This window comes from Lygodium microphyllum, chromosome 24, assembly GCF_053477565.2.
Source record: "Lygodium microphyllum isolate KBCC chromosome 24, Lygodium_microphyllum_v1.1.10, whole genome shotgun sequence".
Taxonomy (NCBI): Eukaryota; Viridiplantae; Streptophyta; class Polypodiopsida; order Schizaeales; family Lygodiaceae; genus Lygodium; species Lygodium microphyllum.
The window spans coordinates 20,993,163-21,137,341 of record NC_141158.1 but is presented as its reverse complement, the minus strand read 5'-3'; the positions used below and the strand labels follow the sequence as shown (position 1 = coordinate 21,137,341).

The following is a 144,179-nucleotide window of genomic DNA, read 5'->3' as shown; positions in this document are numbered from 1 at the left end:
TAAGCCTAAGATAATTACAGGTAGTTAAGAAGGCTGGATCTGGGCAAGAAGAAAAATTTGCGAGAGGAAGCGGTTGATAGATGGGAGGAGATCCTCTAACCTAAAGACTAGGCATTCCTCGGGGCTCCGGGCATTAACATTATATATCTTAGGAAAGTCAAAATCCCCATGAATATTTTGATCATAGTCAACTCCATGCCTATGGGGGTAGGGCATGTAGATGGGGTCATTGCGTTCTTCAGGGAGCGAGTTGCAGAAGACGGTCCAGACGTCAAAATTAGTATCCTAAATCCTCCTCCACCACTTCGATTGTGCCTCGTAGCCTTGGACGATTTTGGGAACCCTGTTTACCTTGTCTTGCCAGTAGTCTTCAGGCTCTTACCTCCATCTGGTTATTATGAGGCTTCTTTCCTCTATCCACCTATTTGCAAGATCATTAGCCAGATCCTTGATCTTGGCTAGAGTATCTAGAGGCAAAGCACAGTCCAGAGAGCATGGATAAGCAAATGAAAGTTCAAACGGCCTCGTCTAGAACTCCCAGTAACATCATATGACCAATTCGTGAGGCCAATCGATAGGATGGGGATCCCCTCGTAGTGGCATAGGCTCTTCAGGGAATTGTCTTGGCAGTGATCGTGCTCTGTGTTGGGCTTCCTCTGCTAGTTCTTGTCTTCTTCTTTTGGCTGCCACAATGCATTAGGCATATGGGCATCTTCGGGCTTTTTAGGCGGGAGGTCTAGTAGAGGCGGACTGGGCATTCTTTGTTGCTCTTCTTCAGCATCCTGCTCAAAGTCCGGACCCTCTTTGACATTTTGCTCGACAACTAATAGAACTGCTTGTGGTGGTGGTGGTGGCTACTCATGCTCTTCAAACCCAAGTTCCTTAAGCTCAACAGTGGAGAGGCCGGCACGGTGTAAGTAGTGAAATTGCTACTCTTTTGTGATTCCTGTGCCTGTTGGAAGCTCCCGTTCTTGAAGGCCATACTTTAGTGCTTGGGTGGTCACTTCTAGCTTCCTTCTTACCTTCTCCACTGAATCATTGCCCTCCGCCTGGGTGACGTGTAGTACTCTACTGAGGAAGGCTTGCCTTGTGTGTTGGCAATACATTAGCAGCTTCTGCCCTGGACTTTGCAAGCACTCTCTTGCACTCAGCCACCGCCAAGCATTTTGTTTAATCCCTAACTCTTTCAAAATTGTTTCTTTCCCACTCACTGGCTCTCTTGTCCATCTTCTTTCTTCCCTCCTCCAGCTCACTTGCCAATGTTGTCACAACCTGCTGTTGCTCATTCGTTAAGAACCAGAGTTGGTTCCTTTCCCTAGATTTTCGAGCCAGTTGTTCTTCAACAATTTCTTTTGCCTTATTTGCAATGCTGAATCTTTTTTTTGCCTCAGCAAATAGCTCTGACTTTTTTTGCACAAGCTGCTCGTAACTTTGGATCTCTGCGAAGTGCAATCTTCTTTGGGTGAAGGCCATGGCCATGAGGGCCTCTATGTCTCCCTTGGTAAACTCCAATGCATCTTGCAGTCGTTGTGCCTCATTCTGCAGCCTTTGTGCTTCTGCTGCGGGAACTCCCGGCCTTTCCTATTCTAGGAACTCTATTTCCCTCTCCAATATGTCTTGTTCTTCAAGTTCATACCATAGCCGAAAAGCTATGGCATCTTCTTGTTGCTCACTTGGCTCGCCCTCCTGAGCTTCTATCTGTCTCTACCTTTCCAGTTTGGCAGTTCTCTGTTGCAAGTCAGCATACTGCTGCACTAGTAACTTCAAGCTTTGTTGTTCTGCCACCAGGTTTTGCTCTTCATCTTCCAGCCTTTGTCTTAGGCGGCTCTCATTGTCTTGGGCTTCCTTGGTCTTTGCTTCCAGCTGATCTTGTAGAGTTTTCACTTCCCTTCTTCGGTCGGCTCCTTACTTTGAAACTTCTAGCCTTAAGGCTGCCGAAGTTTCATTTTCTTTCTCTAACTCCACCAATGCTATCTTCTTTTCTTCTTTTGCCTTGTCCAATTGTGCTAGAAGCTCAGCCACATAAGCGTCATAGTCAGCACTAGATGGCATGGGAGTAGGGGTCGTAGTGGTTGATGCCTCTAGCTTTTGTTGTTTTGGATCTTGCCTAGACTGGGCATCTGTGGCAGCGTGCCTTTTTGCTCTGGCTTCTGGTACAATTTCAGCCACTTTACTGACTAGTAGTTGCATCATGTTCATCAATTGGGCCATATCTAGGGAGGGCGTGGGTTGCAGGGTGGTTGTGGTTGTGGTGTCAGTTGGTACTGGCACAAAGGAGGAAGGCAGGGGGTGCAGCAGGGACTTGCCCTTGCCTACAACTACTGGGGCCGTTTCCACACTACCACTTGCTTCAGCTTCATGGCGGGGACTCAAAGGATCGATCTCTCCTCCCCCATGGGTTTCTTCGACAGATCTATGAGTGGCCTGTGCCAACTCAACAAGTTCTTTCATTCTTAGTTCTTCGGCTTCCTCCTTTGCCCTTCTCTACCTCTCTTCTTCTCCCCTCTTTGATTCTTCTCTAATTTTTTCGAGTTCTTCCTCTTCTTTTTTCCTTCGTTCCTCCTCCACCCTTCTTGACTCTCTTTGAGCCCTTTTCATCTCGGCTCGCTCTTCTTTGCTCAGCCTTTCTTTCTTCTCCTTCTGGCTCTTGTCACTCTTCTTTTGCTCTTGTGGTTTAGCCGCTTGAGTAGGTGGTACCTCCGGCTCTCCTTTGTCGCTTATTGTCCTTTCACTTGAGCCTTCTTCCTCGCGGTGAGGTGAGCTTTGATGCACAGCTTGCTCTTCATCTACACCAGCATCCTTGATAGCCTCATGGATGACTGCCGTCAGGACACCGCCATATCTGATTGTGGAGGCTTTCGAGGCAGGCTTTTTTCTTGTGGATCGTGCAGTAGAAGCAGGAGACTCCCCACCAACTCATGATGTGGCTGGAGCCAGGAGTGCAAATGAACTCTTGATAGTTTTCTACACAAAACCGTTTCAATCCACCTCCTCTGGAACTCCTGCAGCGATGCTCTCTAGTAATGGCACCCGATTCTGTTCATTAAAGCTTTCTATCTCTGTCTTGAGAAAAGGGCGTGGACCATTTTAGCTTGCATCTTTGTTGCGGGGTCTAGAATATCAACCAAACTAATTCCATCCATTGTGTGCAGGTCATCTTTTTTGACTCCCATCATGGTATATACATCTCTTCTTGGGTGCCTCTCCTTCTTGGACACAAGCCCCAGGGCTTTCTCGATGATAGCTGCATTAAGGGGAACTTGCACCCTTCTTTCCTGGTCATTAGTCCTTACTATGACCGTGCCACAGCTCTTACCTTCATCAAAGCTCCTTAAAAAGTCAGCGCACATGCTATAATCTATAGCCTGTCCACATACTTTCATAGGTTGCATTTATCCACCAACTCCTTCACTACCGACTCTTCCAAGATGGCATCATCTAAATTTAGGGTATGTTTGAATGCGAACTGGCTAAATCCACGTGTCTCAACACTGATCCCATACTTTGTCAGCTCCTCTTCAGTAAATGGAAGTTTACCCCCTTTTCTTGTCCTGCCATGGTAGGTGCCTGTCATTACACCATACCAATATTAGCGTTATGAATTGACTCATCACTAACAAAAACCCAAGAAAGAATGCGTGTGACAATTTTTCATGCCGCTTCAGAGTATGAAACTTGGAAATAATTCAAAAGCAACATCTATTTCCTCCTTGCATTCTTTCCTATTTAAATTCAGTTGATCATTTTCATCCATCACTACACCTTGCTACATCACTTGGCTCTCACTTTGCTCCCCCCCCCCCCCCCCCCCCCCCCCCCCCCCCCCTTAAGTTTTAAAGGAATCCTTCCTAGGATTAGCAAGGAAAGAAGGAGGACTCACATGGACTTTGTGGGGCGAGTTACTTGGCCAACAGTAAAGTATAGAGGTTAGGGTTATATTCAAGCTGGGCATGACGATCAAGTTCACATGGTCGTATGGAAGCTTGGGTGATATAGATCAAGACATCATGAAAGATGTCCCTGGAGTTGAGGTGGCTAGCAACGTGTAGTTCCTCTTCCATAAGGAATTGGTCAATGTAAGGGTGGGCTAACACATGGTCATCTAAGTGTATGTTGCATGTAATGGCCAAAACCCTAAACGAAAGAGGTGCCACATAAGTAGGGTCGTGTTCAATTGTTTTGATTGCCCTTCTTTGCTCGGCATTGGTAATAATGCGGCAGCCTTTTTTCTCCCATTGGAGTCACAAGGCATACCACAGTTGTAAGAATGAAGAATCAGAGGTGGCAAGCTGCGTGAGCTCCTCCAGTTCTTGTTCAGATGTAGAGCGAGCAGGCTTGCGGTACAAGGTAATTAGTCTTTTGAGAATGGCTTGCTCCTTTGAGATTTCTCCATTAGCGATTAATTTGGCGGCAATTTTGGGGAATTTGACGGTCATAAATTCGTAGTCTTTCCAAGTGCATGGCAACACACGAACATCAGAAGCAAGGGGTTCATCGAGAAGTCCTAGGTCAAGCCTCTCATAACTCCTAGCAAATGTGGTGAAGGTGTTATCTAACTCCTTAATGCATATCACTACGTCATCTCCTGAGGTCTCAGCAAGATCCTTGGCCACTGAAAGGAAAGATCGTCTTTCATACAAAGGCCTAAGACCTACTGGTGGTGATGGTGCAATTGGGATGGACAGTGGTGACTCCATTGATGGCATCACAGATGGGACTTTTCACTCAGAAGCACTTTGAGACGCTACAGGGGGCTCTAGTGGCATAGGAGGTGTACTGCATTCTATATGAGCCAGCATGGGGGTGCTCAACTCCTCTGACTTGGATAATTCTGGGGCATCTACCTTTGGACGATAAATGTGTTAGGATTCATTAATCACAGCCGGTGCTGGTCCAGGTTGCTTTGCAGCCTAGGCTCCGTATGTGCAGGTCTCTCTAGCTGGAGTGAGCTTGCTTAGAGTTGAGCCTCTTGAATGTCCACTCTTAAGCACCATATCCGGGGGTTGCCCTCATAGTATCCTTGTGCTCGCAAGAGATCTTTGGGAATCCATCGCGGCATGGTTGTGTGCCTACGTCGATAGCATCTGAGCTACCTCTTAGGCTGTGACTGATAGTTTTTGTGTTTAGAAGCACATTTATACAGTTTACAAGGAGGTGGCCCTTGTTGTTTTGGCACCCATATGAGCGTGGAATCCGTGGCCTTGTGAATGGCCTTGGTGGGCTTGGTTCTAGCAGTTTGAGCATAGGGTGAGATATCACAGCCCTTCTCCCTAGGCTTGGTCATAGGCATGGTCGTAGGGGTCTCTATCGGTGGCTTTGCAATTGTAGAAGGATCAAGAAAACCCTTGTTGAAAGTAGTCACTATGCGCACATTGCCTATAGCAAGATGGATACTATCTAGGTTATAGTCCACATTGTAGTTCGTCTGCTTTTTAAAAGTTTGACCTAGTAGTGACTTATTACCAGCCCCTTTAGTGTTTGGCAACACATAAAAGAAGACTGGTATACTTTCAGACTCGATAGAGACGGCCACTTTGCATTTTCCTAAGAGTGAGTAAGTGTTGCCCCCAAATGGACTGAGTTTAGCATTTGTGGGCTGTAATTTAGGTTGACCAATGCGTGTCCAATGGTCATGCATCAAGATATTATAGTCGGCACCTTGGTCGATCAAGGCATCAAAAGAATATGTCCGTTCTGCAGTGACCGTGATTCGTAGGTTGGCGGGTGCCACTACTTCTTCATCTTGATCTATCAGTTCGGTTATAGTGGCCACATAGACGTTGACAAGGGCTTCAAGCATAGGTGGCTTCTGCAACGGATGGGAAGGAGGATAGTACTTTTTCATGCGACTGCCATTGAAAAAGCCTATTCCTTCACATTCGAGCGTCTCCAATTCAACATTGCCTGTTCTACTAATTGTACGTAATCGGAAAGGTCCTAGTCCTCAAAATTTCAGTTTCTATATTTGTGACCCTTCACAAAGTATTGTAGAACGAGGTCCCCCTGATCAAATTTGTGATGTTTGACATGCTTGTCAAACCACATATTTCTTCGTGCCTTCTCACAAATTAGAGCATGGGTGGCTAAGAGTTGAGTCTCCGTGAGACGCTCTAACTCCACTAAGCGGTTGGTCCAAGCCTCTCTTCCCTCCCAACTCTCCTGTCTTATAAGCTATATGATAGGCCCACAAGGCCGCCATTAATTTGTTATCCTAGTCACTTCGTGATGTGGATACCACCTTCGTAAGCACGTTGACTAGGATTTTATTCGTGGATTCTGCTTGGCCATTTGCTTGAGGGTAGTAGGGCGAGGACCTTCTATGAATGATTAGGAAGGTCAAGAGCAGATGGGATATCACTTCATTAATGAAGTGCGTGCCCTGATCACTTACTAGTTCAATTGGACAACCAAAACGTAAAATGAGGGTAGTAGGGCGAGGACCTTCTATGAATGATTAGGAAGGTCAAGAGCAGGTGGGATATCACTTCATTAATGAAGTGGGTACCCTGATCACTTACTAGTTCAATTGGACAACCAAAACATAAAAGGACCTGCTCCCACAAGAACCTTGTAGTGGTTCTAGCGTCGTTCTCCCTAGGCTCTTGCTTCTACCCACTTCGTCAGGTAATCAGTTGCCACAATGATGTAGGATGCCTGGGAGTACAGTGTCGCAGGACTGATAGGTCCAATGAAGTCAATGCCCCATTTTTCAAAGGGCTGTCGTGCTATTACCGGGGTCAACTCTATCTTATCCTTGCGCACATGCACCTTAGTCCTCTGGCACTCATCGCAGTGTTTTACAAATTTAGCAGCATCATGAAATAGGGTGGGCCACCATAGTTGGGATTGTAGCACCTTACGGGCTATTGTATCCCCACTAAAGTGTCCTCCAGCTATTCCACCATGTGCTTCTCTCAATACATCGTGCATCCCGTACTCACACACACATCTACGCAATAAACTGTCTTGTCCTAGCCTATAGAGTTAGTCGGCGATCAGTTGGTATGGTTGGATCTTTAAGATAAGTCTCCTTAGCCTGGCTTTCTCAATAGGTCTCTTAGGTAGACCGTTCTCTATCACTTGAGCTACATCATCGGCCCAATATGGCGTCAAATCAGCTCTAAACAAGTCTCTTTCACTAGACGGGCCAAAGAGACGAGCGTTTGGTAAGTCGTCAGGTATGCCTTGTCCAACAGCTTCTCCTGTGGGTATGCGGGACATGTGATCAGCCATGTAGTGCTGCTTTCCCTTACATACAACCACAACGAAATCGAATTCCAACAAGAGAAGTAACCATCTAGCTATACGACCTGTAGCACACGGCTTGTTCACGAGATAAAGCAAGACTTGATGGTCAATGAAAAAGACGAAGGGGGTGGCCAATAGATAATGCCTAAATTTCTTTACAACAAACACCATGGCTAACCCTTCCCTTTCTGTAGTGGAATACTTCATCTCTATTTCAGTGAGCTGCCTGCTGTGGCAAAACTCACGGTGTAATCTAGGTTATGCTCACTAGGCTAGCATAGAATAGCTCCAATAGTAAACTTAGAGGCATCTATGTGTACATGAAAGGTTATACTCCAGTCTAGGGTTTGTAAGATTGGTGCAGTGGTGAGAGCCTTCTTCAACTCTTCATATGCACGCTGGCATTCCTCAGTCCACTCGAATACGATCAATAGCTTGTACAATGGTCTAGCAATCAGTGCGTAATTTAGTACAAAGCGTCGATAGTATCTCGTATGGCCTAAGAAACACTGAACGCCCTTGTAGTTAATGGGTGGTGGTAGGTCGACAATGACCCTGACTTTTGAGAAGTTAGTGGCAATGTCGTTCCTTGACACTACGTTAGGATACATCCGTGCTTCACCCAGAACTCGCACTTTAAGGGGTTTAATGAGAGGTTGTATAATGGACACCGTTCAAAGACAGCTCTCAACTTTTCTAAGTGTTCGGCCCAACTAGAGTGTACGCATAAGTCGTCTATGAACACCTATAGCTCGCGTCTAAGCATATCCTTGAAGATGGTGCACATTAATCATTGAAAGGTCGCAGGCGCATTCATTAGCCCAAAGGGCATAACGATGTAGGCAAATACACCCCACTCCATGGTGAAGGCAGTCTTGTGCCTGTTGTCAGGGTGCACTTGCACTTGCATATAGCTAGAGAAGCCATCTAGGAAGCTGTAGGCTTCTTTGCCTGCTACCCTCTCCAGCATGTGCTCGGTATATGGTAAGGGGTAGTTGTCCCTCTTTGTAGCGGCATTAACTTTCTTGTAATTCATGCACACTCGAATTTTACCATTCTTTTTCATAACGATCACTATAGGTGATACCCAATCCGTGTGCTCAATCTCATATATAAATCACGCCTTCATGAGCTTATCGATTTGCTCCTTCATTGCATAGGCATGTTTGGGATTCATAGGGTAAGGTCGTTGCTTTGTTGGCACTGCATCTAGAAACCATTGGGATATTATGGGTCACAACCCTAGGATCGACTCCTTTAAGTTTCTCCAACCAAGGACCAGGAAAACACGTCGACATACTCTTGTAGGAGAGCAACAAGTTTAGCCTCCTCATCCTTGGTCAAGTCGTCAATAATGAACACAGGTCGAGGCTTCTCGCCTTTCCCTGCCAAGTTGACTTTCTTGACCTTGGCGAGTCCCTCAATTGGCTCACTGGCTTGCCCTTGTCTCTTTGCTCCTAGTAGACGCACCACTCTATCACCCTTCTTAAACTTTGTGAAGTGTTTGGGGAGATCCTGCGGCTTCTTTTGCCTCTCTGCTTCTGAGTCCTTAGTTCGCTTCTTGGCCTCCTCCTTTAGACATCTGCGCCTTAGGTGGACTGGCAAGTCCCCTTTGGTGTGTTTGACCTTAGAAGGTTAGGGTATTTCGGGATCACTCTCCATACTGACTTCTGACTCCGAGTTAAACTCACATCCCTTGCTTGAGGAAGGAGTTTCGCCAGGGGGTCGTAATTCAGTAGGTGTATCCATCTTAAGCACTCGAACTACCAATGGTTGCGCCACTCCTGCCTGCTCGTAATCCATGGCTCCTATGTGCTCCAACCAGGATCTATCGCACTTCATCCTCATGACTCCTCTTTCATTCGAGTCTGCCCTTTCCCTTCTAGGCCTAGAGTCTACCTTGATCCGTTCGATCGTTCTCCCTTCAGTGTCATATTCTATCGTGTCTAACTCTTCTTCACTCTCATCTCCAATAGAGCGGTAGTCCTCGTACTCCTCATCATCAGAGTCTTGCCCCTCTGACTGCTCATCATCCCCCAGGCTTTCCTCTCCAATCTCCTTTTTGTCAGTGAGAAAAGCCCAATTGTATAATAGGTTTAGATCATGAATTTTGGTCCATTTCCACTCAAGCTTAGCCAAGAGATCACTTAGGGGTTTTAGACTGACATCCATGTTGCCCTTCAGTTTATTGGTCAGGTAGTCTATGATTTCCTGAAGCTCGAGCTTGTTGGTGGGGACATGGAACGAGACCGGTTTCCCTGGGTTACGTGAGCTTCCTGCCATCATGCAGAGTGGCATGATGGGCTCCCTTGTTGCTGGCATGCTTGGGGATTTAGTAGCTTGCCTATATCTCTCTTCCTCATCTGAGAACGGTAGGTCAATGGTTGCCAAGACGTGCATCCAATCCCGCTCGTCCTCAGGGCAAGGGATGTACTTGGTCAATGACCCATAGGGTTTGCTTGCATGTGCATCACCTTTTAGCATGATTAAGATAGCATCAAGGTCGCCTGGGGTAGTCTTCTAGGTATCCATCTCAACCCTTACTGCTTCTGTTCTATTCCCAAAGAAGATAAGATTGTTACCCCAATCTTCAATAACTCAAGCGTTCCTCATCCAGGGTCGGCCTAGCAGTATGTCGTAGTCCACTCCCTTCACGACAATGAAGTTCATGGAAAATTGCACCCTTGCAACCTTCATTGGCCAGTTCTTTAGGACCCCGAATGGTCTGACCTTCATTCCGTTGACCAATGTGACATTGAACCTAGCCGTTTCCACAGGTGGGTTTCCCCAAGCCTGTAGAACTGTGTGGCTCAAGACACTGACACCGGCCCTGTGTGTGGGAGCTTTCACTCAACCGCCAAGACCCACAGACCGCTTATTGATTCTAGCGTTCCAAGCCGAGCACTAATGGCTACCTCTCACATAGCCGACGCGCAATGCATACCTTACGGGTGTAGTGAGCTTACCTTGATGCTGTTCGAGTTACCTCCTCTCTCGCGCACTTCGGTAGCTCCACGATCCAAGTGCAAGCTTCAAGCAAGCTCCATCCTCAAGCTCCACACTCCAAGCTCCATGTCCGCGAGCAAGACAAGAGAAGAGAAGAGAAGAGAAGAAGAGAGGAGAAGATGGAGAGCTTCTCCTCCTCGGTCCCTCACCCTCACACACTCACTCCCTCACACTCTCACACTCCCTCTCTCAAGCACAAGCTCAAGCAAGCAAGAAGAAGGAGCAGAAGAAGAAGAGGAGAGCCACTTTTGGCCACACGCAAGAATGAGCTTCTCATTCACTTTTCAACTTTATATACAAAACCCTAAATCCCTTTTGGGCGGTCATCCCCTTTTCCCTTTTTTACATGGCCGGCCATAGCCTAGGCCCTTTTTCTCATTGTCCTTCTATCTTCCTAGCTTCCTGTCCACCCATCTACATTTACAAATTGCACGGGTGAGAGCCCGACGCTCTTTTACAAGATTTTAGGGTGCGCCTTTTTATTTTAAAATGCGCCTTTCCCCTTTTGCCTTTGCCTTGGACTTTTAAGGTTGCCCTTGCGCTTTTGGCCTTTTCTCCTTTTCTTTCTTCAGTCGGGCTACCTTTTTTCCACCTTTGCCCTGCGTCTTTTCCACTTCCTTTTTCTTTCCTCGTGTTGGGGTTAACATTGTGTCTACGATTCCTTTTTGTGTTACATCCCCCAAGGCTAAGATAGGTAAGACTACATGCATCTCAATGCCTTCCCAGAAAGCATTGACGTGCAATGACCTTGGAACTGAGTGTAGCGTTGGGGTTAACATTGTGTCTACGATTCCTTTTTGTGTTACATCCCCCAAGGCTAAGATAGGTAAGACTACATGCATCTCAATGCCTTCCCAAAAAGCATTGACGTGCAATGACCTTGGAACTGAGTGTAGCGTTAGGCTTAAAATCTATGTGACTGCGTCCTGGTCTTGCAAGTCAACAGCAATGTGCTCCTCTTTTCCCTCCACCCAGTGCTTTAATTCTTGCCATAAGGAAGGGTGCTGCCAAAGCAGATCTCCTAGGCTCAAGGTTACTAGCGTGGTTACTAAAGTGGTGAGGAGGTTGCTGGGTGGTTGCCTTCCTCCTTGGTCAGCACTCTTTGGCCATATGTCTTGGTTAGCTTGCTAACATGCTTCTTCCTGGTCTTGCCTCTGTGGCATCTCATGCGGTGTGGGTGCATTCCCTGATTGAGGTCGCGGCGATGAAACGAGTGTACTCACACTAGAGAATACTTCAATTTGGTCTTCTAGTATGGGCTCTACATCCTTACGGTATTCCTTGGCATCCTTGACCCAATTCTTGACTTTGGCTGTAGCCTCAATTTGCTGTTTGGGGTGGGGGTATTCCCCTACCTTGGCACTCCCTAGTTCTGCTGTCTTAGGAGCTGAGGCCTCTGCCTCTACATTAGTGACTCTCTTTCCTATCACTAGCATTGTAGCTTCCTCAGTATTAAGGGTAATATTTGCGTCTGGTCTCTTTTTGCTTCTCCTCCAGCTTTTCTTTCCCAATGAGGCTGCATCCAGGTTACTTGGCCCAGGCAATGAGATGCCTGTCTGTTTTGTCTGTGCTCGCGTCATGACATGTAGTGGGATGGGCGTATCCTCACTGTCAAAGGTCTCCACACCGAACAGCCCCAAGGGTACTGAGGGCACATTGACAGAACCAGTTGATGGCTTTCGTCTAGGACAATCAGGAAATAGGTGTGTGATTCCACACTCGGTGCATCGAAGGTCATCTTTGTCCTTGTTTGCCTGTTCCCTTTCCGGGCAGTGTGATGAAACATGGCCTGGATGACTGCAAGTCCAGCATGAGATTGGATCTTGGCTTGGTCCTCCAAAGCCTCTGCCTCTTCCTTTTACCTAGCACCATCACCGGTACTAGTCAGTATTCCATCAGGACTGGATTGCCTTCCTCATCATAGGATATGTATGGGTTCACATAGGTCTCCTCTTCACTAGGTTCTTCCACATAGTGAACCGGAAGTGTCACTCGGTGGATGGGTTACATAGGGCCATGGTGGTCTGGGTATGCCTGTTAGGTTCATCTCTAGCCTAGGAATGGCGGGTCTTGTGTCATTTGGTGCTGGAAGCGCCAACTGGGCTCCCCTGCCAAAGAGGTTAGGTGGCATGTTGCCTAAGTATGGAGGGTTGTATTGCTGCGCATATGGGAATCTCCTTGGTAGTTTGCAATGTAATGTATCATGACCGAACCTATTGTAGTTCGAGCACGGCCTAGATCTAGGATCTTGGCACTCGACTGGGAGGTGGTTACTGCCATAATGTATACACTGCACATGCGAGTGCACAGGTTTTCTCATTTGGTCTTGCAATCGTGAAAGCTTCATTCTCACCTCAGCTAGCTCCTGGCCTTGGTCAACACTCTTTCCCTTATCCTATATGTTAGAGTTCTCTCTCTCTCTTGAAACTGTTGACCGCTCTGGAGCTCTCTAACTTATACTGCCCCGACTGAGGTTCCTCATGCTTCGCTCCCTAAGCTGATCGTCCACCCTTATTGCCTCTTCAAAGACTCTAGCTAACATGTCTCGGTGTAGAGTGGAGTTACTAGCCAAAGCCTTGTAGAGCTCCTCACTTCGAATTCCATTTATAAATATGGTAGACACAGCCTTCTCCTTAGGTTGCTCATTTGCAAGGATCCTCTTGAAGAGGCTACGTACATGAGTGACATAGTCCCTTATGTCTTCCTTTTCCCTTTGACTAACATTCATCAACTGGACGATGAGATTGTCAGAGTACCCTGCCTCAGAGAATCTCTTGATAAAAAGGTCCTTAAGACAGGCAAAGTTCGTGCGCTCAGTTGCATCTAGACTAGTATACCAAATTCTCCCCTTATCACCTAAGCACAGACCAAAAGCTTGAGAGCGTTGTGCAAGGTCTGTGAGATCGTTTGCTTCGCAAACTTGTTCAAATTGCTCCATAAAGCTATATGGATCATTGCTAGGTTCATACTTGTCTAGTTGCTTTGCTACAATAGGGATTTTGGATTGCCCCTTTGCCCCTTGCGTGACCCCTAATCCTGAGAGTAATGTGGTGGCTAAGGCTGTTGCGCTCTGCTCAATGGACGTATTGTCCATGAGCCGCTTGGCTACGAGTTCACTCAACTATAAGTCAGCCTCTGCTGCTTGTTCTCTCTCTGCATTTGGCCCTGCTTTGGCTGCACCAGCCAAGGCTAGCACATGCGGGCCTCATACATGTCCACATCTTGAAGGAGTTTTCTAGCCTTCTACTCATGGTTATAGGCAATTATGCTCTCTAGCGCCTTTCTAATCGCCTTTCTTTCCTCTTCTAGGCTTGCTACCACTACCTCTACTGGTCTGCCCCCTAAACTACCATCCTAGTCAACAAGTCTTACTCATTGACTAACTCCTACACTAAGACTAGGAATTCTCCCAAGTTCAGTCAGTCCTCTCCTTGTCTGCCTCATGATCCTGACATTGCTCCCACTTCCAGCTCCACAAGGTCATCGATCAATTTGAGTAGCTCCGGCAGCGTCCGATCCTCTATGTTGTCGCCTTTTGGATCTTTGTGTCCTCTGAAGGTCCTACTGATGGGGCTTTTAGGCACCCAACTATGTTTTGGGATCTTCTCCTAATAGTGGGTTCCTTGAGGTTATTATATCTCTTGATGAGTTCCTTGTTATTGAAAGCAGTTGTCAATCTTATTCACAAGTTGTGCTTCGTGCTTTCTAGTGCTTAGTGCAAAAATAGGCTCTTTCTTTTCTTGTAGTGCACCTTTGGTGATAAAATCAAAAGTGAGGTGCGGATGCAGGAAATGCTCAATGCAAACTCCACTCTTCCCCTCACATTCGTAGCCTAATATGGCTCTAAGCGCAGGTTCTGGCTGATCCAAGGTCTTACTGAAAGTCCATGCTGCGTTCTCTATTCTGCTTCAGGGTTGGTTGGTTGGTTACCGAAAGTCAAGTCAAGTTCTAAATTCGGTCCGCTCAATGTTGCTCAATATCTAGTTGTTTGGGGTGAATCCTCGGTTATCCTGTTTGGTCTATGGCTTCTAAGGGCTAAATTGGGTTTCCAGCGGGGGTCAGAGATGTGAATAGGGTGGCCAGGACTGTCAGGCAGGTTCAAAAACCCTTTATTTTAAGTTCTAGTGAAGTGGTCCGATTCTAGAATCGGACCGAGAATCAGACCTGGGAATCAGACAGTGGGCTGGTCCGATTTTGAGACTCAAACGGGCTGGTCCAATTATGAGACTCGGATAGGCTGTCCGATTGTGAAAATCGGATAGGGTGGTCCGATTTTGAGACTCGGACGGGCTGGTCCGATTTTGAGACTCGGATAGGCTGGTCCAATTTTGGCACTGGGTCCGACTCCTGGAATCGGATCGGACGGGGTGGTCCGATTCTAGCAGTCGAACGGGGTGGTCTGATTCTAGCAGTCAGACGGTCTGACTCTAAAAATCGGGTGGTCCGATTTTGGGACTTGGACAGGTTGGTCCAACTGTGCAGATGACAACCCGCGGGTTGCACACGGTGACTCAAGCTCAGCACCTACTCCATGGAATCATCCAGTGCCTTCCAGATAGGTGCAAAACACTATAAGGAAATTCCAGATATACCTGGAATCACAGTGGTGCTCGAATCAAATGGCACTCCAAGGATCTCCCTACATCTCTCTCTCTCTCTCTCTCTCTCTCTCTCTCTCTCTCTCTCTCTCTCTCTCTCTCTCTCTCTCTCTCTCTCCCTGGCTCTCAAGCTCACTCTCTCTCACAAAGTAGAATGTCAAATGTGATCTATCCTTGTTCCCTGGCCTCTTATTGCCCCATCCCAGCCTGCTGTAACCTCAGAAGCTAATCCCTCACACTCTTCCAACCAGAAATTTGAATTTGTGCCCTATTTCTCTGTTTCCAACAGCAGTAGAACCCTTTCTATTTTCCTTCTTTTTCCTATCCTAATCTTAACCTAATGCAATAAAAATAAAAAACAGAGATGGAGATGGATGGTCCTACTCTAATATTCAACAACAAATCAAAATACTTACTTGCTCCAAGGATTAAAACCTCCTAAATCTTCTAATTATCTCAAGCACCGGTTTGGGCTGCAAACCCTACTTCTATGCTCAATTCGATGCGCGCGATGCTCGAGGCTCGATTCTGTTATCCCAGCAATGGAACCAAAATGAAGGGGAGCTACAGAGCTCTACCTCGAGACCTACGGACCACTTATTGATCAAGCGTTTCAAGCCAAGCAGCCATGGCTACCTCTCACATAGCTGACGTGCAATGCCTACCTTACGGGTGTAGTGAGCTTACCTTGATGCTCAATCGAGTTCCCTCCTCTCTCTTGCACTCCGGTAGCTCCACGATCCTTGCGGCAAGCTCAAGCAACCTCAAGCCCTCTCCGTCAAGCTCCATCCTCCATAGCCGCTCGAGAAAAGAGAAGAGAAGAGAAGAAGAGAAGATGAAGAGAGAAGATGGGGAGCTTCTTCTCTATGATCCCTCACTCACACACTCACTCCCGTACACTCCCTCAATCCCTCACTCAAGCACAAGCAAGAAGGCAAGAAACAAGAGAAGAAGAAGAAGAAGCTTTGGCCACACACAAGAATGATATTCTCATTCACTTTTGAACTTTATATATATGCCCTACTTTTTGGGCGGTCATCCCCACTTTTTACATGGCCGACCATTAGCCTACGCCCTCTTTTCCTATTTCCCACCATTCTAACTTATCCCATTCCCAACTAGTGCATACAATTTGCAGAGGAGTGAGTCTGGCACTCTTTTACAAGGATTCGGGAGTGCTTTCACAATTAATGGTGCACTTTTACTTTTTTCTTTTCTCGAGGCGACATTGAGGCCTTCTGGAGATGTCGTCATTCAAAATTTTCAGAGTCTGACTTCCATCCGAGGCGCCTTTTCCTTCCTTTGTCCTGTGCCCTTTCGGTTATATCCTTTTTCCATTTTCCCGCTCCTCTGCTCCATTTTTCCGCTCCTCTGTGCTGCGGTAAACACGCATCTTTAAATAGGATGGACCACCAATAACCGACTACTAGAACTTTTCTTGTCATTAGTTCACTAGTGAAATGGCCACCACAAGGCTCATTATGCAAAGCTTTAAGAACTACCGAAACTTCATCTTTCTTTACACAACATCTATAAATACCCTCTCTAGGAATGAATTTATATAAATAACACCCCCTAATAAGCCATAGGAATGTTCTTGGATTAATATTTGCTGCTTTTTCATTTGTTAGCACCAGGTGGATATTGAGTTGTGCTAAGAAAATTAGCAATATTGGTATACCATGGAACTTTTGTCACCACAATAAAAAGTAATGCATTAGGCAAATCATCCTCTATACCCTCTTCCTTATTTGATATTAATAATTGTGAAAGATAATTTGTAAGAATATGAGCTTTTCGAGTACCAGTAATTATTTGAAAATCAAACTTCTTAAACAATAACATCCAATGAATCACTTGCCAAGAAAGGTTTGCTTTATTGAGAAAATACTTTAATGCTTCATGATCAACACAAATAGTAATTTTCTTTCCCAATAAATAATGGCGATTTTTTTCCATCACAAATACCATTGATAAGCATAATTTCTCACCAATGGTATAATTCCTTCCCGCATCGCTTAGACTCTTGTGATCATGGGGTTCCAATTGAGTGCCTAAATCTAGATATTTCACTTATGCCATTTCTATCTAAATTATCTCCAATTTCAGCACCTCAACATATGAAGAGGCCATTTTGTGGGGTTTAACCAGAGGTGCATCTTCTAATATCTCAATCAAAACATTTTCAAGTAGACTATGCCTTGCACTCGTTTTTGGTACTTTGTCCCCCACATTCAAAGGAAGTACCAAGGGTAAATTCATATAAGGTATTGGGAGCCTTCGTTTGACTGCTAAGACCCACGAACCGCTTATTGCTTCAAGTGTTTCAAGCCAAATGCTATGGCTACCTCTCACATAGCCAAATGCGCTCTCAATCCTATAAGTGTAGTGAGCTTACTTTGATGCCCAATTGAGTAGCCTCCTCTCTCATGCACTTCGGTAGCTCCACAATCCAAGATGCGAGCTCAAGCAAGCTCAATCCCCTACCTCCAAGTTCCATCCTCCATAGCCACATGTGCGAGACAAGACAAGAGAAGAGAAGAAGAGAGGAGAAGATGAAGAGCTTCTCCTCCATGGTCCCTCACCCTCACTCACTCACTCCCTCACACTCTCACACTCCCTCTCTCAAACACAAGCACAAGCACACGCAAGGAGAAGAGAATAAGAGAGCCACTTTAGCTACACACCAAGAATGAGCTTCTCTATTCACTTTTTGACTTTTATACATACCCTCATCCCTTTGGGTAGCCATCCCCTTTTTTCACGTGGTCGGCTGTTTTAGCCAACGTCTTCTTTCCTCATGTCTTTCCTCTTCTCATGGATTTTTTGCCCATGCCCTTCTATGTTTACAATTTGCACAGGGGGAAGCTTGGCACTCTTTTACAAAATGAATTACATTGCACCCTAAACTTTCTTTGCTAATTATTCGGTGCACCTTGCTAGAATATTCGATGCACTTATTGTTGTGCACTTTCTACATTTTTTTTAGCTTGCCTTATTTTTTACTTTTATCGCATGGGCCATCTTTCATTTTCAACTTAAGCTTCCTTTGTCTTCCTTTTTGGGATGTAACATTACCCCCCCTCCTAGTCGAGTGCTTGTCCCATGGCACTTGTGGGTAAGGGCTCGAATGATTGAAGGTTTAAATTATGGATTGATAATGGGTCTTTTGTGGGGATTGGATATGGAAGAGAAGCATGTCGAAATGGTTGAGGTTGTGGAGGACCGAGGGTACTTTGAGTGGTTGATGGGGGCGTTCGACGCCGGTGGTTGGTCACATCCACATTTACCTGAAAGGGAAAAGAAAAGTGCATTACCTAGGGGGTGTGTCTACCTTACCGTCTAGCGCATTGTGTCCATGCTACTCGAATTGGGAGTTGGGTCATAGGGGGTCGTAGCCAAAGCCTAGGGTGTTGTCCCACACTTGAGGACCCAGCTCGTATGGGAAAATTGTGATGAGTGTAGCTTAAGGAGACATGCCTAACTGTAGGTGAGTGTGACCTCCCTAGGTATGTGTCCCCTTGATGTGCCTTAAGCGTGAAGTGGGAGAAAAAGGGCTAGGAGGTTAGGAATGGAGCCAGCCGACCAAGGCTATCGGTCATGCCTAACTTGAGGACCCCTAGGTGCAGTGATTGTGGCACTCATCAAGTGAGATCTTCTTTACCTTCTTGCTCTTGTCTTTCTTTTTCCTCCTTTATTCTCTTTTGTGTTTCCTTGTTCTTTCCTTTTATTTTGCATTTTCTCTTTTTTTTTGGATTTTCTTCTCTTTCTCTTTTTTAAAAATGTGTGTGAGGAGCTAATTCTCAGATTCTAAATCGTGAGAGTAGGAGGCTGGGGGCTTAAGCAATTTACTAAGCAAGTTCCTAATTTTCATATAGTCTTTTAAGTTTATGTGTACATTCAAAGGAGTTGTTGACAAAAATGGATGACTACACCTAGTGAATCATTAAGCTTGCTCTAATATCCTCTTTCTTCTTTTCCTTGCCTCCTCTTTTCTTTCAACCATTGCATCCTTAGGTTGTACTTCTTGCTGGGCTTATGGTCTTGGAGAGGGTGGTTGTGGGACTTGTTCCTCATCTTGTTGCCTTAGTTCAAAATGTTGCCCCTCCTCTAGTGGTGGTACCTACTACTCTTCCTCTCCCATTGACTCTTGTGGTCCTTGTTCCTCCTTAAAGCCTAATAGCTCCACCTCTTGGACCATCAGCACACCATGACCTCAATGGATACTCTTCTTGCTCCTATTGGCTCAAGCTAGTTCCCTCTCATTGTGGTTGGACACATAGTATGTGCTTTATGGCTCTACTACAGGTGATCTCCAACTTCCTCTTTAGAGTTTCAACTGCCTCCTCCTCCTCATCTGACGACTAGGTCCTCATGTTGCACGATTAGTAGCTTGTACTGCCTTTGTAAGCCAATCATCTCTTGTGCTTCTTTTGCAAGCCTTGTTTGCCACATGTCTTTGTCTATTTCTTTGGCCACCTTCAATTTCTCATATCTCTTTTCGATAACCGTCCACTTAGCAAGTTCTCTCCAACTAAAAGGCTACTAGTGTCTCTCTTTCCACCTCCAATTTGGCAACCATAGTTTTCTTTTCTTACTTAGCCCTCTCTAGTTGTGAAAGGAGCTCTTTAACATACTCATCATAGCCCACGAATGCTGGCACTGTTGTAGGAATGGACATTGTGGATGCCTCTATTTTTAGCTTCTTTAGGTCTTGTCTTGATTCGACATCTGCACAGCTGGTCTCTTGGTTCCTGCCCAGAGGGGCTCCTTTGTTGGGTGCAGGCGCAATCTCTTGTACCTTGTTGACTAAGTATTGTACCCAAGCCATGAGGTTGCTTCCATCCACAGTGGTTGAGGTGCCTTGGGTGGATGTAGCGACTTGGGTAGTAGGCATGAGAATGGCTAGGATTGGATATAATGGGCTCTTGTCCTTGCCTTCTATTGCTGGTGGTGCTACGATTTCTGGCACTTGAATATTAGTGCTTGGACGTTCTTCTCCTTGCGGGCTCATGGCAGCCGACTCCTCCTACCTGGAGGGTTGCTCTATCGACATGCATATTGCTAGAGCCATATCTTCATCCTCCTTTCTTCATAGCTCTTCTGCCTCTTCTTCTACTCTCCTCTTTCTTTCCTCTTGGGCTCTCTTTGACTCCTCTTTGATCCTTCGTAGTTCGGCTTCTTCTTTCCTTCATTTCTCTTCTTAAATCTTGTTTGACTCCTTTTGTGCCTTCTGCAAGTTAGCCTTCTCTTTTTTGCCATTCTCTCCCCAATTTCTTGTTGCCACTTTTGGGGAGTCTTTTTTCTTTGGCTTTTTAAGCCCTTCGACTGGATTGCGTCTCTTGTTCTTCCTTCTCGCTTACTATTCTCTCGTTGGACTGTTTCTAGTCCTGAGGAGGTGGTGTCCTCTCGGGTGTCTCTCCTACTTCTTCTTCACCTACCACCTCTCCCATTGCCTCTTGGATGAGGGTCGTTAGTACTCCACCAAACCCTATGAATGAATCTTTTGAGATAGGTTTCTTTCTTTGTGTTCTAGCTTTTGATGTTGGGGATTCTCCATCGGTTGGCTTGCTCCCTAAGGCTAGTGCCTAACAGATTGGTCAATTGTCTTTCACACATAGCCATTTCAGTCAATCTTGTCAGGCAAATGGGTTTCTAGGCTCTCCAAGAGAGGCTCTCCAATCATGTGCATGAGCGAGTTGTACCTTTGCCTTGAAAACAAATGTATGGATGATCCTGGCCTGGAGTCTCACTTAAGGATCGAGGATATCTTGGATGCTAATGACATCATTTGTTAGGACTTGATCCTTGTTCATGTTGAGCATGGCATATACATCTCTTTTTGGTCTCCTCTCCACCTTGGGTGCTAACCCTAGTGCCTTCTCCACCAAGGTCTTGCTCACCTCTACCTACACATGTTTGGCCTCTTAGCCTTTGCCCATTGTCATGATGCCACATGCTCTATTAGGGTCATAGGTTCTCAAAAACTCTACACACAGATTGTAGTTGGCCTCCTTCCCAAACTTCTAAACCTACTTTGTGAGGTTGCATTGTTCTATGATTCTTCTGGTTGCTTCCTCCTCAGCCACCACCTCTTGTCGACATTATGGATAGTCATGAACTTCAATTGATTGTAGGCCTGGTTCTTGAGGGTGATGCCTATCATCTTCTCTCTTCTTCCATGAACAAAAGTCGATGGGCGTGGTATTGCTGTCATGCCATTTCTAGCTCTTGTCGTAGCACAACAAGCTTCCATTAGTTTTTGCAAAATTGTTTCTCCACAAGAAGACAAAGGAATTGCCACACAATTTTCACTTCAAGGAATTCATTTATTCCAAGCAAGCATTTCCTCCTAATTCTTTTTAAGCATAAAACCACTTTTCTCTTATTTTTGATTTTAGGTTTCAGTTTTAAGGTTCTCTTTTGTTTCTTTTCCTTTTTGTACTTATTTGTTTGGTTTTTGGTGTTCAGTTTTGAGGTTCTCTTGTTGTTTCTTTTCCTTTTAGTACTATTTGTTTACTTTTGGTGTTTTGATTTCCAATTGGTTTCCACCTTATCCCCTCCCCCCGAGAACGATGTGAATCCTTCCGAGGATTATAGGTTGAAGGGTTAAGGGCATTCAACGCATGCTCAGGGTGCTTTGCTTCTGCATCAGCCAAGTGTAGAAGTGCAAATTGTTACTCCAAGTTAGCATAGCGGTCCATGTCAAAAGGTCAGATGCCTACTTGAGTAATTAGGTGAGGACATCCGTTAGGAAGTCACTTGAGTCGATTCTAATGGCAATGTGTAGCTCTTCATCAGTAAGGATGTGATCTAAATAGGGGTGGGCTATGACATGCTCTTCTAGAGGCCAATTTGGGAGTAATGGCCGATACCCTATGGAAGGTGGGAGCTACATAAGTTGGGTCATACTCAAAGGTTTTGATTGCGCATCTCTACTCAGCATTGGTCATGATTTGGAAACCCTCTTGTTCCCATTGAAGTCAGAGAGAATACCATTTTTGCAAGAAAGAGAAGTCGTTGTCAGCTAGGGTTTTCAAATCTTTAACTTCCTAGTTTGTGGTAGAGACCGTGCTCTTGTCACAAGATGTGATGAGTCATTTACACGCTTGATCGTGAGAAATTTCATTGGCAATTAATGCTTTAGCTACTGTGGGGGCCTTAATGAACACGAATTCTGATTCCTCCCATATGCAAGGTAGTGTACGCACTCCTATTGCTAAAGGCTCTTCTAAAAGACCCAAGTCTAATCACTCATAGCTTTTAGCAAGCATGGTAAATGTAGCATCTGAATGTTGATTGCAGGTGACCAAGTCATTCTCCATATTTTCAGCTCAATCAAAGGTCAATGTAAGGATGGATCGCCACTCATAAGAGGGTCTAAGGCCTGCAGGAGGTTGGGGTTTGACTGGTGGACTAGATAGCTCAACAACTAGTGTTTGCGACTTCAGTTGATCTTGAGGATGCGATTTAGCCTCTTGTGCGATATGTGTAGTTTGTGGTGCTAAGCTTAGTGATTTTGGGCTCTATCGGCTTTGTAGCTTGGGTCTCCTATGATTTTGGTTCCTTAATTGTTGTGCGGTCTTGTGGAGACAAGTTTCAGGGTGGCACTTGAGCGATGTCCTTAGCAATCCTGACTTTAGGTACACATACCTAGGTGTTGCCCTCATAATAGCCTTACACTTGCAATAGGGTTTTGGGGACCCATCATGGCTTGACCGTTTGTCTGTGTCTATAATGCCTTCTTTGTCTCGTATGTCTCAAGTATGAGTTTTTGGTAGCACAAGGTCGTGTCTTCTTTTTTTTGGGTGGCGGTCCTTGGTGCTTAGGCAGCCATTTGAACTTGGGTTCATTGGCCTTGATCACACTTTTTTGACGGTTTGCGGACATTGATGCTTGGTGGGTTGTGACGAGTCACAACCCCCCTCCTTATGCATGGTGGGAGGTTTATCTATCAGTGGCTTTGTAGGCTTTGATGGAGCTGTGCCACCCTTGCTGAAAGCTGTCACTATGCATATGTTGCCAATGGCAAGGTGAATGCGCTGCGACTTGTAACGAACTTTGCAATGTGCCTGCATCTTAAATGTGTGTCCTAACAGCAATTCCTTACCAACATCCTTTGTGTTTGGCAACACATAAAATACCATGGATATGCTCTCAAACTCAATAGAGACTGCAACTTTGCACTTTCCCAAAAGTGCATATGCTTGATCCCCAAATGGGCTGAGTTTAGCATTCATGGTTTGTAGTTGTGGTCAACCAATGAGAGTCCAATGATTGTAAGTTAGGATATTAGAGTTGGTCACCCCCTCATCGATCAATGCATTGAAAGTATATATTTGTTAGGCAATGACCATTATGCATAGGTAAGCGGGTGCTACTGGTTCCTCAACTTCTTTCTCAATCTCTATAATTATCATACATTGTGTGGCAACTATCATACACATGGCATGCAAGTACTATGCTGCAGAACTAATCGGTCTAATGAAGTCAATCCCCCATTTTTCAAATGGTTGCCTTGCAGTGATTGGGGTTAGCTCCATCCTGTCCTTGTAAATAGTAGCCTTGGTTCATTGGCACTCATCACAGTGCTTCACAAATCGTGTTGCATCATGGAAGTGTGGGCCATCATAGTTGAGATTGTAGCACCTTACACACCATCGCATCTCCACTAAAGCATCCTCCAATGATTCTACTGTGTGCCTCTGCAAGTACGTCATGCATCTCATGTTCGCACACACATCATCGTAGTAAGCCATCTTGCCCTGATCTATAGAGTTAACTTGCTATAAACTGATAGGGTTGTATCTTGAGGATAAGTCACCTAAGTTGGGCCTTCTTGATAGGTCTTTCAGGTAGCCTATGCTCTAGCACTTGGACTATGTCATCTGCCCAGTATAGCATCAAGTTGACTCTAAATAAATCCTTCTTGCTAGACACGTTATAAAGATGCATGTCTGGTAAGTTATCTATGATACCTTGTCCAAAGGCTTCTCGTGTGGGTATGTAGATGTGATTGGCCATGTAGTGTTACTTCCCTTTGCATACAACCACATAGAAGTCAAATTCGAGTAGAAGTAGTAGCCACCTGGTTATGCATCTAGTAGCGCAACGTTTGTTCATGAGATACAATAGAACTTGATGGTCTACGAAGAAAGTGAAAGGCATAACTAGAAGATAATGTCAGAATTTCTTCATAGTAAACACCATGGCTAGACCCTCTCTCTCAATTGTGGAATAGTTCATCTCAGTATTCGTGAGTTGTCTCCTAGCAAATCTCACTGGATAGTCTATCATAGCTCCCATGGAAAACTTTGAGGTATCAATATGTATGTGGAAGGTTATGGTCTAATCTAGGGCTCTTAGGATTAGCACGATTATCAGGGCCTTCTTCTACTCTTCATATACGCATTGGCATTCCTCAGTCCATTTGAATACTATCAATAGTTTGTATTCTGGCAATTAGCATATAGTTCAACATGAATTGCCGATATAATAACCTGTATGTCCTAGGAAGCATTGAACTCCCCTATAGTCGGTTGGTGGTGGAACTTGACTTTCAAGAAGTCGGTGGCAATGCTGTTCTTGGACACCATGTGCCCCAAGATGCATCCATGTTTCACCCAGAACTGGCACTTAAGGGGATTCAAATACAATCTGCATTGTTCAAAGACTGCGTGGAGTTTGTCTAGGTGTTCCCTTCAACTTGAGTGAACACACAGATCATCAAGGAACACTTCTAGCTCGCACCTAAGTACGTCCTTATAGATGGCACACATGAGCCATTGGAACGTGGCTGGTGCATTTGTCATGCCAAACAGTATGACTATGTAGGCACAGATGCCCCACTCAGTAGCGAATGAGGTCTTAAGCCTGTCATCTGAATGCACTTGCACCTGATTGTAACCTAAGAAGCCGTCAAGGAAGCTATAGGCTTCTTTGTTGGCCACCATCTCAAGCATATGCTTCGTGTTGTACGGTAGTGGATAGTTGTCTCTCTTTTTAGCTGTGTTGACTTTTTTGTAATTGGTGCACACTCTGATTTTTACATTCTTTTTCAAGACGATTACAATGGGTGAAACTGTGTGCTTAATTTCATAGATGAATCCAAATCTTAATAGCTTGTCTATCTCCTTCTTAATTGCATGAGCATGCTTGGGATTCATCAGATATGGTCATTGCTTGACCGATGTTGGATCTGGTGTCATGGGAATATTATGAGTCACTACACTCGGATCTACTCCTTTTAGCTCATTGAGGGACCAAGTGAATATTATGAGTCACTACACTCGGATCTACTCCTTTCAGCTCGTTGAGGGACCAAGTGAATATGTCTATGTATTCTAGTAGGAGCATAATGAGATTTGCTTCTTCATGCTCAATCAAGTTGTTAGCTATGAAGATAGGTTGCGGCTTCTCCCCTTTCCTAGAAAGTTCAATCTCCTTGACCTTGGCAGAGCCTTCTATGGGTTCGTTCACTTGTCCTTGCCTCTTGGCACCCGGCAAGATCACTACTCTATTGTTCTTCTTGAATTTTGTGAATTGCTTTGATAGATATTGCATTTTTTTTGCTCCTCAAATTTCAACTCCCTAGGTTGTCTCTTTCTCTCCTCCCTCAACCACCATCAGCGCCTTAGGCGGATTGGTAGGTCCCCCTTGGTGCATTTGGTCTTTGGTGGTTGGGGTATTTCACGATCTCTATCTGAGCTTAACTCCAACATAGAATTAAACTCTCTGTCTTCACTAGAAGATGGAGTCTCTCTTGGTGGTCGTAGATTTGAAGGTGATTCGATTCTAAATAGTGGTGTGACACTTGGTTGGGTGAGCCCTACTCGTTCGTGCTCAATTGCCCCTAAGTGTTCCAACCATGTGCGGTCACACTTCACTCGCATGATTTCTCTCTCGATTTTAAAGGTATTCCCCTTCCATGGTTTGGAATCTACTCATATTTTCTCAGTTACATGTTTGTTAGTGTCACACTCTATTGTGTCAATCTCTTCTTTGCTCTCTCCACTGAGGGAACAATAGTCTTCGTACTCATTATCCGAATCATCCTCTTCCAATTGCTCATCATCTGCTAGGTTTCTATGCTCCTCTTCTTTCTCATCCATGACTAACATCCAATTGTACATTAGGTTCAGATTATGTACCTTGGTCCACTTCCACTTGGGTTTGTCCATGAGATCCTTGAGGGGCTTAAGATTAGCAGCTAGGTTGCCAGCTAGCTTGTCCATGAAGTCCTTTAAGATCTTATGGAGCTCTAGCTCCTTGTTTGGGACATGGAACGTGACAGGGGTGGGTAGGCTATAAGAGCTTCTGGACATCATGCATAATGGTACTAAGGGCCTATTCGTGGGCTCACCGCGACTTCCTTAACACCTTGTTCGTATTCCTCATCATTGTCCAAGAATGGCAGATCGATGGTGGCTAGCACGTGCATCCAATCTCACTCATCCTTAGGGCTAGGGATATACTTAATTAGTAGCCCGTAAGATTTTCTAAGTTGGGCCTCACCCTTCAACATAACAGAGATGGCGTTCAGGTCAAATGGCATTGTCTTCTAGGTGTCCATCTTTACTCTCAATGCTTCCATTCAGTTTCTTAGGAAGATCAGACCGTTGCCTCTGTCTTCTATCACTTGTGTGTTCCGCATCTAAGGTCAAGCCTAGCAGGATGTCATAGTCTACTTTCTTCATGAAGATGAAGTCTACTAAAAGCTAGACTCTTGCAATCTTCAATGGCCAATTCTTCAAGACCTTGAATGGCCTAACCATTGTCCCATTGACCAGTGTGACATTGAACCTAGTGTTCTCGACATGCGGGTTACCCCAAGCTTGGAGCACTACGTGACTAAATGCGCTGACTCTAGCTCTCGTATCCACAATCCCTTTCCTCATAGCGTCCCCTAGGGCTAAGACTAGCGAGATTGTATGCACCTTTGAGCCTTCCCAAAAAGCATTAACATGTAAGGACTTAGGCACTGAGTGCAGCATCAAGCTAGGTATCTGAGTCACGCTGTCATGGTCATGTAAGTCAGCTATCCCTTGCTTGATTAGTCCTTCCACCCACTACTATAACTCTTACCATAGTGTTGGGAGCTGCTTAAGCAAGTGTCCTAAGCACAAAGTCATAGGGGTTGCACTAGTGTTGTAAGAAGGTTACTAACTGCTCGCTTTCCTCCTAATTTCGTGCTTCTCAGCCAGTGGCCATGGCTAGTTTGCTGGCCGATTGCACTTAAGCTTTGTCTATGCGCGGTACTGCTTGAGGTGCACATGCACCTCTTGATTTCAATTGCGTAGGTAAAATTGGTGTGCTTACACTAGAGAACTCATCGATTCCACCTTCTAGGGTGGGCTTAGCATCCTCCAAGTGCTTTGGGCTTCTCTCACCCACTTCTTGACCTTATCTATGGATTCAAGCTAGCACTTCGGGTTCGGGTACTCCCCAACCTTGGCACTTCCCTTTTCCATAGTCTTCAAAGTGGATGTTTTTGCTTCTGCATCTATGACTTTTTCCCCTGTGGTTAGTATTGTGGCACTCTCCATCTTAAGTGCGACCTTCACTTCAGTTGTCTTCCTCCTTTGCCTATGGCTCCTTTTTCCTATTGAGACTGCATCTAGGTTACTAGGCCCTGGTAGTGATACATCGGCCTGGTTGGGGTCATAACATGCAATGGGATAGGTGTAGCCTCTCCATCGAGTGTTTCAACTCTGAACAACCCTAATGGTACTGATGGCATGATCGTTGAACTAGAGGGTGGTTTTTGTCTAGGGCAATCGGTAAATAGGTGGGCGATTCCACACTGTGGGCATCTAAGGTTAGCCTTCTCTCGATTGGCTTGCTCCTTCTTGGGGCAGTGCAAAGAATGTGCCCTCGGTGACCACAAGTCCATCGGCTCTTAGGTCTGCCCTCCTAGGCCTCTACCCCTACCTATGTCTAACACCATCACTGGCACTGATCGATAGTCCATGAGAATAGGATTGCCCTCTTTGTCATATAAGGCGTAAGGGTTCACGTATGATTTCTCATCATTTGGCTCCTCCACGTAGTGGATTGGGGCATCACTCGTGGTGGATGGGTTACAAAAGGTCTAGGTGGCCTAGGCATGCCTATTTGTGGGATTAATCTCCATTCTAGGGATGGCTGGTTTTGTATCGTTAGGTGTTGGAAGAGCCAATAGGGCTCCCCTTTCGAAGAAGTTTGGTGGCCTATTTCCTAAGTATGGCTGGCTGTATGGTTGGGTGTATGGAGGTCTCCTTAGTAGTCTACATTGCATAGCATAATAGCCCAACCTACCACAATTGGTGCAAGGTTGGGATTGAGGATCCTAACATATTGCTAGAAGGTGGTTTTTGTCACAATGCATGCATTGGACATGTGGGCATATAGGTCTCCTCACCATCTCTTGCAACTTGGCTAGCTCCAACTTCATCTATGTTGGCTCTTGGCTTTGGTCAACACTTTTTCCTTTGTCTTGGGCGCTTTTGGGACTGACCGCTCGCTAGATGCCATGGATTTCTTTGAGGATCTAGAATTAGCATTATCTTGGTTTGAGCTCTTGGAACTTCTCTCCTTGAGTTGGTCGTCCACTTGTATGGCCTCTTCAAAGACCCTAGCTAGTACGTCTCTTTGCAAGCTCGAGTTGCTTTGCTAAGGCCTTGTAGAGTTCCTCGTTGTAAATTCCATTTATGAACACTATGGACACTGCTCTTTCATTGGGTCATTCATTAGATGGGATTCTCTTAAAGAGACTCCATACATGGGTAGCGCAATCCCTAATCTTCTCCTTGTCCTTTTACTTGACATTAATTAGTCACACTATGAGGTTGTCAAAATTCCTAGCCTCAGAGAACCTCTTGATGAAGAGATCCTTGAGGTTGTTTAAGTTATTCCGTTTGGCTGGATCAAAGCCGGTGTGCCATGTTCTACCCTTATCGCCTAGGCAAAGGTAGAAGGCCTGCGAGATCCATGAGGTCATTGGCCTCACAAACTTACTCGAATTGCTCTACAAAGCCATATGGGTCATTATCTGATTGGTATTTTTCTAACTAGTTTGCGACTGCAAGGATCTTCGACTGGCTCTTGGAGCCCTGGTTGATTCCTAGCCCTATGAGCAATAAGGTTGCTAGGGCTGTTGTGCTCTGCTTTGAGGTTGTATTGTCTATGAGCCACATTGTGAGAAGCTTGCTCAGCATCAAGTTTGCTTCTAGCGCTCTCTCCCTTTCTACATTAGTTCTTGTTTGATTCTTATTGGCTAGAGCTAACACGCATTGGACTTTCTGCATTTCTATGTCTTGCTGCAGCTTCCTAGCCGGCTGCTCATGGTTGTATGTTGCTATGCATTGTAGTGCTTGCTGTGCTAATATCCTTTCCTCCTGGAGGTCCATTATGACGTCCTTTGCCGGCCTACCATGGTGCTCCATCCTGGTTTGTAAGTCGTATTTATTGACCATTTTTTGGATATCGATTGGGAAATCTCCCAAATCAAGCTAGTCATTTTCGTAGGCTGGAGCTAGATCCTAACATGTCGGTGGCTTCTTGCTCCACTAGGCTATTAATCAGGTTTTTTTAAGTTCAGCAGCAATGCGTCTCCAATGATGTTGGTCTGTCTATGAGCTTGCACCTTTAGTGTCTTGACTCTCTCTTAGTCCTATTGGTCAGGGTGCTTAGTCACCCGTCTAGGCTGAGGGTCATATCCTATTAGTGGTTCGATTCGCTTATTATGTCTTGGTGTGTCCCTTCTTATTGCAAACAACCCTCAATTTATGTGCACTCAATGTGTGCATGGTACTTTTTTTGTGCACAATGTGAAATCAAGCTTTTAGCTTTTGAGTTTACTTCAAGTGTTAAAAACGGTGTGAGGTGAAAATACTAGATGAACAATGTAGCTCTTGCTCTCCCCTCATTCTGGTTTTGGTCAAACATGGCTCTAAAGTGCAATTACTGGCCACTTTCAAGGGTCAATTGGGTCTGAGGATGTCAATGATGCCTAAATTCATGTTCGGCCCAAGTGGTTTAAATTGCAAAGGTCTGAGTCCTAGACTCGGACGCCCAAGTAGTTAGGCTCGCAGAGGGGTGGCCGTTCAAGGCCGAGTTCAAGTAGTTGGTCATCTAAGGCCCAAATTCAACTATCTAAGGTTGAGTTGTCTTGTTTGAATGTGACCATCTGAGGCTGAGTCAGTGGACACTTAGTGACTCGAATGTCCAAGCCCCCTCAAGACTCGATCGTTCAAGGCCTGTGATCACTGTCCCTGAGTGGCACGCAAAAAACACCAAATGCTACAAAAATGATTCTATTGAGTTCAATGCATGCTAGTTGATGCTACAATGATTCTAGAACAATGCAACAAATAGCAATAGGGATCGTGAATGTACCTGGTAAGACTGAATGCGTCAAATCATGAATCATAGGCAATGTAACCTACAACTTGTAACTCTCTGCCTCTCTCTCTCAAGTTCTCTCTCTCTCTCTCTCTCTCTCTCTCTCTCTCTCTCTCTCTCTCTCTCTCTCTCTCTCTCTCTCTCTCTCTCTCTCTCTCTCTCTCTCTCTTTGTGACTCTTTGCATGCAAATGAGCTCTCTATCTCTCTTATGTCCCCTTTTGTGGTTTCCCATTCTCCCCTTACCTCTGTTTTTCTCCCTGGATATGCAAAAAGCTGCTTTCTTTCTTCCCTTGTTTTCCTATTCACTAGTTATCCAAAGAGTTATTTTTTTTTTCTCTTTTTTCTTATTTCTCCAACCTTAATGTCTCAAATCTAATATAAAACACATAACTCCTATTCTAACCAATGCATACAAAGATTCTTCTACCTAAACTAATTTGCAAAAGAGATCGAACGACCTCTGACTCCCTTGCTTCCAACCTAAAACCAAGCATTGTTTTGGTGTTGAACTCCTACTTTATCTCCTAATTGGAAGCACACAAGCACTCAAGCTTGAATCCGCTGGTCCCGACAAATGGAACCAAAATGTGGAAGCCTTCACTCGATCGTCAAGACCCACGGATCGTGTATTACTTCAAGTGTTTCAAGCCGAATGCTATGGCTACCTTTCACATAGTCGTACATGCTCTCAATCCTACGAGTGTAGTGAGCTTACCTTGATGCCCGATTGAGTAGCCTCCTCCCTCAAACACTCTAGTAGCTCCACGATCTGAGATGCGAGGTGAAGAAAGATCAATCCTCTATCTCCAAGCTCCATTCTCCATAGATGTACACACGAGACAAGAGAAGAGAAGAAGAGAGGAGAAGATGGAGAGCTTCTCCTCCACGATTCCTCACCCTCACTCCCTCACTCCCCCACACTCTCACACTTCCCTTCTCAAGCACAAGCACAAGCACAAGCAAGGAGAAGAGAAGAAGAAAGCCACTTTAGCACACACAAAGAATGAGCTTCTCTATTCACTTTTTGACTTTTATACATGCCCTCATCCCTTTGAGCACCTATCCCCTTTTTTACATGACAGACCGTTTTCACCAAGGTCTTGTTTCAGCATGTCTTTCCTCTTCTCATGATTCTTTTGCCCATTCCCTTCTACGTTTACAATTTGCATAGGAGGGAGCCTGGCACTCTTTTACAAAATGAATTACATTGTGCCCCTGCACTTTCTTTGCTAGAATATTCAGTGCGCCTTGCAATAATATTTGGTGCACCTTGCTAGAATATTATGTGCACTCATTGTTGTGCACTTCCTACTTTTTTTTTTTGAGCTTGCCTTCTTTTTCACTTTTCTCATTGGGCCATCTTCCATTTCTGACTTGGGATTCCTTTGTCTTGCTTTTTGGGTTGTAATAAAGGTACAATGGCTAGATTATCCTAAGTATCATTAGTAGTTTTTATCTTATAAACACAATACATTGGGCAAAGGTCTTCTAGCAGATTTTTCTAGATTTGTACTAGTCCAGCACATAGTAGCTTTCAAATCCCTACTGGACTTTATAGTGAGTGAGGTTTTCCCAGAACCAATTTCACATACCATCCTCTCTGGATCACATATGTATGTTGATCATGTGGTATTCAACGATAACATCGTAAGATTTAGTTATTTTTTTCAAACATCCCTGATCATTTGAACTCAAGGACCATTGGTTACTTCTCAGCTTGAGGATTGATGCATGCAAATCCTTATCTTTTTTACCTTGGATTCGACAACCTATGTAATGAATGACTCATTTAAGGTCTAAAATTATCAAAAATGCTAATTAATCAATCTCATTGACTCTTAAATGGTCAACTTATAACTAGAAAATTAAATCATTTCAATATCTACTGATCACTTGAATCTAACTACAAATACATGGTAACATTCAAGTTAATAAAAAATAAAGTGTTTTCTATACTCTAAAGTTGTAGCCATGAAATAAATATCAAGTATTACAAAAAAATAGTCCATGGATAATTTGCGGGCACTACCCATAGTAATAATCATATAACTAATAAAAACATGTATAAATTTCGAGCATTTACCATGTATTATATGGAACCACCCATTGCTATGGATATCACTCACATACATAGTAAGAAGTGCAGACGCTTGAAAAGGAGGTGTTTATGCAATTGCATAAGAAAGAGTCCTCTAAGTACACACTATTCAAGAAGAGAGAACCTTTTACCCCCATCATCCTATTCATGCATCAAGAATGGCATGGTTAAAAGCGATCTAGGTGGGCGAGATTTATGTATGGAGTTAGAGTGATGTAGGGTTAAGAACAATAAAGGAATGGAGTTTTCAAGTAGGAAGAGAGAGAGAGTACTTGATGCTCTATGCAAGGCTAAATAACCTCTTCAAGCTAGGCATGTTCATGCAACTCAAGTTGTCATGTGAGTTTGTTGCCTAGACTTATGCATGCATATAATTCATTCATATAGGCTTTTGATTCAAGAATCTACCATCATTAAGATATCAAGAAATTTAATGTATTGCGCTCAATAAATGCAAGATGTGCCTATAAAAATAACTAGAGGATTTCAACATTTTCATCACATAAGGAAATAAAATAAACAACCTATAGTATTACCTAGTTTCTCAAACTTTCATCACACGTGTTAAGTCTACCTTAAAGTAAACATCCCTTTCTTTGAGCTTTCGTGAATATAACCCTCCAATCTTGTGGGTTTTTTCCAAACTCAATGAAAGTACCATAGAAAGACATTACAGGACCCATTAATATAATTTAAAAAAATACTAGAGAAATAGGACTTTTTCTTTGGTTATTGCCTCACAAACCTTGGGAAATTTGATCTCAAATGAGTAATTGAACTCAAATTAAGACTCATATTAGGTTGTTGCTACTCTTTCTCTCATCCTCTCCCTCTTTCACTTCTTCCATCTACCCTTCCCTCTACCCCCCACCTCATGAATGTTTGTATCGAGAAATAGTAAAGTCATCCTAAGAGATGAATGTGTCAAGGATGTGGTGCTTTTAATGTCTCTTATATTGGTTGAATACCTTTCTACTTTCTTTCTCCTTTCTATTTGTCTTTATCCATTCCCCTTCGTGTATATGAGTGTTTGTGTGTGCCTACACCAACGAGATTGGTTATTCTAGTCAAGTTACATGCAATGCTTATTATGAAGGTTGTGTGGACTCGATACTTTTTGTACTAGCTAGTGCATGCTTAATTGATATATTTTTTGTTTTGCATTTCATGTCAAACAATGATTAGGTTAATTGGTTCCTTGCATCTAAATTTTGTATATAAGGTATTGATTCTTTTTTTTACAATGCATACATTCATTATTAATTGCACAAGGCAAAGCAAAATTTTCAAATAGACAAGGGTTTTAAGATGATCCTTTTCACTCAAGCCATGGTAAATGAATATGTGGAGAACAAAATATGGGGTAAGCACACTAATTATTTGTTGTGTCCCCCTCGGATGTGTGAGCAATGTAAGAGCTTGAAAGGAATGTTCTTGTAGTCTCTCTAAAATCCTCAAAATCTGAAAGACATAAAAGCAAAGGTTTGAAGTGGACAAGGTGATGTGTTGTGGTTATGGTCCTCATCAATTGTTTTGGATGGATTTGTGTCTTAAGTTCAAGGTCCTTACAAATATTTGTGAGGGACAAAGCATATTGATACTTTCTTTGAGAAACTTTATACTTTTATGTCCATATATTAAAGTGCTTTTTGATCCATGTATGAAAAAAACAAGCTTCAACGTGTTAGGAACTTATAGTTTCCCAAGATCAAAATGTCATTCTTCTAGTTTGCAAGTACAAGTAGCCTTGCTAGAAGATGCCTGCTGGTAGGTTAAATGGGTTTTTGGAACAAATGAACCCACCAAGCCAAATCTCAACTAGCTTAACAATGTAGGATGAGACGGATATATATTGTTTCATGCCTTCTCTACACTCAAGCAGCTCGTCTACCTCTCACATTGATGGTTTATACTCAAGCTTTGTATATATCTACTATCTTCACTCTCATCCCCGAGAATGCAAGTAAAGAAAGATCAAATGCAAATAGCTATCACCATTACCTCAAGATTGCATGTAGTCTATCCTTGCAAGCAAGAGCTTTGATGGTTCAACAATCCTTGTAGGAAATATTGTTTCAATTCATAGCCTCCTTAAATTGTGTACTACTCCATTGCTAAACAAGGTGAAACAAATAGAGAAGATGCGACAACAAGGGGATAAGAGTTACGAGGGAAAGAGTCTCTGTCTCAAGCTCTCACACAGATACACAAGCACTCAATCTTTCAAGCTCTTGAATTGTAGAGGAGGAAGGAGAAGAATATAAGAAATAAGAGCTCTCAAACCTACACACATGAGAATGAGCTTCTTTATTGATTCTTAAAGTTTAAATATCCTAGGATGCATGAGAAGGTTCTTTTAATATGTTTCTCTAACAATATCTATAGGCCTTCATGGATTTATTGTGAGAAATCAATTGTGATGCATGATCACATGCCATCAAGTAGTTCTAAGAAATAGGTCAAAAGAAGTATGGCTTGAAGATAGAGCCTCACAATTGTTGAGGGTCCAAATCCTTTGTTGTTTGGTGTCAAATGAGAAAGCATAAAGCCTTTCTTCAAAAGGGGTTTGTGAGTTTGAAGAATCAAAGTTGGGAGAAAAATATAGTTTATAGTGGTTATGAAGGCAAATTTAAGGTTGTTGGCACATTAAGGAGGCTTGGTGATGGGTAGGGGTTTCACCTTTCTCTTCTGCTAATGGGGCATTGATCTTACCATTGATAGATAGGTCCACAACAGAGGTCTACAAGGTGTGTACTAAGGCATATAACATTGTATTGCATTAGCAATCCCTTCAAACTCCACTCTAATAAGTTGAATAGACTCATCAAACAACCCTGTACTTGTTTTCTCAACTACTGCATTTTGATGTGAAGCTTCTACAAATGCTACAATAGATGTTGCATGATCCCCTACTAGTTCTATGTCCTCTCCTGACTCATGCATAGACCTCAAAGCAGAGCCCATTGAGATAATGCTTGGGAAACCCCCCCCCCCCCCAATGTTGATGCTTCCTTATCATCTAATGCTAGTGACCTAAATGAAAAGTCATATTCAAATCTACCAAAGGATTCATCCAAAATCATCTCTTCTAGTAGAGAAAAACTGAAGTCCACGTTATCATCGTCTCCCAAGACAAGAAGGGATCCACCCTTCTATTGGAATCTAACATTTCACCTTGACAATATCCAAGGCTAGTAGAATAAAAAACATGCCTTCCTGTTGGGTGGTCCTAGTGCAATTACTAGTAATGTCAAAAATCTTATTGTTATTCAAGGCATTCTGAATAAGGTGAAGCCCGTTCATAACATACGATTTATTGTCAACACCAAGTACATTTCCAACATTAAGAGGTACTATTTTTTGGAATCATATGACACATATATATGCAGTTTTTGTTGAATCAAGACATTGCTTAAGGTTCATCTTGTCTTGAGGAGGTCATCCACCAACATTCCAAGTTTTGATGGAGACCCTAAAGTGTTGTGCACTATTGAGATTGGCCTTGAGGTTTGTTTGAATTGACAAGGCCAACAGGTTGATAAATGTCTTTGGTGACATCATATGTACCTCCAACATTCATACTCAAGACCTTGAGCAAACAAAGGGTCCTTCTACAAAAGTATTGGCTCAGTTTTTTAGGTCACCATAGGAGGGTATAGTACAGATTTATTGTGGTTTGATCAACAACATGACATTGAGACAAGGTGAACCTGAGATGCTCATGGAATACTAAGCTATGGGAATGCCACCCAATAAAGGATTGTATGTAGTATGAAAGGGATGGTCAAACTTGCAAGTAGCTATGATGATGACGATGACTTTGCAGATATATAGTTTGATGAGATTTGATGCATCTACTCCTGTACCACTAGCCTCAAGAGCAGTAATAAAGTGTAGAAGTAGTAGAGGAGCAAAAGCTTGATTTCTTTTACTACAGTTTTGATTGTAGTAGTTTAATAGCAATAACAAAGGCCCATTTTGATTATATATTTTAGTAGTAGTTTACAATAGCAATAATAATATGCAATAGATGAACACTAGTGTAAAGTGCTTATGTTTTGGTCATCGCTGCCATTTTTGGCAAAATAATTACTTAAGAAGCACTTCAATAGAGAAACAATAGCAACATGTACAACATGCATACAATGGGAGAAGCTATTGTGATGTTTCAATAGCAGACTGCTCATAATGCATCTTGGTATCAAGTTTCAAGCATTGGGCAATATCCAACTCCTCAAGTTCAAATGGAGCAAAGTAATATTGATTTCTTGAAATTGTCTACCCTAGTAATGACATATATATTAGAGTTGAGGTAGCTAATGCATTGAAAGCACTCTTACTAACTTCAAAAGTAGAGATACAATCTTTGTATAATGTTGGTGCAATATTTGTCTTAATAAGTGCCATAGTAGCATCTTCATAGGAAAGTATGCAAGGAAAATTTGCTAAAGCATTACAAGAAAATGCAACGGCTATTTTAGCAAATATATGCAAGATTATTTCTACTATAATCATAAGAATCACAAAAGAAATTCAATTCAACAAACCAAATGCTCAAATGGTTGACATGATTGGTGCATTGGCATATGCACTTAGAACTTTGACGATACCATGATGGCAGCAAATGTGGTAGATGCAATCATGATAGAATGGATATTTGTATGACATGTAATACTTCATGTTTCGTAGTTGGTACAACAATGCATTATTGAGACTCTCACCAATCTTCATACCAACATTGTTTTGCAAGAATACATGGGTCATGTGGAACCTAAGGAACTAACGCTTGGATTAATATCAATGGTTCATGCAAAGCTACAATTGACCTAATCAAATCACTCAAAGATTTGTGTACTAATGACATAACTCTTTTGCAATCCTTTCAAGGTTGAGATGTAGCTCTTAGCTACTCATATCATTATTAGGATGGTCTACTCAATAGTGACAAGAATATATAGTGTAACTACTCTCCATTCTTACTATAACGTTTCTACTAATGAGTGGGCAATGGTAGCTTGCACATTTCCATTGGTCAAGTAGTGTTGCATTGGACAAGCGATTGGCATGGACAATTATAGAAGGCATAATCTCATTCATCAAGCTACTTGAGACAAGCTTTGCTAAGGCCAAGGAACATGCTTGTCTTATACTACTTGAGCTTTGTATCATAGTGTCGACCTTCGAGCATGCGTGGAGCAAAAAATCTATTGCTAAAAAATTCTAACTTGAAAAGAAAAATGCTTGTCTTATATGCTGAATGGTACAATCACGGGGATATAGTACAACCATCCTTACAACAAGAGATGACTTGTGATGCAGGTCAAAAGTGATAAGAACTTCAATTCAAGGAAGAAGATCATGGACAAGGTGTTGATCGTTGAAGATCATGAGCAGATTGCTGATCAAGAGAGCATCCCATTGTAACTTCATGAGGAGAAGACCCTTTAGTCCAGGGATCTTGAGTTTGAATGCCTAATACTAGCCAAGAATGTGGGGGTTATGGACATACTCCTAGTGAATGCTACCATGTTAGTCAAGGACCTTACACCATAGTTAGAGCTTGAGGATGACACCATGGATAACTTCTATGGCACATCGAATGTCTTGGATCACAATCATCCTTTTGATCTAAGTGGTAATGCAAAGACCCATACTTGTATGGATGACCTCTATGCTCCTAATGCCTACCATGCAAGTTATCCATTTGACCCTAAGGGAAGTAATGAATTGGAAAAGATCTACCTACATCAGCATTCCCCTAGCATAGTTCCTTCATCTAAGAGAGGTACTATTGCTTGAATACTAGCACACGCATCACCAAACACCCATTTTTTTGGGAATTGTTTTTACCTTATTCTTTTTATAGCCAAATGGAACTTATTGATGCTCGAAGTACTCAAAGAAGGCTTTGTTTTGATGTATGGCATGCCTCATTTGGAGTAGGCTATGACAAGTTATGGTTGATTCTTTCTAGTAGCAAAGTCTAAGCACACAACATGCAATCCACTATCTATGGGAGCTTTGGTTTGGAATAGTTTTTACCCTACCCCTATTACCACCAAATGAAACTTACATACTCTAGAAGTACTCAAAGAAAGCTTTTCTCTGACATGGGGCATACCTCATTTGGAGCAACGTATGAAAAGTTATGGCTAATTTCTTTACAATAGGGTCTGTGTAGACATCATGTTGCCCATAGTTTGTAGATGTTTAGTGCTTAGGGATTAATGGAAAAACTTTCCACTTAATGTATTTCCATGGATGTATATATCATAACAATGGTCAAAGCCTCTCCTACCAATCCCATCCTCCCCACTTTTAATATTGAAAAAGAGTAGTCCTTTGTCAATCCTGCACTTCTAGCCTCGTAATAAGTCCCAATTCTAGTTTTTTAGGATAAGAATATTTTAGGTAGGGATGAAATGTAACGAAGGGGAAATATAAATACTGAGAGAAAATAGGGAAAAATATTAGGTACATTGGCCATGTATATAAGATGTATGGGTTTCATTTTGCATGACTAGTTAGTATGAATACCCTTTCATCTTCATCTTCTTCTAGTTCAACTTTCATGGCATCGCCTACATCCTCTCCACTCTTCTTTGCTTTAAACCATACAAAGCCTTTAGCTACAAATCATGGAGGTTGAGAACATATACCTCTTTAGAGAGATATCCATGTGTCATCATGCACGCTGGTCATTGGTACCAATGCTGGTCAAATTGCAGCATTTAAATATGATTTACAACAAAAATTTGCCATGACAAATCTTGGTCTACTTCACCATTATTTGGACATCCAATTTGCCACTATTGAGAAGGGCATCATTGTGACACAGTCCAAGTATATTGGACAACTTCTTTAGTGCTTTCAATTTGAGGATTGCAAGCCCATGTCGTCTCCCTTGGAGGCTGGTTTTAGATTTACTTTTGATGATAGTAGTGGATCCTTTAATACTACTTTATATCAGCAAGTTGATGGATGCTTGATTTATCTATGTTACATAAGGCCCGATCTTCAGTTTGTTGTTTCCCATGTGAGTAGATATTGATTATATTTTTAAGTTTAAATGATGAAGAATTTAAAGAAAATAGAATGAGACTGATCTTATTATTCAAAAGTTTTTTTATAAATTATATTGATAATAAATTAATTAAAATAATATAATATACATCAAACCTATTAACAACTTTATTTTCAACATCATAGTTGCTTGAGGGTCTCGTTATATCGATATACTTGCGAGGGGCCATAGTGGATGGAAAGGGTGAGAAAAGAAAGGATTTTTTGATAAGGTGTCGACATGGGAATTGTCACTAACTCTATTTTTGCATGATTGTCACTAGCCCCTTACTTGAATGCTAGTCTAATACCATGAAAAGATGAGGGGAGAGAGCACACCATATAAAAAGTTGAAAACCCTTGCCTTTCTTCCTCTTTTTCTTTTCCACTATATCAATTTATAAGAATAGAGAGTATAACCTATATTATATACAAGTGGTCCATAATGTAAACACACTAACTAGAAGATGACTAAATAGATATCCCATAACTTGCATGGGTGGGCCAACTAATGTCCAAATGTAAAGTATCAATGGAATGATATGTCAATACAAATACCAACTATGCAAGTGGTATGATTATGGAAACATTCATCTAGGTATATGAGTGTCAGCTCGTATTGAGCTTGACATCTCAACAAATTTAACATAGATTATAACAAGCATAAAATTCACATAATCTAGAATGCAAATGTTACAATAAATGTTGGACAATAGATTCCCAATTAGCTCCAAAAATTTTGCCCCTTGAAATATTTATTTAACTTTTATTAAACTTGGATAAAGTATCCTAAGATTTCATTTCAATCTCCTTCATTATCCAATGTTTATGGCCATTAGGTCTTCTTATCAATTTCCCCCTTGACCTAATAGAGGATGCTAATTGACCCTTCGCTAGCCAAGTCCAGTTCCAATTGAATTGGGATTCTTGGCTTCTTGAAATTTATGGCAATTCCTTGAACTCTAGTTATTGATTCCATGTACTAAGCTTTGATATCCACCTTCTGTGGGCTCAAATGTGCTTCTGGTTAAGAACTATTGAGAGATTGCTTGTAGGGGAGAGAGAAATTTCTAATTTCTATCATACATACGGATGCCATTGAGTCCTAGATGGAATCTCCAACTACTGCTACCCTCCCTCTTGGAGCTATGGCCTATAATAGGAGCCTTCTTGGCTAAAGTCTACTAGTATTTCCTTGGACAACACTCTTTCCTTCTATCTTAACCTCCCTTATCCACTAAAATCACTAAAATGATCAACCACAATGACCTCTAATAGCTTTTTTCCAATTGTATGGTAATTTTTGCCAAGTGATAGCCTTGTAATTGGATTTTTTTGTTAATTATTTTTAATTAATAATTTTAAAATTTACTTTACCCCTTGTTGATGCCTAGAAAATTAAATGTGCCCATCCATATTTACATTGGCTAGGCCATTTTGACTCCCAAGTTATCATAAGTATTCATTCACCCTTAAAATGACATACATTAGTTAATTAATGCCTAGTTCCTAATGTCACCAATGATATCTAATGGCTAATTAAATACTATAGACCCAAACAAACACCATGTATCTAATCACTATAGTTCCTAATGTCACTAATGATATCTAATGGCTAATTAAATACTATAGACCCAAATAGACACCATGTATCTAATCAATATCCTTGTCCAATGCATCACTATGAGATGCATATCAACTTCTCATCTCATTAAAAAAGGAATGCCTACTCACTCTTAACTCTCCAATGATAGGGTTATAACGAGGTAACTCTTTCTACTCAGTAAAGGATCCAATGAAGATGCATTTTCCAACATTTGTATCAAGTTTCTTCCTTAAGCCATCATGCATATGAACATATGCAATAAAAACACATACTTTCAAGAGTGCACATTAGGCTTCCTACCTATAAAGCATCCTTCAAGGATCGTACCATCAACTATAACTATGGAGTTCTATTAATAATATATATAATAACTTAAACAACTTCAAATCATAAACATTTTGGCGTATTTTTTTCACCCATCAAGGCTCATTCAATTTTTACAATGTCTCTTTTTTCTTTGTACAACCTGATTTTGTATGGAATATACATACAAGTAAATTATTATCTTATACATGAATCCTTAAAACTCACTAAACTCATCAGAAGAAATATTATTCCCCTCTATTAGACCTCAAACACTTAACTTTTGAGCTCGTTTTTGCTTTAAAAGTAGTCTTAAATGTTATGAAGTGTTGAAATACTTTACTCATTTCCTTTATACAATACACCCACAACTTTCTAGAATGATTATCAATAAATGTAACAAAGTACTTACTGCCACCACTAAGAGAAAAATTTTGTGTAATCTCCCAAATATTTGTATGAACAATATCAAGTATATTGTTACTTATATCTTTGTTGTATGAAAATAGTTGTCTTATCTACTTTCCAATCGACATACTTCAAAAATTTATGCAATAAATTCAAGAAAACCTAACACCAACCTTTTTAACTGCATTGATTCTGCACAACCAATAGATATGTGTCAAATTGCAAGATCTGCAACAACTTTGCCTTTAGCATGCACAATAATAGTAATTATATGAATATCAATATCTAAAGTAAACATATGACTAACTTTTCTTTCTTTAAAAAAATTAATATATACTTAGTATTGAAGTCCTCCATATAATAGTCATTTGCATTGAATTCGACATAGAATCATTGCTTTATCATCTAACCAATAGGCATTAAGTTCTTTGTAATAGATAATATATGCAATATTTTAAACGAACATTTTGTTTGACAATCATGTAATGACAATGGAACCTCCCAATGTGTAACATCAAGTGGCATGAATCATCTCTTACCTTTACATAACCTAAACTTACTAAATTATGCATCTCTCCAAATCATTTTGCATGGTTAGTTAAATAGGTTGATGCAGTAGAATCCACCTACCAAATATCATCACATGTTCCCTTTCTTGTAACAACATCCATCATATGTTGAACAACAAATAGATACTCGGTTTTAATATGATTGTGCCTAGATGATCACAAATAACTTCCTTCATGTAATTTACTACTTCTAATGTTATATTTCTTGCAAGAGCAGTTGATTAAATATAACCTATTATTCTGCAAGAATGACAAACCATTTCAAAAAATCTTTATTTTATAGTCTATGTCTTTCTCTAGAGCTCCCCTTGCCTCTAGAACTACCATAGCCTCTTGAAATGTGAATATCGCTAAATTGTTGACTTAACCTATTTTATCGAGTAGTAATACCATGACCTCTTGAAAAGGACATGCTCTATCCCCTTTCCAAACATGAATAGAATTTTTAGACTTGTTCATTGCTTATTTTTGAAGACTCACACTATATATTGATCTCTTTTGTAATCAACAAAATCAAGAAATAAAATTTTCACATATACAAAAGTAACAAATGATTTTCACATATACAAATCAAGAAATAAAATTTTCACATATACAAAAGTAACAAATGATTTTCAAGCATTCTTATTGTTAAGTCCACCCAAAGTAGATAAAGGTATTACATAAAAGGTTGCCAAAGCATCTACAATGCTACTCATTTTGAATACATACTCATTTACATACTTTTTTCTTTCTTCAAAATACTCAACTCTTGCTCGAGTTGAGTCTTCATTGCCTTTCTATTTACTAAATCATATTTTCAAATGTCATCCAAGCTACACATGAATACTTTGCATTTCTAATATACCGCAACATAATCTTATCAATGGTTGTAGACAACTGGTATCACTTTTTCTTCACCTATGACAAACTCATACAGACCTTTTTCAATAAGAAAGTTTATTAGATGAAATTTCCATGAATGATAGTTGTTCTTGTCTAGCTCCTCACTGATGGGGTTTCCATATTCTCAAACATCATTACAAATCTGAGTACCAAACAATAAGAAAGTCTTTTGTAACATTGTGCAAGAAATGCACAATCATAAACTAGATATTTTTTCACCAATAATTGCTTAATTATACACAAAATATGCATTTTTCTCCTTTACAAATACCTCGAAACTTGCATATTTGAAAGATGTAATGTGTGTATCTAAGAACGGCCAACACAACCAACAATCCAATCTACTCTAAAAATGTTGGTCACAACCTTGTGGAGTAAACATCGGGTCCAAAATATCCTCAAGTGACATGAAAATTTACTTGCACACCAAATCTCAATAGTAGTCCCATAGAAAACTGAGATTTTGGACAGTCTACAAGTAGTAAACAAGAAAATAATAAAAATGTAGAAGAGCTTCTTATGCATAGCTTGCTTGCTTAAATCCTTACTTTTTCACTTGAGTCTCCATAAAAGCATCTAATAGTGATGTATCCCTAATACCATGACACTGGCATACTTTGGGACGGCCGCCGGGGGAGGGGGGGGGGGGTCTACCACGATGCTCTACCCCTGTTTATATAGTAATCGAGGGAGGGGGGTACAAAGAGGACGTTTGCTTTTTAGCATTTTTGATGACATCATCGATGATAAAGAGAGGACACTTTCTTTTAGCATTTTTGATGACTTTATTGACGACATCAAGGAGGGGCTCCATTTTTGTAGCACGAATATATGGATGAGCACTACATTGGGTGCCACATGGGTGTCACTCCAAGGCGGCGAGACAATCTGTGGGTGTAGTGTATCTAACAAGTGCAATGTGAAGTGCTCATGAACCCATAATCCTTGTGATGTACAAAGATATCGATTAGAAAATGTATCTAATCCAAGATCTCTAATAGCTACAATCAAAATTGAGCTTCAATTTGTTTTAAAAAATACCAATTTCCACCTAGGCTATTAATTTCTCAAGTACAAGAGATCTAGAATAAGGACAAAACAATTTCTACTCTAGAAAAAAAAACAGTTAAAAATCTGCAATACAATTAGATATGATACAAAAAAAAAGCCTACTAAGCCAAACAATATAACTCCCTACAGTAATCAATTGGCACTATAAGTATGCCAACTCTAAGTAGATGTAGCTAACTCAATACAATAAATTGTGAGTGAATGGGCATGTGAGTGATGATGACCACGGATGTGTCAGTTGTTGGATCCAAAATGGGTCTCTGACCATAACTTTCTCACTCTAACCTCACTATTGGACCTCACACAACCAACCCCACGGCCCTACGTCCTTGAATGGTTGGCTATAGCTAGAAGCTCTAAACATTAACATATCGCATTGTAGTTCAACCAACTAATTGCCTACCCCAAACTCCAAGCAAGAGTGTCCAACATAAGGTATCTAGCACACCATATAAATGTAACACAAGCTCCTTCCCAGTTGATTTTTGTACCTTCTAATCATGAGTGTACTAACTTAGTTAGGGATTAGTCCCCCATCGGTCCTCATCTTTTTGCACAAATCGTTACACTTTCTCCACTCTTTCTCACTTAGATACCCTTGAACCTTCGTAACTAAATAGCTTGAATCTTCCTCACACACTCAATCAATGTAAAACAAGTGCTATGTATGTCTGTGTGTACAAAATAATACTTGCATGTATAAAGTGAATGGAAGGTACGCAAGCATTATTAATATAGAAGACAATGTGTATATACAACAAACAATCTTTGAATATTTCCTCATGAATATGCTCTAACGATACCCCATAAACTCATACGCACTCACTATCCCAACTCATGCTATCCTTTAGTAAATAGGTAACACGAGATCATCTTACATGTTATGTGCATCAAAATTTGATCCATATCAGTGATATTATTTAAAATTTTAACCACTTGGAATGCTTAGAATACAACGAAGGCCATTTAAACCAATTCTGTACTACCAAATTGTCAAATTTAGATATAAAACCCTTTTTTTATATTTTGAAAATAAATATGAGATATTTTGATATTTTTACATTTCTTAAATCATTCTTAAAATACTACTAATAATTGGTAATTTTTTCTCTTTTATCTAATTTTTTCCAATTTATTTCATAATGAATTTAAAAAATAAATAACAAATATGAAATGCTAAAAATTAAGTTCAAGCCTTCCTCTATCCACCACTTAAATAGTTTTTATTTCTCTTAGATTGCTTATGTAGTGACCCATGTGTCACCTCGTGTGAGGTCTAAGGCTGCTGATACTATCCAAAGCCACTAGTGCACTTGAAGTCCTCATATGCTCCAACCATCTCTCACACCTACTCCATCCAAAGGAATTGTTATGAGAGGAGCATGGCCATTTCTTTAATTGTAGTCCCCCAAAAAGGTCAAGGCATCAACCTCAGTTCTTACTTGAATTTGAGAACCTACCAAAACCTCACAAGGCGACACACACAAACCAAAGAACCTACCAAGCCCTCGCAAGGCAACAAGTATCTTCTAACATATTTTTTTCCTTTCACTTCTTTATAATGAAACTTGCAACAAATTTTAGCCCATAGGCTACACTCACAACCCAACCCCTTACATATTATGAGACTTTATCATGACAAGTAATCAAACATAATCCTCTTAACTAGGCTTGCTACCTCATAGAAGAAAGGAAACCAACCTATTGATCATTAAACTAACAAGGATGGCACCCAAGATCATCCTATGAGCACCTTCAAGCAAGAAACTGGCAATCAAGGCATTCCACTTAGCAAAAGGACACTCAATCCTGAGCCCAAGGCTCCATATCCAGAGAATACAATATACAAGTGACCCTTACCCCTTTCTCTCAAAATATAAAGCAAAAACCAATCAGAGACAAGGTGATAGACACACTTGGTATTGAAAGATCCATGTTGATGCACAAAACATCATCCTCGATTGTGAATGGACTAATCTACAAAACCAAACTCAAATAATAGCCCACAAGTTAAAAGCACCTGCCCCAAGGAAATTGGTCCTCTTGGCCTAATGAAATATATTGAGAAAGTAACAATCTTAGCAAAATAATGTTGATTTAATCCATTGATCACCTCAATATCTCTCCTAAAGCTCAGAACTTAGACTAAGGAATGGGCCACAAGCCCTACACTAGATGCATGGAGTTATCGGTCAAACTCCTTGCATAAATGGCAAGGGGCGTCCAACGTATATAATGTTGAACGATTCGATGCATCCATGAAAGTATTCAAAGCATGGCATGTTAGCACGAGATCCCAAAGTAGCCCTCAGTTGATATCATCAAGTAATTCTAGAAGACTCATGATCACGATTAAAAACCATCTTCAACAAAGGGGGAATAATTAGCCAAGGAATCTACAAAGCAATTCCACTGATAAGAAATTAGCTGACAAGTCATAGATTCAAATATCTCTAGCATGTCCACAGCTACATGATAGTACATTTGCAAAATGGGATCCCTCACATTTTAGGTCCAATTCAATTGGTCAATCACCAACTACAAGTTGCATTTTACCAATTAATGATGAATACCACCACATCTAGCTAAGTTTAGTCCCATGAGTCAAGCCTTGTATTCTGCCATATTATTAGTGAAAGTGGTACCTAAATAAACTCCCATTTTCATAATCACTCTACTAGAGGGGTCTTTAATGACAACCCCTACACTTGCATGCTTGGTGGGCCCTCTGGAAGCTCCATCAAAATACAATGTATAGACCAAGGCTTCATTGATGTGCCATGCCATACCAATCAACCTACTCTTATTTATGATAATCAAATTCATATCGAGAGATAGGGTGTGTAACAGGTACAATCTCTCCTTCCTCACTAAACTCAATAGGAATACTAGAAAGAACCCTACAACAATGGTGGCACTAGACCTTAATGTTCCACGTGAAAGATCCATCCAACTACTCAATAATGTGATAATTCTTACTCCACCAAATGACTCTGCCTTGGTAGTATAATAGCATTGCTCTAAGTATAGATGCTCAAGATAAGAAATGACTTTTCCCATCCAATAACCTTGGTACACTCTACAAGTTTAAGATGGATCTTGCAAGACCTGTAAAAGCACCAAGTTCTATGTCAACCGCTATATATAATAGCGATTAGGGTTATTAAAGTCCACTTTAGTCTTAAACTCTAGCCCTTGCATTGCAAGTCTACTAAAAGGACTGTAGAGCCATTTTTTCCTATACAAACAATCTTATAAGGGTCGTCCCACTTGGGGTCTAACTTTTATGGTATAGCTCAAGACATGCATCATAGTATAGGACTAATTGATCCTTAACAAATTTATGTCTCTTGATCATATAGTGCTTTCATCTACTTTTTCCCTACCTCTTGATGCAGTAAAGTCAATAACACGATTTCATAAAGATGTGCTAAAGAAGTGAACCGCTCTTACAATGCTTCTGCTTCGCCTAAAGAATGACTTAAAGTGAATCTCACGGTAGGTAACTCAATATCCAAGGGCAAGACACACTCTTTCCATATACTAACTTGAATGGGGTGTGGTTGTTGCTCTTTTGAACGTCATGTTATAAGTCCAAACTGCTGCATAAAGTTTCTTATCCCAATAACACGTGCTCTCTAATATAGTCTTAAATAAAATCCCCACAAGTTGCTTATTGGTGCTCTCTACTTGCCCATTCGCTTGGGGCTTATAAGGTATAGTTTTATTGAACTTAATTTTCAAAGTCTTTATCAAAGCTTCTATAACCTTATTCAAGAAATGTGTCCCATGGTCAAACACCAACTCTTTGGGTAGACCAAAACAACAAACAATCTATTCAAGAATAAAACTAGGTGTTTCCTTGGCATTATCCTTCATTATAGCATGAGCTTCAAACCATTTAAATGTGAAATAGTTAGTCATGCCACAATGATGTAATGCTTTTGCATTATAAACGAAGGATGCATAGGTCCAACAAAATCAATATCCCACTTTTCAAAGGGCAAGGTCACTAGAATGGGATTAAGTGGCTGCTTAGAATTTTTCCTAGCATAATGCCTCTGACAAATATCACAACACTTCACATAATCAAAAGCATCTTGGAAAATTATCAACCACCAATATCCAGCACATAAATCCTTAATGACAATAAGTCGTCCACTGAAATAACTCCCACATGCTGAATTGTGGCATTCCTTTAAAATGAATGGCATCTCATCAGAAACCACACAATGGCGATAAACCTCATCCATGCCCTTTCTATACAAGAAACCAACTATTAATAAAAAGCGCAATGATTGTTGCTTAATCTTTCTCTTTTCAAACTTAGGAGTTTTCGTTGAGTTGCATGTAGATAGGTAATATGTGATAGACGCATACCACCACAGGATTGAGGTTGCATAAATCTTGCATGGATTATCACAATCATTAATATCAGCCCACTCTTCCTTAGGCTCACCAAAATCTATTAGACATTTAACTATTCCCGACAATTTTGGTGGCTTGCTTCGAATCTCATAGTCAAACTCTTACAAAGAGATCAACCACTTGGCTAGGCAATCAAGGGGTTGAAGCTTGTTCAACAATAGGCATAACCCCTTAGCCTTAGTGAAAAATACTACCTTCTCATAAAGAATATAATGTCTAAACTTCTTGGTGGAAAATACCATAGCTAAGCAACCCTTCTCTAAATAGCTATAATGAAGCTCTTAAACACCTAACTTATAGCTTGCAAAAGCAGTCAGATGATAAATCTACACCTTCCAAATCTAGGATAGACAACAACTAATACTATGCATTGTTGTAGCCATGAAGACATAGAAAACCTCATCCCTCTTGGAGATTTTTAACATTGACATTTTGAATAATTCCATCTTAACATCATTAAATGCCACTTTACATGGCTCCATCCATTCAAAAACATGATTGTGTAATAAGAGATTCGCTAGAGGCAATGAGTGCTTAGTCAATGTGTTAATGAACCGATGATAATATCCCATAAATGAGACAAAGTTGTGACCCTCACGAGGGCTAGTAGGTGGACTCATGGCCACAATAACAACTATCTTTTCAAGATTAGTAGCAATGCCAACCACACTCACAACATAACCTAATAATAAACCAAGGGCACCACGAATACAGACTTTTGAGGATTCAATGCTATACGGTATTCATGGCAACTTCCAAAGCACTTCTAAAAAACAATGAGTTGCCTATTGCTAATTGTCGTAGCAACCTCCAAATCTTGAATAAAAACCTTAAGCTCTTCAAGGAAGATATCAACAAGTGTCTTGTCAGTCATCCTTTGCCATGACCTAGGAGCATTACATAAACCAAAAGCCATGACATGACATGCAAAGGTACCAAAGACAATAACGAATATCATATTTAACTTAGCTCCTCAGCTATGGCCATCTGGTTGTAATCCACAAAACAATCCATAAAGCAGTATATCTCTTGCCTTGCCAACAGATCTAAAATCTGATTGACAAAGGGCAGAGGGTAGTAGCCCTTTACTCTCTACTTATTTAGCTCCTTAATATCCACACATAGGTGAATTTGATTGTTCTTCTTCTTCCTTATCATGACCGATGAGAATCATTTAGTGTGTTCAACAAAAAATATGAGACTTACCTTTCTCAAACACATCAATTCCTCAAAAAGAGGCTCTCTCAACATGAAAATAAAAAATACACTCAATATGTGCTAAGGTCACATACATTAGAAATACCATTTCTTATGGTTGTCACAGACTATCATTAGCCATTTTTAGGATAGTGGTAACATCCTTTTGGATTAGCAAACCTAGTCTATCCAATTTTTCTACATGCTCCCACCATTCACTATCCACTTGATTGACATTAACAAGCTCTATAACATAACCCATTCATAGGATTTTCTTGAATTACTTGCAAACGTTACATGACAATCAGATTAGTTGTGGCAAACTCACATCCAATCTTACTTCACATATAGCATTTGTTGAATCGAACTCTCGAAAGTTTCCTACTACTTTCTCAGCTTTCCACACCATCCACTCTTTTGGTTTACTAATGGCCTTAGTAGCCTCCTTTGCTTTCACCTTTCATTTTCTTTTCACCACATACTTCTCTAAAGTACCCTCATGTTCAAGAAGACCTACTTGGGTATTGGCATCCATGACCTTCTTCTCAACCACGCCAAAGCTTTGCTTGTAGTGATTCACAAGTCTAGATAGTTGACTACCTTGCTGGAGAGAACTAATCCTACTCCAACAAGTATTGGTCATATGGCATGACATCCCACATATGTTGCACTTTACATGGGGACAATGTCAGATGCTAACCACCACAACTTGTAGCTTCCTAGTACCCATCAAATTTTACTGACACTTCATGAAATTAACATCCACAACAATCTGTTGATCTTGTTCTGCAATCATATCAGTGTAATGTTTCATCATATCCTTGACTTCCTCTACTACTATATTAGATGTAGAGGATTCATATCCCAAGGCCTCAAGTGCCACCCTTGCACTAGGTTTTATGATTTGAAAAGGGAATGCTACTTGTATAGACCCTTAGTTTATGATAGAGACCCACCCACTGCTCATAGATGTTATAGGCCTCAATTGGGCTACATTTAGCACTCCAAGGGTACGTAATTAGGAAAACCCTTGATTTAGGACTTCTTGACTTTGAATCACTACGTTACTCAGTAATATAGGTAATGAATCATAACTCGAGTAAAGAGTCATACACTTAAGAACCAAGTCTTAGGATCTTAGGAAAATCCTAAAGACTCCCAACAAATGTACCATCTATTATGACCTAAAATGGGCCCAACAATGGCTCTCTCACTTTAAGCTCACTACCAAACCTCACACAACCAACTCCTTAGTCACTAAAGAAAAAATAGGGGTGACCCTAGAAAAATCCCAAATGATGACGATAATGTCCAACAAGTGTAAAGAGATTGTGCAAAAGTAGTAATTGGTCTAAGAATGCACACAAGAAGTCGACAAATAAAGAAAATACACCTAACCAACCAAAGCTCTTGTGTCTCTGTCAAACTCTAACAGGAGCTCACAACCAAGAGATGACATACTAACATAACTAACATAGGCATGTGAACATCCCCTCTTAGATCCCGAGAGTGTCGAAAGACCCAACAACATCATCTGATGAAACATTGAAGCCTTGGGCAAAGGCTTTGTAAAGAGATGTGCCGCATTATCCTCCATCGGATAGTAGGCCACTGCTAACTTAGAATCTAGGATCCACTCTCAAACATAGTGATATTGAACCTTGATGTGCTTCGAGCGAGTATGAAACACAAGGTTCTTTGCTAGAGCCAGAGTACTCTAGTTCTCCACAAACAACGCCGTAGGTCTAGGCTAAGGAAAACCAATCTCCGCCAACATCTCGTGAAGCCAAACTGCCTCCATAGCTATAGAACATAATGCACGAGATAACTCCCCATCCAAGGAGAAGCCATAACCTAGAGTGGACTGTCTAGAATCCACATCACCAGTTGAGTCAAAAACACTTCAACCAAAGAGAGTAACCCCCTCTCCATACATGATCCCGTAGGATCGGGTCCCTTGTAAATAAGGAAGAACACACAAGGTCGCTCTTAGATGCTCTAGTAGGAGTCTTCATGAAAGAAGAAAACAATGCCACAACAAAAGAAACATCCGACCAAGTGTGAATAAGCTAGTTGAGGGAGCCAACAAGTCACCTATAATGGGTGGCATCTATAAGGGGAGCTCTAGCTACCAAAAGATTGGACTTTGGATCCATGGGGCAAGAAATAGACCAACAATTGGCCATACCAAACTCCAAGAGAAGCTTAGAGAGGTACTAGTGCTACGAAACAAAAATGCCTTCGACCAGCTAATAGATCTCCAAGCCAAGGAAGAAATATAGGATCCCAAGATCCATCATGTCGAACTCATGTCGCAAAATCTCTCAAGTATAATTAACCTCTTAAGTAGAGCTCCCTGAAATAATAAGATCATCCACATACAAGATGAGCAAAACACCTCTCACCTTCAACCTTGAAGTATAGGTTGAGGTCATGAGTGGATCGCGATGGAAGCCACATTGTAGAAAGAAGTGATCCATCCTCTAGTACCAAGCATGAGAAGAGGAGCCTACTTCAGGCCATAGAGAGCCTTCCACAATCTATAGACATGGTCCTCCTTCCCTACACAAGAAAACCTAGAGGCTGTGAAACATAAATCTCCTCCTCAAAGACACCATTCAAGAAGGCTAACTTTACGTCCATTTGATAAATAGGCCAATAGTGGTGGGCTACAAGAGCCAAAATAAGCCAAATAGTAGACATTCTAGCTGTAGGTGCGAAAGTCTCAAAACAGTCTGAACTTGCCCTTTGAGTAAAACCCTTGGCAACAAGCCTAGCTTTGTGCTCATCCAAGGAACAATCGCCAACGTTCTTTCTCTCATAGATCCACTTCACATCTATCACCTTCCGCTTTGGGGGGCACAAAACCAAGTCCCAAGTCTCATTAAGCTCGATAGAATTGAGCTCCTCTTGCATGGCACGAAGCCAAATATCTTGTGCAAGAGCCTCCTCAATTGTAGTAGACTCCCTAGCATGAAGAACATGTGATATAAGGGCAAAGTTCACACAAAGCGAATTGTTATGTTGAACCCATAAGCAAGCTGATCTGTATGGACCTAAAGGAAAAGTACAAATGTGAGAAACACCTAAATCCTACATGAGCTATCAGTACCAATGAGAAACTTGAACAGACTCATCCTACTGTGAGGGAGACTAAGTAGCCTCTTATACTTGTAATGCACCTGTATGGGGTGGGGAGTCCCCCCTCACCAAGGGAAGGTAAATCCTCCTCATCTAAAAGAAACCCCCCCCCCCCCCAACAACCAATCGGCCCTAGAAAACTCCAAAGGGAAGGTCGAAGGGGTGGAAGTATGAGACAAAAAACTAATAGTCGCATCCATCAAAGGTGGTAGGGAAACGAGAGTAGAGGGTAGAGGAGGAGGAGGAGGAGGAGGAGAAGAAGAAGCAGCAGCCGCCGCCGTCGAAGACAAGGAAGGGGTGCTAAGAGGCAACTTGGAAGGAAGGAAAGAAACTAAGGGTGGGGGAGGGTCAATCAATAAGAAAGAATCACTTAAAATAGAACCATCAATAGGATCCTTGGAGCTATCACATTCTTGCTCACCTGTAATGAAGGAGATCTAGGAGAGAGGAGAGAAGGGAGAGACTGCAAAGAGGAGAGAGAAATAGAGAGAAAGAGGGTGACGAGGAGAGAGAAAGACTAGGAATAGAGAGAGAAAGACAAGAAGAGGAGAGAGAAATGGCTGGCAACCATGGAAGGACAAGGAAGAAGGCGAAGAAGGTGAAAGGACAAATATATATTTATCAAATGGTACCTATGCAGTGTCACTTACACTTTTTTATACTTAGGTCAACCTGACCTAAGTATTTCCCCTCCATTACAATCCATCTCTACTCAATGAAGTTTTTGTCCTAAAAAACAAAGATCAGACTTATTGGTATAGCCAAGTAGTGGGCTGCAGAGTACTACTCTGTACAGCATTACAAGTGGCAAAAGATGGTTAGGGGGGGGGGGAGGGGGGGTTCTCAGCATAGACCCAGTAAAAGATTGCCTGATATTCAAGAGTAGTACTAGTCTATGCAGAGGGTCAAGGTCAGCCCGTAGCCACCCGGATCAAAAGGGAAAGTGGTATCGCTGCCATGCATTGGATCAGCTTCCATAAGGTCAAAGTCAAGTACAGCTGGAAGCATGATCAGCATGGTGGTATTCACTAGCTCTTCCATAAGCCTCTCAGGCATCACCATGCTCTGTATGACTGAAGCATATGAGGCTGAAGTCACCATTGCATGGACTGCATCAGCCCCTAAGTGCTCCATATTCATGGACCCTGCATTCTTAGTGATGTCCAAGCATTTAAACTGCAGGTCTGTGGACTAAAGGGGCTCCCGCATGGGGTCATGATCATCCAAATCCACATGCTACCCATGATCTTCTTTCTTGAACTGAAGGTCTTGTTTTTTACCCGCACCAAAATGGTCCTCAGCAAGATCTTCTCCATCCTTTGGATCATAATATTCTAATACCAAGAGTATTTTTGTTATCTTTGCTATGCATATGGCTTGATGATCACAAGATATCGGCTTAGCACATCGATAGCATAAGCCCGCAGCATGTAGTTCACGTATCGTATCACTAATAAGGTGTCTAATACGTTTAGCCTTAGATAGCAATCTACACACATGCTCATCACCATTGGTCAGCTCAGTAATAGTTCTGACATGCTGCTCATAGTCATTTTGCTGCTCATGTACAACAGATGGTTGTCCATGCCCATGACCATAATGCTCATGCTGTCCATATGGATGGTCATAGCAATGTGGTTGCTGCTCATAATGATACTCATGCTGTCCATACTGCATGTGGTGATAATAGCCCTGCTGCGCATCACACGCATAACCGTCATAAGCATGCTGCCTTTGATCATTGATCCCACAGCATTGGTCATGCTGTCCATAATCTCTATGAGAATGCATGTCACAAAAATGTTCATGCTGCTGCCCAAATACATCTATTTGTTGTTGCCTACTACCAAAACCTTGGCCACATTGTTGCCCATAAACATGATGCCCAAGATTGCATGATGGCTGTCCAACATGACTACAATAGTGTCCTTGCATCCTAGGCTGACCATAAGTATGATGATTAGCAAGTCCACGGGCATAGGTATCGGCATGATGTCCGTAATAATCACTTGCTTGCCGCTCCTGCATTGCATAAGAATCTCCATATGCATGCTGCTGACTAATGTTGTATGAGCTACCATATACATGTCCATGATCATGACTTGCATAAGAACTATGTTGTTGCATAAAGGAGTGCTTGTAAGCGTAATCATGCTGCCCATGATAGCCATACTGCTGATCAAATCCATTGGAGTATGATCCACCCTCATGACAAGGTACATAGCCTAGGTGTTGCCCAAAGTCGTATTGTACAATACTTTGGTTATCAAAATTGCCCATAGCTTAGCACCGGCAACTGACCTATATTGTTTGCCACATCAGAGCATCAAAAGATCCCTAGTGCTACCACTGAAAATCAGATCTGCACACTGCTGTTTGCTATTGTATGTCGCTCACTCTATACAGCACAGTTCTTAAAAGTTAATCAAACTTATCATCCAATGATTTCTCCACTTAACATCTGCAAATCTGCAGCATTGGTGGCAGCAAACAAGCTCCCCAAGCTAAGCACTTGTTGGCTGAGCAATCAACATGCTTACCATGCAGGGATTGGATGCCATAGTACTTTCAGAGTATACACGTCAAGTTCCGCATCAAGATCAACAGTGGACTTGTCACAATAAATGCAAAGGGTGAGAATACAAGGTCCTCCATTTATTCATGAGCCTAGGCCTTCAAACTGCAATGTGCTGGACAACTCAGGGACACCTAAGAGGCCTACTGCTGATCACTTGAGCTGCTTGCCTGCCAAGATAGGTGCATTTGCCTCAATCTCACCTTTAGACCCTTCCAGGGTCGTTAAGACTTTGACTTGGTGACCATCTGTACCTGAAAATTGGCAAGTATCAGAAGTTGTAAAAGTTCTGTCCCTGAAGCACCAGACAGTAGTAAACCCTCTGCCCCCAAATCTGGCCAATGCTACTGCAGAAATCTATTCTTGCTTGAGTGCATAGGTAGGGTTACCAGTATCAGCTTGCTATTTGATGAACGTAAGCATTCAGGCTCTTACTTGATGTTACCCCTAATTACAACACGCTTTTATACACCTCTGACCATATAACTCTCAAGAATTGCAAAGCATCCCATACAAAATCCAATAAGCATAATAGGATGTCTCAAGGACCCCAAGCTTGCTCTTCCAGTTAAGAGAGCACCTGCTGAGACAATGGTGAGAATTATGCCCAGAATTATTTCAGTGACCTATTGATCTCAAAACTTGATGGTGAGCAAGTAGCCGCACTGCATCTCTGACCAACATGCCCAACACCACCAACTGTCATGAAAGGGTCTTCACACACCCTGCCCTAGAAATGCCTTACTGTTAGGCCTGTGCTTAATTATTCTTGCACCATGAAGGTCGAGCACCCTTTTGCTAAAGCTTCCACACAAGTCCAACCAAATAAGTAGGTTCTAACATTACTGAATCATAAGGTGAGTGGCTCCACAAAGATTCAATAGCAGTTCTTACTCCTCCTATGTTGCACAATCCTGTCCTTCAGCATAGCAGCAGATTTCCAGCCTATGAAACATAGCAACAGATTTCCAGCCCGCGTGTTGCTCAATGGTGGACAGCCTCTCACGAGGCAATCTGGGAGCTGTTCTGACTTTGAAAGAGTTATTTCCAGATCCTGATAGACTTCAGTTCATCCTTGCTGACTTAGGAGATAGCAAAGCTATTGATGAAATTTTTGCCAGCAATGCAATTGATGCAGTCATACACTTTGCTGCTGTTGCCTACCTTGGAGAAAGCATGGAAGAACCTCTGCGGCACTACAAGAACATTACAGCAAGCACGTTGATACTTCTGGAGTCATGCACTTTGCTGTTGTTGCAGAGCTGGGAGGTAGCAGCCGTCTTGGGATGCTTCAACCTGCAAGCACAACGCCTCCTTGGCTGGTTGAGTTGATTGCCTTCCATTTAAATCTGAAGGATAGTGCACTTTCTGGTCAGGAGATGTTCCTTCGATGCTCATGTGATTCTTGCTCTATATGTTTAGATCTGGTTTTTGACCCAGTGTCCCTCAGCTGTTGGCACATTTTCTGCAATAGTTGTGCTTGTTCTGCAGCTTCTGTTCCAACAGTAGAAGGGCTGAAATCAGCAGCTCAAACTGTGAAATGTCCACCATGCAGATAGGCAAGAGAATACAAGAATGCTGTTCATCTGTCAGAGCTGGGCTACTATTGGAGGTCCTAGTATGCCCGATATTGAGGAGGTAGAAGGCGAGGGCATGCGTGCTTGAGATGGCATCCAAGCTTGCTCGAAAGGCTTCGTGTCTTGCTTGGAAAGAGCTTACAATGGCCTCGTCTTTCGCTGGGAGAGATCTTTTGGCTTCAGCAACGTTTTGTCCGAACCTCCCCCCCCACCGCTTGAAAGTTCCCTCCTCGCATTGTACATCTTCCGAACCTGCCGTTGAAGCTGATGCTGCCTGACTCCAGAGAGAACATCAGAGAGTTTGCATTGAGGACCAGCTTGTATATACACGGCAATTGAGGCTCTTGCAGATGGTGGTGTAGCAGCTGGGCTGTCACAAGATCTGTCCCTTGCTCTTGCTTCTCAAACGGTTCTTAGGGCTGCAAAGATGGTGATGGAAACAAAGAAACATCCTGGACAGCTAAAAGATGAGGTTGCATCACTTGCAAGCACCACTATAGCTGGAATACAGGCACATCCTTCTTCAACAATGGTGGGCATGCGATAGAGTCAATAGCCCTTTGTGGTAGTGCTATAGCCCACAAAGATGAGCTTCCCGAACTTTGAGTCAAGCTTCATCCTCCACTTCTTGTCCACATGGATAAATGCATCACAACCAAAGATACAGAAGTAACACATGAAGGCCTTTTGACCAAGGGCAGCCTCGTAGGGAGTCATGTCTTGTATCAAGCGGTGGGCCATCTCTAGCATGGTTCCATCTACACGCTCCACCACACCATTCTCCAAAGCTAGGTTTAGATGGATATACTCCACCCGAATGTCATGATCCATGCAAAACTCACAAAAGAGATTAGAAGTAAACTTTTCACCATGTTCCCCTCACACACCACGAACGTCAGAAGTAGTCTATGTCTCCACAAATACCTTCCACTCACAGAAATGGGAGTACACCTCACTCTTGTATGCCATAAAATAAGGCCCCACAACAATTAAAGTCATCTACAATCAACATTAAATATTTGGCCTTCCCAAGGGAGGTCATGCCCAAACAGCCACAAAGTCGATGTGAACCAACTCGAGCGGAGTAGAAGCCATCCTAGTGGCAACTTGAGGATGTGGCTGCCTATGCTTCTTGCCCCTCAAACAACTAGGACACAAAGTGTGAATAGGAGGGAAGTCAAAAAGTGCCTCCACTATCTTCCAAGAAGCCCGTCGTATAGCATCAAAATTGAGATGACCATAACGAGTGTACCAAAGCAATCCAAGCTCGTGGAAAGACTTTGCGACTAAGGCTATGAGTGTGTAAATCCCACCCTCGTGGGATCTTGTCCAAAGAATGGCACTTGTAGAAGTATCCTCCACTGTCACTGCATCCTATGTAAATACCAAATGGGTACCAAACAGTGTAAGACCATGAACACACAATAGGTTAAAACCCAAATCCAATACATAGAGAACTTTGACTGAAGAAGACTACATGCCTAGCAACAAAGTAATAGTCCCCACTTTTTGAACAAGAACAATAGAGTTGTCACCAATGGTGATTGTGTCCCCTCTAGCACTCAGATCATGAAGCCAATCCTATCTGTAGGTCATGTAAGAAAAGGCCCCACTATCAATGAGGCAAGGCTTCTCCTAAGCGAGAAGCGAGAATTGTATCCTCCTTGAGAAATACATGCACAAAGACCGACGCTCTCGTCGCTAAGGCAACCATTAAAAACTTCAAATCCTTCTCATTTGGCTTCAAATGGGGGTACTTTTGCCAACACTTCTCTTCGTGATGAGTGCCCTTTCCACACTATGATCACTTGGGCTTCTTCTCCTCCTCATCCTTCTCATCCTCATGTCTCTTGTCCTTAGCATATGTCGTCTTCTTCTTTACTCCACTTATACTTGCAATAAATGCCTAGGTGGAGCCAAAATCACTAGCCCTAACCTCTGAGTCGCTCGTCATGCTCCAAGATAAGTGATGAAAGCTCCTCCCGTAAAAGTGTCTGATGGATCCTTGATGTAATAAGGCTAGTATAGAAAACACCGAACCAAGGAGATGACATTTGAGTCAAAAGGATCATAGCCATGTCTTTAGAGGATATCATCCGACCAAGAGAGACAAGCTCACCTTTAATGTCCTCCATCTTTATACTATGCTCCTTCATAGAGGAGAAATCATCAAGACTAAGCATCCGCAACTTCTTCTCAAGGGAAATATTATGGACAAACTTCTTGTGTTGATACAAAGAGAAAAGCTTCTTCCACAGTTTCACACTAGTCTTCAACCTACAAACATACACAAGGACAGAACCCTGCAAACTCATAAGGATAAAGAATCGGGCTTGAGAGTTGAGCCAATCCCACAAGGCTGCACAATCCATAAAAGTCCAATATGTTGAATCCTCCATAGAATGGGGAATGGAATCTAGAACAAGAGCCCAAAGATCAAGGGTGTCCAGTATGCACTCCAACCTATATGACTACAACAAATAGTTCGAACCATTGAGTTTGTCTTCTATGGGTGATGAAGGTAAAGAAAGACACTTGCACTAAGGTATCAAGTACATCATCTTTACTTCAGATAGAGCATTTTGAGATAGATAAATAGAAGGGGAACATGTGTAAATGGATGACTCCTCTCGTTGACTATAATCATGATAATCACATCTTCGCTCAAAAGAGTATGAAAAGAAGCTCCTCTTAATTCATCAAAGCTCGTGAATTGGTAAGACATCTTCGATCTTGCAATCACCTAAAAATCTGGATTTTGATGATCTAGGCTCCTCCTTTGCGATGAAAGCTTGCCCTTCTACAAGAAATCTCTAGGATGTTCCTCACTTAGGTAATGATACCATGTGAGAGTGCGCAACAAAGAGACAAGAACACGCACACACAAAGGAAGCAAAAGATGATAAAAGAATATTGCACTAACTGAAGAAGAATGGTGATACAGTGATGGATTGATCAATTCCTGCATCAGCCCAAAGCATCAATGGGGGCACTTGAACAAATTGATGACAATCGCAACACCAAGCACGAAGAGTCAGAGTGTCAAAATGTGTACTTAACCAAGGAAAACTGAAGACTGAAGAGTGTCTACCAAATTGGGGGGACTAGCTATAAATAGCAATCAATGCCCAAATCTGGTCAACCTACACTGAGAGGCCATAAATGCTGGCCAACCAGCAATGATGATGACAATGTCCAATAGGTATAGACAGCCTGTGGAAAGCAATAACATGCCTAGGAATGCACACAAGAAGCTAACAAATTTAAAAAATGCAACTAAACTACCAAAAAGCTTCTATGTCTTCATCGAACCCTAACAGGAGCTCACAACCAGGAGATGACAGGCCGATACAACTAACATAGACAAGCTAATATGTAAGGCCTTGAGGCAATCTTGCATGACACCCTTGGTCCAATGCCTTAGTTAATTTGGGATGGGAGCTTTTCGATAAATGCCAACGGAGTTAAATCAAGCTAGAAAATTAAAATTAATGTAGGCCTTGATTTTCCTTGCTCAACACCCCCTCTCAAGCCCAAAAGTTGTGTAAAGGAAGAAAGATCCATCAAGAAGATATCCATCACCCTTGTGACTGTGGTAGGCTCTTCACTCATAAAATGAGGGCAAAGTTACATTCTCTCTTATTAGGCACCTTTTTGGGCTTGAGAGGACATCTTTTTAAGCCTAAGAGGGGAGTGTGGAGCAAGTAAAATCAAGGCCTAAAATCAACTGAATTTCCTAGCCTATCCAAAAACAGCCCCAAAAGAATATTATACAAAACTATATTTTAAATTGTCTCGTAACACATGCCCCAAAATATGTGCATTTGGAATAAAACTTTTTCGCAAATGAGTGTCAGTATATTCTCTCATTAGGTGCCTTTTCAGGCTTGAGAGCAAATCTTTTTGGCCGAACAAGGGGACTTGAACAAGTAAAATTAACACCAAAAAATAATCTCAATTTCCTGATTACAGCCTTATTAAACTCCAAAAACAACCCCGAAAGAATATTATACAAAAATGATATTTTAAATTGTCTAGTATGACAAAAGGTAGGCTGTGCTTTCCTTCTTCATGTACCTTGTCTGCATTGTGCATGTACTTTGTCCATACTAAAACAGAATACTTTAACTCTTCATGTTAGATGGCTTCAAAGTCCTATAGGACTCTAATCTAATCATGAAAGAGTCGTTCGTTTGTGTGCAGTATTCATGTAAGGCCGTATAACCCACTCGTTTTGGGCTTCTGTCTGATCCATGGTTCCCAACTTTATCTGCAGAAAGCTAATATGGTTAGTGTCTGTGCATTGCTCTGGTACAAACAAAGCAAAAAGGAAACAAAAAGACAGTGTAGACCTGACAGTAACTTCCAGTCACTAAAATACAGTATTATAATCCATTCAAGAAGTTTTAAAATCAAATTCAGATGTACTTTTACCTTCCAGAAGAAGGTATAATGTGATATGTAAAACTAAAGGTATTTCACAAAAATTAGTGTGCCTATATAAGATCAATTTAGCAAAAACCCCAATCAAGCATGTGTTGTTTTGTACACTCGGTGAAGCTTATATTAACCAGCCTGAGATATGACCCTCTGATGAACTAATCCAAACAATCATCTCCAGAAAAGAATGCACAACTTCAATATATTTCATATCAATACCTAGAAGACTATTGACAGTTTTGTCACCAATGCATAATTACGAGGGCCCTCACTGTCCCAAAACATCCCCCCCAAAAGGCATCCCCATTTGTGGGGCCCTTGCATTATTGTTGGTTGTCATCACTTGGATTTCCCTAGTGTGTGCATGTGTGCATATGCATGCATGCACACATGCACGGGCACATGGTGCTTGTGTGGGTGGGCACACAAGCGCATGCATGTCTACATGAGGTGTGTATGCATGTGCCTGCATGCGTGTGCACATGTGCTTTGCGTTCATGCATGTGTTTTATTCCCCATGTCTACCCCTGACAGCATGCCATCCATCATCCCTGCAGGTACAGTGAAACTGGTATAGGAATCTCATTGCCTACAGTTCTTTGCCAGCCATTGCCAACCTCATTTCATAACTACTCTCAGTCCCCATATTCAATCCCTTTCTCAGCCCATATTGCACCACATCAGCCACATGTCAGTCTCTGATTGAAGCCCATTGCAGCACATTCTCAGCCCTTGATCTCAAACTATTCTCGGCACATTTCAGCTATCATCAGCTCATGCATAGCCATTGCTTGAATTCCACACCCTGGAGCCTATCCCCTTGCTTAGGCAAACATAACGCTTAAAATATCAAAGTGAAGCACTCACTGCCTATGATCCAGGCCCCCAAATGAGAAGCCATGATGGGCACTCCACATTGGCTAGTTTCCCAATTTAGACACTGGAAAGGGTCTAACCTTGAAAACCAGATGGTTATGAGATGGCCATCTAAACGGTTATCTGAAGGAGCAAATCTATGTCGAGTAGCCACCTAGGTTTTATTCTACTGACAAGAAAAATAAGGTCTTTTGCTTGTGGAAAGCTCTTTATGGGCTAAAGCAAGCACCGCAGTCTTAGTTCCAAAGGATGGATGAGTTCCTTCAAACTCACGGATACCATTCATGGCAATCTCCCTTGCTTGCTTAGCTTGTTTAGCTTGCTATCCACACATCTTTTTTCGCCTATCCACATATCCACTATATCTGCTTCATTCACTCTTAGCCTATTTCCTTCATCATCCACGCCCAATAGTGGTTGGGATAGGTTGGTTTGTTTTGTGAAGATCTTGGGATTGGGCATCCCTTTATCTCCCCTTGGGACATTGTTACTTAATCCGAACACTTATTTGAAACCCTCACTTAATGATAAATCTTTTGATTAATAAAACAAATCTCCTAGAAAAAAAAAACAAAACAAAAAAAATAGATAGTCCATTGTGTTTCCATCCACCTTTGCACGACTCAGTAGGCCACTAGGAAACCAATGCTTTGTCCTCTCTAGGTTAAACACTTGGGCTTTGGTAAAATAACCATCACCTTTGTTGGCCGATGCTTTGTCCTCTCTAGGTTAAACACTTGGGCTTTGGTAAAATAACCATCACCTTCGTAGTCTTGGTAGGTCACTGGCCAGCCGATGTGCACCCTTTGCCCAATGTCCTAGCTACTTTGGGGTGGGATGCATTTGGGAATAGAAAAGAAAAAAGGCTTGGGCTTGTTTGCAATTCCTTTCCGGTTCCAGTTTTGGGCTTAAGAGAGGGTGTTGAGCTAAATTACCATTAGCTTTAATTAAACAACCCCAAAACTCAAGTGAATTAATAAATTTTGACCCCTTTTTTAAAAACCAAGAACAGTTCAAGAGAGTTTCAATGTCCCACAAGTAAAATCCTAATTTGGGAGACCCCAAAGTCTCTATAAATAGACAGCCTACCCTCCCATTAAGTCAATCTCGCTTTTCTAGGTTTTACGCTCTCCAGCTTTGCTGCCCACACCCCCTTCAAGGAGGACATCTCAATGGAGGCTGCCTGACATTGTCTATATCCATCCAACACCTATTTCCAACCTTCACAACACAGTCTACACCATCTACAGCTGTTGTCCAACCTCGACAACTACTGCTAACCACACCCCCTAATGTCACTAGCTGCCATGTGGCAAAAACTGTTGTGTTTGCACCTATAGGTTGCCACCCTACCCTATTGACAGTAACAATTGGTGCATTTTGACCAATTGACTACCGTATAGCATGCCATGTCATCACCTACTGCAATGCTGATAGTTTTCTCTCCTCTCTGTGCATCCACCACTAATCCCAAGCATCATCCTTTGCTGCATTTGCTACTATTTGACGTCTTGGAGACTACCTTGCTGTGATTCATGATCCGTCAAGAGTACGACATAGTCTCCAGCTCATTATCTCTAGCTTGTTCCTCGAGACACAAGAGTTCAGGGTACAATACTCACTCACTGCATAGTCGGTTTGCTGGATAAGCATCGTATTATTCACATTCATTCATTTATGATCTTCACTATGTTCCTTGTCTCTACGTTACCCTGACCCTAACTACGTTCTATGGAGTTTATGCTTTGTCATATGCTTTCATTTGCGTTTTTGTGTTAGTGTATTTCCTTACAGGTCTTTGGACCATCTTTTTATTCTCCCGACAAGAGCACAAATTACTCAATAGGACAAAAACTGATTGAAAACCCTCACTTAAAGTAAATCTACTTAAATCAATCGAAAGCCCTCCAAAAAAAAAAAGCAAGCAAACAAACAAACAAATCAACCAACCAAAAGAAAAAACATAAAAAAAGAAACAAAGTCCATTGTCGTTTCATCCACTATTGAACATCCAAGTAGGCAATTGGGCAACCAATGAGTACCCTTTGTCCGATGCCTTGCTCTCTCTAGGGTGATCACTTGGACTCCCTTGGTAAGATAACCATCACCTCTATGGTCTTGGTAGGCCATTGGATAGCTAACGTACACCTTTTGCTTGATGTCGTAGCTGCCCTTAGGTGGGACGCCTTGAGAAAAGAAAATAAAATTTGGGCTTGGACTTGTACAATCCCTTTCTAATTCTAGCTTTGGGCATGAGAGGGGGTGTTAAGATAAAAATGCATAAACTTTATTAAAACAGTCCCAAAACTCAATTAATTAATGAATTAAACCTTTTATTAATAAGAAATGTGTTCCTAGAGAGTGTCTATGTCCCATAAGCACAAACCCTAATTAGGAGGATCCAAAATTTCTATAAATAGGCATGCTGCCCTCCACTTAGCCACAATCTCTGCAAGAGTCACCAACCTCTACAAGCTATGTTTTGCATATCAAATTACTTCCAAGCATCTAACCTCAATTTTCTCCAATCACCATCATTCAAAGAGTAGGCAACATGCTGCATTTTCAGCAAATTGCTGTCACCTACATCATTCTGCCCTTCTTCTATCAATTGTCCATCCTCTAGAACTGGCTGTTGATTTTCCGGATCCATATAGAGTATAGACACTTTCTATCTTATGCTCTCTACCGTGATCCTTCAAAGACATGGGCGTTCAAGGTTTTGTATTCACACTACAGAGTGTGTCTACTCCATTGAGCACTGTATTCATTCATTCATTCATCTTCAGTATTCATTGTCTCTAAGTTACCCTAACCCTTCAGAGTTCTATTATCAATCTATGCCTTGTCATATGATTGTTTTCTCTTCCATGTTCAAGTATTTCTTTAAAGTCTCCACATAGTATTTCCCCTGAAAATAACTAGTATGATGAGGAGTGCCAAGATATATGAGCCATATTAGATCACGAGGTCTCACTTGGAATTTATACACACAAAAAAGCAAGAACTCCTTTGATGCCTAGTGCATAAGAAGCAGCATAGCTATTTGGCTACACTTGAGATGGAATTCACAATTCATGCATATAGTCATCATGTCCCTAATCATTTTTCATGAGCAATATCAAGCCCCCTACGTATAATATGCTTAACAATCTAGATTTCACATATATGTATATATGTATGTATGTATGGCCACCATAGTGTCAACATCAAAAAACTTCCTAGAACTAACTTGTCCATATTACTACAATTAATAATACTTAGGAAGTAGACTTGAGAGAAACATAATCTCAGTTTCAAAGCAATACTCACTTCTAACACCTTCTACTATTAATATGATTTCGCTAGTGTTCTTCTTCACAAAAACAAGTAGATTCCATACCTGGTAAAGTCGAAGTTCAAATCTAGGCCCTATTTCCTTCAATTCTATTGACTTCACACCTCCTCGCTTCTCATAAGTATGGTGCCTGCAAAATGAAGTGCATCATGTCCACAATTATAGGAGGGGGAAAACACTTAAAATAAGCAAAGTTAGCTATCTAAAAGGAGAGAATCGGTGACATGCAACAACTACACATTAAAAAGGCCACTTATATTCAACAGTCCAAATGAAGCATGGACTTGGACACTCATAAGTGGAATAGTGTAAATCAAACAAGGAAGATAATCTCTCTTAAGCAATATTCAAAAGTGAAAAAGCATGTCTCATTGATGATTAGCCTCCTTCATGTCCAAACAATTCCATATACCACGGTTTTGAAATTGTGTTCCTATGAGCATTCAACTAAGTTTGTAATTACAGATATATACACACTAGCCTAGTTATTCACTTTAGCAAGAACCAAATAAAAAATGAGATAGATTGCAAGTTTATGACACACATGCACATACCCGCACAAAATTAATGTCCGTATTTCTCACATTCAAAGAAAATATAGTTTTGATCAATCAACAAAAATGTGTTTGATTGCAAGATTACAATGCATCTCACCTGCAGCTAAACAAAAGCCAAATGTCATGTAGAAATTATTGCAAGGTGGAAGAAATCTTGCCGTCTTTGTCAAACACTCGACAACTACTCCAATAGCAACATGACCTCTCAAAGTCATCCTTGCAAAAGATTTCAGAAAAGACAGGCACAAAAATGATTTTGCAAGTTTCATATGAGTTTTGTAAAATGGGTTCATTTAAGATGAAAATGATTAAAATCATATCTATTAGTTCTCTATGTTTTGCTCGTGGTTGTACACTCTGTGGTTTTTCTTTTGCAAATCTTAGCATATCTCCACAAACCTCCCAATTGCTTATACATTCAAGTCTATAATAGAACAACTTAGCACTATGAGCAAGTGCCCATCACTGTTGGGATATAAAGGCCCGGTAACCTCCGTGTATAGTTGAAACCAATCTTCCTCCTCGAATAGGGTGGTAAATCACTGATTACAACTTAGTTACAACAACAAACAATAAATGTGAATCTGAAAATGTAAATTTACCTAGTGATCTTGAATAATGCACACCCGATTGGCCCCAAAATTGGTGCCCCTTTCGGTATTTCTTTAGCTTTATTGAAGAAAAAGTTGACTTACAATGGAATTCTCCCAATCCCTTTCGGTATTTCAACTCCCCTTGCTGTCCAAAGTGACCAACAAGTCTTCAATCTATTTTGCCCCTTGATTCGGGACTCAATTGGCCTTCACCTACTTCATAGACAATGAAAATGCCCCAAATTCAATGGCTGGCTAGTCCTCCACCTAAATTCAGCTGAAATTCACCTTCAGTCTTGTTGAATCCAAGTCTTGGAGCTTCCAATTTTTGGCACGCTTCCCAAGGCTGCTAGTAAACCCTAATTTCTGCTGTAAATTAGGTTTTACAGCAGAGAAATTTGCAATTTCTCAGCCTCCAAGGGTCCAAATGCTGAGATCTTCGGAGCAAGGCTGTGAAATGGTTGGGAGATGAGAGGGAAAGCTACAGAGAGAGAAAATTCAGAGTTTTGTCGCGAAGAATGACTGAAAATCAATCAAGTGCAGCTGCTGCCCCGCCACAACAGCATGTAGACGCAAAGAACTGAAGAAAATCAGTCATTTACTGTTGCTGCCCTACCTCAACAGCCTGTAGATGCTATCTCCTGCTATCGATTGGTCTTCTTTTGCCCCTGGTTGCCTCAAAAGGTCCTCCAATGGTTACAAATCAAACCAGAAACCTCCCTCCCTGTCTCTTGCAAGCTGAATTTATAGAACTGCCTCTCTCCAGCCTCTGAAGACGTTTTTCAATCTTGCATGGGCATTTTTCACAAGTGGCAACCTTTCCAAATGGTTTTTTCAGCATTTTCCATAATTAAAAATTAATTTTCAGCCTTAAAATACTGAAAATTAATCTAATAATTATTTCGGGGCCTTGAAAAATAATCTGACTGGTCAATAATTAAATTGGCTAGGCAACTTCCATTCCCGAGTGTCTCTACGCCATCTTTGACCATCAGATTGGCATTAGGAACCATTAAACGCCACTTCTCTAGTGTCACCAACTGACACTTATGGCCAAATGGATGACCTAGGCCAACAACTGCCACCAAATACCACAAGTACCTGTGCGGCATAACTTATAGCAACTTTTGCCTTTGACATCCCGTGATTTCTTTGAATCTCGGGCTTGTAAATTTACTTTAACCCCAATTGCACCTCACATGTGCATCATTTACTTAATCATGTGATTAAAAATTAATCCACATGTTAAGTGAGATTTCAAAGATACATGTCCTCAAGACAATAGTACACACACATTGTACATGTGAACGCACCCTTTACGTGTCCTAAGTATAAATGCATTATATTCTTTGTGCACCAACACATTGTTGGTACACTCTAATCGACTTGTACCTTTCACTCTGCTCTGACTCTCTTCAGCCGTCACACTCTCACGCTCACTCCTGCTCGATCTCCATCTCTCTCAGTTGTGCCCCTCTTAGCTCCAACAACTGGTATCAGAGATTAAGACTCTGTGCGCTTCTGAGATCAAGAGGCAGTCGAGTGACTGCGGAACAAAGCCAATGTCCAATGACTAGACTCGCTGACAAGCTCTATGGTTCCAACAGGCGCACATGGAGGGACCAAACAGCAGTCGCAGGGGAGTGGCAGGCAAACGACCTTCAGACTGGCGAACGACTTATTGCAATTGACGACCGCGTGATGGTTTTCTTCAGGTAGACGACTGGGCGACAGGCGAATGATGGGCGACTGGCGGACATCGGAGCGACAGGCGAATGATGGGCGACTGGCGGGCAACAGGCAGGCGACGACTTCATCGTGACAGGCAGGCGTCGATCAACCAGTGGTTCGCGTCAGGGTCACACGACGATCGACGACCTTCTGTCAATCTCTCAAATTTAAAAAATTTCTTTTAATTTTTCAATTACTCTCCTTTTTTTTCACGGGAGTTCACACGCTAGAAGCACAGATCACAGATCTGTGAGGATTCAAGCCAGAAATTTGGGGCTTTTCCCAGATTTGACATCGTTCATGCCTATCAATAACTTTCGAGTCAAAAATTGCAGACATTGCGAGCGCTGACCCAAATTAAATTGGGGATTTTATCAATTTTGTCGAAATTTTACTTGAATTTCCTAATATTAGATCCCAAAAATTTGGGGTTTTTCATGTATTGGCAAAGTTTTGCTCAGTCAAATCAGATTGACTGACATTTATGCAATTTTGGACTTAAACTTTTGGGAATTTATGTAGAATTTGGTAAATTTTGCATCTTTTGTCCGTTTGGTGGTTGGTTCATGTACAAACAGCAGAGATTTATTTCTCGTTGAGAAAGCACAGCGGTGCATTTTGCTGGTTCAGCTTGTACTTTTGCAGATTAGTGCATTTACTCCTGTGTCCGTCATAAAATGGCTGCAACTTCTTCCAGTTCAGACATCAAGAGTTTGATGGAGATTAAACGGTTTGATGGTCATGGATTTGACCTTTGGAAAGACCATATGCAAGGCATTTTGTTCCTAAAGGATTGTGAGGACGCTTCGCAAGAAGATAAACCCGCACTAATGTTTAATGCAGATTGGGCTAGAGTGAATAAAAAAGCTCTGGCTTGCATAAAGATGGGTGTCATTGATGACATTCTGACAAACATTAAGGGTTTAGATACACGTTATGCAATATGGGAGAAGCTGAAAACTACTTATGACATCACCACACCTGTTAATCAGGTGCATTTAATGCGCAAATTGGTGAATATGCGACTGGATGAGTCAAAGCCTACAGCTGAGCACTTAAGTGCATTTATAGGGATTCTAAATCAGCTCAAAGATGCAAATTTGGACTTTGATGATAAGATGAGGGTGATCTTTTTTATCATGATACTGCCTAACTCTTGGGAGACCTTGGTGGTTTTACTCAGCAATAGCCCCAACCTCTCATATGATGGGGTCAGGGGTTCTATCTTGAATGAAGAAAGTAGACGTACGTCTAGTGGAGAAGGCAGCAAATCAGCTTATAATGTAAGAGGCAGGGCTGAAAAGAAAAATGCAAATGCAGGACACACAAACAGAAGCAAGAGCAAAGGAACGGATAAGAGTAACATTACTTGCTATCACCTTGGTCGAAAGGGCCACAAGAAACCTGATTGCAAGTATTACAAGATGGAACAAGAGAAAAAGAAAAATACAGGAGATTAAAAGAAGAAGGAAGAAAAGACAAATGCATCGGGGAAAACCAAAGGCAAAGAAAAGGCCAATGTGGCCTCTAGTGTGGTCATAGAGAAGCTTTCACATACAAAGGCTGATGTATTATGTGCAGTTGATTATGATGCCCTTGTATGTCACATGCAGGTTACCAAGACTGATGTGATGGATGTACTCTTGTCAATTGATGATGGTGTCACTCAGACTTGGATTGTCGACTCTAGAGTCTCTTTCCATGTAACTCCTTGCTTGGAGTGTTTTGCTATGTTCAATGCAAGCAGTTATGCAAAGGTGTATCTTGGAAACAACCATGCCTGCACCATTGATGGGATTGGAACATTACACTTGTCTTTAGACAATGGTCAAGAGCTTGTGTTGAAAGATGTCAAATATGTGCTTGGCATTAAAAAGAGTTTACTATTTGTTGGTCAGCTTGACTTGCATGGCTACACCACACTGTTTGGTTGTGTGGTTTGTGGAAAGTGAAAAAGAGTTCCATGTTGATTGCAAAAGGAACCAAAAAGGCCACTTTGTATTGTTTGCACTACAAAGCCTTGAATAGCAAGTTTCTTGTAGTTGCTGAAATTTGCAGCCACTTGGAGTTATGGCATAAGAGATTAGGCCATATGAGCCAAAAAGGACTTGATATCCTTACCTCTTTGAAGAGGGTTGATGAAAAAGGCTCTAAGCTTGATTTTTGTAATGAGTGTTTGTTTGGAAAGCAAATAAAATTTTCCTTTTACTCTGGTGTCTCACATAAGTCCAATGTCTTGGACGTAGTGCATTCTAATGTATGTAATATGCCCGTGAAATCGTTGGGTGGTGCTGCATATTTTGTCTCCTTTATTGATGACTGTTCCAAGAAGATTTGGATGTACTTGCTGAAACAGAAAAGTGAAGCGTTTGTTGTTTTTAAAACTTTTCATGCATTTGTGACCACTAAGACACATAGAAAGCTGAAATGCTTGAGAACTAATAGTGGGGGTGAGTTCACATCGACTGAATTCAAGTCATTTTGTGACTTGCATGGTATTAAGAGGGAGCTTACTGCCCCTTACAGCCCTTATTTAAAGGGGGTGGCTGAAAGATATAACAAGACTTTATGTGAAAGAGTGTGGTGCATGCTGTCCACTGCTAATCTCCCTCATGCATTTTGGGGAGAGGCACTCAAAACCACGGTTCACATTTGCAACCGCTCTCCAAACAGGTCCTTAAATAATGGCATCCCTAAGAAGGTTTGGTCTGGAAAAATCAGCCTCATATGACCATTTACGCATATTTGGTTGTGATGCTTTTGTGCATGTTAGGAATGAGCTGAGAAATAAACTTACCCAAATTCCACCAAAGGCATTTTCATGGGCTATGGTGATAAGGGTGAATTTGGCTACAAAGTGTGGTTACCTCAGTCAAAGAAAATTATTCGCAGCTGTAATGTTGTGTTCAATGAGGCAAAATTGCTAAAAGTCACTTTAGCCTCTAATGAAGATCTAAAAAATATGAAATTTCAGAGTTTGCAGCTACCCATTACTTCAGAAAATGAGCCGCAAGGTGCTGTACCACAAGCTGAAACTAATGATCAGCCGGTTATTTTAGACCCAGATGATGATGGATAGCAAATAGAAGCACAAGGAGGTCATGGACAACAAGATAGGCTTGCTGATTATGAAAATGCAGGTGTTGGAAATGAAAATGAACATGCTGTACAGCATGAATAGCATGCTGAAAATGGCTTACAGCAGCCAATAAATACTGAAAATAATATACCTCCAAATGTAGACCCAATTCCTGAAAATGTTGATCATTGGGTACGCAGGTCTACACGCGTAAGAAGGCAACCACATAGGTTTCACCCCTCCTTGCACTATGTGAGCCTCTTACATACAAAGAGGCCAAGTCATGTGAAATCAGTAATAAGTGGGAGCCAGCTATGCAGAAAGAAATTAAATCTCTATATGCAAATGATACTTGGGATCTTGTGTCACTACCCAAGGGAAGGAAGCCACTTCCAAACAAATGGATGTACAAAGTAAAGACAGCTGATGGAAAACCCAAGTATATGGCAAGGCTAGTTACCAAAGGTTATGCACAAAAGGAAGGGATTGACTTCCAAGAGGTCTTCTCACCTATTGTGAAGATGACCACTGTACATGTGCTTTTTGCTCTTACTACTGTTTTGGATTTAGAGCTATATCAAATGGATGTAAAAACAGCTTTTTTCCATGGCCACATTGATGAGGAAATCTACATGAAACAGCCCAAGGGCTTTGTAGTTCCTGGAAAAGAGCAGATGGTGTGTAAGCTAAAATGCAGCTTGTATAGGCTGAAGTAAGCACCACAGCAGTGGTACAAAAAGTTTGACACTTTTATGCTATCTCATGAGTTTACACACAACCATGCAAATCATTGCTTGTACATGAAAAAGGATACAGATGGCAGCCCCATCATACTTGTTTTGTATGTGGATGATATGTTACTAGCTAGGAAAAGAAAGACTAGCTTGGATGCTCTCAAAAATCAGCTAAAATCAGCTTTCTCCATGAAAGATTTGGGGAATGCAGAGCATATTTTGGACATGAGGATTCGTAGAGATAGAATGCAGAAATTGATGTTTTTATCTCAAGTAAAGTACATTGAAAAGGTACTTGACAAATTTAGCATGGCTGAAGCTAAGCCTTTTGGGATACCCTTACCTCCTTATCTCAAGCTTAGCAAAGAAAACAGCCCGAAAGATGACGTGGAAGCAAATGCTATGAAGGGAGTTCCTTATGCATCAACTTGTCGCTCTCTTATGTATGCTATGGTTGCTACTCGTCCTGACATTGCTCATGCAGTGGGAGTTATTAGCAGGTTTATGTCAAATCCTAGCAAAGCACATTGGGAGGCTGTCTATTTGCTATGGGCAGAGTGCACTTAGTTTGCAAGGTTGTGATGCAGACATGGCAGGTGACTTGGACACTCGTCCACCAACGGGTATGTCTTTACAATTGCTAGTGGGGTTGTTTTTTGGTATTCTAGGTTGCAGAACATTGTTGCACTGAGTACCATTGAAGCTGATTACATATCAGCTACTACTGAAGCTTCTAAGGAAGCTATATGGTTGAGCAGACTTGCAGATGATCTCGGCATATCTATGGGTACTGCAATTTTGGGATGTGATAGCCAGAGTGTTGTGTATCTAGCTAAGAATGCCATGTATCATTCATGCACAAAGCATATAGATGTGTGATATCACTTCATCAGACAGATTCTGGAAGATGGTCAAATCACATTGACCAAGATTAAAACACAAGATAACCCTGCAGATGTTCTCACTAAAAGTCTAAGCAAAGCTCAGCACGAACATTGCATTCGACTAGTGGGAGTTGGTTCGCTAGAGGTTCATATCGGACCTTAAGTGGGAGGTTGTTGTTGGAGCTAAGAGGGGCACAATTGAGAGAGATGGAGATCGAGCAAGAGTGAGCGTGAGAGTGTGACGGCTGAAGAGAGTCAGAGCAGAGTGAAAGGTACGAGTCAATTAGAGTGTACCAACAATGTGTTGGTACACAAAGAATAAGATGTATTTATAATTAGGGCACGTAAAGGGTGCGTTCACATGTACAATGTGCGTGTACTATACACGGAGGTTACCGGGCCTTTATATCCCAGCAATCACCATTGTTAAACTCAAAAAGTGCATTATATATTAAACCTTCATTAGCTCACTGAATAGCCCCAAAACTCCAATGCACTTAATGTGCTTCAATGACCCATATGCAAACCCATACACTTTTGGTTGGTTTCATCTCTATAACTAAGAGAGTGTGTTGGGTCACTTGCATCCCTTTGCTATCCTGATTCTCCAGTCTTCAAACTCCAATCATATGGTGGCTGCCTACTTAATTGGTTTCCGCCTGTTAACGCCTTCATTCAGCCCCTTTGCAACTGCTTCAGCCCCTACCTGAAGTTTCCAACTTCTTCCCTGATCTATACAGACATCCAAACAGCTGTGTTTTCATTAGAGCAGGCTGCCCTGCTGCTGTTCATCCCAGAAAGGACTCCTATACAGCTGCGTTTTGTTCTAGCAGACCACCCTGCTGTTGTCCAGCATGCAGAGGCTCATTCTGCTGCTGTGTTTCATTTCCAGCAACATTATTCAGCATTCAAAGACTGTAGTTAGGCTGCACACTGCTGTGTTTAGCTTCTCTGGCCACAGAGACCTGCTGTGCTTTGGTTTCAAGCCTGTTGCCCTGCCGTTCACACACCCTCCTCTACCTCAACACAGTGATTGCTGCACTAGGGGTCCATTACTAGAGGAGACCCTCCTCCCTCAGCCTGCTCCCACGAGAGCTATTGGCAGTTCGACTGCTCTACCCTTGAGCATTTCATTTGTTCATTCATTATTATTCATTCATTCATTATTCAGCACTTATTCATTCGTTCAATTTATCATAATTCTTCAATTTAGTGTTCTGCATTACTGCCTTTGTTCACAGTGTTTCAATCACTGGTATACATACTATGTTTCCTTTTGTAAACCCTAGCATATTTCCACATGGTAACAGAGCTGGTGGTCTTCTAAAGAGTATCCTGAGGCTATTGTGGACTAGGACTATTTGCTTTGTTCATGTTGTGGGTGTGGAGCTTCTGAATGCGACCAGCATCTAAGGCGGGTATACCTCAATGGAGGTCAAACAGATAGAGAGAGACCCCCACACAGTTCTTGCAAGTACGCAAACTAAATGGATAATGTCATGAGGACATGTATTTTGAAACCTCACTTAACATGTGGATTAGTTTTTAATCACATGGTTAAGTAAATGTTGCACATGTGAGGTGTAACTAGGATTAGAGTAAATTTACAAGCCCGGACCTGAGGAAATCACAAGATGTCAAAGGCTAAAATGCTATAGCTGCATAGGTACTTGGTGATATTTGGTGCCAACTATTGACCTAGGTCATTCATTTGGCCATAAGTGACAGTTGGTGACACTGGAGAAATGGTGTTTAATAGTACTTAACGTCAATCTAATGGTCGAAGATGGCACAGAGACACTCAAGAATAGAAGTTGTCTAGCCAATTGAATTATTGGCTAATCAAATAATTTTTCTGGGCACCGAAATAATTATTAGATTAATTTTCAATATTTAAAGACTAAAAATTAATATTTAATTGTGGATAATACTTTAAAAAACATTTGGGAAGGCTGCCACTTGTCAAATATGTCCATATAAGACTATAAAACATCTTTAGAGGCTAGGGAGAGGCATTTTAGTGCATTCAACCTGCAAGAGAAAGGGAGAACATGTTGTTGGTTCGATCTGCAGCCATTGGAGGATCTTTTGAGGCAGCCACGGGCAAGAGGGGACCAATCTGCAGAAGGCAATAGCATCTGCAGACTGTTGAGACAAGGCAACAATAATAGATGACTCATTTTCTTCAGTTCTTCACGAAGAAAGTCTGAATTTTCTCTCTCCTTGGCATTCCCTCACATCTCTGAGCCTTTCTACAACCTTGAATTTTCGCACTCCTCGGCATTCCCTCACATCTCCCAGCCTTGCTCTAAAGATTACAGCATTGAGATCACCGAAGGCTGAGAAATTTCAGATTTCTCTAATGTAAACCCTAATTTGCAACAAAAATTGGTACTTAGCAATGGCCTCGGGAAGCGTGCAAGAAATTGGAAACTCCAAGACTTGAATTCAATAAGGCTAAAGCTAATTTCAATCAAGTTCAAGTGGAGGGACTAGCAAATCAATGAATTTGGGATATTTTCCATCTCCATCAAAGTGGATGAAGGCCAATTGAATGCCCGAATCAAGGGGCAAATCAGATTGAAGACTTGCTGGTCATTTTGGATAGCAAGGGGTGTTGGAATCCGAAAGGGATTGGGAAAATCCCATTGCACATCAACTTCTTCTTCAATTAAGTTAAAAGAAAGACCGAAAGAGGCACCAATTTTGGGGCCAACAAGGTGTCCAATCTCTAATCATTAAAGTGGTAAAGTGTGCACTTTCAATTTATGTGAATTTTATGCTTGCCGTAAGAGGGCTAACTCTCAAACATCCAAAGGCACCACTCTTGGATCTCAAACTAACACACGTATGTTTCCAACCAACAAGTATTTCCCTTGTAGCTATCATCAAAATAGACTTATACCTCATTATAGCACTTGATGATAGCTTGAGAATCCATCTAGGTATTTGGATAGACTTACACTTATAGTGATTTGCATCGCTATAGCCTAAGAATCCATCTAGGAAGCTGTAATTTTCCTTGTCTATCATAGCATGCTCCATATATGGCAACGAATAATGGTCTCTCTTGGTGGCTACATTCACTTTTTTGTGCATACTTTGACTTTGCTATTTGTCCTTGAGTACACTACAATGGTTAATACTAGTCTATATACTCAATGTTATAGATGAAATCAGAATTTAAGAGTTTATCCAACTTATAGCAAATAGCGCCACATCCCATTGTTCTTTGTTGATAACTAGCCAACCATCCTCTTGGGCTACAAAGAAGGTTCCTACACAGACTCCACCGAGTGTGCCTTCTGCCTCCAAGGGCATACTCACCGGTAAGAACTAAGCTGCCCACACCTCTAATGGCTGCATTGGCTCTCTCAAGGGAGGACTAGCCAACCCTGTGGGATTGTTGCATCAATCTCCCTTCTCTTGGGATCTCGCCTCTACCCCTCTCCAACATCCTACAACATGGTGTTAAGCCTTCCAACCTGCCATCTTGTAGAAATCTCTCCAAACCATGATAGAGTGGGCAAGGCTAGCCTCCCCAACAACCTACTGAATATGACAGCCCTCTCTTAGATACAACTTGTCACAATCTCTGATCCATGGGTTCCAAACGACTAGTTGTTGATCAATCTCCTCCTAGTATGCTAGGGGCTACTACTCCAAGGCCTTACACAAAGATTGCAAGACATGTATCAAGTTGCAAAGAAAGGATGATCTAGGTGGCATGGTCTGTGTCATAGTGACGATCCATCTCAAGGATAGTCTCCACTTCCCACCTAGCCAAGGTTTGTACTCTTGAAAGCCCTCTTGGAGAACTTTCCATGTCTATCCACCTAGAGCAAGCCCTCGAACCACTAGCTTACCCAACAGGGCCTAAATACTTTGGATCAATGATCCCAAAGCCCCTCATGGGACAATTACGGATGATGGTCTCCTAAGACACCTTGGCCCAGAAATCCCTACACCATCTCACCCATGGGAAATTTGGCCCCACGTGGCATAGCTAAACCTTGAATAATGAAAAGAAACATGCTATGTACCAAATCATCCCAAAAGGAGCCTGGCTGATTGACCACTAGGGCCTTGACCAACAAGGAGATGCAAACCATGCTCAAGTAAGTCAGCTTCTACGAAATGGAGTCAAGCATCAGCATAAACTCCTACATTGTTGCTATGTCAAGTCCCACCTAAAAGCAAAGGTACTTGACGTTGTGACCCCCCCCCCCCCCAAAATAAAACCTTCCAAAACCCAAGTAGATGCCCTACTCGGTGCTAGCATTTGGATGTGTAAGAAAATGAACCAACTTCCTCTGGTTGATTTTCGCACCTGTTGCCATGTAGAACACCTCTAGTGTCATTCTATCTCTCCAATGACACTCTATGGCCTCGAAGAACAAAAGTACATTGTCCAGGATGCTCCTACCCTGGATGAAGCCTATTTGTGTATCATCTAGGAGAATGGGGTCGAGTTGGCTGCCAATCATCCTTGCTAGTGCCTTACAAGCAACTAACAACAGGGTGATCGACCATTACTGGGAAAGCTCCAAGCAATCTCCCCCTTTGGGGAGGAGACTAACTAGGCTTGCTAACATGCTGCCTAGCATTCATCCACAACTAAGGGGCCATCTTGTGACTGGAAGGCCTAGAAAAGCTCCTCCTCAGTGAATGGCGAAAGGAGAATCATCCTATCTCGACTATCACAAGGGATGGGATAAGTCAATGGCTAGTCCCATCACACCCTCAAGACATGATCGAGCTCTTCATAGTATTCATGAATAGCTCTGGTCTCTCAAAGTGCACTGCTAGTGCACCTAGAAGAACTCCCTACACAGTGTTCCTTTCCATGCCCAAAATGTCATTGAGATGTAGATAAAAAAAACTCTATCCTCTTGTCCTCTAGGCTCATGAGAGCCATCTACGCCCACAACACCTAGGTGTGGAGGACAAGATTCCAAAAGACTCATATAGCAACCTTTGTATGACTCCAAAGCCCCATCAAAAGAACCCTCTTCTCCTCCCGACACTATTGTCCAGCTTGGAGGGCTGTCTCTTGACAAATCCTGCTCAACTCTCCCAAGGTCGTTGCTACCACCTCTACAATCCCTCCATCTTGCATCCAATCCCTAGTCCAGAGTTGTACAATATATCTCCTCACTTGCTCATGCACATAGGTCAAGTCTGGGATATGGCATGAGCATGGATCAAGGGCTGAAGCAAGGGTATCTAATGTCAGGAACACCAAAGCGTGATCTAATAGGGTGGTCCCTGCCAGCTGACCCACCTACCCTCCTGTGCACAACCCCTCCCTCACATAAAACATGTCCAACCACTCTACAAAGAAGCCACCCAACCGCCTATACCCCCAAGAAGTCACATTTGCACAAAGCCTAGTCCCTCCAAGCATCATGGACTCCTACTGCAAAGCTAAGAGCTTCCCAAGCCTCTTATGCCTTGGAAGTCCATGCCTTGGCTCTATTAGTCCTCTAAAGCCTGATCTTTATGCTACCATAGGCTAAGCCTTACTTGGCACCTTTTTAGTTGTCTTGCGTTCTACACTTCTTCATTGACTTTTGCATTTACTTCCACTACACAGACACACTTAGATCCACTTCTCACTTCAGCAAAGTTTCCAAAGCATCTCAATATGAAACAACTAATATGCACATTCTAGTTTCTCTTTTGATACTTACATGTTGGGTTTTATATTTCTGTTCATGACTAACACTGTAGGTATCTACTAGTCTTGCCTCTCCTTACCTTTCTTTCAGTTATGGTACTTTTATCATTCTACATAAGTAAGTACACCATTGGTTTGTTTATTATCATGGGACCATTACCTTGGTGGTTGTACCTTTACTTCATGACACAAGAGCTAGTAAATACATAGATGAAAGAACTGGAAAAAGCTTTGAGCCTCAAGAGTCAAAAATCGAGGATCAAAGCTCTACATTTTTCTCTTGCCCTTCTTCCTGACAAGACTCTGAAAGTTCATTATCATCATCATCACCATCATCATCATTATTACCACCATCGAGGCCTAGGTCCTACAGAGTTAAATCGCAGCAGTTTTGAAGACGCCAAGATATAATCGTTAAATTTTGGGCACTGGAACTGTTTTTTTTTTTTTTTTTTTGGACAAGTAGGCAATGAATAACATACTTTCATACTTTTCATATATTTGCAAAGTATGTTATCCAAAACATACTTGGCCGACACAACAAGTATGTTGTTCAAAACATACTTCATTTTTTTCAGACGTATGCAAATGTTTGTTTGCTCAAACATACGAGTATGAAAAAAACCATGCCTCACACACACACACCTTATTCAAAATCATCCACATGTATGTGCACACATACACACATATACCCACACCCCAAACCCATCTCCTTTGCAAAACTCAAATGCACTTAGTGTGCTTCAGTATCCCATAAGCAACCCACACCCTTTTGGTTGGTTCCATTTCTTTAAACTGAGAGTGTGTTAGGTTACTTGCATCCCTTTGCCATCCTGATTCTTCAGAGCTGCCCCTCTGGCTGGTACGACCCTGATCATCTGGTGGCTGCCCACTGCTATGTTTAATTTCAACCTATTGTCACCTTCATTCAGCCCCTGTGCAACTGCTCCAACCCTGCCAACAGCTATGATTTTATTAGAGTATGCCACCATGCTGGAGGACTTCTGCACGGATATGTTTTGTTCCAGCAGGCTGCCCTGCTGCTCATGGCGGTTCATCCTACTGTTGTGTTTCATCTCCAACATCGTTATTCAGCATCCAGATACCGTGGCCAGGCTGCACACTGTTGGGTTTACCTTCTCCAGTTTCAAAGTCCTGTGTTTTGGCCTCCATCGTGCTGCCCTGCCATTCACAGCCTTCCACATCAGTCTACTGCATCAACTGGCCAATGGTTGTTGCATTTACATCACCCTCACCTCCAATCTGCGACATCCTTCCCATCCTCTGCCTCAACATGATGCACTTGGGATCCATTACAAGAGAACAACACTCTCAACACTACTCCCTTGGCTCACTCCCATGAAAGGCCATTGGCTGTTCAACTTCCCTAGCCTTGAGCATTGTCTACATACATTCATTCCTTTCCATTCACTCATTATTCAGCAATTTTCTTTCATTCAGTTCATCTTCATTGTTCAATTCTTGGTTCTGCAGCCTTCTAGTGCCGCTTGATTCCTTCTACATCATCATTGCTAGCGTTTGGTTCTCCAGCAGCATCCGCCATCATCATTTTGCAGTTTCCTCTCCTCCGACACTCTAATTAGTAGTCACACCCCTCGAGATGCGTCTCAAATGGACCCTCTATTTGCTACATTTGCAACCTTCTAGTGCCACCTAGTTCCTTCTGCATCATCATTGCTTGTGTTTGGTTCTCCAACACCATCTACCATCATCATTTCTCTCCTTTGACACTCAAATTAGTGGTCACACCCCTCGAGATCTGTCTCCAATGGATGTCACTCTCCGACACTACTATTCTACCATTGTACACTCTTACATTCATTTACAGTTTTCATTCACTTCAGAGTTGTTCTTTTTCTCTCTCCTTCTGTTTGTATTTAAAATTAAAGTTTTGCTTTTAGAGTTTGAGTTTTACACGTTTTTGTCTATATCATTGTGTTTCTATCATGGTCGTACATAGTGTGTTTCCTCAGTGCAAACCATAGCAGCTCCTCCAAAGTTTTCTTCACATGGTATCAAAGCCGGTGCTCTTATAAAGAGTATCCCACGAATATTGTGGAGTGCTAGTTTTTGTAGGAGGCACACAAACAACTTGTAACTAAATGACAACATCTCAATCATCTTATTCTCGGGACCCAATGATGTCTTATCAAGCTTCCCTATCACTAGAGGCCCTAAGGAGGCATTATGGACTCAGTGAGGAATATGACACCCCACCTTCACCTTCACCTTCTTTGATTTCTAATATTCCAGATTTCAATCTCATGATAAAGGAGTTTCAAGAGTACTTGCGGATCACATTAGTTAAACTTACACCCCTCCTATCAACTTGGCTACTGCATCAAGACTAGTTGGTGAGACTGCCCAACTCTCAGATCATGGAGGATATACGATATTTGAGACGACAAGTGACCCATCTTCTTCATCTCAGCTAAGCCCAATGTCAAGTTTATACAACCCCTTTGAGTCATATGAATCAAAACCTTCTCCTGTTTTTCCTTTTGGTGTATAGAACGTGGATAATTTTTTATATGCCGACTTCAATAGACGAGGCTCGCAAAGCAAACATCCTTCATCACGTATATCTACATCTTATGTTTCGTTTGAGCACATAAGCCACTCTTCTCATATCGCTCCCATCCCACCCTCTTCTAGCCCACACCTTGATTTCCTCTCTTCTTCCTTTCAAAACCTCGGATTACACTCTCATCTTGATCACATCCATCAATGGAAAGTGTGCAATGCCACACCCAATATTGAGTTAATGCAAGGGTTGTTTCCTTAGTTCCACTCTCAGTTATAACATTTTTCCCTCACATCTAAGCATTGAAGTCATCTCATTGACTGCTATACAGCAAGAGATCGCACTCGATATATCAATCTCAATTTTGAGCTTTTGGAGTTTTCCATTAAGAAAAGGGATAATCTAAAAGTCAAGTTGACCAAATATCGGCAATTACTCACGGACTTTGCCACTATTGGCTCCCCGAAGTCAAACAATGATCAGGTCATGTTCTTCTTGAACAAGTTGCTTAACAAATGCTTCCATTTCATCCAACACATTATCTCATTACCTACATTGCCGACCTTCTATAATTTTGAGTGCCAATTCTTGCATTACACAAGGTAGCATGACCAAGTTCACAAGAGATCCTCATACATCCTTATTCGAAAAGGGAGCTAGTTGCATCTTCTTCCCAAGGAAAAACCAACAATGGCAAGAACTCGCAAGATGCAAAGGCAAGCCAAACCAAGGGTGACTCCCCTTCTTCAAACGGAACCAAAGAAACAAAACCTATCTAGCAACAACTCCCTAAGAAAAATAGGTTTTATACACACAGTTAAGATCGGGCCATGTGGACGAGAAGTGTCATACCAAACCAAGGGTCTACCTTCTAAGAAACTATAGCAAACAACTACAATGAAAAACCCAGTGGAGCTATGCTTCCTGTTGCTGCCCCATCTCCTACTCTTCGACCCTAACGGCTACTAGACATGTAACAGTGTTATACCAAACCAAGGGTCTACCTTCTAAGAAACTATAGCAAACAACTACAATGAAAAACCCAGTGGAGCTATGCTTCCTGTTGCTGCCCCATCTCCTACTCTTCGACCCTAACGGCTACTAGACATGTAACACACGGACAATCTCAGCGACCATCCTTCTCTACTCTTGAGGGTCATCTAATTAGTCTACGAGTACCAATCCCATTACACTTTACACATCCACTTCACATTCACTATCACGAGGATGTGAAATTTTTTAGATGCTTTTCTCTTGCTAGTAACATTTGATTAGCTCAATAATCAAATGTGCAAGGTTGTAAGACACATGTGATACACATGGCAGTTATTTCATGGCAATAGACCAAGGACCCCGAGGAGGCAACGGGTATCAAAGAAAAAAGTAGTGAAAAGTTATGCCAGTTCAATTTTGGATGTCAATTGGTGTCAGTTTTGGCCCTAGGACAATTAATTGGCCATTAAGTATCAATGGTGATACTAGGGACTAGGCATTAATCAATTCATCAATGTCAATCTAAGGATCCATTAAGGCTAAGAACCACTTGGGGTTGCAAATGGCCTAGCCAATTAAATTGTGGATGGACATTTTTAATTTTGGGCAAGGTCAAAAAGGCTGAAATTAATTTTTAGAATTAATTAATTCTCCAAATTAATTCATCGGCTGGAATTTGCTAGAGAATGGGATTAGAAGGCTGCCGTTGGCAAAAATGCCCATGCAATCAAAGAGAAGGCTGTTTGGGGCTGCTGAACTGTGATGTTAGACCTACATCACTCAAAGTGAAAGAAATTGGAGCCATGCTACTGATCTTCACATTATTGTTAAGCTTTTAACTTCATAGACAATCTGCCCCAAACACTTTCCATGATGTTTCAAGCTTCATCCCCCCCTCAGTTGTTGATCCCTAGTTGAACATCCACAATACAACACAAAGGTTTGGAGGTCAATAGGGACAACAACTAACCAAGCCTACTTTTAAAGTTGTGGATTTTGGTGACTAGGTTTCCTTCTCTTTCAACCTAGATGAGATTAGGGATGTTGCTGTTGCATGTGCAGCTGAAAATACTTGCGTGTGCATAAATATCTTGACAAGGATGTGCAAATCAGAGTGACAATTAGTTTACTCTGCATCCTATACAGAGCTGAGCATAAACTTACAATCTCCATCAAAATAGATTATCTAGACACAATTTAGAGCAAGATCTATACTGGAAGGTGGTCAGAAATAATGTATGGTAGCCAGAAAGTTGCTGGTGCAAGTCAATGCTTTCTCCAGAAGAGAAATCTATTCTGATAAAGCAATGGAAAGAAAACAAAAATTGTATATCTAACATAAAAAATGGAAATGATCGGCTAAGGGCCAAGGCATACCTGAATGAGATGTAATCAGCCTGATTTGCAAAGGTTATGATGCGTTTGGAATCTGGTTTTGGAACTGGAAATAGATGTTTCAAGATATTGGCTGTTCTCAATCCAAGCTGCAAGTATGAAAATTCATTTCATAAATACCCATCAAGTGAATTCCCGCATTGTTTGTGATCTTTAACAACTATCTATAATCCTCACCTTAGTACTGAAATTGTTCAAGATGAGATGTGGATAAGCCTCAGACATGGTTCCCAAGGCTTCTTTGTCTTTAATATCATGCCTAGTAACCTTAAAAAATTTACAGCACAATTCAGACCATAAGCACTCTCAAAATGCCTTACATTGGATCATCTTGATAGTGTGTAGCACACATTTCTAGGAATATCATAAGACTTCTGTTATCCAACAAGATATTTATCTTGATCATTACCACATTGAGTAGGCCAAAGTATGCAGTCGGACCAAAGGGCAAGTGGCAAACAATCAAGCCATCTGGCTCACCCCGATGCTCATGCACCATTATTATGTCCGTAAAATCATTAGCACGGCAGGCCTCTACGATTTCTGAGATCACCTGATACACATTCCAAGAAACTCATTAGTCCTTACAGATTTTTGTACCTTTGGGAGAAAATCTTACGCTCTCATGCTAAAGTAGGCACATAAGTATTAGTGTTTTCTTGGTAAAGTTAGCCATACAGTAGTCTCCCAACTTTTCTTGGCAAAGTGATTAAAGTTCAGCCTCATATCTATATCCCAAAGTACAAAGTCAGCATAAGTTTATAAAATGTGTTTCTTCTTCCTTGACTGTCATCAAGTCGAAGAAGGAAAACAATTTCCTCCATTGCTAAGGGAGCAGCAGAGCAGAACATCACTCCCACTCAAAACTACATCCCTTCCTTTCTGCTAATGCTTCTTATGCTTTATGGACAATTGTCTGTCATGCCCCTAGGCAACACATTCATAGCACTGAAATTGCTCAAATGTATCATAAAACAGTCCGCCCCAACCCAAGCTTTAAAATAAGCAAGCAGCAAAATTTGAGTATGAAAAAAGGCACACTTATGAGGGGTAAGGAGGCAGCAAGGAGCAGGAATGTTACGCTCTCATTCAAAATGTTAGTATAATCAGGATTGGGTGCAGAGGAATTAAGGGGGTTAGTATAATCAGGATTGGGTGCAGAGGAATTAAGGGGGTAATTATTTAAAAACAAGCATTTTACACTTAATCTACAAGAGCAGGGGACTACATCATACAAAATTACATATTTTTTCAAACTGGACAGAGCTAGACAAAGTTCTAAGTGCTTCCTCATTAAGGGAAATGCAGGACTCACAAAGAAGTGATGACCATGGACCCTACGAATGAGGTACCTGCTCGAGATCAAGGGGTAGAAGAAAGGACAATGAAGCCCATGAGTACTACCCATGGTAGTAGAAGTAAGAGTTGTGACATATGCAAAAATTCACTTTGGAAGGGCACCCAACTGGGTTTTTAACCAGCCAAGGATAGTAAATAGCTAGAAAGGGGACAGATGTGGTGACAAGGGTGCTATCAAGCTAATGCAATATCAAAAGAACATGTCATCTAGAAACCAATGAAAATGGACAGCCTCCCTGATGGCATCATTGATTTCCCAAATCCAGCCAAATGATGACATATAGCCACCATCAAAGTTCTGAGAATCCAGATCTCGAGCATAGTTGTCAAGTACGAAAGGTACGATATAGTACGGTACTAAATAGTACCTTAAGATTTTAAAGATACGGTATGATATTAGTATGAAAAAAATTGTAACTTGTTTATTTTGGACTAAAGATAATAGAATAGATGTTTAAAGTCTAATAGCAATGCTATGAGAGTATATAAGATGAATATTTAAGGGTAACATGACAAAACCTCATGCCGCATGCTCAACGTGCACTACTATTAACAACAAGTTACAAGTACATAGATGAGAGTACATACATCATACACAAAGGATCATACAAATAGGAGTAGGCTTGAGAGAAGATTGAGAAAGAGAGAGGCGAGAGAGAGAGAGAGAGAGAGAGGGAGAGAAGCTTGAGACAAAAAGAGGGTGTCAGAGGCTTGAGAGAGAGTACTAAATCATATGAATACATACGGTACAGTACATAGATGGGAGTGGGTATATCATACATGAAGGATCATACAAATAAGAGTAGGCTTGAGACACACAAGGTTGTGAGAGAGAGAGAGAGAGAGAGAGAGACAGAGAGAGCGAGAGAGAGAGAGAGGCCGCGAACTGCCTCGCCGGTTGCTGCACGTTGACCTACTGGCCCGTTTGGCCTGTTCGGCCCGTCGCGGGACCTGCCGCCAGACCTGCACGTCGACCTCGCCTGCTAGCCCTGTCCGCCCTTGCCTGCCAGCCCTATCCACCATCGCCTTGCCAGACCTGTTCGCCCTCGCCTGTCTGACGCAGCCCTCGCCTGTCAGCCGCCGCCATCGCCTCTCAGATGCAGCCCACGCCTATCAGCCGCCGCACTCGTCTGTCAGACGCCGCCCTCGCCTGTCAGACGCCGCTCCCGCCAGTTAGTCGCCGTTGTGCTCGCCCCAGACCTGCACACGGAGACAGAGCAGCCTTGCCTTTACACAGACACTGAGAGAGAGAGAGAGAGTGACGACTGCCCGCGTGCTTGAAGACCCACCCGCCTGTATTCGTCTGTGGCCGCCTGCTCCGCCTGTGCCTATCTGCTCGCCTGACGCCTGCCGTCTGAAGCCTGTGGTCACAGAGCACAGGCTTAGCCGCAGCCTGCTCCTACTTGCTTCTTCACAGAGAAGACAGCAGTATGGCTGGCCTCGATATGGATTTTCTAGACCGAACGGTGGCAGCCCTTGGCCCTGATTCCGATACAGAGGAGCCGGAGGATATGGTGCCGTGCACGGAGGAGATGCCTCCGGGTTCTGAACTGCCGCCTGCGGGCAAACGCTCCAAGCATACTTCTGACGAGCCAATGGGTCCTCAAGAACGTTCCTATGCGCAGGTTGCCTCTGATCCTGTGGATTCGCAGGAGATTGACTGGGAGCATTTGTTGGACTTTGCCAATACTCTGCTTGGCGATTATGTCCAGCATAATAATGAAACTTTTTCTGACGCGGGAACTGATGATGTGCTGGAAGCCACGGTGGACCCGAAATCAGTCTTGCGGTCCTTTTCGGTGTTTTATGACCGTGCCGTTATACTTTTCTTCACTGGCAAGATCCCAGTGCTTTCACATATTCACCAGTGGATGCACCATTTATTGCAAGGGAAGTGTGTTGAGGAGATCTTCCTTGGACCTCGCGGCTTTTATGAGATGCTGTTGATATCGGAAACACATCGAGCTGAGCTCCTGTCCAAGTTGCCATTATTCTTTGATCGCCGCTTGGTCCATGTTGTACCATGGCGCCCTATGGGTAACTTCCAACGTCTGCTTCAACGAGAATGCCCGGTGTGGGTGGAAGTGGAAAATTGTCCGGCGGTCTATTGGCCATTGTTGAAGGATGCAATGGCATTTGTGGGAACAGTGCTGGTTCCCCCAAGCCTCAGGGCTATGAATCGAAACCGTTTATGCATGTTATGGGACACGGCCAGGAAAAGGCCTGCGTGGCTTCGCCTCAATTGTTCTGGCATGCATCCTTTGCATTTTCGCTTGAAATGGGGCAACTTGGCAGGACACTGCTTTTCATGTGGTAAATTGGGGCATTTTATGGCCGAATGCCCCGAAAGACAACCGTCTTCTGAGGATGCGCATGTTGTGCTGCCCAAGGATGACATGGTGCTTGATGCCCTGACACACGAGGCCCTTCAGCCACCTAATGTCGTGGATAAAGGCAAACAACAGGTCCTGGGTTTGGATTCCCGTAGCACTGATTGGATTGATACACGTCAAAAAAAAGGTAAAAAGTTGGATGCAGGCCTGGCGGATCCTGGGCCTAATGCTTCACAGGATTCCGTGCGCACGTATATGCGCAGGAAAGAAATGTTCACTTCACAGCATGCTGCGCGTACTATGGCCTCGTCTGCCCCCCGTAATCAGTCTACAAGAAAAGTCTATACAGACGGTCCCAAGGGCCCACCTGCTAAGCTGGCGTTTGATACAAAAGGTAGTGTGATTACACCCCGGGATCGGCATTATCCCCGTCCCACTCCCAAGGCAGTGGATTTTCCTTCTACCTCTAAAGCAGGTCGCCAAAATTCGTTTGCAGTATTGGCTGATTTTCTGGATGAGGGTGTCCTAGATGCTCTCGCGGAAAAGGTGAAATCGAGGCAACAGGCGCCTCGTTCCTGACTTTCTTATTTTGAAGATATATGAAGATAGCCACGTGGAATGTGCAAGGCATTTGCTCTCGCCATAAGCAACATGCCATGTGGACTATCTTGCATGAGAACCAATGGGATGTATTGTGTGCAGTTGAGCACAAAAGTCACAGTGAAGCAGGATAAGTTGTGGATTGTCATGGATTCCGTCTGTTTTATGCAGGGACACATGCTACGCACTATTCAGGCGTGCTGATGATTGTCCATGAGAAATACCAGCCTGTTCTTGTTAAAAATGATGCGTAGGGCCGCTTTCTAGTAATCGAAGTCTTATTTGAAGAAGAGATTTTATGGTTGCTGGGCCTCTATGCTCCGAATGATCCCGCATCCCCACGGGATCTTTGGTCGACTTTGCAGGGCTCGATGTCACTTGGCCGAAGGGGGTTTTTGATGGGAGATTTCAATATGTGTGTTGACTCTTCTCAGTCCACTTCAGGGCATTCGGTAATGGATACGCCGGAAAGCGGAGTGTGGAATTCCTTTGCTTTGCGCGTACTTAAGCAAGATCTTTGGTCGTGGCTTCACCCTTCTTTTTCAGGGTTTACTTTTCATTCCGCACAATATGCAACTACTTGGTCGCGGTTGGACCGAATGTATATCATGCAGGGGGATGATTTTCTTCCCGAGATGCTGGAAATGAAGGTCTTGCAGCAATATGCATCGTCGGACCATTTCCCCCTCCAGCTGAGATGCGGGCACAACCTATTGCACCTTTTATGCAGTTGCTGGATAGGCTCCCTTTACGTCTCAACTCCTCTTATTTGAAGCATCCCATTTTTCAGGGCTATATGCAGCAATTGATTGAGAGGTTCTTATTGGACTTCGCCTCTGAGGGCTCGGCTTCATTTGCACGGCTGCTCTCCAATGTGCAGCGGGTTGCTCGGCAGTATGGGATTCATCATGCCTCTCTTTGTCGGCGACGTCGACATGCAGCAGAGGACTTACTCGCTTTGGTCCGTTCGTTGCTCGTGGATACCCTAGATGATGATTTTCTGCAGTCACTAGAGAGGCGTTTGGCCCATCTTATTCAAGTGTTTCAGTTGAAATCTTATCAGTAGGCCAAGCTGCATAACTTGACTGACACATTGCAAGATAGTGCCTGCCAGTCTCATAAGTTCTTTCGCGCCTTGCATGCTTCTCCTCCTCGCAAAAATATGACTAGACTCCAGGATTCGGAAGGTCACATAGTCACTGATCCGCAGACCATTGTCAATATGTGCAGAAATTATTTTATGGAACTTCTTGGTTCTTCTCCCTCACCTTCTAGCCAAGTTACGCATGCCCGCTCGGTCTTCCATCATCTAGTCCGCAAGCAGGTTCCACTTGATATGCAAGCCACTTTGGAGGCGGATATTTGCGAGGAGGAGGTTATGGATGTTTTGTTGCAACTGCCTAAGGATAAAAGTCCTGGTTGGGATGGTCTCACCAATGAATTCTTTGAGAACTCGGCCACGCAGCTGGTGAAGCCATTGGCGGTCATGTTTCAGCAGGTTTGGGAAACAGGGGTCATGTCTTCCTCATGGAAAGAAGGCCTTATCAAACTAATTCCAAAGGTTCCTTCACCGTCAATGCTGCAACACTGGAGACCAATTTCTTTGATGGGCTCGATGTATAAAATCTTCTCCAAAGTGCTGGCGAATCGGCTTCACAAGCATCTTCCAGCTATTGTGCATCCTCTCCAATACGGTTTCATTAAGGGCTGCAACATTCTGCATAATATCTTAAATGTGCAAATGGCTATTGACTATGCGCGGCACTCCAGTCAGGAAGTGATATTGATTCAATTGGACTTGGAAAAGGCGTTTGACTATGTGGACTAGTCTTTCATTGCAGATCTCATGTCTACTATGGGTTTTGGTACTCGGATGTCCCGATTGATCTACACCATTAGTGCTGCGGCTTCTTCAAGAGTTATGCTCAATGGTGGGGTTACAGAGCCATTTGTCCTTGCACGCTTGGTCAGACAGGGTTGCCCTTTGAGTCCTCTCTTCTTTGCCCTGGCGACTCACCCGGTCCTTTCAATGTTATCCTCAATGGCGGCTTCTGCTCAGCTGGCAGGATTGTCTCTTCCTTTGGGGCAGCACTTCATTAGCCAATCTTTGGCTGATGACACCTTTATGATTTTGCGGGCGGACAGGGACAACATTTGAAAGGCATTAGATGTTTGGACATTCTTTGGTCAGGCCTCTGGTCTTCGCATCAATGCCTTTAAATCAGCTATACTCAGTTGCACGGAGCCTCAGTAGGCTGGCACGGCCAGGTGGTTTCCCGTGGCTCCATTGTCAGGCATCTTGGATACCCATTGGGGGTGGATGTACGGCCAAAAGACCTACTAGAGTGGATTTCACAAAAACTGCCGGCGAAGTTTATGTATTGGAAGTTGCAAGCGTGGCCATTCCATGTCCGCCTCAAAGTGGCTCAGACAATTAGGCTACCAATGCTAACATATTTCCTGCCATTGTTACCGTGGACGCCTACTACTTTGAAGGCTCTCACTCATCCCATTCGTTTCATGCTATGGAAAAAGAATTCACTGCAGGCAAGTATTTCGTGGATTTCATGGTCACATACATGTACCCCTAAACGCATGGGTGGTAGAGCTATTTTGGATGCAAAAACTCATATGCTGGCTCTTCGTTGGTCTCTGTTTCGTGCCATGTGTGTGGATCATCACCCATGGACCATCATAGCCCGTTATTTTCTTGAGGACAGCGGGCTACGCCATGGTAATACACGACTTCGGGCCTCCTAGTGGCATGTCCTTAATGATGACGCTCGATTTTCTAGTCCCTCTTCCTCTCTGTTACTGCACTTGGTCGGCTCTTGGAAAGTGGTGCTCCAAAAGGCCCGTTGGCATCCAGTGGGGGACTGCTTGCAGACTAACTCCTTTCAGCTAGAATTGTTGGCAATATCGAGATTACTTTCATGGAAAGACAAACATCAGCTCAGACCGAGATTTAACCGCATGGCCCGTTTAGGTGTGACTTCGATTGCAGATGCTACCCTTGCCACTCGCAATGTTCTTGCATCGTTTCGAACTGCTAGGAGACTTTTCAGGATCCCGCGCGGATACCGTGGTTTATGGGAACAGCTTTTGTCGGAGCTTCAAGGTAGGCAACCCTTTCCTGCCCTAGCTGTGGATCGTCCTTGGCAAGACTGGGACCTTGCAAGCCGGTTGAGTCTGGAAAAGGCCTCTACTAATCAAGTGTATCATCTTCTCATTCAAGATCACCAATGGCTGGGTGTGAAAGCTAATACTGTTTGGGGACTGCGGAAATCGCAGTCATGGTGGCAAGCAACGCTAATGGAGAGCTGGTTGAATAAGGCACCTTTCAAATGCAAGGTCTTTCTTTGGCGGGTAATGATTGGTGGTCTTCCTCTTGCCTCGGCCCTTTCCAAGCGTAGAATCTCGAATGGCAATTGTTTCTTCTGTACCACTATTGCGGAATCGGCCCGACATCGTTTTCTTTCTTGCCCGCTCGCCAAGAATATCTGGTCACTCTTGTCGCAAATCTGACGCGCAGTGGTGGGGTCCTCACTAACTCCTTTCGATTGGGTTTTTGTGCGCCCAAAGTACCCCACACCGCCACAGTTACATATGAAGATCTTATTTCACTTTTTTAGATACTGGGGATGCTGGCACATTTGGACCACGCGCAATGCTTTTCTCTTTGATTCAGCCTCTAATGTACCGAGACATATTGCCAGGCTTAAAGGGCTCTTGCATTGGCAGCTAGATCTCATCCGGCACTCTAACTTGCTCCCTCGGGAGGATTTGCTTCCCTGGCATATGGCAATTGCCTCTGGGTCGTTGCCATGATTGGTGTAACCCTTTTTAGTGCATTAGTACGGGGATTCCCCACACGTTGGCCTAGGACCCTCGTGACTCTTGTAATCATGTAATCATGTAATCTTGTACCTTTTTTTCATAATTAATACAATTACCTTTTGCGAAAAAGAGAGAGAGAGAGAGAGAGAGAGAGAGAGAGAGGCTTGAGAAAGGCTTGGGGAAGAGAGAAAGACACCTAATGACAAGCATGTTCATGACATGGTGAAACTAGCCTTCCTTCTCAAACAGGGTGCTAGATGACCTGAGCATCAAGTTCACATGAACTGAAATACAAGTGTTAGCAATCAATCTCGGACAATGGATGCCCAATTGGCCCCAAAAACTAGTGCCCCTTGCTTTATTTTTTTAATTTATATTGCGATTTGGTGAAGTACACTAAGATTGCTCCAAACTCCTTTGCTAGCCTCCAATTGAGTCAAATCTAGCCCCAAATTCAATTGGGATAGCAAGTCACTTGAAATCTATGCAATTCCTTGAATTCCAGCTCCTGATTTCAAGTATGAAGCTGTCAATTTCATCTTCACTAGGGCTTGGAAATGGCTGAGAACTGCTGAGGGATTTCTTGTAGAGAGAGAAAAGTGAGAGGAGAAATTTCTGAATTCTGTCACAAGAAAGTGCCGAAATCAGCTGTAGCCTGATTTTTGACAGCAAAAATGCTGTCGCCAGCTGCTCCACACCTCCAGGAACAAGTCGCCAACAGCACCAAAGACTGGAACATCAATCACCTATAGCATGATGGCCTTCTGATGCAGTTGGCAGCTGCTGATGGACCTCCTGGTGGCTGGAAATGGCTCCTCTCAGCTGATACCTGCTGTCTACTGTCTCTCTCCAATCTCTCCCAAGCCTCCACAGTGCTCAGAATGGCAGAATGACCCTCAACCAGCACCCAACAGCCTTTCCTCCAGCTCTTACAGGAAAGTTTGCCACTTGGCAGCCTATTTTGCAACTTAACAACCTTCCAAATGGAGTTTTCAGCCATTTCAATTAATTTTCAGAATTAATCATTCTGAAAATTAATTTAACCATTTGTCCTTGCCCAAAAAATCAGCAGTCCCCCATCCACAATTAAATTGGCTAGGCCATTTAACTCCCGAGTGATCCTCAATATTAATTTAGCCCCTAAATTGGCATTAATTAATTAATTAATTTCTAGTTCCTAGTATCATCACTAACACTTATTGGCCATTTAAATACCCTAGCCAAAAACCAACACCAAGGTACCACCTAGTACCTAACCAATATCGCTCAGTACAACTTTTGCCTTTTGACACCCACTAACATCCCTTGCTCCTTGGGCCATCATTGTGGTTTAATTGACTTTCATGTCACATGTCCACATTTCACTAATGTCTAAGCCAAAATGTCAAGCCACATTTCACACCCCCAAGACACATGCTATACAGAATCGAGACCAAGAAACAAAAGCAGAGAGTGAAGCATATATATTTCATCAAAGATAATAGCCCATCAAATCAAGATATTGGTTGTTTGAGCATAATGATCCTTAGTTCTAGGCTTGAGTATGCATCACTCGTCATTGGGATAAGAGCCACAACATTTGAAAACAAGCAAATGGAAATAAGTATACATATAATGAAGCACATCACATGAACCGACACCTCCCAAACCATTTGATCAATCTAGGAATGGACTATGTACCATCACTAACACAAGTAGCCGGTGGCCAACATCAATTGATTGAAGTGATAGAAATGCAACACACTGGTCAGAATAGGCAAACACAAATGACACCAACACTTCACGATCTCAACAACACAATTTACTGCTTATATCAACACAGTGACACACAACCAAGAGCAGCAAACAGTTGATAAAGCAAGGTTCAAATGTTGAAGTCCACACAAAAACACAATGGCAAACAGAAGCAGTGCACTCACCAGTGGCCTAACACACTAGAAACATGTTAGCCAAAGTAAAAAAATCAGCACATAGGTAGAGTGTATCTCTGATCAACACACCTTAAACATACGATGGCATGTTAGTAGAGCAAAACAAACTATAGAATAATGAAAGATACAAGATGGATGAAAGAGAATGCACAAGATGAAATTGGTCACTATGGCAATCAAGTGTGCAATGGTTGAGCACCAACTCACAACTCCACAAGCTCCCTCTCTCCACACCAAAAATCTACAAGTTCATGAATGAATAACTACGGCCACACTCCCTCCTTGTAAACGCCCCGAACAACGTAGTATGCTTAACAATTATGATATTCGCTTGTTTTCGAGATTTAATATAAAAGAGAATGAACACTTTAAGCTGAAAATGAAAATTACTCACAAAATTACAGCCATGAAAATGTAAAAGTAATGGAGACAAGATTGAGGATTGAAGATGGAGACGAGAGTGAAAAATGTCGACGCCTTTGACGATGATGAGGTCTTCCACGAGAAGGGTGTGACTCTTCGTCCATGCCCGGATCTTGAGATTGAAGATGATGAAGTGCTTGATGGGGATGAATGGGGCCAGTTTCTGGCTATCTGTGGGTGCTGTACATGAGTTTACAGCAAAGAAAAATGATGTTGAATGAAGAAAAACGAGCTCTTATTTATAGGAGAGGAAAAAGCTAGTACAAAAGGGAAAAGTGGAGTAGCACAAGACAAGTGTCCAGCCACATATCATGAGATGTGACAAGTGGTGGGACTCTTGAAAACTTGTGTGACAAGTGTCTTGACACTTATCTCTTCTCTATGGCCTTCCTTTTTGGGCTGAATACTGTCAAGAATAGAAACAATCAAATTTAGTAAGCACAGTCGGAGTACAGAATTTACTATTTTTAGAATGGCATCCCTTTTTTTTAGGACTAGCATTTTTAGGCTAATTCGAGGCTCCTAAAATTTAGGGACCTCCTAAAATTTAGGGACCCCCCAATATGGGTGTCATATGAAAGCTTTTTCCGTGTACATCGCAAAAACGGTATCAGAATCTTCATGTGACTTTTCTATGCAAAGAAATGTGCATTTCAAGCTTTCAGCCCACACATGCACATTGTACAAGCATTTCATGATCATGCCATCTTCTTGATTGAAACTGTCTGTTCTAGCGGATCTAGCCCACACTTCAAGGCATCAATCCTTTCTGTGTGCGAGTCTAACCCTGATATGAGTAAGTTCTGGTCACAGGCACCCAATCGGGCCATATAGGTGGAAGTGTGAACTATCTTTTCTCTAACCCACCGCGTGGATCCACCATAACCTACAAGCAATTTATGCTTTCCATAGAAGAGGAGAAGAAGGAAAAAGCAGTTCGCGTGATCATCAAAATGCGATGTTGCTTTATTTTAATCAAAGATTTTTGCCTTAAGGAAAAGCTAAGGCTTTAAAAGCCTTAGGATTTTATAGAGTTAAAAGCACATCATGTGAAGATGGAAGAAGAAAACCTATATAATGGGGACATTGTATGTTTTGGTTACAGATGCAGGAAAGCCTTTCACTTATGATGAGGCTATGCGCAGGTGTGACAGTCACGCAACAAGTTTGGTCTCTTCCTCTTCCGCCAAGTCATCTGCGACGAATACCAGTCTTGGTTTTTTTCCTTTTTACCACTCATTAGTGGCCAGCTCCAATGCACTTTTCTTTATATCTAATTAGTCCAAAGGAAACAAATTTAATAAATCATTATATAGACAAATTAATGAAAAAATATACAAATTCTGTTTCTATAGAGTTGTGACACTCCTTTTATAGAAACAAAAATAAAGGAGCTCTCCCACCACAAAATAGGTAGACCAATAGTCAAATAACAATAAAGAGGCCACTCCTGAACTTGATACAAACACTTCTAACACATAGGAGGTTGCAATAAGCCTCTATTGGCTACGTATTAGAGTCAAACAGCAGCTTGTAGATGTGCACAAAAGTCTCAATCATGATTTTCCTCAAGGGACATAAAATAGGTTTGAGGGCCAAAGTATATGAGAGGTCTAGCAATAAGTCACTCAAGCAACCATTAGCACAAGAGAGTGTAGTATAAGAGAGTGTAGCAACTATTGGTTTCAAGCACAAGAGAGTGCAGTATATCATCTTTAGTTCAACTCTCTAAGCTCAACTGTTGGTTTCAAGCATGCTTGCGATAAGAGCTTGGTTGTGCACAAGAGAGTATAGTATATCATCTTCAGCAACTCTCTGAGATCAACGACAAGAACATATACCTACCAATTTTGATTGTGAGGCCTTTTGAAAGAATGTCCTACTATGGGATCCTAATGATGCTTTGGTATATGTGGCACTCCTCCATGACATCCCCAAGAAAATACCTCTTATATGATATCTCCAAAGGTTTGGACCAGCTCATGTAGGAGGCTCCATCCACCGTGTGAGTTAAAACCAGTCTTCCTTCTTGGCAAGGGTGGTAAATGACCTAATTTAGCACAAATTACAGCAAGCAATAAATATACAATTTTAAAAATGTAAACTTTACCACTTAATCTTGGATAGCCGGCACTCGATTGGCCCCAACAATTTGTGCCCCTTGCAGTATTTCTTTAATTATATTTCTCTAATTTCAAGCACAAAGAGATATAGGCTGATCCCTCTTCAAGTTCAATACAATGCACTGTCATAAATGACCAGCAGCCTTTAGAATCTATTTGGTCCTTGATCTGATCACTAATTGGGCACAAATTGGTCTTCAAGCTCTTGCATGCAAGCCACAATAAATTGAGAATGGCATATGTCTTGGATCTGCAACAAATTTCTTCCCTTCAACTACTACACCAGGTACGCGGTCTTCAATAATTAGACCCAAACTAACACCAGACACCCATAAGTACCTGTCCAACATAACTTTATACAACTTTCACAATATCACCCATAGATCACTTGGGGTACTTAGGACGTCACAGTGACTTAAATGCCTTGCACTTAGCATGTGCACAACTTAATGATGCCAAGCTAAGCATTCAAAATATACATCTCCGCAACATGATTTTTTACTCTTTGGGTCACCTCCAGACCTTCGAGTGGGGTTAATGTATGCAAGATTCCCTTCTACTAGTGACAACTACAAATGATCATCTTCAAAACATGTCAGCTACTCTTCCAAAGGCCCATTTGGTGGGGACTATTCTCTATAGGATACCTCCTAAAATGATGGCTGGGTGAATGCCTTAAGGGTTCAAACTTCATCTCAACTATTCACCCTGTAGCATATGACATCCATGTTATTAGTGCAAGAATCTACTTTTAAGATTAGATGGGAGATTGCCATTTTGAGTTGGAAGTGGATAACCAAAAGCTGTCATGCTGAGAGAGAGGGAAACGAGAAAAAGAAGGGGAATTGCTACTTGTAACAAGAGGCATCTCCAGAAGAATTCAAGAAACTAGTGGCTTTCAAGGAGGAGGCAAGGGCAAGCTCAAACCCTTCATCCCCATCGTTGGACTTGGGCTCCAATAGCTAAGGCTATTGTGACCATTAACAACATTGACATTAGTTTCTTCTCCAAGGCACCTACAACATTCTATTGATCTTCTAAGGCTAGGAAATCCATGGTCCATATGTTGTCATTGTCGTATTTCTCAAGCTTGTCATCATTGTGTTTATTATCATATTAATTGCCCATGATTTAAGAGAGGGTGCTAGCACGATGTACATGTCATGGTGTAAGCAAATTCATCACCTCATGAGTGAGCCTGGGTGTGTTGTGGGCTGTGCATTTCTTTTCATGTGCTAGTCAGAGGGCGTCAATTTATTTGCCCATGATTTTGGCTGCCTTGCATTATTTAGTTGGTCGACTACTATTTTTGGCCATTTTGATGCTGGCCGCGACCCAATCCAATCTTAGGCATATTTTTTGCCTATTTATTCGTTGGCTCCGCTCCCTCCTCCTCAAATCATTCATCCACTTGCGGTCTTCAAGAGTAGGCATATTGGAGAGGGGGAGCTGGTGGTTGTGTCCACACAGCTAATGACTCACTATTGTATGCAATTGTCTTATGATTGGAACAAGGATTCCATTCATTAAGCATATCTCTGAGTTCTCTCTTTATAGTGTTTTTGTATTCTCTCTTTTCTCACAATCTCTGTTTCTTCTCTCATGTTGTGCAATCTCTTACAGCAGCCTTATACACTTTCATCACTGCACCCACTTCTAACACATGGGTCATTATGGTCATTGCTGGGACAGCACATATGGCTGGGTAGGTGGTGATTTCATGGGCAATGTGTTGGCAGCACAATGTTGCTGCTAGGCGGCACATTTCTCCATACTGATGGCACCTTTTCTACTAGTCAACTAAGTTTGCTGGTCAGATCAGTTTAGGCCCACTTGGTTCATTATATCTTTTTTATTTTACATATTTATAGCCAGCCTCTCATCTCACTTTCAGGTTGTGCATCCATTGGTATTGTACTTTGTTCTCACACTTCATTTGATAGATTCCACTACCTATGCTAAGACTATTGTAGAGACCTAGGGGGCAATGGTTTGGGTTACAGCTAGCATGTGTATGGTTCTTGGGAGGATGATCAAGGAAGCCACTCTTATTTCATTGCTGGTCGGCATTTGAGCACAATCCCCACTCTATATCACTGGCATACAAAATGCACTAAGGAGAAAATTCAGAGTCTCCATGCGGGAAAAACCCCTAAACTGCTTGCTTCCTGCCCTGATTAACATTTAATGCAATCACCTGTTGTCTGGAGTCCCCAAAATGCTATTGCCCTAGATGAATGCATCCCTGCTATCACCTGCCTCCTAGAGGCCTTTGGCTGCTGTCACCTGCTGCAGATGGTTGTTTCCTGCCCCAAAATCTGATCAGCAGCACCTTCTCTCTCTCACACACAGATTGAATCAATTGAATCAATTGAATGAGTCTCTCCAACCCCCTAACAGCCTTCTCCCTCATTGCATTGGCATTTTTCCCGACTAGCAGCCCTCTAATCCCATTTTTCAGAAATTTTCAGTCTTTTAATTAATTTTCAAAATCAATCAATTCTGAAAATTAATTTCAACCCTTCTAACACTATCTAAAATTAGATGTGCCCATCCACAATTTAATTGGCTAGGCCATTTGCGACCTCAAGTGGTCCAAAACTATAATTGACCCTTGGACAACGAGCACAAATTTTCAACCTAAAGTGGTCCCCAACTTTAATTGACACTCATTGGCCATTTGACACAAATTTATTAATTAGTGCCTAATCCCTAGTGTCACCACTGACACTTATTGGCCATTTGCGACTTGATGTGGTCCCCAACTTTAATAGCACAAATTTATTAATTATTGCCTAGTCCCTAGTGTCACCACTAACATTTATTGGCCAATTAATTGTCCTAGGGCAAAACTGATACTTAAAACCTAACTAGCATAACTTGTCACAACTTTTGCCTTTGACATCCGCTGCTTAATCAAGGTCCTTGGCCTATTGTTATGAGATAACTACCATGTGCATCACATGTGCCTTATACATTGCACATTTGATTATTAAATTAATCAAATGTTACTAGCACAAGCAAAGCATCTCAAAAATTTCACGTCCCCATGACAAACCTTCCCCTTGAAATCCTTGCAATCATCCTCCATTGCATTGCAATGTGCAAAAGCAAAAGTATACTACATTGGAATTTCCATTAGGCATCACAGTCAACACTACATTGGCCACTGTTGCCTAACCATGCTACATCTCCAACACTTACTGGCTGGCATAAACATAACATAAAACTAAAAAATAGTCGAAAATTGTTGCTAGAAACTCAACAGATGTATCCATTTCTCATGTTTCTCAACTATTCTAACTACAGAACCATAGAAAAGCATAAACCGAGCATAAATCACAGCTGAACTGTCAATGGCATTGATAAACATGCCGTTGTCCATAGAACTAGCTGAAAACCATTGATAACTAAGCATAAACTAATCATAAATTGATCGTGTGTTGATCTAGAAACCGGCCACAAACTGCTACAAATGCCATTCCAAACTAATCACAAACTAAATCCAAAAACTTATCAAAAACTAATGTAAGAGTGATCCCAAAGTGATCATAAATTGATTCAAATTGATGCAAAATTATAGTCTCAAAATCATTGTAACAACCATTCTCATCTGCATAGATCTCACAATGACTAGTACACTGAATAGTGACCTCATGGCAGACATATTGTTAGCACAATACCTTGGATGCATGCTAAATACATGCAAGATCTACTACATACAGGAGCTGTCCATAATGGGAGTGGAAGTGCTACCTCCCCCTTGTGCATCAAGTACTACTCTGGACCTCTGCTCTACTGAACCTAACAGAGCCACAACCAAAGTCATCTCTAACTAAAAGGCATCTAGGTAAAGCTGTAACAACTAAGGATGATCTACCAAGTCATCCTCTTCCACCCATTTGACATCCATTGGTGAATAGTTCTAAAACTTCACCAAATACCTTTTGGAAGCTTTAACCCTGACCTTTTTTTCCTTACGTGTCAAAATTTACTAGAGTACCAATATCTAATCCAACTCCTCAACCTCAAGTTGAATTTCAGCAAAGACATCCTTTAGCACATCACCATGAAAAGGCCTCAACAAACTAACATAAAAGGCATTATATCTACCAATGTGGAGGTAATTGCAACCAATATGCAACATCATTGATCTTCTCCAACACTTGGAAGGATCCATAGTATCTCATACTTAACTTCAAATATAACCTCTCCCATCCTTTTATCTTTTCTAGCCTTGCCTTTTCAAAGCCAATACATAATCACCCTTTGCAAAGTGTAAAGCTCATCTATGGCAATTGGCTGCCTTCTTTCGCTTTTCCTAAGACCTCTGAAGCGTATACTTTATCTTTGCATAAGCTACATCCCAAGCTTCCACATAGTGATCAACCTCAAAGATCTTATCCGTAGTAAGCAAGATAGGTGATACCTTTTTGCTACCTTACACAATCTCAAATGGAGCTTTTCCAATGGAACTATGCTTTGTATTGTTGTATGTAGACTCTACCAACAGCAAATACTGCTCCCCCTATGTGTTATGGTCTGATACATAGCACCTCAAAACATCAAACCATTTGTCTGCAAATGGAAGGATGATGAGAATTTCAACGTGGTACCCATATTCTCAAACAACTCCTTTCAAAATAAATCGATTATCTAAGGATCTCAATCACTGATGATCGACTCTAGCATACCATGGTACTTACAGATATGCTACAAAAATAAACGTGCCATACGATCAACCTTTATCTTCTTCCTTACAGGAATGAAATAGGCTTGTTTGCTGAACCTCCCAATAATACCATATCCCACCATTCCTTATAGGCATCCTAGGAAGCTCAAAGATGAAATCCATACCAATGCTCTACCAAGGCCTATCTTGAATAGGCGAAGGTTGTAACAACTCCAAAATCCTTTGCCTATCATGCTTCACTTTCTGACATATGATGCATCTCCTAACAAATTGCTGTACATCATGCCTCAAAGCTAGCAAATAAAAGAAATGCTCCACTGCTTTAAACCCCTAAATTGAAATTGGTTGGCTAGTCGCTTGAACCTTTCTGAAATTCTTCAATTTCAATTGTTGGAATTCAAGTCTTAGGTCTTTCATTTAGAGCATGCATCCCGAGGTAGCTGTCAAAATCCTAAATTTTGCAGTAAATTAGGGTTTACAACAAAGATTAATTAAAAATTTTTCCTCTAATGACTCAAACTGCTGGAAAATACTAAGCGGAGTTGAAAAATGACTGCAAGATTCAAGAGTTTCTCACTTTCCTAAAACACTAGCAATCTCACAACGATCAACCAAGCAAGGGAGTTTTCTTTGTGTGAACTATGCTATCATCTCAAGATAGAAGACCAAGAGTCTACTACTATTGATGAGACTCTGGTACAGAATGTTTGGCACCATGCTATGCAAGAAAACGTTAACTCCATTGAGCTTAATCAAACTTGAGAGACATTCAAGAAAAAGAGGATAGGTGTGAAGTGAGTCTATAAGATCAAATATCTAGTTGATGGCACCTTGGGCAAGCACAAAGCTAGGCTTATTGTGAAGGCATTCCACAAAGGGCAAGATTGGACGTGAAGTTTGTCTTCTTGGATGGTGTCTTACAGAAGGAAATATATGTATATCAACCTCCAAGTTTCAATGTGCCTAGAAAGGAGGACCATACTACGCTAACAGAAGGCCCTCTATGACTTGAAGCAAGCTCTTAGGGCTTGATACAAACCTATCGATTGCTTCTTCCTTCAAAGTGGCTTCCAATACTCGGATCATGATCCCAACCTTACTATCAAGACAAAAGTCCACATTGTGCCTTGATGATCCTTTGCATGGATGATTTGAATATTATAGGGAGTCACCGGCAAGAGGTGGATTAGACATGGGAGATACTTCGACAACAGTTTGCCTATATCTCCAAGCTTCTTTCGGAGTTTGGGATATATCAATGTAAGCCTATCTCACACCCCATGGACCCAAAGTCCAAGCTAATTATTACGAGAGATCCCCTTCCTAATTTCACTGAATATAGATGCCTTTTTGGCTCATTGATCTAGGTCATTCATACCAAAATACACACCTCTTTTGTTACGACACTTTTGTCTTCTTTTAGGAAGACTCCCTTGTAGGCTCATTGGAAAGCAACTTTGCCCATCTTGCACAATCTTTAGGGAACTGGATCCTATGAGATTACGTATGGTAAGGGAGCCACCCTAGTTGGATGGAGTGACTCATATTGGGTTGGAGATGTCAACCCTCAATCCTCCACTACAGGTTTTGTCTCCTCCCTTGGAATAGAAGCCATCTCATGGAGCACCACGCTAAAGCTTACCATGGCGCTATCTTCTATAGAAGCCAAGTGTCGTGCCCTCTACTCTATTGCACAAGAGGCAACTTGGCTCTGCCGAGTATTCGCGGACATTCGCTTCACATGACACAACTAGGACCCATTGAGCTACACATGGATAACCAGAGTACCCTAGCTTTGGCAAAGAACCCCATGGTTCATACATGCATGCATCGATATTCAATATCATTATATTCAAGAGCGGATCATGGATTCCAAGCTAGCAACGGTTTACTATCCCACGGAGGACAATGAAGGGTATCCCTTTATGAAGCCTTTATCTCAAGCTTCCAAGCTTCACCATATGAGGTTGTTGGGTCTTCAAACACTCTCCAAGATCTAAGATGGGGTGTTAGCCTAGTTGTAAGTTCCATTAGAGTCAGACAAAGACAAAGGAGCTTTGGCTATTTCTAGCCCTTGCATTAGGTGCATTTCAGTTTTGGACAATATTTAGGTGTGTTCACAATGACTGTCAATTTGTACAACTCAGTGCATTTTGATTTAAGGCTGTTAGTACCTATGTTTATAGCCAGCATAGTTTTTTTCATACTCATATGTTTGAGCAAACAAACGTGTGCAAACATCTGAAAGAAATGAAGTATGTTATGCATAACATACTTGTCCCGTCGGCCAAGTATGTTTTGGATAACATACTTTGCAAACGTATGAAAAGTATGAAAGTATGTTATTCATAACCTACTTGCCCTATCATTTGTTTTTTTTAAACAATCCCAAGTGCCCAAAATTTAACAATCGTATCTTGTCATCCCCAAACTGCTGCAATTTAACTTTGTAGGGCCTAGGCTCCTCATCGTGGTGGTGGTGGTAATAATGGTGATGATGATGATGATGATGATGATGATGAGCTTTCAAAGTCTTCTCAGGAAGAAGGGCAAGAGGAAGATGTAGAGCTTTGATCCCTGACTTTTTACTCTTAAGGCTTGAAGCTTCTTCCAAGTTCTATCATCTATGTATTTACTATTTTCTATGATCTATGATATGATCATGATGCATTGGTACTGCACTACTATGCACTATGTAGTTTGCATTTTCTAGAAGCCTTTTTTGTGTACTTAAGACTCTATTGAGTACTTCTACTTAAGACTCTATTGAGTACTTCAGCCCACTTTTCTGGATCAGCATACTCTTTTGGACTGTTTTAGGTTAATTTTCTCTCTACTCTTTTGATCTAATGTCTACAGTGAGTCTACACACTTACACAATGTTTACACAATGTGGCTCGGGTATGTCAAGCTTTCACATTGTAATGTGTGTTTCTCCTCTCTCTGTTTGTGTTCTTCGTCATCCAGCGGCATTCCTCCATTATTCAGTCCATTCTCTGTCATCAGCCTCATCCAATGGCCTCATGGACCGATCAGTTTGCTTTGTATCGGTATTCCATTTCAGTTCGGTGCAGATTTTTCCTTCTATTCTCTGTGCTTCTCTCATCCTTTCTCTTCCCTTCTCTCTTCATCTTCGTGTTCTTCTTCCACACATCAATGACAAGCTACTATAACTGATAGCAATACATAACAAAAACCCCAAAGTATCTACCATAAAACTTTACACTGAAATAAATATCCAATGACAAACTAACAGAGTCCCTAGCATATGGATATGTGACACCTACAAAAATGAGGATTTGTATTCATTATTCAAGTCCACAGCTGCAGGGGAAAGAAGTCATGGAGGAGTACACCACCTAGGACTGCCAGCCTACATAGTGAAAAATAGGATGTAGCCATCCCGTGTGAGTAAAAAATCATACCAGAGCTCTGGACAGGCCCAGAAATGCCTTGCACCCAGTCCCAATGGCCACAGAGTAGCTGGAAGATGGATATCCAAATCTCTACCAAGGTCGCATCTATGAAGAGGCACTTGCTGCTAAAACACAGCTGATAGTGTGCCTTCTATATGTGCCACCCTGTGAGGCATCTAAGCATATTATGGTCCAAAGAAGTCAGTGTATGTATAAAACAAGGTATCTGCATAGGGTAAAATAGAAACCAGTCCCAATGGCCACAGAGTGAATGAATGACGGATGTCCAAATCTCTACCAAGGTCACATATTGAAGAGGCACTAGCTGCTAAAAAACAGCTGATAGTGTGCCAACCTGTGAGGCATCTAAGCATATTATGGAGCAAAAACGAGGCAGGAAAAAAGAAGTCAGTGTATAAATAAAACAAGGTGCCTGCATAGAGCAACATTTTGGGGGGGGTGGCACGCGTGGGTGTGTGGTGGTGGTGGTTGGTGGGGAAAAGAGAGCTGTTTCTCAGTTTCCATCCAGCTATTATATGGAGACTCATTCCATCTTCATTTCTGACAATTGAAAGGAGTCAGTTGCTGTAGATCAGAATATTATGCTACCAATGACAATTGAAAGGAGTCAGTTGCTGTAGATCAGAATATTATGCTACCAGTGAGAACAGAATTCCACATGCCAATTTTGACAAATGGGGCTGAATGTTGGTAGGGCAATCCAAGCCCGCATCTCTCATGCTACAAGTCTCTTAGCTTATCATTAGGATATCATACACAAGAATACTACCATCAGTTAACAGCCATTTTTGAGATGAACGTGGTGTGCAAGCTATCCACAACCACTAGTAAATTATACAGTAGCTGTGAGTTTGATCATTTGCATCCACTTTTTAACAACACATGTAAACCTTCAAGATCATCCTAGAAAAGGTGGCATATCGCCATCAAACACAAAAGGAGATATTTGCTATCTGTAAGAAAATTTAAAATCCAATATTTTACCTGACCACCTCGATTTATCCTTTGTGCGTTTGGAAAGACAACCTTCAATTCCTGTAACATCAAACATGTTAGTGCATTTCCTTGTGCATCCCCTTATTTTTGTATGAAAGTGCTAAAACATGGTTAACTATATCTAACTTTAAAAGGAGACAACTTTTACAATCTGATGAACTAAAAGACTCACTTGGTAAAAGAGCACATGGGATTATAACTTCAGGATGGCCTACCAACTTTCAAGCAAAGATAAACATATCAGGCTGTCTCAATGCGAGCACTGACATTGTCTCCAGGCTTCTTCATCAGTTGTCTTGCTAACCACTTTCATCTCTTTCTATTCTAATTGAGCTTCCATGCGCATTCTAATATGGCATCACTAGACTTCCATTGTGATTGTTAGTATTGCTGTATTTCAGCCTGTAGCAGCAGACACTGCATTTTGTAGGAGGTCCACTGCGAAAGAACTCATGTGGTAGAAGCTGTGCATGCTCTGGGAAGCGCATGGCAATCAAAGAAGAAGTGTAGCTATCTGCTGCATAGTGACATCGAATGGCCATTTTCTAGCTTCCCACCCCCATCCCTCCCCTGCCCACCCAACATCCCAGCACACCCACTCCCTCAACCTCATTCCAGCCTTTTCATCGCCAACATGTTGGTCATCAATCTATTACATCACTGCTTCCTCATCAGCTGCATTTCACTCCAGCCTTCTCAGCATCAGCCTGCAATCATCAGCAATATTCTCCTGCCCCAGGTGACTCACCACCAGCAATCATTGCAGCGGTCTACCAACCTTGACTAGGCTAGAGAGAGAGATTTTCAGACCTCCCTTGGTGGCTCCATGTTCTCCCTTGATTGATCAGCCCTGCTTCTCCGACGGGTGTGGAAGCTTCCTCTCCCAACACCACACTAGGAGCACCCATTGATGCTACCTCGAAGGCCATTTCTCTTCACAATTTTCCAATTCAAATGCTTCTTAGATCTTTTATCAAAGTTCACAGCATCTTATCCAACATTGATGGTCCACCTGCTCCTTTGGTAGCGACACGATTGGGGGAGAGAGCCCTAGCTCATCTTCCACCTTTTATATCAACATGATAGTGTGCTTTTCTTCATCTACACCTAGGGATTGGTTTGTCTTCTATTGTCAAGTTGACATCCTTTTCCATTCTCACTTATTTCACCTATGCATATGCATGTTTATTGTAAAAGGGTACTTGAGCAACTAAACAATTCCTCTCGAAGGGCACTACTCAAGTCAAAGCCTTGCTATAATGGCTTGTTTCTATCTTGCATTCTCACTTGCCTTAGCATTTTGATTGTCTGATTTGGGTACTAGGAAGAGTGAACACCCAGTTGTGTAATCTTCCAAGTGCAAACCTATGCGCTGTGTAGCATGTGTTCCATTTACCTCACTGAGCGAGAGATTTGCCATGATCTTGCTCACAACAAATGCCAAGCAGCCATTCTTGTCCAAAATAATCAAGGCATATGGCAGGAATACTAACTGTACTTAAAATAAAAAGATTTCAAAAAAATAGGTGAAATCATCTTTTATACAAGTGTTATAAAGTAAATTACCAAACCACCATGTAACATTCCTTTATCATCAACACCATTGGGTGCTCAATTTGCATTATGGCTCACTATATATGAATTGAAAAAAGATTATATATGAACCATCAAAAGAAAAAGTGGATCCTATAGTAATTGGGATCATCTGCTGTGAATTGTGATGGTAATAATGGCAGACATTGGGTTATCTATTGTGAATTGTGATTGTAAACATGGCACACAATTCCTGCATGGAAAACAAAAGATACCACATGCTGCATAAACTTTCAACATATGTGACTGGATACTATCTTGTGGGATCACTAGAGACTTAGATGTTCAAGACATCTGTTTTGTGGCTACTACAATGGTGGAAATGCTATCTAACAAGGATGTTAAAACACTTTTGTAAAGAGACTTCAATTAAGTTGCACAATCAGTTATGCCTATTTCCACCTTGGCAATGTTGTTGTATCATGGTGCATTTATTTCTTCTATATACTTTCAGTTTTCAGCTAGTGCAAAATTAGAAGTTCTTAAATATTCAAGCAAAAATATGACTGAAAAGTCAAAATTGAGTGCAAAATGGAAGTTCTTCAATACTCAAAGCAAAGGTAATGACTTTTAGTTCATTAGAGAGTTAAATGTTATGTTACAGATCCCTATGCTTTACAATTGGAATAGATTATACCTTAACGAATTGTGAAAGACGGCTACTTGGGTCTCTTGAAGTTGTAAGTAAAATTTTGGGCTCTCTCTCCGTGGCATGTGCATATTCATCATCGATGTGGCTCCCAAGCTCTAATTTCCATGACAATCAAGAAGACACTCAATTTTTTACACTCTACCCTCAAAAAAAAAAAATCTTGACACGATAACTATCACAGAACAAGATCACAATGTAAACATGGCAAGAGTATGAAAGTGATCAGAATTGCAAGTAGAAAAGAACATGGGGAGTGTAATAATACTGATAAGCTTATTCCTTAAGCTACCTCCTAAAACAATCTACACTTGAATTATCTTGTAAATAACCAAACTTCCTTGTTTCTTTCTTGATTGAATACATTAAACTATCAATAATGAGCCTATCCATATTATCAAAGTATTTGACAAACATTAGACAACATATCACATGATTTTAGTCAATATTATTCACTTTATCAAGGTGTACATTCGAGCTAGAAAGTAAAATATCAAATGCAACATATCTATCGAAAAACTAATGACCTGAACATCCAATCTTTCCAAAGAGAGAATGTTAATCAATAAAACTTGAGAATAAAGCTACAAGTTTGTTTTTATCCTCTTAACACATACTTTAGATGCTGGCATTAATTTAGATCATGGAATCACCTACTATGTGTTGAGCAAATAAGGCCTCAATTACCAGAAAATTACCATGCATTTCAATCTAACTTAACTCCACAAAAACAACCTTAAAAAGAATTATCAATCAAGTTAGAGAGCTATAAATGGAGTTATAAAGCTGCCCAATGCATTCCCCATGCTAAGGGAGGAAGATTGACTGCTGTCTACACTCCATACATACTATCAGCTCATCTTCCATGGCTGAAACCTACCATTTATGTAGCAAAGAAAAGAAGAATAGATGCCTCCAAACTTGTGCTTCTCAAATGAAACCATGAAACTGTCCTTTGGAAGCCCAAAGGGTAGTAAACCGCATTTTAGCAAACACTTAATTCATCTTAATAGTAAATTCAGCAAGAAAACTCCACACACAACTAGAGCTAGAATGCTCCTTCACCACACATTGACACTTGTTGACCCCAAAGCTTGGTGCCCGTTTTGGTATTTCTGTAAATTACTAAAATATGCTCGAAATTGGTTACAAATGGCTGCATTTCTACAATTTCTTGCAATATAACTCATCCATAGGTGCATAATGGTCTTGACACCTTCACTGCTGGTCTCCAACCAATTGTAGAGTGTTCAAAAGTGCAAATGAACACTTTAGCCTACCAAAACCCTAAAAATGACAACAAGAATTTGAACCCAATTTTGCAAAGAATTTGTTGAGATAACTCTCATGCATAGTCCCATCCAATCCCATGCTCTTCCTCTCACAAACAAGGGGATTTTCTCGTGATGAAACTGTGAGAATATCGCTTTCGTCGCAACAAAATTGCCCAAAAGCGCACTAAGCTTGAGATCTCGAACAAGAAGAAGGGATCTCGGCCCATAGTGCTATCACAACCTATTTTTCTCATATTTAGCTCAAGCATACCTTGCTGTATATGGAGTTACCCATGCTAAGAGAAGGAAAATTGGCTGATGTCCACACTCCTATTAACAGCTATGTTAGTTCATTGCTGAGTCTGTACATGTCAGTGGGCTAAGGAACCAAGATACTATCTTGATTATTTAGGCATTTTTCTTGGCATTTTATGATTGTCATTTTAGCATGTATTGTTGGCCGACCAGCATTAAATGTTAGCCATCTTGACATGATTTACAGCATTATTTTTGCCTATTTATTCAAGCTTCTCCTCCACATTCATTGATCATTCATCACCACATTGGTTCTAGTAGAGAGAGAGGAGCAAGTACCAGTGCCTTACAGCCAGTGGTTCACATTGGTTCTGTATTGTCTCATATCTTGGTATATAGATTCCATTTCCGGAGTATCTCTTTGCTTCTGAGTTCCTTGTGCAATGTTTTTTTCTTTTACACTATTTCTCTCTTTTCTTTCTCTCTTGTGTACAACCGTCTATTACAACAGTTTTCCACACGCTTTCAGCATTACATCCACTTCTAACATGGTATCAGATTGCAAGATCATTGTTCCTACTATTGTTTTACACTGTTTCAGGTCTGAGTTTTGCCTTTTCATCTGCTGATTGGACCTGTTTCTGACTGCTGTGACTGATTTCCAGCCTGAGTGACCATCTTCCGATCATTTTTGGCATGTTTCCTCAATGTTTGTTGACTGCCATTTTCGTTTTCAGCTTTTTGGGCCTGTTTCAGGGCTGGGGACCTAGTACTGACCCTTCCAAATCAGCATTTTGGTGTCTGCTGCCTGCATTTCACTGATCACCACCTGCATTTTGGCTGTTTGCTCCTGTGCAAGGCTAGGTGACAGTATTTTCAGGCTGGTTTTGGTTATTTTTGGTTTGTCTTCTCACTATCTGGTACACTACTCAACTTTAAAGAGGGTTCATGTGCATCCAGTTGTCGTGTTCTCATCATTACACTCTGGTTATTGTTGATCTTTTCTCTATGTGCTTTCTTTATAGCTTGGAACTCGTGCAATCCTTGTGAGTCCATATTTTTGGCATACTTTTATCCCTAAAGATCCCTCGTCTCATCTTCTCTATATCTCCCTCATCATGGCTCCTCCGGCACCTCCTCCTAATGATCAGCATGCAAATATTATTCACTCATCTACAAGTGTGTTGTTGGAGACTCATGAGATGTGACAAGTGGTGGGACTCTTGGAAACTTGTGTGACAAGTGTCTTGACACTTGTCTCTTCTCTATGGCCTTCCTTTTTGGGCTGAATATTGTCAATAATAGAAACAACCAAATTTAGTAAGCACAGTCAGAGTACAGAATTTACTATTTTTTGAATGACATTACTTTTTTTTGAACTAGCATTTTTAGGCTAATTCGAGGCTCCTAAAATTTAGGGACCTCCTAAAAAGCTTTCAGCCCTCACATGCACATTATACAAGCATTTCATGATCATGTCATCTTGTTGATTGTAACTGACTGTTCTGGCGAATCTAGCCCACACTTCAAGGCATCAATCCTTTCTGTGTGCAAGTCTAACCCTGATATGCGTAAGTTCTGGTCACAGGCGCCCAATCGGGCCATATATGTGGAAGTGTAAACTATCTTTTCTCTAACCCACCGCGTGGGTCCACCATAACCTGTGACCACTCTCATCAATGGCTAGCTCCAATGCACTTTTCTTTATATCTAATTAGTGCAAAGGAAACAAATTTAATAAATCATTATATAGACAAACTAATGAAAAGGATACAAATTCTCTTTCTATAGAGTTGTGACAGCCCTCTGGCTTTTATTCAGTTGTCCTCAGCTAAAAAGCTTCTTGATATGGTTGAAGAATGTCTAGGTAATCCTTCATGAATTTTTCATCTACCCATTGTGCATCTATCGTGGGTAGATTCTTGAATTTTAGTAAGAATTTTCGTGTCACAAGGCCACTTCTCGTGGTTCGATCCTTGTGAAACAAAATCTGTTCAAGTTCCAAGAGTTGCTCTGTTTCTTCAACTTCTGGGGGATCTTCAGTAATGGGTTCCTTTGGTTCTGGTCCTATGTAAGGTTTTAGCAAACTTACATGAAAAGCATTGTGTATTTTCCAATGAGCAAGAAGCTCAAGTCGATAAGAAAATTCATTTATTTTCTCAATCACTTTGAAGGGTCCAAAGTATCTACTGGAGAGCTTTGGAAAAGATGAATTTTGACCGAAACCTTGTTTGAGCCTGCTTTTATCAAACTTTAGCAAGACATATTGACCTTTTTCAAAAGCCAAAGGTCTTCTTTGTTTATCTGCTTGCTTCTTTTGTCGCTCTTGGTTTTCAGCATTCATATTATCTTTTACATTAGTGACATAAAGCAAACAACACTGAACACAATCCTTAATTGCTCTAGAGACTTGCATATGGCTTACCATAGGTATGGTGTCTCCAGAAACTCCAGCTTGGATCTCATACTATTCATGCTTTTGCTCCACATTCATTGATCATTCATCATCTAATTGGTTCTAGTAGAGGGAGAGAAGCAGGTGCCAATGCCTTCACAGCCAGTGACTCACATTGGTTCTATATTGTCTCATATCTTGGTATATGGATTCTATTTCCCAAGTATCTCTTTGCTTTTAAGTTCCCTGTGTAGTGTTCTTTTCTTTTGCAGCGTTTCTCTCTCTCTTTTCTTTGTCTCGTGTACAACAATCTAGTACAGCAGTTTTCCACACACTTCCATCATCACTGGATCCACTTCTAACAACACCATCTATCCTATAAGCTCATTCCATGGCTGAAATCTGCAAATTTCTACAACAAGAAAAAGAAGAGTAGTTGTCTCCAAACGTAGGTTGCTCCCAAATGAGAGAGAAGAAGTCTCAAATGGCTAAGATAAGCTTTTGTAACCAACTACTCCTTAATCATATGATGTTTTTTATTGAGGGCTAATTAATGACTTAGGTGTTAATCATAAGCGAGTTGTTCATTGGGCAAAACTTTAGCTTAGGCCTGCTTAATATAACTTAACTGTCCTAAGTCATTGGCTTACTACGCGAAACTTTCGATGTAACTCAATTCTAAGATGCAAACTTTCAATTTAATGAAAGTTTCATGTTGCACTTTATTCCTTTAGCCTCGGCCATGTACCACATGGCCCGCTATCACGAGGACGTGAAAATTTTATGCTTTGCTTATGTTTAATTGACATTTGATTAAAGGATTAATCAAATGTGCAATTAAAAGATGCACATGTGTTGCACATGGGAGGTGCAAGCTACTTTTTTTTACAGTTGAAGGTCCAAGGACCCTATGAAAAAGATGGGTATCAAAGGCAAAAGTTGTAACATGTTACACTTGTTAGATTCTAGGTGAATTTTAGTATCGGTTTGTCCCTAGGAGCATTAATTGGCCATTAAGTGTCAGTGGTGACAATAGGGACTAGGCATTAATTAATGGATTAATGCTTGTCCAAGGGTCAATTAATGCATGGGACCACTTTGGGTTGCAAATGGCCTAGCCAATTAATTTTTAGATGGGCAAGGTCAATTTTCTGGGCATGGATTAAGGACTAAATTAATTTTCAGAATTAATTAATTCTGAAAATTAATTAAATGGTTGAAAATTGCTAAAAATGGATTAAGAAAGCTGCCACTTGGCAAAACTTTCCCATGCAAGTGGGGGAAAGGCTAAATAGGGCTGAAGGGAGAGGGAAATCTCGTTTTTTCATCTTGGAGCTATTGGAAAAAGGTGTTGGACTGTTGCTGCCAGCTTTTGGGGCCATTTCCCAACCGTTGGAGACCATTTTGGTTATGGAGATTGCATATTCTTGACCTTGGGAAGTTGGCAATTGCTGCTAATGCACTTTCTCCTAAATATCACAATCTTTGCTGCTCCTATTGTTGTTGGTGCATCCGTTTGGGGCTGGTACAGAACGGCAGCAACTAATTTTGATCAGTTCTTCGCGACAAATCTCAGAATTTTCTCTCTCTACAACATTCTCTCATCTCCTTCAGCCTATGCTCAGCCATTCTCAGCAATTCTCATCCATTCAAAGGAGATCTCGACCATTTTTGGTGGGCTGATCTGTAATTTCTGCAGTAAACCCTAATTTACAGCAGAAATTAGGGTTTAGCAGTCACCTTGGGATCTGTGCCAGAGATTGCAGGCTCAAGGGACTGAAATCAGCAGTTGATAATTGAAGATTATCAAGGGATTTCAGGAGCCAACCCATCCCGAATTGATTTGGGGCAGCATTTGGCCAGCCAAGAGTCAAATTGGAGGAGAAGTCCTGGGTGAATCAAGGGGCAAATGACCCAAAAGTCTTGCTGGTCATTTATAACAGCAAGAGCAATTGGTTAGCAAGAGGAGATTGAAGATTCTCAAATTGTACTCCTTCCAATTGAATGAAAGCTAAAGAAATACCGCAAGGGGCGCCAGTTTTGGGCACAACAAGGAGTCTACTGTCCAAGAATGTTATGGTAAAGTGTGTATTTCATTTTTTGTGCATTTATTTATTGTTGTAATTAACTCTTAAATCAGGTTATTACCACCCATTCCAAGAAGGAAGGCTGGTTTCACCCACACACTTGTCCACCACATGCCCCTATTTCAACCACATGCCACTATGTCAAATCCTTTGCTATTGATGCAATGGTCACCATGCCAAGAGCTAGGGATACCAAAATTAAAGTTCATTTTATTTAAAAGCCTTCATGAAGTTTAATTAAATCATTAAGTTCATAAGTTCATTTCTCATCCTGGTGATACACACCCCCTCTTGAAACATCTCAAGTGACCCTGATTGCAGTTAAGATCCAACATGGCATACTAAATGACCAATATATTCTTCCCAACAACCAAGCATACTGTCATTACTGCATCTATTGTCGGTATACAATTATTTATACATGTTTCCAAGTAACCAAGCACACTAGTGTTACTCTATATACTGCTAATGTATAATTATCCATATATGTTTCAATGTAACCAAGCACGCTGCTATTACACTGTGTTCTAGCAATGTACATTCCATATATGTTTCAATGTAACCAAGCACGCTGCTATTACACTGTGTTCTAGCAATGTACATTTTTTCGAAAAATAGCAGTTACTGCACTAGCATATAATCAATTAGAACTTTACAAACCCACAACTATGAAAATGGTACTCACTGCACTAGTAAATAACCAAACATAACTATAGAAACACAAGTGTCTAGTAAGTTGATCCAGAGCTGTCCCTGTATGTAGTATGGACTGATCCATACGGTATGATCCGTACAGTATTATCCATACGGTACGATACGATACGTATCCATGCAATTTAGTACGAAAAAATGGGCACTTTTTGGCCACTCTCCTTTAAGTCTACACCTTTCTCCTTTCTTTTTTTTTTCTTCTTTCTTTTTTATTTCTCCCCCAAGCCTCTCTCTCTCTCAAGCTTCTCACACCCTCTTTTTCTCTCAAGCCTCTCCTCTCTCTCTCTCTCTCTCTCTCTCTCTCTCTCTCTCTCTCTCTCTAGCCTCTTTCTCTCTCTCAACCATAGTTGTACTAGTACCACGTACGAAAGGTTTAATACTATACCATACTTTATGTACCATACCTCACATATTAGTACCATAAGGTACCAACTTAATGGAGACATCTTTCCCATTCGAGCTGCACTTTGGAACAAGCTAAATGCTCCTTATACTAATATGATTCTCCCATGAGATTAGGTTATTTGAGATTCAAATAATTTCTCTCAAGCCCATACTTCTCTTATTTGTATAATCATGCATGTATGATGTATCCACTCCCATCTATGTAGTTATAAGTTGTAGGTAGCACTAGCGCATGTTGCATATGCAGCATTAGGTTTTGGCATGTTACCCTATAGTACTCATCTTATATACTCTAATACATTGCTATTTAGACTTGAAATAACTATTCTATTATCTTTAGTCCAAAATAATCAAGTTTTTTTCCCGTACTAATATCGTACCGTACCTTGTAAAATCTTAAGGTACCATTTAGTACCATATTTTTTATCGTACCTTTCGTACCTGACAACTATGAGCTGATCATAGAAGTACCTGTATGGAATTTGAAAGATCTCCAAACAACCTCTAGATACGGAAGCATATCTGTACTAAGAAAGTAGATGCACCATCCCCCTCTTCAACATCATGCAATGCTCCAAATCTACACTTTGTTAAGCCTATGGACTGAAGTCAGCACCAACCGAAAACCATCAAGATAAAGTTGTAACAAATGAGGTGATTCTATGAAATCCTCCTCCTCCATCCATTTTGCATCAAGAGGTCCATACTTTTGAAACTTCACCAAATAGTGACGAGAGACTTTATTCTTAACCTTTGTTTCCTTATGTGCCGATATCTGCTCAGGAACCAAGATTTCATCAAGTTGCTCAACCTCTAGTTGCATCTCATCACAACTATTATCAAGCGCATCACCATAAAAAAGGCCAAAGAAGACCCCTATCAAAAGCATTGTGAATCTTCCAATGATCAGGTAGCTTCGACTTATAAGCCACCTCATTGATCCTTTTAAACACTTGAAAAGGCCCGTAATACCTCATGTTGAGTTTAAGGAAAAGACGCTCTTTACCCTTCATTTTCCTTAACCTCGTCTTTCCAAAGCATAACAAGACCTGATCACCCTCTACAAATACCAAAATTTTGTGATAATGATCAACTGTCTTTTTTTCTTTTGCTCGAGTCTTTTGGAGAGCTATTTTTTCTTTAGCACAATGGCCTTGACACCTTCACTACTAGTCTCCAACCAACTGTGGAATGTTAAAAACTACGAACCCGCCAAACCCTAAAACTGACAGCAAGCATTTGAACCCAATTTTGTGGAGCATTGGCTGAGATAACTCTCCTGCATAGTCCTATGTACTCCCAATTGTTCCTCTTCCAAACAAGGGGGGTTTCTCGCGACAAAACTATAAGAATGTCACTTTTTTCGCGCCACGAAATTGCCCAAAAAGTGCTTAGACTTGAGATCTCAAAGAAAAAGAAAGGATTGTGAAGATATGACAAGGTTTGCACTGAGAAACACAGCACATACAACCATGACTAAAACACAAAAACTATAGACAGAGACGAGCAAAACTCAAACCCTTAATGCAAAACGCAAATGTAAAGCTCAAAACTCAAACATAGAGACAAACACAAACAGAAGAAACTTTGAAGTGAATGAATATTGTAAATCAATGTAAGAGTGTACACAATGCCCAAAGGCAGAGCAATAAAGTATTGGAGAATGACGTCCATTGGAGACGGATCCCATGTGTTGTGACCACCAATCGATGAGACACAGGGTGAGAAACATCAAACACTAATGACCAAAGAGTCAAGACACTGAGGCGAGTACAAGGATGATATCTGAGGAGGGTAGGCAATACCAAAGAGCTGAAAACACAACAGTAGAAGAGCCATCAAGAGGATAGAGAAGCACGCCAATTGCTCTCTGCACAGAAAAATACCAAACAAGAGAAGTAGAAGCTCGCCTAAAGTTAGGGAAGGTCATTGCCAATTGTCACCTAGCTAATGTATCAGAGAATGACGTCCACCGGAGATGGATCCCAAGTGTTGTGACCACCAGTCAAAGTGATGCAAGGCAAGAAACATCAAACACTGATCACTAGAGAGTCAAGAAACTAAGGCGACCACAAGGATGACCCCTGAGGAGGACAGGCAATACCAAAGAGCTAAAAACGCAGCAGTAGAAGAGCCGCCAAGAGAATGGAGAAGCATGCCAGCAGCCGTCTGCAAAGAAGAATACCAAACACAAGAAGTAGGAGCTCGCCTAAAGGTGTGGAAGGTCATTGCCAATTGTCACCTGGCTGAAGGAGTATCAAACACAAGTAGGAGGAGGCAGTCTATAAGCTAGCAATGGCAAAAGGGACCAAATGTGGTATGAGGGAGGATGCCAGACAATGGGTGACAACTGTGGAAGAAGACGCTAGGCACTGGAGGAGTTTTGGAAGAAGTTTCAGCCGTCTCAAGGATAAGAACACCATGTGGATGAAGCCAAATAGCTAAAATCTACACAAACAAATGAGAACCTGCACAAAACGGATGAGACTGAATGGTGGGCAGCCTATCTATTTATAGATGCTGAAGGATGCCCCAAAAAATTAGGATCTTGGAAAACCATTGAACTCTCTCGAACCATATACCAATTTTGTGTTTTTCGTTGTGGGGCTATTTAAAAATGCTAATCAGCTGTAAAGTGTGTTTTAGCTCAACACCCCGATTAAAGCCCAAAATTGAGCCAAAAAGGCAAGGCCCGCAATGTTGGCATCTTACCCCAAAGCAACTACGGCATCGGACAAAGGGTGCACGACCTCTACCCAATGGCCTACCAAGACTACGAAGGTGATAGTTATCTTTCCAAGGGAGTCCAAGTAGTCATCCCAAAAAGAACAAGGTATCAAACAAAGGGTGCTTGCCAACTCCCTAGTGGCTTACCAAGCACTACAAAGGCGGATGGAACCACGTTGAACCTTTTATCTTACCAAGGGAGTCCAAGTAGTCACCCCAGAGAGGACAAGGCATCAAACAAAGGGTCCTCCTCATCTGCCTAGCGGCTTACCAAGTACTAAAAGGTGGATGGAACCACATTGAACTTTTGATTTTTTATTTTTTTTTGTTTAAGGTTAATTTTATGGGTGGCAAGCGGCTGATGAAGTAACAGTGACCAAGAAGACGGAAGAAAAAGAGATCAAAATCTATACGCACAGAGGTGCGTAGTGAGATACTCCAAAAAAAATCAAAACTGAAAATAAAGTAAAGCAAAGCTAACTGCAATGCAATGAGTATGTAAATATGTAACAGAATTCTAAAAAAGGAAAAGCCTTAAGTATGCGGCCATTATCGTCTGTAACGATGTGGGAAAGTGGTCCTAGAAGGTGCAATGGATGCCCTAGGAAGGAATACATTAAGTGCAATAGGTAAGCTATTGAAAGATATAGGTTGTTGAGGCTGTCTTGTCAAAAGTGGAGCAGCGGTGGAAGCATAAACATGTGCTGAAATAAACTGCTGAAACACAAGACAAAAAGAGAAAAGAAAAGAACACCATACAAATGAGAACTCAGATGTATGCACGGGAAATGGAATCCATATATCTGAATACAAGACAGTCGCATACAACATTGAGTCACTGGCTGCGTGGGCACTCGCACTGGCTCCTCTCTCCACAGAGTCTGCAGATGGTGAAGGTGATGATAATGACTGAGGAGCACTGAGTATAAATAGGCTGAAAAAGTGTGGAGCAATAATGCTGGTCGGCCAGCATTAATGCTGGCCGACTGGTGCATAAAATGCTCCACTAGCATAAAATGCCACACCAGAAAAAAACCTAAAATACCTAATAAAAATGCCCAACCCAGATCAAGCTCATACTCACACATGAGCTGACAAATACTCTGCTAACACCCTCTCTCAGATCATGAGTGATCTGATATAATACAATAGTACAATGAAAAGGGATCAGAAACTATACAACATAGAACCACCAAGTAGAACCATGGATACCCAAGCAGTGGGTGATCAAGCCACTACCAAGGTGCCTCGGAGAGAACCTGATGTCGATGTCGATCGTACCAAACACCTGAAAATAGAGAAGATCATAGCATGTCTCTGTGTCCATCACCAATGTCTCGCAGTAGCATACAAGACCATCTTGTCAAAAATACCCCTGACCATAGGTGACCATGGATTCCCCGCCTTTGGCCAGACCACCAAAGTGTCTCCTCATGTGAGCTCCAGACGAAAGCCTCCCGCTGTCTGTCAGATAACCAGCTCAACATAAACCTAGATGTCGATCCCAGCTCGAGGATTTGATTCCGCCAGACTGAAGTCGATGCGTCAGGGACGTCCCTCTCTGGAACCTGTGTACCTGTATAAAAGTATAGATGAGGCGTGGCTGCCCCATCTGAACACCCGCTCACACTCCCTCTCTGGCACAAGAGAGTCGTGAGGGATGACCTCATCACCACCACTAGAAAGCAGCCATGGAAGGGGCCACCAAGCCCTTTCCGTGATCCGAAGAAGAGGATCCCTTCCGCGCCTTGGACTTCACCTTGGTCGAAGAATCTGAGTCGGAGTCTGATGAAGGAGAGGACTCATCGATAGAGTCAACAACCCGCTTCGTCTTCTGCTCCTTCTTCCTGGAAGCCGCTAACTTCTTGCAGTCCTTCCGCAAATGTCCCTTCTTGCCACAGTGGTAACACTAGGCCTTCAACTTCTTCTGGCCATTACCCCTCTCTGAAGCTACATAAGCCTCGCCTCCATAATGTGCTGGAAGCCGCCCCTGTAATCTCAAGGATGTCTCATGCTCAAGAAGCATCGAGGTCATATGTGTAAAACTGACAGGAGTCGATGATGTCTGCACCCGCAAAGCATTGGCCACTCCATCAAACTCCAGGGGGAGCTTGTAGAGGACCGTCCCGACGAGATGCGCCTCGGGAAGAGCAGATTGCATGTGCCGAAGCTGGTCCTGTACCTGCGTAACAAGAAGAAGAAAAGACTGAATAGTATCTTTCGGCTCAAACTTCATCTGCTGGAGCTGGCCATAAAGTGTGACTGCCCGCATGGTGGAAGGTGCCTCGTACATCTGCTGCAACTTCTGCCATACTTCAGGAGATGTCCTACAGGAGGTAACCGCCGGTAAGACCGCTTTAGAAATACATCGAAGCAACGCCGAGTAAGCACGGGCATCGTCCGAGTCCCATGTGAGCACCGCTTCCTCATGGTTGTCCTCATCAAAGTCTTCAAGAAGAGAAAAAGGACGGAGAGGTCGAGCAATAGCTCCACAGACGATGTACCATAACAGCTTCTGCACAAACCAAGCTTTCATGACAGCACTCCATGTGAGATAATCAGGTCCATGTAACTTATCATCAGTGGAAGTGCACGGAGGAGCCATATGGAGAGGATAAGAAGAGAAGTAGAGAAGAGATAGAAGTTAGAGAGGAAACACAGCCAAAACACAAGCACAGACTTCAAAAAATGAGAGTTCACACGCAATATAACCCAAAATCTGATCAATAGAAGACAAAATCTGCTGCAGAAAGTCAAAAAATCAGTCAAAAGCTGCCAAAAACAGCAAAAACGGCCTGAATTAACAATCACCCAGCCACGAAAGATGCTAAATCAGCAAAAACGCACGCTGTAAACTGGAGAAAAACAGGTAGAAAACTGTCGCCAGCAGCTGCAGATGAAAAACGCAGGTAGCAGAGGGTGCGTAGGCAGCAGACGATGGCAAAACTGCAGAAAACGCAGGTCAAACAGGTTGCCTGTAGGAAGAAGCAGCCGCCTAAGCAGAAAAGGGGAAAACAGTCTTGAAATCAGCAATAAAACACAGCAGAAACACAAATCTTGAAAACTGATACCATGTCAGAAGTGGAGCAGCGGTGGAAGCATAAACATGTGCTGAAATAAACTGCTGAAACACAAGACAAAAAGAGAAAAGAAAAGAACACGATATAGATGAGAACTCTGATGTATGCACAGAAAATGGAATCCATATATCTGAATACGAGACAGTCGCATACAACAGTGAGTCACTCGCTGCGTGGGCACTGGCACTGGCTCCTCTCTCCACAGAGTCTGCAGATGGTGAAGGTGATGATAATGACTGAGGAGGAGCACTGAGTATAAATAGGCTGAAAAAGTGGGGAGCAATAATGCTGGTCGGCCAGCATTAATGCTGGCCGACTGGTGCATAAAATGCTCCACTGGCATAAAATGCCACACCAGAAAAAAACCTAAAATACCTAATAAAAATGCCCAGCCCAGATCAAGCTCAAACTCACACATGAGCTGTCATGACAAATACTCTGCTAACATATCTACGTGCCACATGTCCGGTAGAACGGAGCAAATGGTGCAATAGCGAGCGGCATAGCACCACTAGACTGGCCAACCAAGAACTGGAGACAATCATAGCGGTTTGCTGTGGTTTTCTAGATGGAGGACCCTCGGCCTTGGTACGACTCCTCATCTATATGGCCTGACCTCTCACAATGTGTGCAAAATCTATTTTTCTTAGTGGCATGATCGTCGTCTAACTTCGGGAGCCAATAGTGGCGAACTCAGCAAGTAACCGTCGATATTCAATCAACTCGACTTTCAGATCATTCTCATTCTTAATGGAAAAGTCCTAAAGCTCAAAATTGAGATTGATACATCTAATGTGATCTCATGCTACATAGTGGTCAATGAGATGTCTCCAACACTCGGATGCAAGGGAAAAATTCTATAGCTGAGATTGGAAGTCAAGAAGCAACCCCTACATTAACTAAACATTGGCCGTGGCATTATTGGCTCTCCAATGACGGATTAATCAGGGTGAGCTACACGCTCAGTACCAACGACAAGATCCCAAAGACCCTAAGATTCAAGCACTTGTTGCATGAAGTTTGACCAAGTGGTAAAATTCGACCCATTAAAATGAGTCTTATCCGTGCAAGTAGTCTTGGCCGTCGCACAAGACTAGTAGTGATAGGAGACAAAGAAAGTGTATAATGGAAATAGCTAGGCTAGATAGGGGAGATAGGATGGGAAAATGGAGTACACTAGGGAAGTAATCCTAGAGAGTCCATCGTGCATACAAGAAATATGCACAATGGTTCCAAATGTCGGCATGGCCATATTGGGTATCGACATGGTAACCGGATGAGAACCTTAAGGTAGAGCGATCGGGACACGTATAGAAATCCCTATGTAGGAGTGACCCAAGGGATGTGGGACAACAATCCATAAGTAGCATATAGATGATAAGCAAAAAAACAAAAATACACATCCCCATGACGGCTTCACTTAACTTGCTTGTAGTGACGACCTATTGGAGGTCATTCTACCACACTACCTGGTGTGAACATCCCCTACAATTTCACCATTCTAAGCCTCAATTTGATTTGTGAAATTGCCCCTTGTTTCCCTATGCATTGCTTTGCCTTAGTTTGTTGCAATCAAATATTGTCCTATATATATTTTGACTAGCAGCCAAGATCTGCATTTTAGGCTACTTTCAATACAGTCCTAGTCCTGACATATTGCTCGAGCAGCTTGTTATCTAATATAGTATGCAATCGAAGTATTGGTTGCGGCAATCTTTAGCCTCAACACTCAATCTATAGACACAAGGCTACTCTAATCTAACGAACACCCCACTGTACTATGATATAAATCCACGTATTAATTAACTAGTGAGATGTTTCAACTTCACCTTAGAGCTATATTTTATCCATATTTTTGTGTATCTTAGCAATCTTTTTCCTCTCCTCCTTTAACCTTTTGCATCGCAAGTGGTTTAGAAGATCCCCTTTAGTGTATCAAGTCTTAGCTAGCAAAGGGATTTTTGGTTCACTACCAATGCTGACTTCTGATTTGAAGTTAAAGTCATAGCCTTCACTCGACGAGAGTGTTTCTCTAGTTGATCATAGCTTAGAGGTAGTCCCAATTTCATATAATGTCACTAAATTAGCTAAGACCAGCTTGCTCATAATCTAGTGCTTCCATATACTCCAACCAAGTCCTGTCATAGTCCATTTTGACTTCTCCATCAACAAGCAATAGTTGTGTTTCCCGAGGGTTGGAGTCAATACTAATTTGTTCTATTGCATGCTCATCAATGTCATAGACCATCATTTCAAGCTCTATGGTGGTTAAGGCTTCTCCTTCCCATTCACAATAGAATACCAAGCACCCTTCCACCGTACATAAAACAAATGAACACTTTGCAATTTCAAGAAATGTGTGATTCCATTTGTTCAATTTGCAATGCACTAAGGTATGCTATAACTTTCTCAGCATTGCCCATTAGGCCATGTGCTATTAGAACAGGATAGTGACAAGGTCATTCTTCTTTGAAAAATTACCCCTAGTTAACTTGAGTTAAGTGACCTACTTTTAGGAAAGAATGCTAATAGCAAAACGGCAATGTTCCTATGCACGCTTGTGCACCCTTGTTCCAGCATCATAAGGTGCATGCCATTGTTGTCCAATGAAAAACTCTTCTGTTAATAGCTCAAAATTCAAGCACAAGAGGGGAATGGTGGCCCCTTTCCCTGATAGACAAAGTTAGGCTAATATTATAAAATTTGCAACAAAAGAAATTGGATCGACAGAAGAGGGATACAGTCTTGCATACCTGCAGTTTGATCGTCCTCAAGATCAATCTCTTTCCTCAAAGCAGCCTCCTCGTTGCGAAGTTCGGTCGGGATAGGCTTTCCTTCTGTTCACACCCCCGAGCAAGATAAGGTTAAGGGACACTACCCGAGGCAGAACTGCAAATGAGGTAGCTACTCCGACAAATACAGCCATCTCGGGACTGAAAGCATGATTATTAAGGGCAAAGCATCCGAAATACAGCTGAGAGCTATCCATTGATTGAACAACAAGACAGGAGAACAAACATGCGTTTGGCAAAGAGGGAGGCAGACCTTCGAGGGCCTGTCGGATTTTGCGCTTCTTCTCATAGAGGGCCCGTTCCTTGCCTTCCAAGCTCTTCCTGTAGAGATACTCGCGCCTCAGGCGGATGTTCCTCTTCAACATATTCCGTGGTTGGTGAGAAGGAAGACCTGAGTGAAGATTTTAAAGCATCATAAAAAGCTTCGAAGGTTACGTGCATGGACCCCTCTCCAAATAGCCTTTTAAGTTTTCAATGTGGCATCAAGGGATAGGTTTGATCTTACGAACAGTGTTTTTCATTTACACGAGTTTTCGTATTTTAGACTTAATAATACGAATTCTCAAATAAAATAGGTGATAATGTAGGGTCATTATTGAGCCCCCCAAAATCATAATGATCGCATAAACATTCGAAATTTTTACATAAAATTTGAGTTTTGATCATCTAAATCGCTATTTCTATCAAGAAAAAGTATAGATATTTAGGGCACCCTTACAACTATATGTAACAACATGCCTTAAGGTAACTCTCAACTTGAAGACTTTGTTGCCAAACCATCAATTTTTCAATAAAAGTGTTTGAAAAGAAAAAGAAACGCTACCAAGGATAAGCCAACCTCAATTTGTCTCGCTCATGTGGTGGAGGACCTTCACATCATGTCTCGAAATTACCGTATCAAAATAAAAACTTTCAAAAGTTGTGGGGACAACTGAATCTGTCACTTGTTTGACATATAAAACTATCCAATCCCAACACACTCAAATAACCAGCCTATCGTCCAAAACTAGCCTCCATTTTGAGCTTTAGTTTAATAACTCCACTCCCCATGGTAGAGGGCTCTTTTGCACCTTCACCTATGCCACGTCCAACATTGTGCCATGTTGATAACAAGGAATGGATAACCTACCCATCAACTCTTCTACGAATGATTGTAATTACCGCATGCAATACGTCTAAAAGAAGTGCATGTGCAAGCTAATGGAACTAGCTTCTACTAGTCAAATTCAACTTGCATGGTAGGTCTTTAATACTTTCAACAATAGGCTTTGAAAGCCTATATATTGGATAATTGTTAGCTCCTTTCAAGCATATCTACTTCTTTGATTTTCCAACACTACACATAATGAGGCAAAAAAACAATTACAAAAGTAAAGGGAGGATACGCAAAGGATTTTAGATGCCACAGGATATGAGCTTGAGAAGTCTACCAATCTCTACTAATATTAATGAAACTTTTTTTCCATCCATGATCTCCAAAGATCACCGTGAACCATAGCCACCAAGTTATTGAGTACTAATTAGATGCAAAGTGAGTAGTTCACTACATGTGATTGTAGCAATAGATTAATGCACACAGCAAAGATGACATGGATGTCTTGTATGTTTCCTCTTTTGTTGACAAATTCTTGGTTACCATAGATAATAACATGTCCCAAAGTTAGCCTTTTGACTCAAAAGCATCATTCTATGCCACTCCACATAAAGAGTGGCTCACTGCTTATGATGTTGGGAGACAAGAAAATTCATCTCGGTAATAGGTAATAACCATCATCTCTCTCTCTCTCTCTCTCTCTCTCTCTCTCTCTCTCTCTCTCTCTCTCTCTCTCTCTCTCTCTCTCTCTCTCTCTCTCTCTCTCTCTCTCTCTCTCTCTCTCTCTCTCTCTCTCTCTCTCTCTCTCTCTCTCTCTCTCTCTCTCTCTCTCTCTCTCTCTCTCTCTCTCTCTCTCAACTAAGGAGGAAGGCAAGCTAGCCTTCTATAGAGGAGGAAATTTGGTGGTCTCATGGAGAGACTCACCAAATGACATTGTGAGACCTATGGAACCAACCTTCTAGTAGGAGCATGGAATTGTAACAAAGCCCTAAGACTAGATGTGGGGACCTTTATAGAGACATTCACTGGGAGAGATCTTTTTTTAGTCAAAGACACATGAGGGACTACATACTACACTCCCATGGGTAACAAGCTATAGATGGGAGTCAGCATACAGGAAGGAGACATAAGAGGTTCAAGAGGTGTAGCCTTGCTTTTGAGAGAGGAGCTCTAGCAAGTGATCTAGGTGGTTCATAAAGACGAGCAAGATAGATAGAGAGAGACTTATATCAATTGTTCTTGAGCTAGGACTCTAGAGAGGCCTAGCGAATTTTAGAGAGTATTGCCTAGCCATGCTTGTCATGTCACTTGGTACATGGGAGTAGTATGTAGCTAGTCTCTACAGAGTAGCAAGTCGGAATCATCTCTTTGACCCAATAGAGTCCTCCCAAGAGACCACCACCTTCTTTTACACAAGGCCAAGTTTGTGAGGCTATTAATAGACTTAGTAGAGGTGAGGCACATGACCATGATCGATTAGTAGCTAAGAAATTGATTCATGCTAGAGATTTGGTGACCATGTTTCTAGCTTATATGTTTAATTGAGCAATGTGTGAGGGACTCCTACAGAGTTAGAGCACAAACATTGTACCTATCCTCAAGTCAAGAATTTCCACTTCACCCTTGTAACTATCTAACTATTATGGCTGGAAACACATTGGCTAAACTATATGCCTCCATTCTTGAGCTAGAGTTGAGCGGATGGGCAGAGACGTGGGAGTTCAAAGAGGAGGGACACACTAGCTTCAAGAGGGGCTACTCTACATTGGATCACATCCTCACACTTAGAGAGATCATTGAGGAGGGTAGGGCTCATGGCTGATGGATCTATTGTTGTTTTGTGGAATTCTGCAAAGCCTTTCACACACCACTAAGAGATAGATTTATACATAGACTGCATGCTATGGGAGTAACCAAGAAGCTTAGTTGGGGATCTTGGCACTATATGAGAGGGTTGTTGGCATAGTATGAACACCTGAGGAACTTTTAACTCCTTTTCACTCCACCATTGGTGTAAAGGAAGGATGCCTCCTTTCTCTAATATTGTTCGGTCTTCACATTTGATGGAATTGTTGACTAAATATCCGAGGGGGGAGATAGAGGAGCTCCACTGGCTGGCACTTGGATACCTCTCCTCTTATATGCAAATGACAGTGTACTAATAGTTGATTCCCCAGAGGGACTACAATGACACCTAGATGCACTACACCCTTATGCATCATATAGTGGGCTCTTGGTGAACCTTGGTAAAACCAAGATGATGGTGTTTTACACTACACCATAATGGATTAGAAGATCAACACCTAAACTCACATATGGGCGAGAAGAGTTGGAGTATGTGGATTCATATACATACCTTGGACTATTGCTCATATGTCCCACTTTCTCTATGAGGGAGGTAGTAGTTACTAGATTGCTAACCTCAGGGTATGCAACATTGGGTGGCTTGGAGAGGATGTGCTCAGAGGTACAATTTCAAGAATCCCATACTAAGATATGGCTCTTTAATAAATTGGTCACATCCACATTACTCTTTGGAGTATAGGTATGGGGCCCAAGTCTAGATCATCACCATTGATGAGTCGCATATATGATGGTTGGAGGTTGGCGAAGAGACCCCTTATATCCATGATTTGTGTAATCCATTACTCTAGATGATAATTCAAATTTGTCTCTAAAGAGATATGGAAGTGGCCTCTCCGATCTCATAGTATGATGGGCATCAACATATTATGAGATAGTGGACATGGCCTCGGATCTCGTAGTATGTTGGGCATCGGAAAATATAATGCTCCTTTGTCTATGGCTCTAGTTGGCATATCTTGCATATGTGTTCTTCTACTGGTATGGACCTTTGTCTGCTAATCTCAATCTCTAACTGGTGTGAAGAAGTACAAAACTACCCAATAGCACATCTACTTCCATGTGAGAGGTGGGTGTGCATCATTCGTGGTTTGGAGAAGTTGCTCTCTACAGAAAGTCATATTTGTCCCTAGCTCTTGTTTTGGTGCCAACCATGTCCTCCTCACATCCAGTTGGGTGAGATCCATCCTGATAATCCTACCAATCTATGAGTAGCTCAAGGTAAGTGATGGTGCATCAAGGGAGTACTGTAAGGGGGGTAGCCTATCCATGCTACAACCATGTAATTCAAACCAAACTGGCATATGTGCATACCAACATGGTGTCACCTTCCTTGGCAAGCTATCAAGAGGACTCTAGAGCCAGCCGTGCATATCTATATCTAGGTAGATCCCATGTCTGTGCACACATATAAATTGTCATTTTTTCAAACACTTATACCATCACACATATGACTATAACTCATGGTCTCATAGGTCATTTTGGCCTTTTGTAGATGTTAATATATCATTTCATTTAATCTCTCTCTCTCTCTGTCCCCATCATCACATTCATATTAGTGTTAATGTTAATGTGTGTATTTATATTAATGTGGATGTGTGTGATCAATACTATTTATTAATGTACTGGGGTTGGGGGTGGGTGGCACATGGCCCTGGGCCTTGGTACGACTCCTCATCTACATGGCCTGACCTCTAACAATGTGCAAATCCTATTTTTCTTAGTGACCTGACTTCAAGAGCCAACAATGGCAAACTCAGCAAGTAACCATCGATATTCAATCAACTTGACTTTTAGATCATTTCCCTTCCTTAATGGAAATTTCCTAAAGCTCAACATTGAGATTGATATATCGAATGCAATCTCATGCTAAGCAGTCAATGAGATGTCTCCAACACTCAGATATAAGGGGAAAATTAACTGAACATTGGTCATGGCATTATGGGCTCTTCAATGACAAATTGATTAGGGTGAGATATAGGCTTTGTACCAATGACGAGATCCCAAAGACCCTAAGATTCAAGCACCTTTGCATGAAGTTTGACCAAGTGGTAAAATTCGACCCATTGAAATGAGTCTTGGTCGTCGCAACAAGATTGGTAGTGATAGGAGACAAAGAAAGTGTGTAATGGAAATAGGGTGGATAGGATGGGGAAATGGAGTACACAAGAAGTAATACCAGAGATTCCATCATGCATATAAGAAATGTGCACAATGGTTCCAAATGTCAACATGGGCATATTGGGTATCGACATGGTAACCGCATGAGAAGCCCAAGGTAGAGGGATAGGGACATGTAGAATAAAGGATAGAAATCCCTATGTAGGAGTGACCCAAGGGATGTGGGATGACATTAAATAAGTAGCACATGAATATCCCTACGTCTGAAAGGTCGTGTAGGGGGGGTTATGAGTGTCAAAGGGTAGTGAGGAGAATGCCCATCACATCCGTCCCATAGCGTAAGAATGTGGTAAAGTGAGGGTATGTTAAAGGGTGGCATGCCCACTAACAATGAACCATGAGGTGTAGTGAATGGAGGGTAGATAGATTATGGTCTAGAGAAAGAGAAAGTGTAGGAGCAAAGATGGAAGATCCAACCCCTAGTGTGCTTTGAGCAAAAGTGGATTGTCATCTAAGATTTTGGAATGAAGATGTGAGTAGATCACAATGTGGAGAATATAGTGGGGGGATGGGAGGGAGTTGAGAAGTGTGGTTTATTTCCTCAAATGAAATAGATGGTAGAGATGTATTTGATGAAAGGTTTATGCTTCGAGACTGGAGGGGAGCTACGGAGCTCTACCCCGAGACCTATGGACCGCTTATTGATCAAGAATTTCAAGCTGAGCGGCCATGGCTACCTCTCACATAGCCGACGCGCAATGCCTACCTTATGGATGTAGTGAGCTTACCTTGATGCTCGATCCAGTTCTCTCCTCTCTCTTGCACTCCGGTAGCTCTATGATCCTTGTGGCAAGCTCAAGCAACCTTAAGCCCCCTCCATCAAGCTCCATCCTAAAAGGGAGTGACGGATCGAAGGTTGAACTTGAGAACTATGGCAGGAGAGCAAGAGCAAGAAAGGGAGAGACTAGAAATGGAAACTCCAACAGTCACAATGTGTGACCGGGCCTTCCTTTATTCAAACTGTCACTAAAAGAATAAAGAATAAAGTGACGGTGAGATGCCCGCCACCTGCAGTGTGCAGTGGCGGTGACTATCAATGTAGTAATACACGAGCGGCTAGGCAGAGGCGCCTTTACCCCCAACAACCCCCCACTTAAAGGCGAATCTGCCCCAGTGAGAAGTGAAAAGAAAAAGAAAAAAGAGAGTACAACATGTACACATGTACAACACGATGAGGAAAGATGTCATCTCATCCCATGCCCATCAACCTCTGAGGAAGGCAAAGCGCTCTGTAGAGAGGCTTTTCGTGAGCAGATCTGCAGGATTCTGGTCAGTCGAGATCTTGACAAGATCAACAGACTTGTCCTCAACGACCCCACGTATGAAGTGATACCTCACCTCAATGTGTTTCGTCTTCGCATGGAAGACCGGATTCTTGGCTAATTGAATAGCACTCATAGAATCCGAATGCAATGTAGGGATAGCATCAATACCAAGGTCAACAACCAAACGACCCAACCAAATGGCCTCCTTGTAAGCCTCAGTGGGTGGCTGCAACATACTCGGCCTCGTTAGTAGAAAGGGCCATGCATTTCTGCACCTTGGACATCCAAGAAACTACACCTAGGAGGCATATGTGAATACATAGTCAGAAGTGGACTTCCTACTATTTGCATGTCCTACATAATCAGAGTCAATGTACCCCATGACTCCTGTGTCCTGGCTGCCATAGCATATGCACATATTTGCAGTGCCCTTCAAGTACCTCATGATACCCTTCATGGCATCCCAATGCTTCTTGCCAAGTGTAGCCACATAGTGTGCCACAACACCAACTATAAAGGCAATATCTAGACGAGTGGCTATCATGGCATACATAAGACTGCCCACTGCAGATGCATAGGGAATCTTGGCTATCTCGGCCCTCTACTCATCTATCTGCAGACAATCAGCCTGTGATACGTTCACATAAGAAGGCAATGGACAGCAATAGGCTTTACGTCCTGCATACGGAAGCACTCAAGGACTTTATAAATGTACTCCCTCTGTGACAAGTAGAGGAGTCCTTGATGCCTGTCATGTTTAATGCGCATACCAAGTATGTGAGTGGCCTGTCCCAGATCTTTCATTTCAAATCTCTTCTTGAGCTGAGCCTTAAGAGCATCTAGCTCATCATGAGCTTTCCCTGCTATCAGCATATCATCCACATAGAGTACCAAAATCAATAAAGAACCATCACGGGCTTTCTTCGTGTAAAGACACGGATCCATAGCACTCGGCTGTAGCCGTGTGACTGCATAAAGGCATCAAACTTATGATACCACTCCCTAGGTACCTGTTTCAAGCCATAAAGACTTTTCTTCAATTTGCACACTAGGTGCTGCTTGCCAGGTTCTACAAAGCCCTTAGGCTGCTCCATATAAATATCATCATGCAAGTCCCCATGTAAGAAAGACGTCTTGACATCCATCTGGTATAAATCCAAGTCAAGCTGAGCAACCAAAGCCAAGACTAAGCAGGGTGGTCATCTTAACCACTGGAGAAAAGACCTCGTCAAAGTCCACACCATGCTCCTGCTTAAAACCCTTTGCTACCAATCTAGCCTTGTATGCTGGCTTGGGGTGTCCAGGGGTACTTTTTAGCTTGTACACCCACTTGCATAGCAAAGCCTTCTTGCCCATAGGCAAGGAAACCAAATCCCAAGTGTCACTCTTATGCAAGGAGTCTATCTCAGACTACATAGCCCTCTCCCAAGAGTGACTGTCACCCTTGTGCATAGTCTCATCATAGGTGAAAGGCTCTCTTGCATTTGTAACCAAGACATAATGCATCGAGGGCTAAAATCTATCAGGTGCACATCTGTCTCTAGTAGACAGTCTCACCGTAACCTCTGCTGCCTGTCCAACACCCTGACCATGAGCATCTACTGCAGTTGTAGGCTGTCCAACTGGCTGTGCGGGAGCTCTCGGCTCCTCTTGAAATATGACCCTGCGGATCTCAACAACTCTCTTAAGCTGCTATGCATTTTGTCTTCATGGAAGACTACATCATGACTGCGGATGACTTTTCGTGCCTACAGATCCCAGAGATGGTAACCCATCTCGCCTGCATCCCCATAACCAAGGAAAATGCATTTGACACTCTTGGGATCCAGCTTACTTCTCTTGTCCCTAGGCACATGGCAAAATGCCTCACATCCAAAGACACGGAGATGCGCATAAGAGGGAGGTTTTCCAGTCCATACCTCCTCTGCAACCTGGAAATCCAAACCACTAGAGGGTGATCTGTTTATGACATGCGCAGCTGTACTAATTGCCTCAGCCCAAAAGCTCTGTGGTAGGCCTACATGGCTAAGCATACTACTACGTACATGCTCCTGGATGGTTCTATTCATCCGCTCAGCCAAACCATTCTGGGGGGGGTGTAGGGGGCAGTCAACTGATGCTTAATACCCCTCTCATCACATAACTGCTCAAAAGCACGTGAGACATACTCGCCCCCATTATTTGTCCTTAGGCATTTTAGCCTATACCCAGACTGGTTCTCAACCAATGCAAGCCATCTCTGAAACACAACCAAGACATTGGATTTCAGCTTAATGGGATAAGCCTAAACTTTCCGTGAAAAATCATCTATGAACATAACAAAATACTTTGCACCACCCATAGACTGACAAGGCATGGGCCCACAGACATCCGAATGTACTAATGCCAAGGGCTCACTCATGCGTGGCCTACCAGACTTCTTATGCGTAGACCTAGTCTGCCTGCCATAAAGACAATGCTCACATGAATCAAAACATGCATAATCAAGGTGCGGTAAGTACTACAAACTAGAAAGTATTTTCATTCCCTTCAAAGACATATGGCCCAAACGGGCATGCCAAAGAGATACGTGTGGGATAGAACCCACAGACAAAACATGATCAAGGGAAGAAGCTGATACAATCAAGGGGTAGAGACTGCCAACCTTGGCACCTCTCGCAATCACAAGTCTACCACGAGTGATCTTCCATGCAGAGTCTCTAAAACATACATGATATCTTGCGTCATCAAGCTGTTCAGCTGACATGAGACTACGTGTCAAAGCAAGTACATGACGTACATCCTGCATAATAAAACTACTACCAGAAGGAAACTACAGCCTAACATCACCAATGCCCACAATATCAAGAGAGCTGTCATCACCCAAGCGCACAGAACCCGATAACAGTACGGTATGAATGAAACCACTCTCGGCAAGGTGTCACATAAAAGGACACACCTAAGTCCAAGAGCCAACACTGTGCATATATAGAGTGTATCTCTGTCATCTGCAAAGCACTAGAAGAAGCTTCTAGGATATAATCATCATCATTAACATCCTCAGGCTGCATAACATTGATCTCTTTAATTTTAACACTGGACTTTGCAGGCACTATGCTCCAATCAGAAGACTTATCCTGTACTTTGTCTTTCCCCTTATCTTTGGGCCTTTCATTGCGCAATTCATGGCATTGTGGCCTAATATGGTCATTTTTCCCATAATGGTGACAAGTAACATCTACATTCCTGCCACACGATTTGCTACATGACTTCCCATGAGACTTGGACCGAGATTTCTGAGAATCATGTCCACGGCCACTACCACTGCCATGCTTTCCATATTCATAATTCATGTCTCTAACTGTCATAGCATGAGACACACGAGAGGCATCCAAATTCTTACGGTTAACCTCTTCCTGCAAAAGAGCACTCTCAACATCAAATAATTTCAAAGGTAGCAGTAGAGGCACATAATGCAGTGCGAAACACATCCCTTGACTCATTAAGAGTACCAAGCAAGAAAAGATGAGTGACATATTTTGCAAAAGCGATGTCTTGCGAAGTCAAGTTCTTGATTATAGCATGGAACTGGCTCAAGTGAGCAGACATAGTCACATTCTCCTTCATGTGCAGATCCATAAGCTGCTTCAGCCAATACATCTGACTCACTTGACTTTTCTTGTCATAGAGATTTTTGATATTTTCCCACAACTGCCATGCACTCTGTTCTTCCTCAAATACATTAATTATAGTGAATAAGTTCTATGAGAGACAATACAATAGTGGACTTGCATAGCTCATCAAGCTCAAGCCATTCCTCATCTGGCATAGTTGTAGGCGGATGCCCGCTTAACCTCAAAGATTTTATCTGCGATTTTTGCACCAACACCTGCCAAATCTGGCTCTTTCAATAAGAGTAATTCGTATTATCAAGCTTAGTGATGTTGAAAATAGCATGATCAGTGGATGAACTCGCCATAATGCAAGCTGGAAGACTGTAGACAGTTCAAAACTGCTTGCTATTTACTGTAGAAAATGACCAAAAAATCACCAAAATCGAGGAAAAATGGCGAAGAAAGTGGAACCAAAGCTGCTGTCCACCACGTACTAGTGAAAGTACATCATTTCAGAGTGTTTCAGCATGAAAAATCCATGTCAGTCCATACATATATGCTTGCTGTAATAAATTTCAGATTTTAGTAAAAGAGAGCTAATAGTGCCAAAATCGGATCCCAAGGCAATCAGATACTACCAAGACCAAAGCCGGCATCATGCGGGCATAGCATAAGCGTATGACGATCGATAAGCATGAATCCAACACCCAAGTATGTCATATAAACATCTGCCAGTGAGTAGGCACACCCCCCAAGCAACGGGGCAAAGTGTTCCTCCCCTACCAAAACTTGACACAAGTAGGTGTCAGTTCACAAAGATACGGATCCAAAACTGAGACTTAGCTCATAAGTATACAATGAACCAAGAAATACGATGTATCATCCCAAAAGGTAAGATGTCCCAAAGTCTTAAGTGTCTATAACTGCTCAATAGCATGTAACGGCTCAATGCATAAAAGTATCACCTGCTCAATGTCTGATAAGCATTCAAGAATGCTTCCACTAGCACAAAAGCCATATGTACGAGCTCAAGAGCTCAAGCCAAGGCAAGACACAGTGCCAATGACATAAGTCCAAGACAATACATCAATAGTACATCCCGAACATATAGGCAGTAGAGCATCCGTATGTAGCATCCATAAGCATGTAAGACATCAAGTATATCCCAAGATACAACTCTGGCAAGCCAATAAATAGCTCAAGTAAGCTCCGAGAATCCAAGGTCAAGCCAAGACCAAGCTCCAGTAGCAATAGTCTCCAAACAATGTAACTAGCATGTAGTAATGGCATAGGCTAAGCATGCCAAGACCGGTTAGACATAAGCAACATACATCCCATAAGTACATCCAAGACGGAGCATCTAAATGCTTTGCAAAGTGAGCTCAAGCTCAACCAACAATCCCGAATCAAAACCAAGCTCTATGTCGAGCCCCAAGTGTCAATACATCACTATATATGCCCGAAACATAGCTCGAAAAGTATATGAATAAGTATACATGAGTAAAATGACTTCAGCCCAACTATGTACAGCAGTGATTTATTGTTCAAAACTGAGAATTTTAGCACCAAAATTAGCTCCAAATGGTTGCCAAACAATAGACATACATTCCCCTAACATCCGAGCATCAAACGGGACCAACCGAGCATCAAATGGCAATGCCAAACAAGCTGTAGCATCAAATGTCAATGTAGCACTGTCATAAATTGCATGTGGACTATTATGACAGTTCCAAAATAATGTTAAATCAGTCCAAATTCTATGCCAACACATCAACCATCAAAACCAAGCATTAAAGCATGTTCATATGCCCGAAATGGAGCCTTTCTAAGTGCCAATGGAGGGGGAGAGCTGCTGTTGTGACTGTCAATGCTGAAGACACATATGGGAGGGCTGTGTGATTCTGCCAACTGTAAATGCTAGTCATGGGGCTGCAAAAAATGGTGGCCAAGCTTTTGAGGGGTTCGATTAAAGCCAAGGAAGGCCTCAAACAAGCTCCGGCAAGTCTTGTTCAAAGGCAAGTGAGATATGAAGCAAGGGAGCTTCAATGGTGGCTGCCCCGATCTTGTTTACAAATTGTGAGACCTGAGAACTAAAGTAAACCTTGAAGAAAATGATCAAATACCTCTGATGTAATGCCTTGAAGGTGCCCAACAATACCGGAAAGGTGCTCGGGAAGCCGGGGAGTGACGAGAGCTCGAAGGAGTTGGATATGGCTGCTGGGAAGGAGACCCAATGCAAGTAGGGAGTTGATGGGATGCTAAGAATGCCACGAACCAAGCTCAAGAGTTGAAAAACAAAGCTCTGATACCAGTTGAAAGGGAGCAACGGATCGAAGGTTGGACTCGAGAGTTATGGCGGGAGAGCAAGAGCAAGAAAGGGAGAGATTAGAAATGGGAACTCCAACAGTCACAATGTGTGAGCGGACCTTCCTTTATTCAAACTGTCATGGCCACTGAAAGGAAAGATTGTCTTCCGAGAGAAGGCTTAAGACATGCTGGTAGTGATGGTGCAATTGGGCTGGACAGTGATGACTACATTGCTGGCGTCACAGATGGGACTTTGCACTTTTGAGCACTTTGAAATGCTGCAGTGGGCTTCAATGGCATAGGAGGCATACTGCATTTTATTCGAGCCGACATGGGGGTGCGCAACTCCTCTGATCTGGATGATGAATGGGCATCCAGATTGGGGCAATAAATGTGTTGGGAGTCATTAATCACCACTGGTGCTGGTTCATCTTTCTTTGTAGTTTGTGCTTTATATGTGCCAGCAGCCTGTCTAGCTAGAGTGGGGTTGCTCAAAGTTGAGTCTCTTGAATGTCCACACTTAGGCACCCATATCCAGGGGTTTCCCTCATACTATCCTTGTGCTTGCAAGAGATCTTTGGGGATCCATCGTGGCGTGGTAGTGCGCCTATGTCGATAGCATCTGAGCTGTGTCTTAGGCTGCGACTGATAGTTTTTGCATTTAGAAGCACGTTTTTGTGGTTTACAAGGAGGTGGCCCTCGTTATTTTGACACCCATATGAGCGTGGACTCTTTGGCCTTGTGGAATGGCCTGGTGGGCTTGATTCTAGCAATTTGAGCATGGGGTGAGATATCCATGCTCTTCTCCTTAGGCTTGGTCATGGGCATGGCTGTGGGGATCTCTATTGATGGCTCTGCAGTTGTAGAAGGTGTAGGATAACCCTTGCTAAAAGTAGTCACTATGCGCACATTGCCTACAGCAAGATGGATGCGATCTAGGTTGTGGTCCACATTGCAGTTCGTCTGCTTTTTAAAAGTGCGACCTAGTAGTGACTTATCACCAACCCCTTTAGTGTTTGGTAACACATAAAAGAAGATTGGGATACTTTCTGACTCGATGGAGATAGCCACTTTGCATTTTTCTAAGAGCGAGTAAGTGTTGCTCCCAAATGGGCCGAGTTTAGCTTTTGTGGGCTATAGTTTAGGCTAACCGATGTCCAATGGTCATGCATCAAGATATTACAGCCAGCAACTTCATCAATCAAGGCATCAAAATAATACATCCATTCTGCAGTGATTGTGATTTGTAGGTAGGCGGGTGCTATTGCTTCTTCATCTTGATCTATTAGTTCGGTAATTGTGGCCACACAGACGTTGACAGGGGCTTCAAACATAGGCGGCTCGTGCAATAGATGGGAAGGAGGATAGTACTTTTTCATGCGACTGCCATTGAAGAAGCCTATTTCCTTCCCTTCGAGCGTCTCCAACTCGACATTGCCCGTTCTACTAATTGCATGTACCCAGAAAGGTCCCAGTCCTTGAAATTTCATTTTCTATTTGTGACCTTTCACAGAGTATAGAAGAACGAGGTCCCCCCTGATCAAAGTTGCGTTGCTTGACATGCTTGTTAAACCACATCTTTCGCTGTGCCTTCTCACAAATCAGAGCGTGGGTGGCTAAGAGTCGAGTCTCTATGAGATGCTCTAACTCCACTAAGCGGCGGTCCAAGCTTCTCTTCCCTCCCAACACTCCTAAGCTGCTATCCTTAGCTAGGGACAAAGAACTCTAAGGGTAGAATGGCCTGCATTCCATAAGTCAACCTAAAGGGCGTCTGTCCGAGAGCCATCTTATAAGCTGTATGGTAGGCCCACAAGGCCGCCATCAATTTATTATCCGAGTCTCTTCGTGATGTGGATACTATCTTAGTAAGCATGCTGACTAGGGTTTTATTCGTGGACTTTGCTTGGCCATTTTCTTGAGGGTAGTAGGGCGAGGACCTTCTATGAATGATTAGGAAGGTTGAGAGTAGATAGAAAATCACTTTATTAATGAAGTGTGTGCCCTGATCACTCACTAGTTCGATTGGACAACCAAACCGTGAAAAGACCTACTCCCATAGGAACTTTGCAGTGGTTCTAGCATCGTTCTTTCTAGTGGCTCTTGCCTCTACCCACTTTGTTAGGTAATTTGCCACAATGATGTAGCGTGCCTGGGAGTACTGTGTCGCAGGACTGATAGGTCCAATGAAGTCAATGTCCCATTTTTTGAAGGGCTGTCGAGCTATTAGGGGGTCAACTCCATCTTATCCTTGAGCATGGGCACCTTAGTCCTCTGGCACTCATCGCAGGGTTTGACAAACTTAGCAGCATCATGAAATAGGGTGGGCCACCATAGTTGGAATTGTAACACCTTACAGGCGGTCGTATCCCCACTAAAGTATCCTCCAGCTATCCTGCCATGCGCTTCCCTCAATACATCATGCATCTTGTGCTCGCACATACATCTAGCAACAAACTATATTGTCCTAACCTATAGAGTTGGCCGGTGATCAGTTGGTATGGCTGGATTTTTAAGATAAGTCTCCTTAGCCTAGCTTTCTCAATAGGTCTCTCAGGCAGACTGTTCTCTAGCACTTAAACTACATCATTGGCCCAATATGGCATCAAATCAACCCTAAACAAGTCTCCTTCGCTAGACAGGCCAAAGAGATGAGCATCCAGTAAGTCGTCAGGTATGCCTTATTCAGTAGCTTCTCATGTGGGTATGCGGGACATGTGATTCGCCATGTAGTGTTGCTTTCCCTTACGTAGAAACACAGAAAAATCAAACTCCAACAAGAGAAGTAACCATCTCACTATGCAACCTATAGCACATAGCTTGTTCACAAGATAAAGCAAGGCTTGATGGTCAATGAAAAAGACAAAGGTGTGGGAGCTTTCGCTCAACCGCCGAGACCCATGGACCGCTTATTGCTTCAAGCGTTCCAAGCCGAGTACTAATGGCTACCTCTCACATAGCCGACGTGCCATCCATATCTACGGGTGTAGTGAGCACTCCGGTAGCTCCATGATCCAAGTGCGAGCTTCAAGCAAGCTCCATCCTCAAAAGAGAAGAGAAGAGAAGAGAAGAGAATAGAAGAAGAGAGGAGAAGATGGAGAGCTTCTCCTCCCCGGTCCCTTATCCTCACACACTCACTCCCTCGCACTCTCACACACTCTCTCTCAAGCACAAGCTCAAGCAAGCAAGCAATAAGAAGAAGAAGAAGAAGAAGAAGAAGAAGAAGAAGAAGAAGAGAGCCACTTTTGGCCACACATAATAATGAGCTTCTCATTCACTTTTCAACTTTATATACAAAACCCTAAATCCCTTTTGGGCGGTCATCCCCTTATCCCCTTTTTTACATGGCCGGCCCCGTGGCCTAGGCCCTTTTTCTCATTGTCCTTCTATCTTCCTAGCTTCTTTTCCACCACTCGTCTTACATTTACAAATTGCACGGCGGGTGAGAGTCCGGTGCTCCTTGAATTAAACCATGATGCGCTTGTACTCTTTTACAAAAGTATTGACTTGCGCTTTTCCTTGCGCACCTTTCTCCCTTATTTAGGACTTTTCTCCTTGTGCGTCTTTGTCTTCCATTTCACTTTGCCTTGGCCTTTGTCTTTTACTTTAGCTTTTCCGGATTTTCCACCTTTGTTTGTTTGAGAATTAACATTACCCCCTCCTAGACGAGTGCCAGTCCCATGGCACTCACCATCGTAGGTAGAGGCTTTGGCCTGCATTGAAGACGTGGGTGGAAGAGACACCGGTGGTTGCCGTGGAGGAGTGTTGGTGGTGAGGTGGAGGAAGGTCATTGGGGGCACATTGGTGGCCTAGGTGGCTAGTGGTAGGGTTGTTGGAGTTGGTGGTAGGGTTGTTCTTGATGGCCAACACAAGTGTTGATTTGTTGGGGATTCTGCACATGACGATTCTTGGCGGGCTTGCAGGATAATAAAGGATAAGAATTCAGAGTTGGGTGTCGATGAAGAGCGAATGACACTTTCGTTGGAGTCTTTAATACCTGCAATTGAAAACCTCTCATAGGTGGTCTCTCCCTAAGGGTAGTGCTAGTCTTCTCTATCGTACACAAGACATAGATTAATTAGTTTGGGAGATAGGTGGAACTCTAAGCAAGCTTAAAGTATTGTCATGCACTTGAGGATCCAAACTGTGTATATATTTTGGTGCAGATATTATGTGAGTGCTTGTGCATACTTAGATATTACGTAGTTAGAAGACCATGGGCTAGTTTTTCATAATGATGTGTGGATGAAGCAAAGTTGTCCACATTGAGAAGAAGTACACGTGAAGGTGTATGCGACATCCTTTGCATTGTGACGGCACGACGTATCATAATTGAACACAGGGACACTGCACTATCGGTAGTTGGTAGCTATTGGATCTGCGTGATGAGGACACTGTACTTTTCATGGCCATTCGTGCGGTGCTTACCACAATTGATTGCAATGGTATTAAGGCAGAGTGCAAGAGGGAATTGTGTAAATGGGTCAAGGTGATAGGTCTAACCATAGGTGAGACAAGCTTCCTAGGTATGTCTTGCCCTTGATGTGCCCTGAACAATTGTGGGTGATGTTAAGGGGCTAGGGGATTAGGGGCGGAGCCAACCGACCAAGGTCACTTGACGCACCTAATTTGAGGACCCCTAGGTGCTATGCTATGATCGTGGGTGCTTCTTATCTTTTCGTTCTTTTCTTTTCTTTTTTCCTTTTCTGATTTCTCTTTTTTTTTTTTGGCCTGAGTACAACCACTGCAATATGTTGGGGCTATCAACCTTTAAATGGGTTGGGAAATGTCAAGCTTCGAAGGCTCAGGAAATGGATATTACAGTGATGATTGTGCCCTATCCTCGTTGTTAGAGAAGCAGTTGTTGAGATGGGGAGATACACTTGAGATATTGCAAATCTCTTTGTGACACGCGATGTCGGTACAATTGAGGTAACAATTGTCGTGAGCCAACTGTAGAGCTTGACCCAGAAAGAGAGCGTAGCCCATGACTATGCTTTGGGTCATGCGATGTGGACACTCGTAAGGGTGATTCTTCACATTCGGTAGCGTGGTTTTGTCGCAGTGCTTTGTGAGGTTGGTGGTCTTGTGGTGACTTGGGCATTGAACATGTTCGCACGAAAACCTGTGTCATCCTGCATCCACTTGTCACTTCATGAGAGTATATGCAAGTCACATGCGTCAAGTACATCGAACAAATGCAATCATGTCAAGTTATTGCTTTTTCAAAATCCTATGATGCTAATTGCGGTGTCTATTCCGATGCTTGTTAAAGACTTGGCATATATTAGCAATAGATGAGGAAAGTGTGTACAACTGGGGAGCATACCCCTTTAACCCTCAAAAGACAAAAAGTTATGGCAGGATGGCCTTTGTTAAGTTGCTTGCATATCATAGGAGCTACTCTATTTGCACAAGGCGAGGTGAGTCCGAGTGGTCAGGTGACTGAGGCTCTACTAGTGAGGGGCTCCTGTGAGGTTGGGCAGGGAAGATGTCGGCCGGGACTTGAATGGTGTAGTCTCTAGCCGCAACCGTTTCCAAAATGCTTTTGAACAATGCATCGAATTCTTCCTTGTCTTGAGCTGCCCTTTCTACCTTTGAGCACCTCGTGCCTGAGTGTCTATTGGGGGTTCACACAACCGGTGTTGCCACGCCTTGTGTGGTTCTTTGAGCTTCTATTCCCTTGGCTTGGGGATTCCTCAGCCTATGTCCGAGGCGATGTCGCTTGGGACCTCGTTTCTTTGCATACCTTTTGAGGCTAGGCACATAGCGTACCGGCGAAGGAGCTTGTGCTGCATGTTCCCTTCGATGACAGCGAGTGTCTTTGCAAGCCAGCTGCCCCGGGTACTCCATGTCTTCCACATAGGGGGACCTGCAAAATGCGAACCAAGGATTAGGCCTTGATACAGGATAAAACCATTCGCATGAAAGGGATTATAGTGTGGGTTATCAAGTGCATATGACGAGAAGGGGAGGGGTAAGGCATGCAGTGTTTGTTGTAGAGGGATGGCCCCCATGATGATGTTCATTTGGCCTCTAGCCATTAGCAGATCTTGGCTCATGCTAAGTTACGTGGACTGGTTGTCATGAAGTGGGGTAGGGCTCATCCTCGGAAGGATAGACCGAAAAGGGGGAAAGGTGTTTAGAAGGGGACGGTACCCTGTCTACACCATTAGAGATGTTGGTCAGGGCTTCCTATGGTGGTAATGAGGGTTGCATGCCCTCCGCATAGAGGTGGGAATGGTCACACAACTTCTAAATGTGTGGTGAGAGGAGGATCTGAGGAGCTTAGCCTGTTGAACCCAACTCTTCTCCCTGCGCTTGACTATCTTTGCTTGTGTGTGTTGATATTTTCTATACACGGTCACAAAATTCATTGTCGTACATATTTACGAATCCTTGTCACATCACGAGGATAAAAGCCAATGTAGAACTCCGGATTGTACTAGAGTATGGCACACGCATCTAGTACTCGTGGCAGCTTACTCAATACCGATAGATATTTTGCAACATCGAGTAGCATGGAACCTTGTCCGAGTCTACTGGCAACATGTAACTCCTCTTCAGTGAGAACCTTATCAAACAGAGAGTTCTCTTAGCTAGATTCAACTAAGTCCGTACGCCGAATGGTAGTCAGCACTCGAAAGGAAGTTGGTGCCACATAGGTTGGGTCTCGTTGAGACCGCCATTTGGCCAATCGCTCCTCTGAGACTATCATGATCTGGACTCCTAGTTCGGCCATTGCAACGTGGTTTTCACACCAACGTTGTTCAAATTGACTTCGATCCTCTGATAGTTGCTTTAGTTACTCTATCTCTAAGAGATTTGGTTGGAAGAGCACATCATTGAATGTGACAGTTAAGCGTAGTTCGTCGGCTTCCTCGTCAGAGATGAGTCGCATGCTTTCATACAAGAGCCTGTTATAGTGCTCGTCAAGATGTTCTTGCTCTTCCCAGGATAAGGGAAACGGCAAGTATTCTTCAAGCTGCTCTTTAGGGAATGCGCCCATGTCTGCCAGGATGTAGACACGTGCGAACACTTTGAGCTTAATATCCAACTCGATTAAGCATTCTGTGATACTTCTATGTTCAACGAGGGCTTGCTCGGTTGCTATCTCATGCAAGGTTCTAGGAGTTTGCCTGGGCTTCAGTGTTGTTGGGGCTTAGGCCTAGACGAGCAAGTTTGGCCAACACTAGGATTTCTTATGCTCTTGGGGTTTCCATGTTTCTCCTGAGGATTTGTTATTGCTTCATGGTTCTCTTTGGACATGACTAGTATAAATTTGTCACCTTGTTGTGACAACATTGTATCCACTCTTGATTGGTCAATGCGAGTTCTATTGTCGGTGGATTGAGTGTTGCAAGCAGCCTTTGATGGTAACGACTGCTTTGATTTTTCAAAGCACATGGATGTGTTTGAGGTTTCACCACTATTAGGAGAGGCATCAATGGGTTCATTGGTGGATGGACTCGATGCTTTATTCCTCAAATCTCCAACGCTCTTGGTGTCAATGTTCTTGGGATCCATAACGACCTGTGACTACTGCTATCTTTGTTGTTTTCTCCTCTTTTTCTTGGTTAGTGAAGGTGCCTATCTCAACGACTTAGGACCATGGACTAGGTCAACCATTGATGTGCTTGGTTGGGCTTCAGCATCCTCTCTCTCTAGTGTGTCCTCATGGGACATAGCCGCAGCCTACTAAATAGCCTTGCTAGGTTGTGAGGGTACAACTGCCTCTCTTTTTGGAGAGTCTGGCTCTTCAGCCAATTCCCTTGTGTTTAATTCCCACGTTCCGCAAGGGGCATTGTCACGGCCAAGGGCTGTGACTGCTGTGATCCTTGATTGGAAATAGTAGCGGCTAGTCCATTGGGCTGGCTACTCTTGGTGGATTGCAATGTCAGGTCCCTAGGGCGATCAGAAATGGTCGTGTCTTTTGTTGCCCTTTGAGCATTCATCTATGTAGATCAAGCATGAGTTGATCTAGTCACATTAGGTTGCACATGCATATCCTTAGGCTGAGAGCTACGGCTAGTGTCATGTCCCACCTCTTGGGCATTTGAAAGCTTTGACGGAGATAGAGATTGGGAGTGAGCAGCCGCCATTGACGACCGCTGTTGTGCTTCTTGTGTCCATTTGGAGAAAGAGGGTGTAGGAGATCTAAGACTCTTAGGTGGACTTGTCA

At 42.1% G+C, this 144,179-nt stretch overlaps 2 protein-coding genes across 2 annotated transcripts; one reads left to right on the top strand and one right to left on the bottom strand.

Annotated features, from left to right (window-relative positions):
• The first annotated feature begins 56,564 nt into the window (after positions 1-56,564).
• On the top strand, positions 56,565-57,701 carry LOC148014903 (pyrroline-5-carboxylate reductase-like). The gene is made up of 4 exons (XM_087666086.1): positions 56,565-56,793; positions 56,838-56,948; positions 57,069-57,119; positions 57,472-57,701. The coding sequence occupies exons 1-4, from the start codon at positions 56,565-56,567 to the stop codon at positions 57,699-57,701; spliced, it is 621 nt and encodes a 206-aa protein (XP_087522212.1).
• Positions 57,702-61,063: 3,362 nt separating this feature from the next.
• IMP4 (Ribosomal RNA processing Brix domain protein) lies at positions 61,064-124,138 on the bottom strand. Its single transcript, XM_087665283.1, has 9 exons — positions 123,952-124,138; positions 123,660-123,743; positions 107,961-108,070; positions 105,719-105,769; positions 84,408-84,551; positions 84,176-84,265; positions 83,981-84,087; positions 65,853-65,937; positions 61,064-61,424 (listed from the first exon to the last, which is right to left on the bottom strand). The coding sequence occupies exons 1-9, from the start codon at positions 124,061-124,063 to the stop codon at positions 61,329-61,331; spliced, it is 879 nt and encodes a 292-aa protein (XP_087521409.1). The 5' UTR covers positions 124,064-124,138; the 3' UTR covers positions 61,064-61,328.
• Positions 124,139-144,179: the final 20,041 nt, after the last annotated feature.

What these genes read in the sequence shown, in the direction of transcription:
- LOC148014903 (XM_087666086.1), top strand. Translation starts at nt 56,565, where the DNA reads ATGGTGGACAGCCTCTCACGAGGCAATCTGGGAGCTGTTCTGACTTTG. An exon ending in CTACAAGAACATTACAGCAA is followed by an intron (nt 56,794 to 56,837) that starts GCACGTTGATAC and finishes CTGTTGTTGCAG; the next exon opens with AGCTGGGAGGTAGCAGCCGT. An exon ending in GAAGGATAGTGCACTTTCTG is followed by an intron (nt 56,949 to 57,068) that starts GTCAGGAGATGT and finishes CTTGTTCTGCAG; the next exon opens with CTTCTGTTCCAACAGTAGAA.
- IMP4 (XM_087665283.1), bottom strand. Translation starts at nt 124,063, where the DNA reads ATGTTGAAGAGGAACATCCGCCTGAGGCGCGAGTATCTCTACAGGAAG. An exon ending in GTCTTTCACAATTCGTTAAG is followed by an intron (nt 105,770 to 107,960) that starts GTATAATCTATT and finishes TTGATGTTACAG; the next exon opens with GAATTGAAGGTTGTCTTTCC. An exon ending in TGAACAATTTCAGTACTAAG is followed by an intron (nt 84,088 to 84,175) that starts GTGAGGATTATA and finishes TCATACTTGCAG; the next exon opens with CTTGGATTGAGAACAGCCAA.